Source organism: Lissotriton helveticus, chromosome 1_1 (genome assembly GCF_964261635.1).
Source record: "Lissotriton helveticus chromosome 1_1, aLisHel1.1, whole genome shotgun sequence".
In the NCBI taxonomy this organism is placed as follows: Eukaryota; Metazoa; Chordata; class Amphibia; order Caudata; family Salamandridae; genus Lissotriton; species Lissotriton helveticus.
The window spans coordinates 1,898,995,796-1,899,139,974 of NC_136057.1; the positions used below are offsets into that span (position 1 = coordinate 1,898,995,796).

General features: G+C 46.0%; 1 protein-coding gene across 2 annotated transcripts; it reads left to right on the forward strand.

Annotated features, from left to right (window-relative positions):
• The first annotated feature begins 31,828 nt into the window (after positions 1–31,828).
• Positions 31,829–85,408, forward strand: IVNS1ABP (influenza virus NS1A binding protein). 2 transcript variants are annotated; one of them, XM_078642753.1, is made up of 15 exons: positions 31,829–32,086; positions 36,598–36,803; positions 37,234–37,348; positions 37,983–38,152; positions 38,241–38,316; positions 39,192–39,365; positions 40,071–40,196; positions 43,283–43,387; positions 45,887–46,010; positions 47,943–48,164; positions 48,643–48,764; positions 79,182–79,308; positions 80,233–80,364; positions 80,689–80,862; positions 84,319–85,408. In XM_078642753.1, the coding sequence occupies exons 2-15, from the start codon at positions 36,760–36,762 to the stop codon at positions 84,570–84,572; spliced, it is 1,965 nt and encodes a 654-aa protein (XP_078498879.1). In that variant the 5' UTR covers positions 31,829–32,086; positions 36,598–36,759; the 3' UTR covers positions 84,573–85,408. The 2 variants fall into 2 exon arrangements, with proteins under 2 accessions (XP_078498879.1, XP_078498888.1); XM_078642762.1 differs by having other exon boundaries at positions 31,880–33,525; positions 33,796–36,803.
• The last annotated feature ends 58,771 nt before the right edge of the window (positions 85,409–144,179 follow it).

Genomic DNA, 144,179 nt, shown 5'->3' on the forward strand with positions numbered 1-144,179 from the left:
TTCCAACACATGACAACAGTAGAGGCCCTTTCCCCTCATATGATTGGGAGGGGCCATCACGCAGCTGAGTGTTCTGCCGATTCCTTTGGAATGTGTGCGCCTGATCGAATCTCAGGGGGTGGGGACGTCATGATCAATAGTGGTCTCTTTCAGGAGAGGCGAGTGCATGCAGTAGTGGGCAATAAACTGTATCCTCGGGCTAAGGGGTGACCAGCGGTTCGTACAGGCAGTCGGGCTCAGAGGAAGGGGTCATCAAAGGAGGGGTATTCATGGACGGAAAGGAGGTGTTGGTCAGGCGCGGGGTGTGATTCCTTGAGACAGAGTCATGGGAGGGGAGGGTTCATGACTTGTGCATGTGAGTGCGGGGGCAGCCAGGGTGCGCGGGGAAGGCTTGCAAGGTTCAGGGAAGTGTGCTGACGGGCGATCGTGAACAGGGAGACCATGGTACCTAAAATGGCTGTCGTGTATGCTCATACGTGAGTCTGCAAGATGGCGTAGATAATGTTTAGTACACGAACTAAAATTCCACATATGGAGATTTAAGACAAATAGCTCAAAATCTATTGACAAGAAAAAAAGCTCAGATGTACCCACGTGATAACAGATTAAAAAAGGGCAAATTAAACTTAGTGAGTTGACAAAGTTGGAAATTTGGTAGAGGCAATGCCTTTTTATGTATAGTCATAATAATGTAAGAGCAAAGATGCAGCCTGAGCTTAAATAACGTACTGTGACATAGCTACATCCTACTGATGAGCCCCAAGTAGGGCAAAACCAGTCTGGGTTTCCTGATATTATTTCTGCAGGAGGCCTCCCCCAGCAGTTTGAGACAGAATGTTCCCAAAGAGCAGGATTGGTATTGATTCGCATCCACCCAATCCATACATAGTGAGAGCAGTTTCGGGATTGGCCGCACGGGAAGCTGAGGAGGCCTGTGCCCAGAGGAGGAGAAGACCAGAGAGCAGAAGACCTGTAGGTACTTTTAAAAAAAATTATCTCAGCCCCCTCGCGTTGGCTCACGGGGTGCTTCCACCACCCCGCGCTGCCTCAGCCAACCACATTTCCCTGACACCAGCCACTACTGTGAGATTAATTCAAGCCTTCCATCCATCACCTTGTTGTTTTTGCACAAGATGTTGCACAGACAGGTCTGTTCACAGAAGGACTGGATCTTACCTGCCACCCGTCTGTTCAATTTTTGAAACACAAAATGTAATCATGTGAGAGCAAAGTGTCTGCAGACTAGACTGGCCAAACCACAAAGGGAGAAGCATCAGTGGGCTGGACAGTATGAGGGTGTCTTCAAGAATGATCCTCAGCACATTTAGCCCAAAAAGTAGTCCTTAAGGAGGAGCACGAAGTTACATGATTTGATACTACAGAAAACATGCTCGCTGATACTCTGTGAGTCCATACAGTCACAAAATATGTCAGGAGTGTTCCTTTTGAGCTTCCTAAACAACAATGGCTTTTAATGCCATATATTTGGTTACTTGTGATGTAAAGTGAAACGTTTGGATAATATCGGCAGACAAGCAAACACAAACACAAACACGTGTTCTCCAAAAGGTCAGCCTATTTGGTGAAATTGCGAGATTTTGACTCGAATTCAGGTTCCAAAACTAGTTGAGCTTGCCTCGGACAGGCCTTGAAAACTAGTTTTGGGTCTGGCTCGACAGCACAGCTTTTGTTAGATCTTATCCCGATCAATGAAAAATAGCTTTAAGAAGCACTACTGGAGAGGGCTTTGGCTCCTCCTGCATGTTGATTCCTTTAATTACAGCAGTGGATATGGCAGAAGTTGTATGCTTCTACTTAAAAAGAGTGCTTGTATTACACAGTATGCCTTGTAGGAAGGCTTATGCTCAACACAGTAGGACTGAATTGGTTATAGAAACAAGCCATTGATGCCACTTGACCGATGCCATAAGTCTAATATTATGAAATGTTATGTCAAAGATAGTACTACTGATTTATTTGTAATGAAAAGCAAATGTTAAAGTCATTAGGCCTGAAAAGGTGGATTGTTATTACACTGTTGTAAAGCCTGCACACAGGTCTTCTGTTACATGGAATCTCACAGAATATCATAGCAAGCAAAGGTTCTGGTGTTTGTTACCCACTGTGATAAACCCTGGGAGTAGAAGCTTTGCACTATGATACTCTTTGTTAAGCCTTCTTGAGTGGGGTTGTATACATTTCTGCCAAATGTACATTTTTACATATTTGTTATTTTATGATTGTATGCCTGGTGGTACCTTGTGGCAAAGGCTGCGCTCAATCCGGTAGGCCACTGTTGGATATGGTGAAAATAACATGAAAAAGGCCACAAAACTGACTGGTTAGTTAGGAAAAAGGTATGTCAGATGCCTTATATCTGCTCTGTTTACTATTAAAATAATTATGACAAATGCAGTTGTTGCTTACTTATAGTCAAAACCATATGTTACAGATATACACATACATACATAGGGTTCAATGTGAAAAGTTTGAAGTAAAAATGTCAGCTGGTGATTTCACCTCAGCAAGACGATCTTTAGAGAAAGGATTGTGTGCCTATACCTTACATTTAATGGGAGAAAATACTTTTTGAGATAGGATGTGTTTAATTAAATCATGGAGAATGGAATAAAATGCATTTTTAAACGTCATTCAATTTTATTTTCAAATACATTTAATTTTGAAAGTGGCAAGTCTAAAAATAAAAAGTTAACCTGTCCCAGCATGCAAACTTTAGAGAAACGTTCTGACAAGCTGAAGTAAATGTTAACCAGCCACTACTTATTGGACATAACTCTGTAACATAAGGAAAAAAAGGCAAAAGGCCTTACAATGACAACATTAAAAATGTAAAGCACACACAAATAAAAAAATAAAAAAAAAAAAATATATATATATATATATATATATATATATATATATATATATATATATATATATATGAAGCAGTTGTTGCCCAAATTGGTGTCGGCGCTCGTGTTTCAAGGCGTGGGGCAGTTTTTACGACTGGGCATGTCGTTACATATAGCTTCAGATTCCCCAGGGGGAGAAATAAAACGCACTCACCCGTCTTAATAGTTTTGACAGCGGTTTATTCAGCAACCAATACCCAACGCGTTTCGCTTTCTTCCAAAAGCTTGTTCACGGGATGTCGAGCAGGTTTCTAAGTCCTCCTTATATACACAGCGTCATGTGATTTCCTGTTCTCGCTGTAAGTGCATTCTGGTTAATGTAGTGTCCACTACATTATCGTCACCAGTCCGCTCGTTTTGTTTTTTCATTTTGATAAACCAGGAAAGGGGAGGGAGGGTGGTGAGGGATAGTCTTTGTTTTGCAGATAATTTGACTGTTTGGTGAGTTTTTAGTGTTACTTTGCAAATCTAGAGGGCAATCCATTCTACAATCATCAGGAAATCAACCTGAGAAATCATACCCTGTTTGCTGAACAAGGAGGTAACACCATCAAATTGCAAGTGTTAATCAGGAGAAAAAGATTTGCAAAGTAACACTAAAAACTCACCAAACGACCAATCTCATCAAAACAGATGGATGAGCATGCTCAACAACTGTCAGTGGCGAATATGGAAGCTCTGCAGGATTTGATAGATCTTGAACAGCAAAATACAGAGGAAGGAATAACACCCAGTGGGGCAGCATCTACATCAGAAATTAACATTTGTGCTCCCGTTAAGACGAACTTCAAACCCAAGTCTCAATTCATGCCAATAATGGGCAAAGACAACCTGGATCTATTCTCTGACAATGTTATTAAAGAACTAAAAAACTTGTCCCTGCAAAGTACAAAAGAATATTGGCAAGAAAATCAAGACCACAGAAGGAAATATAATAACCTAATGACAAAGATCAAATCCAGATCAGATGTGGTAGTCAGATGGTCCGACAAGGGGGGCAATGTGGTACTGTGGCCCCTCCAAATGTACAACCAGGAAGCCCTGGATCAACTTCAAGACAAGGAATGTTATATGAGGGTAAGTCCCACCCACAATGTCGGTGTACAGGAAAAGTATCACAACGAGTTGTATAGATGGAAGGGAATGGGCCTCATCAGCAAGGACGAGTTTAATTACCTAAAGAATGACTATCCGATCACACCTCAACTTTACTTAATACCTAAAGTTCACAAAAACGAACAGATACCACCTGGAAGGCCGATAATATCAGCAATTGGCAGCCTTTTTGAAAAAACGAGCATTTTCATTGATTCCTTCCTTCAACCAGAGGTCAAAAAACTGCCTGCCTACATCAGAGACACGAGTGACTTTCTGGCAAAAATCTTTGATGTTGACTGGCATGACAACTACAGGTTCATGACACTGGATGTCCAGTCACTGTACACCAGTATTAGACACCGGGATGGCCTCAATGCAATGAAATACTACCTTGGAAACAGACCCATTGAATTCTATCAGCACACTAAAATGGTATTGGAAATGGCAGAGTGGTGTCTGACAAATAACATTTTCATCTTTGACAGACTCCATTATAAACAGCTCCAGGGATCAGCCATGGGTACTTGCTTCTCCCCCAGCTATGCGAATCTACACATGGGCTGGTGGGAGGAGCAGGTCCTAGGAGTCCAACATAGAGACATTATGTCAGACAATGTAGTAATGTACAAGAGGTACATTGATGACATTTTTATTCTATGGCAAGGTAGCGCTGAAGAAGCAGAAAGATTTGCACTGGCTCTAAATGAAAATGTATTGAATCTAAAGTTTACATGTAACACAAATGCTGTCAATATTCAATTCCTTGACTTAGAACTGTATGTACAAGACAACAAAATACAGACACGAACATATAGAAAGCCTACCGCAGGGAATGCCCTGCTACATGCGCACAGCTTCCACCCTACACCACTAAAACAATCAATTCCCTATGCTGAGTGCCTGAGAATGACACGGAACTGTAGCACCAATGAGGGACTCTCCAATGCCAAACTAGAGTTGTTTAAAAGACTCAGGAAGAGAGGATACACTAACAACACTTGCCAAAGGGCGGAAGAAAAATGCAGAGTTAAAAACAGGAAAGATCTAATTTTCCCAGAGACTGCAACACAAATAACAACTGAGCCCAACAAGAAAGATCCTCCCAGATTAATAACTGGTTACAACAGATATCACAGTAACCTACGTAAAATCCTGACAAGACACTGGCCTTTAGTTCGGGGGGACCCAAGCATAGGTGAATCAGTGGGCACCAGTCCTTTAATAACCTTCAGAAAGGCAAAATCCACGAGGGAAGAACTAGTGTGCAATGCGCCAGCACTCAAAAAAACCAAAAATTGGTTAGATTCCCAAAGGGGCTTCAAAAAGTGTTCAAAATGCAAAGCTTGTACTCATGGGGTGAACACTACAAAAATACAAGTCCCGTTCAGGATTAAACCTTATATGCTGAGAGACGCATACACATGCAAGACAGACTTTGCAGTCTATGTACTAGCATGTGCATGCGGCCAGAAATATGTAGGTTCCACCATCCATCCAGCACACGTACGGATCTTACAGCATTTGCGAGCAATCGCCAATAATGATCCAACGTACCCGGTGGCCAGGCATATACATGAGACCCATAACGGTAATGCTAAAAATATCCAGTATTTTGTAATTGACAGCATTCCGAAAAACATAAGAGGAGGTAACCGCCCATTGGCGCTGCGCCGCTTGGAGTCAAGGTACATCATACTCTTAAACTCCAAGATCCCATTCGGCCTGAATGCGGACGAAGCCTTAAGTGTCCATTTATAACTAGTAGATTCTAACACATCCATATGGCATTCCTATGCCCTGAGTACCATTCGATGAACATCTGCAGTTCATCTACTACACGTTTCACGGGTTTAACATGGGCACAATAAGAGCACATCTCAGACTCATGACGTTGTCTGAGTACACGGCACTCCTCACCCCCTTCCCAACCTCACAAACACCTAGACACTTTGCAACAAAATACAAAGAACTCCCCTCTATTTAACTCTACATAGAGAATTACTGTCTGGATGTTGTTTCATAATAGGCGCACGCGCAATACCTCAACCCCTTCTCTTGACGCGGTATGGTTTATATTGTCTAAATGTCACTTACTTTAAATTTATAACAGTGATTCATGTTGTAAACAGTGATAGGCGTCAGAATATCTGTTGCTGCCGCGTAAGACCATACAAGTCATTAAAGCCCACTTGGGCAGCACGACTGAGTACACGGCCGCATGATTACGAGCGGCAACCACGGGCATTCAAATCACACAAGCCGCGAAGCGCGCTAAGTACCTACACAGCGGCATGGTTGGGTGTATGGTTGACGGGGTTGACTCGAGACGGTCTGGTGTGTCCAAGCATGCACGCTGTCATGAGCGGGAAGTCTGTACGACTATGAAACAGGCAAACCAGATGACCTACTAGGACAGGTCCTTTTATTAGGAACATCCATGGTAACAACACGGGGAAATTGTAGCAAAGTGTGCTAAAGTATTATTTTTCTCACTAGAATTCTAGTAAATGCTTTTAATGGTACCTAAATGTTAGCTGTGATTATCAACATGCTACATGACGAAAAGGTTGCGAATACTATTTTAACACACATATTTGGGTGATTGTATGAATTTATATTGTTTGAAAAACATTTCTGATGTAATGCTCGCCATATGTGTAAAAACTGAGAAAAGACTTTTGTCACAATACAGGTTTTGCCTTTAATGTAACCATGGCAACATCTGGATTTAACCTGTATGCTAATTAACAGACACACCCATGGCTCTCTCTGTATAAATTGAGAAACCTAATGTAGATGCAGATGTAGTGAACAAGGCGGCAACGCCGAAACGCGTCTAAGCAGATACTGATCGAATAAATTGAGTTTGGATTCAGATTCATGGTGTCAGCGCCTTCTTTAAACCGGACAAGTTTGGCAAGATGGAATATATATATATATATATATATATATATATATATATATATATATATATATATATGAATTGTACGAAAATCAGCTTCGTGGATAATAGATGAGGCGCACTCAAGGGGGGTGATTTAGAAGTATTTATACCGCAACAAAACACCCGACAGACGCGTTTCGGCTACACGCCTTTGTCAATGTCAGTGGAGTAAAGTTTCAAATCATATTTATCAACAAAAAAACATTTCATGCCGTGAAAAAAATGTGATGTTACTTTCACTGTGGTGGAAATCGATGAGGGACACACTTATGTTTATATAAAAGGTACAAATGCGGCGGCCATCTTGTAGTTTATGATTGGTGTACATTTGATGCTTGATATAATTCATTCAATCCATTATATATGCATATGTGCCAATACTATTTACATTTATATACATATTGTCGATAGAGATAGACCACATGAATATTCATAGTTTGAATCTCGCTATCTCGCTTGTCCCTTCCTATTGATGTGTGCACCCTCTATGTTTCGAGTTGTCCCATGGTGCACACATGCAAGGGAGACCTGCATATGACAATCAAGCCCTGGATGGGCATTGGCCTAATATCGTAATAATAAAATAGCTGTTTTCATCTGTCCCCCTCTACCACCTGTACAGCCTGTTCTAGCAAGTACACAATCGCTGTGTATCCTTGATCTTAGCCTATGTGTACCCACAGTTCCTCTTCATTGTTGAGTCCCGTAGGGCTCTTGGACTGCATCTGTATGATAAATTTAGACTCCATCCTCCGTAATTTTTTGACCCTATCCCCTCCTCTTTCATCTTTGGGGATACAGTCCATACAGAAGAATCTGAGTAATTCAGGATTAGATTTGTGATGTTCCTGAAAGTGTCGTGCCACAGGATATGCCATGTCGTGATTTTTTTATGGCTATCCTGAGTTCGAGTATCCTCTTTTTGGCTTGGTGGATGGTGCTCCCTATATAGTTCAACCCACAGGGGCAGGTAATGCAGTAAACTGTGAACTCAGTGTTACAGTTCATCAGTTTACTGATTTTTCTTTTGGTTGTTCTGCCTGGGATTGTGTACTCCTTCACCCTCTGCCCATTTTTGCATGCTTTGCCGTTCATGCATTGGAAATATTCCGTTATCACAAAACAAAAAAAACAAAAAAACAAAATATATATATATATATATATATATATATATATATATATATATATATATATATATATATATATATATATATATATATATATATATATATATATATATATATATATATATATATATATATATATATATATATTGAAGGAGGATTTACCTGCTCACCCTCTATTAACATGGTCTCCAGTCATCTGGAGAAACCCATACCCAAAAGTAATACCTTGAAACAAATGATGGGATTCTTTCCCTGTGGGCGCTGTAAAGCCTGTGTCGGTAGCAGAAGAGTGCTCTCTTATACCATATCCGACACGGGGAGAACATTGCCTATTAGGACATTTATAACCTGCAGTTCCCAGTTTGTAGTTTACTGTCTGCTCTGCCCATGTGGCTCCGCTACATCGGCAGTACAATTAAGGAACTCAAACTAAGAATATTGGAACATCTTCGGGCAATCGACAAGGTGGATACCACCTATCCGGTTGCCCGGCATTTTGCTGGGGAGCACGGAAAGGATCGCAACAAACTCCAATTCTTTGGGTTAGACATTGTCCCACCCAATGTAAGAGGAGGCGATCGTCTGAGAAGACTTTGCAGGTTGGAATCAAGGTATATTATAGATCTCTCTACCAAATACCCAAGAGGACTCAACAGTGGAGAGGAAATGGCATTTCATCTAGGAAAGTGACATTTTAACAACTTGATCACTTTCTGGGAATGACGTCTTCTAATGATGAAATAGTGACCTTTCAAAAGCATCCCCACACCATTCCACTGTTGGCTGTAGAGTATTTACAGTCTCTAATGTTTAATTGGGTAATCCTTCCCTCCACTGTTTCATAGAAACTCTGTTTGCTTGATATGAATTTAGCCAAGTCTTATACTGCTCTGCCTTGAGTTTCATCTGAGTTTTGCATTTTGTAAATTTTGCAAATTTTACAAATTTTGAATTTTGAACTGATTAACATTGATCTTTGATGAATTGTGATGTCACCATTTTTTGGTGGACATCTTGATTAATTTTTGATTAATCCTTGATGAATTTTGATGAATTGTGGTGTCATTTTCAGTAAATAGTAAATACAATAGTCATAATGAGACAGCTTGTACATAGGACACTAGCCGATCCATGGCTTTATTTTACGTCTTAATCTTGTGACATGCTTATGTATAATATACCCTTTTAACACGAACACGAAGATAATTGACAAATGTTAAATCGATCTTCGCATGTGGTATAATGTGGAACATAACAACATTCCAAGATGGCGCCCATAGTGATGTTCAAGGGTCTAGTCCTATGTCGCTGTCATTGATTATATGGAAACTTTATTAACATGCTGTTTGTCAGTTCCGATCGACACACTGACGAAGGCTCACGCCGAAACTCGTCTGTGCGTTTTTCCCACTTAATAAATCCTTCCGTCATTTCGTACCCCTCCTTGAGTGCTGCATCTTTTCTTTAGAGCCCTGAAAAGCTCGAGCGTGATATATTATATATATATATATATATATATATATATATATATATATATATAACCTACTGGCTGTTGCCAGTAGAAAGTGTAGAAAGTTATGGTTAGGACCTAGTTTCCATAGGAAAAAAGTTTTTGATTTGCCAATAACGTTGGCGCCAATTGACAAATCTTCGCGAAATTTCCAAAGCTAATGAGGAGTTCACTTCAGCTCCGGTTCTGAAGATTTTGGAGTGATCCGTCAAGCGGGGGCCGAGAAAAAGGGGGGGTCCCCAAACGCTTTTTCTCCAGGTTAATTTCCATTGGAAACTTTAGACACGGCTACAGCCCGAACTCCTGAACGGAATTACACCAAATTTGGCAAAAAGGAAGCTCTTGGTTCAGAACACACTCTTTTTGTTAAATGGCGTAAACCGTTCAGTAGTTCCTGAGAAATGTAAAGATTTCGCAGATATACTACTGTGGCTGCAGAGGATCCGCAAACCTTCCCGATCTCAAGCCTGCAATCTGATTGGCTGCCAACACTTCAATCCAGGAAGTGTTGGCAGCCATCTTGTGACTCGGTTGAACTAAGTCACAAGAAAAAAAGTTTAAAAACCTAAACAAACAAGAAAAGGGGTCAGGGTGGAACACCCCTGATCCCCTAGCCCTGCTCAGAGGGTCCCAAAGGGACCCCCAGGGCCAAACAAAGCATTATTTAAAATTTTCCGCATGATTGAATTTTTTTTTTATGAAGTGCTGGCTCCTGCGATTTGTTTCCTTTAGGCCCCCTGGTGGGCCAGGTCCCGGGTGCAATTACAAATAGAGATGCAGGGGCCCGCGGGGGTCCCCGCAGTACCGGGGACTGCCACCTCCCCGGGGCTTATACATTGAAGAGCTGGGGGGCCACTCGGACCCCTGCAGCCACGGGGACTGCCACCTCCCTGGGGCTGTGTATGTGTAATGCAGGGGGTGTTTGGGCCACCCACAGCCCCGGGGACTGCCACATCCTCGGGGCTATGTAGATTATAATACGTGGGGAGCTCCTGCCCCCCCCTCCCACAGCCCCGTGGACCACCACCTCTCTGGGGCTACTTTCCAAATGGGAGGGGGGCCACACAGCCCCCAGGGCCGGCTCCAGCAATGTTCTGGGGTTCCCACCCCCGGTACATTGCAGTTTGCTGTGGGATGGCGGAGCGTCATCTCATAGCAAACAGTGTGCTCGCTTTGAACAAGAGAGAGCACTTTGCTTTCACTTGTTCAAAGCGAGCACACTTTGCTTTTTACCCCAGGGAGCTGCATGTCAGCAGCTCCCTGGAGGTAAAAAGCCATTCCACCTCCTGCAGGACCACAGGAGCCTTCAGGCTCCCCGCGGTCTCCAACTAGCTGGCCATGCTCCGGGGGGATGGGGTCCCTAGGGCCAAAAATGACCCGGGAGGAGGGCCACTCTGCCCCCATCCCTTTTTTTATTTAAAAAAAAAAACGGCTACGGCCTGAACTGCTGAACGGAATTACACCAAATTTAGCAAAAAGGAAGCTCTTGTTTCAGAAAGCACTCTTTTTGTTAAATTGTGTAAACCGTTCAGTAGTTCCTGAGAAATGTAAAGATTTCGCAGATATACTACTGTGGCTGCAGAGGATCCGCAAACCTTCCCGATCTCAAGCCTGCAATCTGATTGGCTGCCAACACTTCAATCCAGGAAGTGTTGGCAGCCATCTTGTGACTCGGTTGAACTAAGTCACAAGAAAAAAAGTTTAAAAACCTAAAAAAACAAGAAAAGGGGTCAGGGTGGAACACCCCTGATCCCCTAGCCCTGCTCAGAGGGTCCCAAAGGGACCCCCAGGGCCAAACAAAGCATTATTTAAAATTTTCCGCATGATTGAATTTTTTTTTAATGAAGTGCTGGCTCCTGCGATTTGTTTCCTTTAGGCCCCCTGGTGGGCCAGGTCCCGGGTGCAATTACAAATAGAGATGCAGGGGCCCGCGGGGGTCCCCGCAGTACCGGGGACTGCCACCTCCCCGGGGCTTATACATTGAACAGCTGGGGGGCCACTCGGACCCCTGCAGCCACGGGGACTGCCACCTCCCTGGGGCTGTGTATGTGTAATGCAGGGGGTGTTTGGGCCACCCACAGCCCCGGGGACTGCCACATCCTCGGGGCTATGTAGATTATAATACGTGGGGAGCTCCTGCCCCCCCCTCCCACAGCCCCGTGGACCACCACCTCTCTGGGGCTACTTTCCAAATGGGAGGGGGGCCACACAGCCCCCAGGGCCGGCTCCAGCAATGTTCTGGGGTTCCCACCCCCAGTACATTGCAGTTTGCTGTGGGATGGCGGAGCGTCATCTCATAGCAAACAGTGTGCTCGCTTTGAACAAGAGAGAGCACTTTGCTTTCACTTGTTCAAAGCGAGCACACTTTGCTTTTTACCCCAGGGAGCTGCATGTCAGCAGCTCCCTGGAGGTAAAAAGCCATTCCACCTCCTGCAGGACCACGGGAGCCTTCAGGCTCCCCGCGGTCTCCAACTAGCTGGCCATGCTCCGGGGGGATGGGGTCCCTAGGGCCAAAAATGACCCGGGAGGAGGGCCACTCTGCCCCCATCCCTTTTTTTATTTTTAAAAAAAACGGCTACAGCCTGAACTGCTGAACGGAATTACACCAAATTTAGCAAAAAGGAAGCTCTTGTTTCAGAAAGCACTCTTTTTGTTAAATTGTGTAAACCGTTCAGTAGTTCCTGAAAAATGTAAAGATTTCTCAGATATACTACTGTGGCCGCAGAGGATCCGTGAACCTTCCTGATCTCCAGCCTGCAATCTGATTGGCTGCCAACACTTCAATGCAGGAAGTTTTGGCAGCCATCTTGTGACTCGGTTGAACTGAGTCACAAGAAAAAAAGTTTTAAACCCTAACAAAACAAGAAAAGGGGTCAGGGTGGAACCCCCCTGACCCCCTAGGCCTGCTCAGAGGGTCCCAAAGGGACCCCCAGGGCCAAGAAAAGCATTATTTAAAATTTTCCACAGGACTCGCGGTGGATCCGCAAATCCGGCTGATTTTTTTTTTTATGAAGTGTGGGCTCCTTCGCTTTGTTTCCTTTAGGCCCCCTGGTGGGCCAGGTCCCGGGTGCAATTACAAATAGCGATGCAGGGGCCCGTGGGGGTCTCTGCAGCCCCGGGGACTGCCACCTCCCTGGGGCTTATACATTGAAGAGCTGGGGGGCCACGCAGCCCCCCTACAGCCACGGTGACTGCCATCTCCCTGGGGCTGTGTATGTGTGATGCAGGGGGCCTTTGGGCCCCCCACAGCCCCGGGGACCGCCACTTCCCCGGGCCTATGTAGATTCTAAAACGTGGGGGGCTCCTGCCCCCCACTCAGCCCCGTGGACCACCACCTCCCTGGGGCTACTGTCCAAATGGGAGGGGGGCCACGCAGCCCAGAGGGCCGGCTCCAGCAATGTCCTGGGGTTCCCACCCCCGGTACATTGCAGTTTGCTGTGGGATGGCGGAGCGCCATCTCATAGCAAACAGTTTGCTCGCTTTGAACAAGAGAGAGCACTTTCCTCTCACTTGTTCAAAGCGAGCACACTTTGCTTTTTACCCCAAGGAGCTGCATGTCAGCAGCTCCCTGGAGGTAAAAAGCCATTCCACATCCTGCAGGACCACGGGGTCCTTCAGGCTCCCCCGCGGTCTCCAACTATCTGGCCATGCCCTGGTGGGATGGGGTCCCTGGGGCCAAAAATGACCCGGGAGGAGGGCCGCTCTGCCCCCATCCCTTTTTTTATTTTAAAATAAAAACGGCTACAGCCCGAACTGCTGAACAGAATTACACCAAATTTGGCAAAAAGGAAGCTCTTGGTTCAGAAAGCACTCTTTTTGTTAAATGGTGTAAACCGTTCAGTAGTTCCTGAGAAATTTAAAGATTTCTCAGATATACTACTGTGGCCTTCCCGATCTCAAGCCTGCAATCTGATTGGCTGCCAACACTTCAATCCAGGAAGTGTTGGCAGACATCTTGTGACTCGGTTGAACTAAGTCACAAGAAAAAAAGTTTAAAAACCTAACAAAACAAGAAAAGGGGTCAGGGTGGAACCCCCCTGACCCCCTAGGCCTGCTCAGAGGGTCCCAAATGGACCCCCAGGGCCAAAAAAAGCATTATTTAAAATTTCCAGCAGGATCCATGAATCCAGCTGAATTCTTTTTTTTTTTATGAAGTGCGGGCTCCTGCGCTTTATTTCCTTTAGGCCCCCTGGTGGGCCGGGTCCTGGGTGCAATTACAAATAGAGATGCAGGGGCCCGCGGGGGTCCCCGCAGCCCCGGGGACTGCCACCTCCTCGTGGCTTATACATTGAAGAGCTGGGAGGCCACGCGGCCCCCCTGCAGCCACGGGGACTGCCACCTCCCTGGGGCTGTGTATGTGTAATGCAGGGGGCCTTTGGGCCCCCCACAGCCCCGGGGACCGCCACATCCCCGGGGCTATGTAGATTATAATACTTGGGGGCTCCTGCCCCCCCACACAGCCTTGTGGACCACCACCTCCCTGAGGCTACTGTCCAAATGGGAGGGGGGCCACGCAGCCCACAGGGCCGGCTCCAGCAATGTCTTGGGGTTCCCACCCCCGGTACATTGCAGTTTGCTGTGGGATGGCGGAGTGCCATCTCATAACAAACAGTGTGCTCGCTTTGAACAAGAGAGAGCACTTTGCTCTCACTTGTTCAAATCGAGCACACTTTGCTTTTTACCCCAGGAAGTGCATGTCAGCAGCTCCCTGGAGGTAAAAAGCCATGTCACCTCCTGCAGGACCACGGGTGCCTTCAGGCTCCCCCGTGGTCTCCAACTAGCTGGACATGCCCCGGGGGGATGGGGTCCCTGGGCCCAAAAATGACACGGGAGGAGGGCCGCTCTGCCCCATCCCTTTTTTTATTTAAAAAAAAAAAATGGCCAAGCCCCGGAGCTGGGGTCCCCGGGGCCAAATGTGGCCCGGGAGGGGGGCCACTCGACACCCTCCCTTGAAAATCCAATAAAAACTGGCCTAGCCCTGGGAAATGTGGTACCCGGGGCCAAAATCAGCCTCAGGAGGGGGGACACAGGATATTTACAACAACAACAAAAATGGCCTGGCTCTGGGGCATGGGGTACCCGAGGCCGAAAATGGCCCGGGCGGGGGCGCTCGGCTCCTTTCCCTTGAAAATCCAATAAAAACTGGCCTAACCCCAGGGGATAGGGTCTCAGGCGGCAAAATCGGCCCGAGGAGGGGGACCAGGCGGCCCTTCCTTTTTTAATGAGTCAGGCCCCGGGAGGTTGGGGTCCCTGGGGCCCAAAGGGATCAAGGGAAGGGGGCCACACAGCCTCCCTTTCTAAAATACAAAACAAAATCGTAAGCTGGCAACTCGGCGGAGGCCCTGCCCTCTTTCGCCACTACTCTGTAAATGCACCTCGTGGTGCACTCTTGGTTTGGGGATGAAGTCCCCTTTGCTCCTGAGGGTGCTTAGGGGCCAACTAGCCTACCTGTCACCTCCAGTAAGCCCCACATAGTGGGATTGCTCAGAGGTGGTCGGAGGCCATGCCCCTTTTTCCACCACTCTGTAAATGCGCCTGTCAGCGCACTGTGTCCTGAGGGCTAAAGACTAAAGCAACAGTGCGCCAGGAGGCATGTTTGCAGAGTAAAGAAGAAAGGGGGCGTGGCATCTGACTGTCTCTCAGCAATCCAGCTGTGTGGGGCTTACTAGAGGTAACATGAGGGCCCTAGAGACCATCAAGAGGCAAGGGGACTTCATCTCACTAAGGACCCCCAGCAGCTAAGGGGACTTCATCTCCAAACCAAGAGCCCGCTCCTGGTTCACTACTGAAAGGAGGGATCTTTGTGGTGTGTGGAACGAGAGGCGGTGGGCGTGGGTGAGAACGTGATATATGCTAGAAAAGGCCATAATTTGGGCTCCTTTATCTAGATGAAAAAGTTAATGCAACATGCAAATTTACAGTATAGTCTGATGGAAGCTCTTCAATCTCTTCCTCTGTAGCACAATGCACTTTTAAATTGTTTGATGTAGATTTGTGTTTTGCATTGATAGGTCTAATTCCAGTATTCTGATTTTTATAGCATTGTGTATATTTATTATCATTTTGATGGTCATAAATTATTTTGCCCTTCTGCTGTTCTATTATCTGAGGGTGGTTGGGTGGGGAGGGGGTGACGGGTATTATGTATTGGATGAAAATGTGCACTAAAGATATTTAAAGAAAGGAGGCTTGTCCACGCCCTATCGAATCACTAATAATATATTAAAGACCAGGGTCAGTGTTTGATGCCCAGTTTCAAAATTCACAATATATATATTTTTAAGAGTTTTATATATTGCGAACTCGGGTTGAAGGTTATCAGAGAGCCTTACATGAGCAGTTACGTTACAGACGGACACGCTCATTAGGACTCACGTGCATTGCAGAGCAAAGCGCTGCTCCGCCTCCGTGAGAGATTTTGTAGGAGAGGACTTTCAGAACAGGGCTTTAAGCCCCGCCCCTCATTTCCATTGGCTGGTGTCACCGTTTATGGTAAACGGTGGCCTGCCATTGGAAATTAGGGTTTTCTGTTCACGCCCTTTGTCTCCGAGCCGGACTGGCTTGCCTGCTTTGCGTCTGTCGTGAGGACATTTCTTATCAGCTTGTTTATTTAACACGCTGATAAAAAATGTCTTCACGAGAGCCGTGAAAGAGCATGCACCAGGCGTCCTGCAACCACGCTGGCTTCACGCCTGGAGCATGCACCAGTCAGCTCTCTCATTGGTCTGTCAGCGTCACTGAAACAGATGCCACGGCTCTCACCCAGCGGAGGGGGGGGTCTGCAGCAGACACTGTGCAAACACTCAGCGAATGTCAGGAGTAGAAGCTGCTCTGTGAGCAAGAGAAGCGGAACTAGCTCGTTCACGCCCCCAAAGCGAGCGGAGAGACCTCTGAAAGGTTACTTACATGTGTGCGGTTTTCATGAGCACCCGAAGCTACAGCGTCGAGCTCTATCACTGCCACTGCAGGCTCTGAAAAGACATCAGGCTTGCCGTGAGCATAACGTGTCGCTCCCGTTTATATTTCGGAGAAAGGTGCCTCAATGGGAATCCGAGTGAATTTGCTAAAGGTTTCATACTCAGAAAGCTCATTGGGGCTGGGCTTTGGAAGAGTCAGTCGCAGGCTCTCTCTAGTTGTACCGAGCTGGCCAATCAGGGCCCCTAAACTGTTTTTAAGTCGCTGGATTTCACTTCAGGACATTTTACGTTTGATCATTTTTGTACAACACCAGCTCCTGAAAACAGGCTCGGTGAAGACGAACAGAAGAAAATGATAGGCCAATATACTTAGTAGGGTGAGATAAGTCTCTACCCTCACCTTGGAGGACTAATTGGTGTTAACGAAAAACAGGCATAAAATTGTATTCAAAGCACATCCATTCCTAGTGATCCCTTACTGCTTCTGAAATTTAAATAAGTTATTCGACCAACGTGTAGACGACGCCAGGGATGGTTTTTCTCTACGCACTACTGTCAAGGGACTCACCCCTTCCAGATGCGCTGTCTCCTGAGTATGTCGCTGTGGCTGCCTCTGTACACACGCGCCGTGTGCCAGGAACCTGCACAGCAAATGATTGACAGACGTTCGTTAGCACAGTAACTGCTGGCAGGAGTACCCTTGTGACTAGTCGCTTCTTAATCACCCCCCTTCTAATTTTTGTGGGATGTTTATCCACTTTCATTCATTAATTATTTAAAGGTTACACAGCACCCCGCCTTGTAAAGTTATCAATGACAAATGTCATGTGATATCATGCGGACAAAAGCTGTCAGATGACTAGCATGCCTTTTAGTTTCTTTTTGATAGGGGTGGGCACAGTTGGGTGAGATGAAGAAGTTTAAACATGGAGTAGACATCTGCAGTTGCTCCTCTTTGCTGGAGGTGAAGGTTCATGCGCCTAGCCACTATCTGTGATTTATTTATTTATTTTATTTAAGTTTTATATAGCGCTGGCCTGACCCGAGGGTATCGGTGCGCTTTACAGCAGATACATTGCAGATATTCACATCAAACAAAACAAAAGAAAGAGACACTAACATTGCAGGGAGCTGGTTGGGAGATCTGCTTCGTAGTCTTGAGGACATGAAGTTAGAGCAGTGCGAGGTGTCTGCTTCCCCGCTCCGATTGCTCCTATCGACTCCCTAGGGAGCGGTTGAGGAACAGGATTTTGAGGTGTATTTTGAATTTTACAAAAGAGGGAATGGTTCTGATGTGAGGGGGAATAGAATTCCAGATTTTAGGTGCGCTTCCCGCGAAGGATCGTGCTGCAGTTTTTTGTTTTCGAGATTTTGGCAGGATGAGTAGGAGGGAGTTTGAGCTTCTAAGGTACCTGACCGGCTTTTTTTAGTTTGGCCGCCAAATATTTGGGTTTGCCGGTATGTAGGGCTTTATGAGTGAGGTAGGCTGTTCTGAAGCTAATCCGCATTTCGACTGGGAGCCACTTAAGTTCTCTGAGTGCAGGAGAAATGTGGTCGAATTTCTTGATTCCGGTGACCATTCTGGCTGCCGCATTCAGAGTTGTTTTGATGGGAGCCAGATATGATTTTGCTATTCCTGAGAGGACTGCTTTCACATAGTCCAGTCTTGACAGCACCAGTGTTTGAGTGGCCTGTTTAAGATCACTGGGCAGAATGAAAGGTTTTATTTTGTTCAGTAATTTGAGGTAAAGAAAAGCGCTCTTGGCCAAATTCTTGATGTGTCTGGTCATGTTCAGTTTTGGGTCTAGCGTGATACCTAGTAATTTGACAGAGTCTGCTAGGGTGATATTCCCTTTGAGCGCATCGACAGCCTTTAGCCATTCAGCAATTTGGGGATTCTCCTCGTTGTTTGAGATGAGGTGTATCTAAGTTTTGTTGGGGTTTAGCTTAAGGTGCTTACATGACAGCCAGTGTTGAACATCTCTCAGTAAGTCATTGAGTCTTTGAATGTCTCTGAAGGAGGTGGTTTCCAAATATATCTTAGTATCGTCAGCATAAAGATGGAAGCGGATGTTGGCTGTTTTGAGTAGTTTGGTGAGAGGTTCCATGTAGATGTTAAATTGTTGCAGGGAGAGCACTGAGTCTTGAGGGACTCCCTTGTTGACTGGGTGGAGGTCAGAAGCATAGTTTTTGATTTTGTTTTTTTGAGTGCGATTGTGCAGGAAGGAAGAAAAACATTGGAGGACCACCTCTCCAAGACCGGCTCTTTCTTGGAGCGCCCTAATGAGGAGTTTGTGGTCTACCGTATCGAATGCTGCCAATAGGTCTAGGAGAATGAGGAGGCAGCATTGGTCAGTCTAGTGATTTGTGGAGGACCTCCAGGTCTCCAAGCCAGCCTGCCGAAAACTCGAGAAGAAATGGCACAACGAACAGACACCGGATAGCTACGCGGCCCACAAAACCACCACCCGCAGACACCATCAGCGCCATCAAAAGAACCTCCTTCAAAGACCGCCTAGACAACAAAGCACACAACAGCAAAGAGCTCTTCAACATCGTGAAAGAACTCTCCAACCCCAGCTCCAACACCAACGAGATCCCACCTTCGCAGGACCTATGCTACTCCCTTGCCACCTTCTTCCATCGCCAGATCGCAAACATCCATGACAGCTTCATCATCTTGTATACCCCGACAGCCACTGAGACCTCCCTCCCCACGACCACCACCAGCACCGACCCCCTGCTCTCCTGGACCAACATAAACGACGACGACACCATCAAAATCATGAGCACCATTCACTCTGGCTCCCCGTCAGACCTGTGCCCACACCACATCTTCAACAAAGTCAGCACCACCATCGCACCCCATTTCCGGAAAGCCGTCAACATCTCCTTCAAGATCGCTACCTTCCCAGAGAGCTGGAAGCACGCTGAGATCAACGCATTACTCAAGAAACCCAAGGCCGACCCGAAGGACCTCAAGAACTTCCGACCCATCTCCCTGCTCCCGTTCAAGGCGAAGGTCATCGAGAAGACCGTCAACAAACAACTGACCTGCTACCTCGAGGAGAACGTCCGGGTTCTGCAGCAACCACAGTTGCCGAAACGGCCCTCATCGCCGCCACTGACGACATCAGGGCCCTGCTGGACATCGGCGAGACCGCGGCCCTCAACCTCCTAGACCTGTCAGCCGCCTTCGACACCGTCTGCCACCGCACCCCACGCACACGCCTCCACAACGCTGGAATCTGGAACAAGGCGCTGGACTGGACCACCTCCTTCCTCTCCGGCAGAATCAGAGCGTCTGCCTCCCCCCGGTCCGCTACGAACCCACCGAGATCACCTGAGGCGTACCCCAGGGCTCATCCCTCAACCCGACACTGTTTAACATCTAAATGACACCGCTCGCCCACGTCGCCCGACTGAATGACCTCAACATCATCTCCTACGCCGACAACACCCAGCTGATCCTCTCCCTCACCTAGGACCCCATAACCACCAAAACCAACCTCCACGAAGGAATGAAAGCCGTCGCCGAGTGGATGAAGAACAGACACCTGAAGCTAAACTCGGACAAGACAGAAGTCCTCATCCTCGGCTCCACCCCTTCAGCCTGGGACGACTCCTGGTGGCCAACCGCACTGGGAACAGCATCGACACCAACTGACCACGCATGCAACCTGGGGTTCATCCTCGACTCCTCCCTCTACATGACAAAGCAGGTCAACGCCGTCTCATCTTCCTGCTTCAACACCCTCTGCACTCTCTGCAAGATCTACAGATGGATCCCCATTGAAACAAGAAGAACGGTCACCCAGGCCCTCGTCAGCAGCAGGTTGGACTACGGAAACGCCCTCTACAGAGGAGCCCCGGCCAAACTCCTGAAATGTCTACAACGCATTCAGAATGCCTCTGCACGCCTGATCCTCAACATCCCTCGTCGCAGCCACATCACACCCCACCTGAAAAACCTGCACTGGCTTCCCGTCAACAAGAGGATCACCTTCAAGCTCCTCACCCACACACACAAGGCACTCCACAACACCGGACCAGCATACCTCAACCGACGTCTCACCTTCTACACCCCCAACCGACAACTCCGATCCGCAGACCTCGCCCTCGCCACCGTCCCCCACTTCCGAAGAGCGACCTCCAGCAGCAGATCGCTCTCCCACCTCGCCGCCAAGACTTTGAACACTCTCCCCATCCTCCTACGGCAGTCCCAAGACCTACTTACCTTCAGATTACTACTCAAGACCTGGCTATTCGAGCAGTAGCAAACACCCCCCCCCCTCCCAGCACCTTGAGACCCTCACGGGTAAGTAGTGAGCTCAACATATGCTGCGATTGATTGATTGATTGATGTCGTCGATGATGTTGAGGATCGCGGTTTCTGTGCTACAGCCTTTTCTGAAGCCAGATTGATGGAAGTCCAGGAGGTTGATGTTGTCCAGGGGTTGGGTTAGTTGTTGGAGTACGCATCTTTCTAGGATTTTGGACAGAAGGGGAAGGTTAGATACAGGTGATAAATTGATGCGACGGGATAACCCATTGGCTGGCAGGAAGATGTCTCTGTTAACCTCCCTGCTCTCACCTAAGGTATATGGAGCAGTGGCCTACGGCAAATTGGCACGGGCGTGGGTGGGAGGCAAGCAGGACCTTAGACTGAGGACTTTGCCAATCAGTGTGCAAAGCATGACACCAGCTGCTGCGCAGTGGCAGTCCACCTGCTGCCATGGGGGGAAGTGGAGCCTTCCACTGTCCCAAAAAGTTACTTCTGCAGTACTTTAAAACGTGGTCTAACGGGTGGAATACATGATCCTCAGATGAACTAGCAAGAGACTCGAAAATGCTTGGAATTTTAAATTGGTAAATACATGTTTAATTGTGAGAGTAAAAACTCTTAAAAACGAACAGCCAGATAGAGTCATAAAAATACGCCTGTAAGCGATATATACTAAAAAAGTAGTGTTAGTTATAATTAACATATCTGCATAATACCAAGAGGATTGGGGAAATATCAATAACACCATATTCGGAAAATCATAGACTCAAAATTCTGATTTTAAATGATTCACTTCATATTTTTGAAAGAATAAGGTAGCCGACATGTTTTGCCCATTATTTCCTAATTCAATAACTGTACACCTCTGGCCCTCTCCCACCAGGTGTTGGCATTCACTTCAGCCATTAAGTAGCTTAAAAGCCAAGTATTATCCATCAAGGGGCAGCTTGGCACTCGGTGCTGTTGTGTTAATTTCTTTGACTCTTCTGTCTTGCAACCTTACTAGACGCATGTAACTTTACCTGGTAAGGCCTTAAAGACAATGACCAGAGTACTCGTGCTGCATGTTTGCCCTGGTCGCCCAACACTGCCTGGGGCAGGACAGTAAGGGAGGTTGGTAACTTTCAGAGATGGTACTGTTCTGTTCTGAGGTAAAGCCTTTATCTGCATCTCTGAAACACGTGCACTACAATAACACTGTTTCCACCTGGCTCTCTGCCTCTGGACTGCTCTTTTCTGACAACTGAGAAGCTCAGTTAGTTTAATAAACCCTCAGGGCACACGTCCTGAAAAAAGAAGTAGGGGGACTACCCTAGTTAATCAGTATGCAAGTGGCATCGCAGAGCGTGGCATCGCAGTGTGTGACATCATGGCGCGTGACATCACAGCACGTGACATCACGGGAACTGGCATCACAAGAAATGATATCAGATCTTAAGCCCTCACAGATATGTTTAGCAGGTGTATCATGAGTACATTTGAGCACATTTCGAGTATACTTGCAAATCCTCCTGATTTAGGCAGAAGATTCACACTTTTGTATGCTACACATAAAATAATGTTACCTTTTGTCAGTGTTAAGCTTTCTATAGCCATAGTGCTTTAAAAGAAATAGTGATATTAAAATTATTACAACGACTCCTCAACGGTAGTAGGCGTATATAAATGCTATTTATTTTGTGCAAATACTGGGAAAGATCAACACATCAGAGGTTCTAACAGTGCATGCAAATCTGCTAAACAGACCCTGAACAAAGTGAAAAGCTGCCAAGTATGTGTGAAGTGCTAACAAGGTGCAAGCCTGTGTTTCCCCTCTACTGCATTTGCATCAGGTGTGAGGCTCCTGACTGCTGCAAAGCCAGGAAACTCCAACAAAAGGAGGCCTGATGACCGCTGAGACTCGGCCTTTGCTAAGGGCCCAGCAGGAGTCAGAAATAAGAGACCCCGTCCCCGCCTGCACGTTGTTGTGATCGAAAGCAGACAACAACGTGCAGGCGCGGCTGAATGTGTCCCGGTATTTGGAAATTACACCGGGACAAATTCAGCATCTTTTTCATTGGGGCCAAACTTCTTGGCAGGGTGGACGGCATCCACCCTCCACCCGCGTGGACCCCCGACTGGTGCTCTGATAAACACCAAGGACAAGCTAAACATGTTAGCAGCAGATATAACCCCACGAGTACATAAACTGCAGGGGCGACAACATACATCAAAAGCTAAAGAAATTCAACGCTGTGTGCTGTGAAAGTTAGGTTTTTTGAAGCAGCCACGTCACTTTTTCAATTCTTCTAATGTATTTTCTTGACGTACTTGCTCATTTCTTTCTCGGCATTAGCATGTCATTCCGATAAACTTGAACTAAAAGTTCCTACTACAAGCAATTATAGGTGCTTGTACTGTGAAGTCAACTTAGATAAACCCCAGATAGGGGCTCATTGATTCCTCGGTTTTTCCTGTTTGTCTGCTCGCGCTACAACTGCCGCCAGTACTGCTGTTTGCACTTCTGGAGCTCTATCAGGACCTTTTGTGCCTTCGCCAAACCTGCCCGCCAGTCTCCCGCCGCTCAGCCGCTTATTTGACATCCAAAGCGGGAGCCGCCGAGAGGAGACCGGCGAGGGGCTGCACTACGATTCCTAGCAGCCCTTCTGGGGTATAGCGTCATCTGTAAGAGCCTGGAGGCGCATTTAAACAACGCTGCCACTATTGTAAGTGGGTTTTTCCTGTTTGTCTGCTCGCGCTACAACTGCCGCCAGTACTGCTGTTTGCACTTCTGGAGCTCTATCAGGACCTTTTGTGCCTTCGCCAAACCCGCCCGCCAGTCTCCCGCCGCTCAGCCGCTTATTTGACATCCAAAGCGGGAGCCGCCGAGAGGAGACCGGCGAGGGGCTGCACTACGATTCCCAGCAGCCCTTCTGGGGTATGGCGTCATCTGTAAGAGCCTGGAGGCGCATTTAAACAACGCTGCCACTATTGTAAGTGGGTTTTTCCTGTTTGTCTGCTCGCGCTACAACTGCCGCCAGTACTGCTGTTTGCACTTCTGGAGCTCTATCAGGACCTTTTGTGCCTTCGCCAAACCCGCCCGCCAGTCTCCCGCCGCTCAGCCGCTTATTTGACATCCAAAGCGGGAGCCGCCGAGAGGAGACCGGCGAGGGGCTGCACTACGATTCCCAGCAGCCCTTCTGGGGTATAGCGTCATCTGTAAGAGCCTGGAGGCGCATTTAAACAACGCTGCCACTATTGTAAGTGGGTTTTTCCTGTTTGTCTGCTCGCGCTACAACTGCCGCCAGTACTGCTGTTTGCACTTCTGGAGCTCTATCAGGACCTTTTGTGCCTTCGCCAAACCCGCCCGCCAGTCTCCCGCCGCTCAGCCGCTTATTTGACATCCAAAGCGGGAGCCGCCGAGAGGAGACCGGCGAGGGGCTGCACTACGATTCCCAGCAGCCCTTCTGGGGTATAGCGTCATCTGTAAGAGCCTGGAGGCGCATTTAAACAACGCTGCCACTCCCTCGCGGGACGCCCGGAGCGAAGCCCGGGCAAAGGGCGGGCCCTCTACGGCCCTCATTGGCACGAATAGGCCAGGCTAGGCCACCTCCCTAAAAACCTCCCTTGTGTCCCAGGGATAATTGCCAGCTACTTCATCGTCAGTGGATGTGTTAACGCTTCTGGTTGATCGCCTCCCAAGTCCTAAGTTACCAGACGGGGGTCGGTAAGTAGTCTGTATAAGCTGATACCGAATCGCCCAGGAGCCTGGGAAGAGGAGGGTGCCTTCGGTGAGAAGTGATAGCACACACAAATACCACCACGAAACAGGAAAAGAAGTGTGCTGGATAACCAGTTCAAGGCACTGTAGTAAGATATCTGCTTTTAAAACTTTGAGAATTATATTTCGTTATTTTATTAAGTTGCGGCTATAAGACAATCACACCCCTTTGTATAATTATGCCAAAAAAAAACAATCATATGGGATCTGAAACACCAAAGAACACCATGGAAAACTATCTTGTTCAAGTGGTCAACAAAATAAACAGCGAGCGTAGACAGTCGTTGGGACTGTCCCAGTCACCTATTCTCCCTCCTGGGAGCCCACCTACTCCGCTGCAAACAAATGAGTCTTTGTTATTAGACTCTGATAATGATGTTCAGGAAACAAACTCCCCAGTAAATGTCAGTATCGATACGAGTGCAGCAAACATGGCGGATACTGAGCCACATTTAGACAATGATTTAGATGCGCAGGCTATCATCGTGGTTGAAGAAAAAGAAGAGTTGGAGGACGAACCACCCGCAAAGCAGACCACGAGGGCAGTTAGAGCCTGTCGTAGAATACAAAACAAACGTGGGGGGGCTCGCTCTGGGAAAAATAAGGTTATGTCACCACCAAAGATAAAAAATACTCGCCAGAGCCATGAGGAGAACAACTCGAGGGAGATATTGGATGAGGACCTATTATCAAGAATTGCAGAGCTGCTAGAAATAAAAATTCAGACTCTTATCAAGCCCCTTATTAGTAAGATTGATAAACTTTCTGCGGACATAAAGAAATTGGGAGGTACACAAAATGCATTAGCAGATGCGATAGGAAATGTCTTAAGCAATGTTAACAAGGGCCACGATTGTTAAAAAGAAAGAAAACGAATCTGGGTTAACACCAGATGTTACTCCACCAGGGCCAACCCTCCCGCAATGTCCGCAAACTGGCCCCATTATCAATGATTTGCCATTAAATGCCCCAATTGCTCAACAAATTGACTCACTACACGTTACAGTACCCCCTAGTTCTGAAGAAGACCCAACACAATTCGTAGTTGAAGCATCGCCATTGGTGTTAGTTTTAGCTAATACACCAACCCTATCACCGGGTCAAACCGAGTCAACATCGTCTCTAAAAAGCAAGGCATTACATTGGCTGTCAAACAATATGCGGACAGCACAGGGGGGTGAACAGCGGCTGGCTGATGAAATCAAAATGGCAAGGAGGGTTAGATGGATAGGAAACAAGCAAAAAAAATGGAAGGGCGACTGTGTGATACTAAATCTTTTAAACCCAGCTGCTCTTCCCGATATTCTATCCAATATTTTTCCACCACAAAGAAGAAGTAGTTCTATAATGCCCCTTACATTAGAATTCTTCTATAATGAGTCGCAAAAAGCCAATAGTCATAAGCCCCTGAAGCCAGCTTGGTTAGCAAGAAATAATGGATGGGGTGGGGGACCTAAAATGTATGATACAATCTATACTGTTAATAATAGGGCTGGTCCATGGCAAGCCAATCAACATAACATTCCCTGTTCCACCACTCCAGGGCAAAATTGGAATTTAATGGGCAGACGAGGGCTGGGCATATCTGCTAACAACTACGGGGTATTGGGTAATGGCAATTACAACGGAGGGTGGCCAGGGGTGCAGCAGAATGTATTATATCCTATCACTCCTGCACCCATAGGCAATGGGAATCAAAATGGAGAATGGTTGGGTGCCCACATGAATACAGCATATCCTATTACGCCTGCACCTAGATGGAATGCACCAGCAAATGGTTGGGGTCTTGGGGCCCCATCTTATAACTGGGGAGTTAGCACCTCAAATAGGTTCGAGGCCCTGGCTGGTTTAGCTGACTGTGATTGACTTGATGGTGGGGCCTTGGCAATGTCATGTGGCATAGAATACACATATCCTAGTTCGCATCTCAAAGTTGTACCAAAGCAGATTGCACCTGTTAAAAATTCTGAACAGTCAATGCACTATGTTGACATAATGGCACAAACACCACATTTAGATACAAATGGGTCTATTACACAACAGCAGGTAACAGGGATACCAGATGTTCCAGAAATAACAAAAATAATCTGTTGGAATATTGCAGGTTTGAATAAAAACCTTTCAGATCCGGCATGGCATGATTATCTGGCAGGGGGGGATTTAATCATGTTTCAGGAAACCTGGGGGCTCGAGAATTATTTCAAGGTCGATTATAGATCCTTTTTCATCCCCGCAGTCAACACAAATGGGGGAAGACCTTCTGGCGGCCTAGTAATATGGGTGAAAATTATAAGTGGCCTGTCCTTTAAGCAAATCGATACAAACAATCCCGACATTTTATTACTTGAGTTAAAAAATACTAAGGGTTGTAGCATTTACGTGATTAATATTTACAGTAGACCACATCAATCGTGTAAAGAATCATCAGCTGTAACCCATTTGAGTAATATTGTGGCGGGGTTTGCTCAAAATGCAACAATGATTATAGGCGGTGACTTTAATAGAGGTTTCGAACCTATAATAGGCCTAGAAGACATCCATAAGGACGAGGATAGCGCCAATAATATCCCCTTGGTTGACACAAATTACAAAGCACCTTGCACAGTGAGTGCCCTACAATTATTGAATTTGACTCTCGAGCTAGGCCTACGTGCCTGCAATGGGCGGTTGCCCTCAGATTGCCCCAGAAAACCAACATTTACCAGGGGGGCGACTCTTAGCCATTTAGATTATTTTATAGTTTCTCTGAAATTATGGCCCTTGATCATCGATTTAATGGTGGATGACCGTACGGAAAGTGACCACTACCCATTGATCTTATCCGTTCAGACTCAGATCTTTAAAACCCCTGTCAAAAGTGCTAAAAGCACTGTTTCCTTACCACAAGATCCTCTAGTGGCAAACAATCGTAGATCCCTGAAGTGGCCAGTGGTTTTAGGTAACACAACAATTATCAGTCAAATCTATAATGTATTTGTGAGGCACATGTCCCCTCTTTTAGGTAATAGTACTGTCACCGAAAATCCTTGTCTGACAGAATCCCATGATCATTTAATTGACCAACTTAGCGAGATCCTAACCAGGGCGGTAAAAAGATCACATAATGCCCAAAAGAATAAACAAACAGGGATCACCTGGTATAACCAGGAATGCCGGAGAGCTAAAACAGACTTAATTACAGCAGTCAGGGGGGATTCAGCGGACATTGTGAGAATTAAGAGAGCCCAGTACAAAAGAATACTAATAATGGCCAAAAAAGAGTGGGACGAAAGGGTTTGGTCAGATTTGTTGGACGCATGTAAGTGTAAAGATCAGACCTCCTTTTGGAGCCTCATTGCTAGAGGCACCAGGGGGGCGACTGAATGCAAAGATAGATTCCTAGAGGAGGAAATTGGGGTCAAGCATTTTACTTTATTATATGCTTGCGGAAGCTCTGGTGAAATTGAAGGCCGGGACAGCTTGCAGTCTCTCCTTGCTGCGCATGATATACCTCTTGTCTTCTCCTTGACAGAAACAATTTTAGCAATCAAGGCAGTTAAGTCGGGGAAAGCGCCAGGCCCTGACGGTATTCCAGGTGATCTTTGGAAGCACGAGAACTATATTTGGGCTCCTTATATCAATTTATTATCAAATGATATTGCTAGAGGAGCTCCCGTCCCAGAAACCTGGAAGGGGGCAGAGATTGTAACACTGTTCAAGAAGGGTGACAGGTCGAATCCTTCGCATTATCGGCCTATCAGCTTAATTGACGTGTTGCAAAAAAAATTTGCCCGCCAAGTTCTCAACAGGCTTTCCACTTGGATTGAAGAACACTCTATCTATACAAAATACCAGGCAGGTTTTAGATCAAAGATAAGCACTGTAGACCAGGTTTTTAGATTTTTATGTTTAGTCTGGAAATATACGATTATAAGAAGGTCCCATATATACGTGGCTTTTGTTGATTTGAAGGCAGCTTTTGACATGGTTCCGAGGGTAGCACTATGGAAGACATTAAATAACATGGGCGTCCCCGGAAACATACTTCAAATTTTAATTAAACTCCACGAGAATAATTACGCACGAGTTAGATGGGGACCAAACGGAGAAGTCAGCGAGAAGATAAAAATAGCGAAAGGGGTAAGGCAAGGGTGCGTAATGGCACCTACCTTATTCTCCTTATACGTTAATGACATCCCCGACACTCTTTTGGGCTGCGAGCATGACTCTCCCAAATTGAGTGGGCAAGCCGTTCCGGCACTATTGTTTGCAGACGACACTATTTTAATTTCTCAGACACCCAGGGGGCTTCAAAATCTTTTAAATAAATTTAGTTTGTATTGTCACGACAAGGAATTAGAAATTAATTCCTCAAAAACAAAAGTTATGACAATTAACCCTCACAAGGGTTTTAGCAAAGTTTTTAAGATAAATAATGAACCTATTGAAGAAGTCCCCAATTTTAAATACCTGGGTATTATTTTAGATAGTAAAGTCACATGGAAAACACAATTGGAGAGCTCAAAATTAAGGTTGACTCAAAACCAGTGTCCGATTATAAAGAGGCATAAGAATAGCCACTTTAAAGCAGTCTCACCAGCCATTGAACTATTTAAGTATAAAGTGCAATCATCCTCACTTTATGGCGCGGATCTCTGGGCTTATGCTTCAAAGGATACTTTCCGAGTGAGGGAAAATTCCTTTATTAGACAACTTCTAGGGGTACCGGGGTCAACACCAATGACACCCGTATTATGGGACCTTAACTTTCGACGTACAGATGACTATGCTTCTCTTCGCCCGCTGCTCTATTGGGTCCGTTTATGGTCCATTGAGGAGCTGACTGATTATAGAGAAGCACTGAAAGAGATATTAACCATAAGGAATATTACGCATTTGCCATGGTTAGAGTACGTCAAAAAATGGCTAGAAAAACTAGGGTTAAGTGATTTTTGGTTTGACCCTGACTCTCTCACAAATAGCTCAAAAAGAATCTTGAAACAAAGGTACTGGGATTATATTAGAGATTCAGTGCTATCAAACCCCAGAACAGGGACTCTAACCTCAAAATTTTTTGAATCTAAGGTGACAATGCAACTAGAGCCCCTCATGGATGAAATTTACCCTCCATTGGCCAAAAGCTTATACCTAAAGTTCCGGTATGGTATTTTGCAATTAAAAGAAAGGACATCTAGCTGGAACTGCAATAAGGGGTCGGTCGGGGCCGTTGGTTCCGATATATGTGAGCTTTGTGAGATGGGGCTGAAAGAGGATGTGTCCCATGTCTTGTTTATATGCCCAGCATATCTTAAAGCCAGGAAAAAATGGCTAAAGCCAATCTGTAAAAAGTTAGGCTTTCGTCAAATCAAGGTTGGATTAAGAATTTTCAAGGGAGACACTGCCCAACCAATTGTGTTCAGCCTGAGCCGTTTCCTCTTATGCGTGGCCTTGATTAGGAAAATGAAAGATCAAAAAACGTAAGGAAATAGGCTAGCTTTTTTTTTTTTTTTCATGTTACTGAGTCATTTGTTAATTGCTAAAGTGCTGCCTGCTCTACTGTTCTGGTGTACTTTTTTAACAAAAACAGATGTTTAATTTATTGTTTTATTATTTTGTATATTTATTCAGTGTTCTTGTACATAGAGGGGCTAACTAAGATCAAGTCACCCCTAAGTGGAAAAAACTGGGAAATGAACTGAATTCTATGTATATATGCAAGGGAAGTGTGTTTATATTTTTAGCCACCCGCAACCTTTTTTTTATTATTTAAATTGTGATATGTATTATGATTGAATATATTGTATATTATAAGGTTTTTTAAACCGAATAAAGATTGAAATGAAATGAAATGAAATGAATGATTCCTCGTTTATATTCTGCTAAATCACAGCTCCTCCTGGAGAGGAAAGTGTGCCACGCGCGGACATAAAACAGTGATGGATATAGAGAGCGAATGGAGGGGTGAAGAACGAGGAGAGAAAGAGGGAGCTAGAAAGACATATTTTAAAGGAAGGGTGATGCAGGAGAGGAATCACAAGACAAAGAACGTTTGCTTAGGGAGTTTGGGAGAACTCCAGGGGATAGACATGTGGACAGATCATGGAATGGGAAGCACTTAAAAGAAAAGGAGGCGTGAGAAACAAGGCTATCCAGAAAAGGAAAACAGAATATAAGAAAGGTAAAAGAACAAAAAAAAGAGGAGCAGCAGTGAAAAGACTGCAAGATGGGCAGAGGAAAGACTGAAGACAACTAGTAGAAAGAAAAACAGGAGACGCAAGTTTAACACGGAGAAAGACGAGAAAGTCAGAAAGATATGAAAAGGAAGATTATATTTGCAAAGCATTTGCGCGAGTTTAAGCTATGGCATTGTAAATAACAATGCGTTTTTTTTATGTTTCAAAAACCAAAAGATAAATAAAAGGCATTGTCATTTACAATGCCAATAGCTGAAACTTGCGTAAATGCTAGACCTGTTGCATTGCAAAAGCTTGTTTTTGGTGGTGAGCACGGGGTCATTAAGATTAAGTGATTTGCCCGGAATCACAGGATGTTGAGCCTCTTTGCCGAGACTGGAACCCAGCTTCGACGGCCGCTCTAGCCGGAAATAAAAAACACAAAAACTGTCCCTGACCCTTTTTAAGTCGTGGTTCTGCGCTTGGTTCTGTAATTCACACGTTGAAGCGTGACAGCTTTCTAGAAATAAACATTTCCCGCCATTTTAAAATACGTGCGGCAGCCTCAGGCTCGTCGGGCTGCTCCCGCTAGTCAAATCCTGTTGGTCAGGATGTCACGTGAAGGTACAGTCCTTTTTACCGCCCAAATGACCCAGTTTCGTAGGCTAGTCTGACACGCCCGACTGCAGATAGGTGGGTGGAGTCAACAGTGACAGCGCAGACGCCATATTGAAGAAGGGCAGTTTCAGAGTTCACTGTAGGTATGCCGAAATAAAGGGTTACTAAAAAAAAGACAACAAATGTTTACTTGGGACAACACAACTTCTATGTCAATGCAATACATTTTGCATATTAAAAGTAAATACCTGTAAACAAACACATTCCCGTATAAGGTATCTGCCTGTTGCCTATGGTGCAATAATATAGTTAGCATAATTTGTTTCCATTTAGTGGCTTAAGTGGTGCCCTCCCACTACCTGCTGTCTACAAGAGTTAGAGTTTCAAAATGGCAGACTAGGTCGCACCGCCAGCGGACTGCTCCAACGCAATTCTCTAGAAGTCTCCACGAAGAGACTGGCTTGTGAGCCACTGATTGGCTTGTGCGGGAGGAGACCTAAAGGGAGGGAGGCTTGTGACGTCAGGCCTTTAAACCGGCCGGCTGGGGTGCTAAGCCGTGATTGTGCGCGTGCTGTGGTATTGGACGTGTTTGCAGAGCAGTTCCACGTCTCGCAAGAAGTGACTGTTAGGAGCGCGCGCGACTCGTGCCTCCACCTTTAGCACCCCACAGTACCTGTAGGAGCCACCCAGAGCCTTCGGCTGTAGCCCCCACCCCCAGGAGGAGGTCAATATGAGCTTCATCGTGTGTGCTGAGAGAAACCAGGTAAGTGGGGGTCAGGTAGCAGACAGTAAAGACCAGAGGGATGTACGGCCTTGGATATCTATGTTCTAATGCTGGTATACGTGCTTTTCCTAGTAGTCGTTCTGCTAATGTGCACGTCTTCGTGTTTCCGATTCTCCTTGAATGCAAGGCTTGCAAACTGCCTTTAGCCGGCTGGTACTTTCCAGGATATGAGGCAATATGTTCGCCCTCTAACATCCTGGTTTTGAAATAATGTATTGAGAATTCTCTCCCCCCTCCCCTTTGTTATTTTAGGATATCGTAGGAGATGCTTGGTGGTTTGAAAAAAAATGTAAAGCGTCCCCCCTCCGTATTCTAATTAATTTTACCTAATTTCAATTGTATTAAATGTGGTGGAGGCCAAGGATCGCCTCTAATAGCTCATACTTCGTGCAGGCACTGAGCGTCAGATGTCTGCAAGCTGTACCGGACCATAGTTCAGTACAAGTATGCGGAAAGAGCGGACGAGAGCGCGGGAAATCGGGGTGCTTTTTTATTTGGGGGGGGGGGGGCCTATAGGAATCCGCACCACTAAACAGGTACGGTGCCTCCAGCTACATGTTGGTGAGGTAGACCAAGCTATTATTAAACAAAAAAAAAATCTTCATTAGCGTCCCCAACCTTTTAGGCGTTTTGTGTGTATCCGCTTTGGAAGGCGCGCTTGCCCTTCAAAGGCCATTGGCATTTTACTTCCTGTCCATTGCACTAAGTCTTTGAGACAGAGGCGAAATGCAAAATGGCGACGGGGGCTGCAGAACGTGAAGGGACCACCTGCGTTTCTTATATATTAATATTCATGGTTATGGACTAAATGGGGACCACTTAAAGGGTTGACAAGCGATTTTGACCCCTTGATTTTGGAGCTAGTGTTGCGCCTCCCATTATCACCCGCGGCCATACATGGCAATAGTTTACAAGCGCAAGGAGGGAGTTACACACAAATATATAATGATAATCGGGAGAATATATTTCTCCCACTGACTTCTATTGAAGGTGTGTTGGTTTCAGGCGAAAGACAGATAAACTAATGTCTAAATTCGTGTGATGGCGGCTTGCTTGCAAGATTAACAAGGACTGCTGGCAAAACTGTACTTTGCCGTTTGGGCGCTGTTCTCCCTGACAACGATGCCATTTTGTTGTCGCAGGAATCCTCTTGTGGTGGGTTAGGGCAGCTGTTTGCATTGTCTTATTTTGACGGCTGATGTATATAGATAGCCTAGGCGAGAGTACATTGTTGGGTGTGAATTGCATGCTTTCGCATTGAGGGCATTTATCACCTTTTCTTCATCAATGCCCCATTCGCACTGATGGTGGGCGAGCCAGTTCAGAGGAGCGCAGCTGGAGGCCGCCGAGACCACCCCGTAAGATGTCTGTGACACACCCATCGACGGGTGATGATTGCACCGTTAATGTAAGAGATTGTATTGTATTGTAATTGCATTTATATAGCGCTTACTACCCCTGACGAGGCGTCGAAGCGCTTTTTCGGCGGGTAGCACGCTACTCCGGGACCCACAGAGGATTAGTGTTGAATTAGTATAGTGAAACATGCAAGTACATTTTAAGAGGTGGATAGGTTAGTCAGTTATTTGGATTTGGAATGATAGCAGAAGGATAGAGTAGGACAAAGGTTCGTATTTATCTATCGCTCGCTTGTTGACGCATGCTATTCAGGGAGCCTATAGAGGTAGATAATCGTAGACGCAATACAGTAACGTGTTACCATTGATGTGGTTACTGGTAGCTTGACACTGCTTAGAAGGCATGGTCTGATCTGCACGTCGAATCGGCGCTGTTCGGGTGCCACGCACATTGGATGGAGGGGGGGCTTCGTTAGCTTTTAGTGTCTATTGTCTGTAGCACCTGATGGCTACTCATTTTGCTCAGTGTATGTTCAATCGAATGCTGTTTAGACAATGCACATGTTTTCACCCAACCATACCTCGATGTGTGATGCGTAGCGGGTGGTAATAGTGCACGGTCTGTCAGACTCACATACTCTGGTTTTGGTGTCTGGTCCTGCAGCTTCCTTGTTACAGGCTCCATTCCACAATCTGGTCTAAACCGGTCCATGCTTTGAGCGGTGAAAATGATGCTACTAAAAGAACCATGTGCTTTTCACGCTTAACGTTCAGTCGCCATGCAGCGTTTTTTCGGCGCTGCATAATGTGCGCCTGTGAAGGAAATGGACAAGATGGCAGCTGTCCGTGCACAGGGTTCGAGGATGCAGGGATGGCGCAAGCTGTGCCCCTAGTGACAGTCGTATTTACACAAGATGGCTGATGCATTTGCTCGCCATTCAGTTTGAATGGGAGACCCTGCCTTTACGTCTTCCCCAACCATGGCAATGGCTGCGTATGATGTTGAATAGGCTCGCGATTTTATTCAATTTGTCTTTTAACTAAACGGCCGGTCAAAGCCGAACCGCTGTTTTTTCAGTACGTATTTCCGTGCTATGGATAGGAAAGTGCTTTTCGTTTGCATCGTTTCGGGGAGAAAGGGTGGTGGGGGGCACTACGCTAGACAACATTATTTAGGTCTTGGAAACCGCCCTAGGTGCTCTCCTGAAATGCCAATTGCCAGGGAACAAATACTAATCGTAATACGGCCCTGCTTATCACTGTATTAGACAGACCTTTTGTCTTTTTTTTTGTAATTGGCATCGAGGGGCTGGGTATTTGATAGCCTTACTAGCTGGGGAAATGTACACATGATGAAATTGGATGCGTCCCAATAGTTGACACTTAGTATCACTAAACGAAGCAAAGGTTTACTCTGACAAACCCTGGTGGGGGGGGGGGGGGAAGAGTTGCCGTATGGGACATGATAATGGCAACTCATGTGAGCTTGAATCAGTGGTGCCAGTCATACCTTGACAATTGGTATTGGGTCACCTTGACGAGTGGATGGATTTTTGGATTAGGATCTTAAACCGGTTTCTCTAAGCGTAGGCGCCTGGCACTTACTTTTACCATACTGTACCTATTTGAGTTATTTTACATATTTGCCGGTGGCTTTAAAAACGAGATTGAGAGGGACAGGACATATATACTGCTTTATACGAAGGGCCTTGCATTGATCGACCAGTACAAGCGGCGCTTCACGTGGGATGAAAAATCTAAGGGTGTTCGTTCCCCTCCAAGGGGAGTGATCGATGTAAGGGGTTGGCTTAAACACCTGTGCTGAGCATAGTGTCACATGACTGGTATGTTGCGGTTTGTCATTGCACCCCGATATAATAATGCAGCAAGTAACTTTGCATCTACAACAAGCCAGGAGTATTGGCTTTGCAAATGGTTGTTGCATTGAATATGCTTCTGGGGTGACATGAGACTAAAATAACTATCGAGTCACTTTGAAGTTACATCAAAGGCAGTGAAGGATGGTATTGCTGCAGAGTTAATCATTTTTTTTTCACGGCGAGGGCAAAAATAAAGAGCCCGATGGGGACTCGTCCCTGCACCTCCTTTTTAGAACGGCCGGTGCTGAGCACCGACAGGACCCGGTCCACTTAAAGCCCTGAGCACAAGACTAGCTGCGACATTTCACTCGAAGCATGAGCGCTGCAAATCGAGGAGTACCTTCCACTGCCCTTTACACAGGCCGCGCTTATTACTTAACTCGCACCCTTTCAGCCACAATAATGAAATCATATAAAGCACATGCATATATAATTTGTCTATTCCTCTCTCCCCACGGCAACAGTCCGAAGATACAGGCCGGTTTTCTTTGTAGAATATTTAAATACGAGCTAGATTAAACGGCAAAATATCGGCCTAGAGTTCCATTACACAGGCAACCACCAGATGGCATTAATATGTACACAACGTGAATTTGTCCCTAGCTCGCTATACCTAGTTAACGGTAAGAAGCCTTTTTTTACCTGCAGGGAGTCTTGTTATGGGTGCGTTGCGATCTTTATAAGGGAAGCAATTTCATAACCAAAATCGCTAATGAAGTATCATCATATCGACCCAAAACCTTCAACTTATAAATATTTCTAATTTATAGAGCTCTGGGCTCAAGCTTTTCTACGTTGAACAGTTTTGAAAGTAGTATTATCAGAGAACCAATTTGTCAGTCTCTTAAAGATTATCATTTCATAAATCACTGTCTCGTCAAGTGCTTACCCCGGCCCTTTGTATGCCATATCAATTCATTTTTTTGGAGATACGAATAGTGTTGGTTAGCATGTTTGCGTATATCTCTCAAGGTTGTCTACTGCAGGGGAGGAGGGATCTGTTCCGTGTCTCAACCAGAATCCACACCTGGCTGAGGCTTGTAGGTTTACGTATCAAACGTGGACCTGAAGTGCTAGTTCACAGGTAGTTTAATGTTGGTGTCTGAATAGTTCACATGGATTCTCATTATTAAAGATCAGTATGAATCGAACTCTGCTTCATTAGAGCTTATTTCACGGTATGTAAGTTAAGATCACACTAATTTCCCTGTAAACCTAACCACAGCTTTCTTTTTGCTAAATTCTGTTTCAGATTATGATTCATGATTATCACAAAAGAAGCTCGTGTCTATAGCTATTAAGGACGTGATTACATCATTCGAAAGCCTGGTAGTTTGGGTTCACCATTGCATTTGGAAACGGACGGTTCTGCCTGCATTTCAGTCTTCTTGAAGAATTGAATTGGTTGTACTCCATGTCTATCAACTGTGCTTCAGACACTTCCTCCTCTGATTTTGAGTATGTATGTTTAAAATTGAGTTTACATGTAAAGATAGCTTGCTTCTGTTTGTGTTGTGACTGACACTGCGTACAGTTTCACATTTTACAATTTTAGAATGCAGAAAGTTTTTTTTCCTTCTGTGAGAGGGATACTGTTTTTTTAAGAATTGCATCTAAACTTGATCATATATTTTGAATGGAGCTCCGTGTTGGGCAACATAGAAAACGCTTGTGTTGAACAACAAAGTGGTGCACGAAAAAAAGAAGAAAAATTGTTTAATGGCCCACACCTAGTACATCCTTATTATTTTACCCTAAAAGCTTGACTGCTAATTCTGTGATTGTCGGACATGATTTCTCACTTGCGGCCTCAGCATGTATGGCACACAGGTTTAACTGGCTTGCTTGACCGTATGTAAACATTTGTGTTCTTTATTTCATTCTGCAGCAAAATGATTCCAAACGGGTATTTGATGTTTGAGGATGAGAACTTCATTGAATCTTCCGTTGCCAAATTGAACGCATTGCGAAAGAGTGGACAGTTCTGTGATGTTAAACTACAGGTAACAATTAATTGTAGCACATTGCTGCAGTTTTTTCCTTACCAGATTTGTACTATAAAATACTTTTCATGATTATATTTAGGATCTGTTGGCTATTTGTACCCTCCTAGCTTAACAATCGGTAAGCTAACTTCCAGCAAGTGCTTACTGTCCTTTAGGAAAAGGTAGCACATTAAACTGCTGTGCACAATATTAGACTCTAAAGAGGAAAACCCATAGGAAGATCCTCCCAAGTGTTTGACAGCTTGGATTAATTCTTAATTACTTGAATTTGGGAGAGTGGTTACGGTATTCATGTTTGAAAATTCACGTTTATTATAGCCTACTTGAGTTCTCTTTTGCAGAACTCGTCCATGAGTGTTTAGAAGGCCTGCCTTTTCCAAACAATTTCCCTCCCCTGGGAGCTGAATGTGGGTCTTTCGTAGCTGATGGATGCAAAAATACTGCTAGAAAGGAGTCTAAAGTGTTTTGTATTCGAGTTCCTAGCCTATGTGGGAGTGGAGTGTACATGTGGGTTTTCCCCATCTCCTATGGGTTCCTGAAATCTGAATGGGCCATTTTGATCATTGTGACTAGAATATCTCTGCGTGTTCCTGTTGCTTGCATTCATTTGAATTTATATTTCATTTTAAAGGTATGTGGCCATGAAATGCCGGCACATAGAGCAGTTCTTGCTTGCTGCAGTCCCTTTTTGTTTGAAATCTTCAACAGTGACAATGATTCCCATGGTGTTTCTCATGTTAAATTTGAAGACCTTAACCCAGAAGCAGTGGAAGTCCTACTAAATTATGCTTACACTGCACAGTAAGTACATATTTATATTGCTCTCACCCCACATTAGTGAGCCGTACATGGTTTTTCTCGGACTTATTTTCTTATATTCTCTCTGTAGGCTAAAAGCAGACAAAGATCTTGTAAGAGACGTGTATTCTGCAGCTAAGAAGTTAAAAATGGACCGAGTAAAGCAGGTATGTAACTTCTAAAAACAATCCCAAAATGTCAGCTAAAAGAATGACTAGATTAAGTTTTATGTAGCCTTATTGCTACAAGGTAGGGGATGGGTTACAGTTGTAGCAAAGTGCCCCCCCCCCCCCCCCCCCCCCCCCGAAATGTAATGTTCTATACATTTTTGTTGCCCAGGAGGCTACAGAAACATGCATTTTCAGGTCGTACCTGGGCAGCTCATGCGCTGCTCTGTGAGGCATGCTGTAATGAGGTAGGGACTTGAAGATCTGCCCGCGACCCACATTTTCAATTGGCTTGTCTTTGTGCTCTGTAAATTGTGGCTATTAATTGGTCAGAAAGCTTAGTAGTCTCCCCTTAGTACCACCTGGTCTAATTTTTTAACCTCCCATGGCGATGCCCCCTGTTACGTGTGGTGTTGCTCGGTAGGCATTAACTACAGCCTCTGAGCACTGTTTTCTCAAATAGTTGTCCTGCCTGAAAGTGCCTGTGGTTGCAGGCAGGACACGCTCGCTCCTAACACTTTTTTATACTTGAAGCACACATTTGCAATGCAACAAGTCTCGCGTTTGCGAGAGTTTAAGCTATTGACATTGTAAATTACTGTTTTTTATGTATCTGTTTTGAAAACAACACATACATAAAAAGGCATGGTCATTTACAGTGCCAATAGCGCAAACCCTCATAAATGCAAGACCAGTTGCATTTCAAATGCTTGTTTTTCCTGCGAACAACCTGTTCTTGGGCTATTTTTTGAGGGTGGGTGGGTCAGTATCGCTTGTACGGGTAAAAAATCCTCTTGCCTTTAAGATTGCTGTACTTAACTATGTACAATTTGCGGAAAAGTAAATGTAATTAACGCTTCCAAATTTCTTACAAGGTTTGTGGCGATTATTTACTATCCAAGATGGATGCTCAGAGTTGCATTTGTTATCGGAACTTTGTCAGTTGTATGGGAGATTGGCGCCTGTTAAATAAGATTGATAGTTACATCCAGGAACATCTACTGGAGATTTCAGAGCAAGAGGACTTTCTCAAACTACCACGGTTAAAGGTACTATTTTTTTTGTTGACAAATTTGTACTTAAGAAAAAAAATCAAGCTTAGGATAAAGTTTTTACATTCCATATTGTCACCGTTAGTTCTGTAGCCCTCCCTTTACAAGAGATGGGGCTGTTTGCAGCTAACCTTTTTAGTTAGCACAAATCCATGCAATACTATCTAGGCAAAGGCTTGAATGTAGTCTTGTATTTAAGTTCATAGATCAACCATTATACGGTCTGCAGAGAAGTTGAATGTTTTCATTGGCCTTCCCCCAACTGTCCAAGAATAATTTGATATCTCAATTTCCTAAATCGAAAACTGTTTAATGGCTTATTCTATGAAGTTGACAGGCTTGTCTGGAAATATTAAGCAGAGCAAATTCCTGTACCTGTAGATCCAGGCTACTCCCTCAAATCCAAAAGAGGGCAGTTACTAATGTGCATACTATCATAGTTCCTTGAAATGTATATGAACAATCGCTGCAAAGCAAGAGGCAGGTTATTTGAGCACCCAAATAAGGTGTGTACCTGCCCATATTTTGAGGAATTCTTTAGACCGGAACCACCACCCCATCCCAGTTTCTTGAACACAAAACTCTGACGCCACATGACTGACACTGGCACATAGATATCTTAATAATCAAGGCTTAACAAAATGCATCAAGTGTTAACTTTCAGAGATGCACTAACGCTTAGGTTTATGTTTTTATACACAGCTGGAGGTAATGCTTGAAGATAATGTCTGTCTTCCTAGTAATGGAAAATTGTACACAAAGGTAATCAACTGGGTGCAGCGCAGCATTTGGGAGAATGGAGACCACCTGGAAGATCTAATGCAAGAGGTTTGTTTTGATGGAGAGGGAGTGGGCAGGCATGACATTTTTTTTAATGGACTTGTCAGAATGCGTAAAAGGATGGTTCATGTAAAGGTTGCCCTTTTTTCTGTTTTTTATTTTTCTCCATTTTCTTTTATTCATGACCCTAAAGAACTTACATTTTACTATAGGTACCCCTAAGCTGAACAACTGGGGGGTTTCCAGGTGAGCCGAATGCACCTTTCAGTCTGGCCGTTTACTTTCTTTTACACTTTCCCATGTGATGTGTAAATTTCAAATTATCTGTAAATTTAGTTTCGGATGAGACAGTGGTGCACAAATGTAACCAAGAAGTTGATTTTTTTTCTCTCTCAACAGGTTTATACTTGATAACTTAAGTAGGTAATGGCTTCTAACTGTTGTTCCTCCCCATTGATTTATCTCCCCATAGGTTTATTAACAAAACTAGGATATCCAAGACTGAAGAAGCAGCAAGAAATCTCAAGGGTATTGACACGTAACGAAGCAGCAGTCCTGCCCCAGTTCTCCTAAGAAAATCCACCCTGGGCAGAGAAAGATGATTATTTTAATTGTGTACTCCAAAATGGGAAATCTTAGATTGTTCTTGCCACTGCTTGGGTTTACATATATGTACAACCACAAGCCTGAGGGGGAAGTCTCTGCATCAGAGTTTTTTCGGAATTGGTAATATGTGCTTTAAGAATTTCAAGGTCCTTTTTCATCGATTGTTACATTGCTGCCTGTGAATCTAGATTGGTAAACCGGTTGTCTGAACTCCCTTGAAGTGTATCAGTGGGCTAGCATATGTATTCTACAGTCACTGACATGCGATTAGTAGCAGGCCAAGAAGTCAAATCATGGATTTTGTTCTACTAAGAAACCCTACTTCCAAGCCCTGAATACGAAATTTAGGAAACGTTGGTTAAATTAAGTCCCAGTTGTGGTGATCCGTTTCGTCACTGCATGAAAAAACATTACTTCAGGCCAAATGCAGGTGCTGTAGTCTTGAGTGTTCAAATCCATCAAAATAGTCAAATTGAGGTAAATGTAGCTGCCATTGTACACTGAAGTATGAAGAAGTGATGGATGAAATGCTTGAATTAATCTCCAGCCTCTGGTAAACTCAGGGCTGCATCCCAGTCAAGTTATTTTGCACACCAGGTCACCTCCGTTTGAACTCCGCCCTATGGAAATCAGTGTTGCCACTGCTCCAATAAGCCTTCCCTGAACTAGTACAAAAGCAATCCAAAACCGTCTCACCCTCATTAGGGCTCATCCATCTGGTATCACTTGGTTCCAGTGGAACAGCTTGTGCAGGACCCACATCTGAACATACCTGTCTCGCTTAGGCCACTATGTAAAGTCTGGCCTCACAGTTCGGGCTAGGTTGTTCCCTTTGAAGCAGGGTCAAGACTGAACATCCCTTTGAAGCAGGGTCAAGACTGAACATCCCTTTTTGTACACTTCATAAGCATTGGTCTGTTAAATAGCACATTCATAAGAGCTTATTGGCAAGTGCTCCTTTAGAGATTACACGAAAGTTTTTCAGTGAAAACTTGGCCACATTAAACGACAGTATTGCACTTCAGCAATGCCCTTTACTGTGCTTGAGCGTTCAAAGTCTCTAAGCTATCAATGAACCACTTAATTTGCCACGCTATGCATTTTTAGCAAGGTGGCTTCTTCCCACGGTGTGGATATGGTGTTCCAACATTAGCAACAAAAAGAACATAATTAACTGATTTTTAAAAGCGCCTATTGCTTTTTGGGGGGGGGGGGGGTTCATCTCACTGCAGCAGTATAAAGAAGACTGAAGTTGCTGCCTCTACAAGCTTGAAGCTGTACCTTTTCAGGAAAATGGTTTGTTTTGCAGCACCACCCAAAGAGGTGTTTGTCTTCAGTGGTCAGTTAATGGCAGCCCCTGCTCAAATGATAGACCTCTGGCTCTGTCTCAGAAGTGCTGAAGTCATAGGTGTTGGTTCAGTTTGCTAAAGCTGATGGTCATTCGACTTCTGTAGTTTGTGATTGCTGTGTGGCTTGTTTGTAAGATTCTGGTCAGTGAAGTGAAAAGATTCAGGTCTAAGTCCACCAAAGCGGCAATTAAATGTATATATTTTTTGCTCCATCCAGTTGCACTTAAATTTCATTTCAACTGCTCTACATACCGATCTTGATAATGTCCACACTGAAAGCTAGAATTATAGTAGTTTGACTCTGTTGATTTCTGCTCCCTGGATGACTTTACAACCTCGAAGCATCGAATTAGGTTCTAGGGTTTCCGTCCCTGCTGTCTTGCTTGGTTAAGTATTAGTTTTAGTATGACCTAAGTAGATTAGTTGTAGTGGCAATCCTTTCCCAATCTTATTTCATAGAGCAGCATTGGAAACGTTGACTGTCTAAGTGCGTCAAGCAAAATTTCAGAACTTGAAGATCTCATGTGCACAAAAAGCCAACTCCCTGTGCAGACACATTCCTTCGGATTAATGCAAATGCAATAACTGTGTAAAATGAGTTTGTATCCTGAAATCTCCCACCTTGTAATATTTTTGATTTCCAGCAGTATTCATGACTGATCAATCTCTGAGGTCTTATGTTTTTACACTGACTCCCTCTAACACAATTGGCACAGACTCCCTTACAATTCAGATGCGCTCTAGTTTTTTCATAATCTAATGTAGTGCACCAGCTGAAACGCCACAATGTTGGATTTAAAAATCTCACCTATGGGTGCCAGATCAATGGTGAATGCAGACCTGTTGGGAATGAAGGGTGCAATACTGTTTGGTGTCAACCGTACTTTGCTTGTGAACATGTATACTTGATAGCACTGTTCAATTTCAGCATTTTTTTTCTTGCACTGAAAATCCATAAACAGTTGTAGAATATTCTACATCTAGCCAAACCGAAGAGCCGCATACAAGTATCTGAAGATGTTAAACCATGCCATCTGCTTCCATTTTAATCCTGTGATTCAACTAGATTTCCTTCGGAGCTACGAAAGCTGCACTGAGATTACCTTTTGGGGGTTGCGTAATCTCGTTTGGTAGCCATGGTTACAGTAGCCACATGGGTGTTCTGTTGCTGTTTTGCAGGTTCAAACGTTGTACTACTCAGCTGATCACAAGCTGCTTGATGGGAATCTGCTAGATGAACAAGCCGAAGTGTTTGGCTGTGATGACCACATTCAGTTTGTGCAGGTACAAAGTGCACACCCTTGAGGTAACAATCGGTAACGGTTTTCTAGAACATTTTATAGCACACCTAAAGTGTAGAGATGTGCACACTTTTGCTTCAATAGCTTATTGGCAGTCACTTTTCCTAGTTTCTTTTTTACATACCATTTGAGTTGTAGGTTTCTAAAACAAATCCCTTCATGAAGGTAACGTTCTCACTTTAAGTGGTCACCTCAGGCTACGATTTTGTCAAGCCTGTTTATTTATTCTCAATTATTCACCTGGCAACTGTAAAATGGGCACATTTTACCAGAGATTGTCTCTTCAGTCGCTCAACATGTAGTAATTTCTTATCTCCTAAATGCTTTGACCACTAATGGAACTGGCTGGTTGGGTGTTCGCAAGTTTAGCCAATAATGTGGTAAGGATTCCTTTAACGTAGAAACAATAAATAGAGAAGGATTCAGCTGATGGGCGTGGGGGAAGTCGCAACTCATTCCAAGTAGTAATCTACTAATGAATTATGGTCAGTAGTCCAAATGTTCTAAACTTTCTGAAGCCAGCTTCGATGGCTCTCTGACTAACTATAATCGACTATTTGTGGTAAATGACTGAAAGGGGTTTTTAATGAGGTTCTAGTAACCCCACAACAATGGCACTTTGCTAACTTGGGTCATAGTCAAGCTTTCTATATAGCTGGTTACGACAGACTAGCAGTTTGAATTCTGATTGTATAGTCTTATGAAGACAAGTTATGTTGTCTGGGCTTGCAATATAGGCAGGACAGATGATGCTTCTGCGTTGAACACTGACTGGAATTACAGATATATAGGACCGTGTTGACTCTTTTAAATCCTCCTGTTATGGTCTACATATTCGAGCAGAAATACCAGTTAAAGTACCTGAAGACATCAAATTCATTAGCACTTACTATCTGATTAGTGCCACATGCTGCTTTAACAGTGTCCAAGTTGGTGCCATGGGTGGCGCCACTTGTAGCCGGTCATCTGGGGCCCTGAAGTTTAGCCATAATGAGGCAAAGTGGGTATTGAGCGTTCTCTGAAATATTCCAGCATCCTCACTGGTTAGAGACTAATCAAACAAGTTGTTTCTGGGTGTTAAGGTATTTGGGGAAACCATTCAGTTATGGTCTTAATTGTGAAGTTCAATCCATGAATGTTTTGATTGAACGTCTGCTTTTTATACAAGATGATACTTACACTTTTTTAGGCAGAAAAGTACTTGGGGGGTAAAAATGTAACTATAACTGTAAACCTAGCAAAATGGTCTTGTTCCCTTTAAGCTACGGACAAGAAAAGTAAACCAAATAAGTTAATGGCAAGCTGCAGTAAAAGCTACTTTAGAGACAGTTGATGATAAGTTGTACAAGCCTGTCTCTTGAACCACATCACAACTGCTCGTCTACTCCTATAATCTAAGATTTATTTCCTCACACAAAGAACTTTCTTAATGGAAGTAATTGTATCGCTGATACAACTCCTGGCACAAGTTTTTTGCTGTTACCCCCACACTTCATCTGGATGTTCTTAATCCTCAAACGCACTAACAGTGGTCTTTACTTGGCTGGTTAAAGTTCTCCAGACTGAACCTGATTCTGAATGTTTCTTCATTACAATGTAAATCTTATGTGTCTGGCGACTAAAATTAGAGGTTAGTTTCGATCCTATTAAGTTCCATGTCTGATATTGGCTGCTTCTAGATGTCCGGGATGAAAAGTAGAGTATCTCGTTGGACATTTGCCCAGCTGCTGGCAGATTGATGACTGTGTTAAACGTTCTTAGCTTGTAACTGGAATACTGCCTAACAGTTTAGCTTCCTCCATATTAAATCTAATTCGATGGAAGGGAATTTGCAGGTGTTTCATGAGTCTGTGGTATGTTGTGGTATATTTGTTGTGGTAAGATTGACTGTCTTATTTCCTCAAGTTTGACCGCTTGGCCGAAGTACTGAGTACCAGTAAATCTAAAATACTGAAGTCTTCCTTAACTCGCCAGTCATTACCTCTTTCCGGCTGTGGTTTTAACTATTGAATGAGTGTACTAAAGACCTGATGGGGTTGACCAGGCATATTGCAGCCAAACCTGCATTGCTATAAAAGACTTAGTTTCCTAAACCCATGCATCCAGTGCAAGTACTTTGATTAAAAATGTGCAACGAATATTGTACAATGAAGCAATCTGCACATTTAGTGACTTGGCTTCACTACCTAGAGTACAAGCATTTTGCTAACCAACGGTGGTTGTAGACTCTTTAGGCCACTTACTTTTAAGCCTGGGCCAGAAATCTTTTCGACTACCATTATTATATAATGGCTTTTGAGTTTGGTTAAGTTTCGCTGTAGAATTGTATTTAGGTGTGCTATAAATGTGGCTTTGGAAATTGGGTTTAAATTGAGGTTAAGAAATACATTTCTAGTGGTGATATGGGTTCACTCAGTGGAGTAAAGGTAAATCAAGGTGTGGTGTATGGATAGGTTTCTGTAGCTGCCTTTTGATTTTGCAGAAAAAGCCACTGCGTGAAAACGACAAGCACATAAGTAGCAGTTCCTCTGGAAGTCTTTCTCCAAATGCTGTGATGCACAGCCCCAAACGCGAATGGAAAATCATTGCCTCGGAGAAGACCTCAAGTAAGTTTTTGTGATTTCCAGCTTTAATATCTCCAGACTAATTAGGCACTTGTTGCAAAATAGTTTTTCTATACTCCTTCAAGAAGGCTAAATGTTTGAAAGTGTTGTGACTCTTACCCAGCGTTTGTAGGGTCCTCAAAGTAAATTCCGACTGGCGATGTATGGTGTTCCTGCTCATGAAAAAAAGCTGTTGCTTAAGAGAACTGCCTTTACACTACGGCCGTTACCCTGCAATACCTTTATCACACATCCATTACAATGCATATGCCTTTACCAGACAATTTTACAGCACATATGCCTTTACCATGAAAATGTAATTTTTTTTGTATGCATTGTGTGTATAGATCTATACAGTGGCTAGGAGATTCAAATCCCAAACGCAGCTCTGGGCTCAAACGATCCAGAAAAATATGCACACTGTCATGTGCAGTAGAACCCTTATTGTGTAAACTTTGAATGTAAATCCAGCATATGGCAGTAAAGTATCTGAGTTTGTGCATTCTTCTGAATCGTCTGGGCCCGGAGCTGTGCTTGGGAGTAACACTGGGGGCCTTGTCCCTGCATGCACGGTACCGCCAGGACTTGCGGGGAAATGAGGCCCTAGGGTATAGGATATATGTATATATTAAACTTGATACTTATCTGTGAAATACTTACATTTTCTTTGTGATTGCATGTGTGAAAAAGGCATATGCATTGTAATGGACGCTTTGTAAAGGAATGTATGGTTCCATCATACATGCATTGCTTAAATTTGCCATTTTCAACTCCATATATGTTTGTTCTTTCCAAAACACTTTTTCGACTTTAAGGGTTTAATGGTCAAAACCCAGGTTTTGTACTTAAAATTTGTGCTTTTGTGTAGTGGCCAGCACAGGCAGTTAAAAAATCTGACCGGTAGACTGTTGTTCCCGGCTCTCAAAGGAGAGTGAGACTGCACCGAAAGATCTCTGAAATCTCAACAGGCTAAAACATTTCCACGAGTCACTATAACTAGAGCTAATCCTAAATCCTCACAAAGAATGAAGCTGCTTTGACAATAGAAAAGCTCCCTCTTGGCCATGGGTCCTTTTTACTAAATCTTCTGGGAGACTTTCAAGTCACTCTATACTCTGATGTAATTTGTAGGCGTAAGAGTCCCATTTTTTTTTTTTTTTTACGGCTAATGGCAGCCACAATCTGGTCTGAATTTAGTCGTCCCATAACACTCGTGAACATGCTTAAGAATCCAGTGCATGCTCACTTAAGCAGATAGAAGAAATGATTTCTGCTTTTGGTGAGTGTTTGACATTCCTTGCAAATGGACTGAATCTGTTCCCACTTTCTACTTTGTATCTAGTTAGTAAGCAGTGGTTTTCAGTTGTGATTCATTAACCATATTGGTATTCTGAAAAACGCCCGATTATTTATTTTTCTGTCCACTGCTCCTCTTTTGGTGACTTCTATTCTAAGTCTATGGTAATTTCATTACTGGAAAGTAACGGCCTCCAGAATCGTCCACTCTTTGAAAGCACGAAATTGTGTGTGGGCTGGAATATTTTTGCATCATTTTTAAAACCAATGTATTGGTTATTTAGTCTCTTCTAGCCTAAAGGATTGGTGAAGCTTGTTGATCTCAGATCCTTTTACTGGAGTTGTATAACCTGATTCCTTCTGTTTGGATTTGAGTTGAAGTGAGCAAGGGCGTTCAAAAGGGCCGTGAAGTGGATTAGGGCTTGTCCAAAATTCCAATCACCCAAAGTAGCTGTGCTATGAAAATGCTTACTATAAGATGGTGTGATATTCATTAGAACCCAGTGTTAATCAAGTCATGCTCCCTTACTCCTCAAAGTGAATGTATCTGAATGACAGTCGTTAAATGAATCTGCACTCCTTGCTTTACTGAACTAGACAGCAGTCTTTGGAAACCTAACTAATTTGTTTCACTTTCAGGTAACACCTACTTATGTCTTGCTGTCTTGAACGGTGTTTTGTGTGTGATTTTCCTCCATGGACGAAACAGTCCTCAAAGCTCTCCCTCCAGTACTCCACGTTTACTCAAAAGTTTGAGTTTTGAGATACAGCCAGACCCTATTGAGAAGGTTATGTCCCCCATGCAGTATGCTCGATCTGGACTAGGAACTGCGGAACTGAATGGAAAGCTAATAGCTGCAGGTGTGTAAGAGGGGACTTCTCGTTTGTACATTTTATGTAATGAACACATGTTGGGAATATTATCCGTAGATCCAATGGCCCGTATCCTCACCCTCTCGTTCTTGTGAAATATGCAACACAGTATTTAACTACCCACAAAATAGCTTATTTTAAACTCTACTACACGTGTCCCTTCAAACACATGACCTACTATTAAACCACTTGATTCCTCCCGCAGATTTTTTTTCCTTACACAAGAGCAATAAAAGGTGGATAAAATCTAGTGGTATGTAGTTTGTTTGGCGGTCTCAGAATCAGAGCCCTTGCACTCAAGTCATGCGTTCTCAATTTACCTGCATCCATGGAAGAGCAAATACTTTATTTACAAATACACACTACCTGTAAGCTAAACTTCCTTTCTGAGCATTTACTGTTTGTTGAACACAATGTCGTAATCTGATTAATTCATGACCATAAAAGGTATTTTTGTAATTACCAGGTGGTTACAACAGGGAAGAGTGCCTCCGTACAGTTGAATGCTATGACCCACAGAAGGATTGCTGGACTTTCATTGCACCAATGAGAACACCACGGGCACGATTTCAAATGGCTGTGTTAATGGTATGTGCCTATTTCATGCATGAAACAAAGCTTCCCAACACTTTAAGGCTTGTTTATTGGGAAACTACAGTCCACCTAATTGAGTAGTGGGTGTTCAAGAATATGGATTTCATCATGACGTGATGCTTTTAATAACTCTTCTAGAATTCCACTCTGCTTCAAATCTGCCATGCAACCAGCCTGGTTGGAAATGTGTAAATCTTCGGTTATGAAAGGGAGCCATGCTTTGGCGTTGAGTGGTTAACCACCTTAAAAGGTGCTCTGAGTTGTTGGAAAACAAGGGGCCCTGTAAACACTCACAATGAATGATGGCGACTAATGTAGGTGACCACTCTGTTCTATTGAATGGTAAAAATCTTTCCCCATGCAGTGTGGAATCTACTTTGAAGGGGAGGACCAGAACGTTCTCGACTGAGTTGCCATGAACCTATTCTTTTTTGCATACCCATGACTTTCCACCTTCTGTTTGTGGTGCTACACCAACGCAACAAAAGATTTTTGCAGCGTGAATCTTTCTAGATTCACTATGCTGTGCATATTCCGCAATCTGGTGGTTGGGTCCGGAATCGTAGTCCTTTTTTCTCATTTTAATTTTTTTTGTAGCCCAGGTGGGCGTCTATGTCCCACCATTTGGTGTACCTTCGTAGACGTCGGCATGCTTCCGGCGGAAGCTCCCACCCTTGGGCGCCATCTTCAGATTCCTTTTTCAGCCGTTGGGGTCTGGATCGTCGCGTGAAGCTCCAGAAGTTTTGGAGGAGAAAAATAAGCGAATTTCTTCAGGGAAAAACTCGAAGACCAGGAGAAGATCATCATAGCCGTGACGACGACGAAGGAAAGGAACCTCGAGATCTTCGACGTCCGATGGAGAATGCGCACACGGGGGGCCCCCTGAGCGCAGTAATGGACAACACACATTTAAATTCTGCTGTAATTGCCACCACAAGTACGTGCAGAGAGATACGCACCCGGTCTGCCACCTCTGTCTGCCTATCGACCACGGGAGTAAGGACTGCAACGCCTGCTCAGTCTTCACGCCGAAGATGCTGAGGATTCGGGGAAAAACAGAGGATAGCTCACCACACGATGCAGGGCAAGGCCCCGTCGCTGTACGACCTGGGCCTCTCCATCGACGACGAGGACAACATCGCCGAAGGTCCAGATGTCTCCACGGTCGCAGAGACCGATTAAGAAATCGTCAGACAAGGTAGGAGAGTCTACGACCCCGAAACCCTCGACAGGGCCTCAAACAGGCGGCTGACTCCTCGAAAATCAGAGTCTAGAACCTCGAAGGGAGCACCGGCGTCCATCTTCGACGACCGAAGCTGCGATTCCCGGAAAACAGCCCAGCGGATCCTTCGAAAAGGACTCCCAGGCCGCAAAGACCAGTGAAAAACAGGTCATCGAAGCAAACTCCCAAAAAGGATCCTCGCCTTCGAAGGAACCAAGAGCCACCTCGACGGGACCGTCTAAGAGGGCGGCCGAAATGCTCGACAACGAGCAGGCCGCACAGATGGAGGGAAAGAAAAGAAGGCTCGAGGCCGAGATGGAAAACCTCATCCAGAGGAAGAAGGACTTCGAAGACCAAATGAAAAGCTTCAGGATCCCCTCGAAGCCCACGACAGTCCTTGAAGAGATAGAAGAACACGAGGAGTTCGCCGAAGAGCCGCCGAAAACTCCGGAGCCCTCTGAGCAGGGAGAAGAGTAGGACCTCTATTACACAGAGGGTGATTACGGGGACCCGCGTTCGAGCTACGACTCGGGATCCTCGACTGCTCAGGACCAGGATTGGCAGGACATCGAGGCCGAAAACCCGGAGGAGGCTGTGGAGACATACCCCTCGAGGCCTTCGCCGCCAGATGACATTGGGGCCTACTATGAGGTCGTCAAGAAGGCTGCAGCAGCTTATGGAGTCAAATTGGAGGAGGAGAAGGCTAAGGCAGATTTCCTGCTGGAAACCTTGCTCCCCACACAGACAAAAAGCCACTTCCTGCCCATGCTGAAGAGTGTTATGGCACAGGGCAAAGACATTCAAAGAACCAGCTACCTGCAGGTCAGTCACGCCAAGAACGGAGAAAAAGTAGTTCTCCTCCCAGGACCCCCCCTTACATCCAGGGGACAGTTTCAGCAGACTCAATTATAGCCGCAACGACAAGAAGAAGGGCCAACGTCCAAACATCTGGGCCACCACCTGACCAGGAAAGCAGGAGGATGGACCTAACTGGCAGAAAAATTGAGAGAAATGCAGCAATGCACTGGAGGATGGCAAACTCCAACGCCCTTCTCAACAGGCACCAGTACCAGCATTGGGACAAAATGGGCCAATTGCTCAATCACTTCCCAGAGGAACACCAGCAGAGAGCCGCTCACCTCGTGGAAGAGGCGAAAAGCATCGCACACTCCTGCCTGAAGACAGCCTTGGGTGGGGCAGAAACATCCAGCAGGCTGATGGCTATAGGAATAAGAGAATGCAAGCCTGGCTCAGGATCTCAGACTTAAAGACGGAGGTTCAAAACAACATTCTGAACACCCCTTTCAATGGAGAAACACTGTTCGGAGCCCCAGTTCATGAGAAACTCACCCAACTGAAGAAAGACAACGAGACTGCAAGGTCCATGGGGGCCCTGCAATTCAGGGGGATGAGAAGAGGCACTCCTACGCGGAGGCCGAACGGAAGGGGTGGAAACCAGCAAGGACAACCACACCAGGCGTTCCACCAGGGTCAACAGAGTGACAACCAAGGTCACCAGGGCCAGCAGAAGCAAAACTGGAACTACCAGAACAGGGGCCAGTCCTTTCGCGGGAGAAGAAACTGACGGGGCCAGAGAAGGAGAGGCGGTGAACAACCCCTCTCTAAGTGACTTCACACAGGAAAAGGTGCTCACCCACTCATACCCTCCGAGGGAAGAGCGCGGAAAAGCAAAGAGGAGAGGGCTACACGGACAAGACACAAAGGAACATGTAACACCAGTAGGAGGCAGGCTGAGATTTTTCCTCCGAGTGGAGAGAAATAACCACAGACCAGTGGATACTCCACATCATACAGTTCAGATACTGCATAGAGTTGGAAAGGAGACCACCAAACAGAAAGCCAAAGAAAAAAGAGCGCTCGGGAAGGGAGCTGCAATTGCTCCTAGAGGAAGCTCAAGAACTCCTCCTCAAAGAGGCCATCGAACTGGTCCCATTCAAAGAACGGAACAGGGGAGTGTACTCAAACTACTTCCTGGTGCCAAAAGTGGACGAAAGCGTAAGACCCATCCTGTATCTACGGTTACTAAACAAATATGTAAAGACTCAAAAATTCAAAATGACGTCCCAACAAGAGGTCATCCCACAGATAAAGCCCGGGGACTTCTTGTCCACCATAGACCTCAAAGATGCGTACCTGCAGATCTCCATGAACAGGCAGAACAAGCACATGCTAAGATTCACAGTAAACCAGGATCACTACCAATTCACAACCCTGGCATTCGGTCTAAAGTCCGCACCAAGGGTTTTCACCTAATGCCTCGCAGCAGTGGCCGCACATCTGCGAAGAGAGGGGATACACGTGTACCCCTACCTCGACGACTGGCTCGTAAAGGCAAGCTCTTACAGGACATGCAAAGATCATGCAGAACAGGTCACAAGAACGCTAGCAAGCCTGGGATTCTCCATACACTGGGGAAAATGTTCGATGGAACTGGAGCAAGTGAAGATCTTCCTGGGAGCTCAAATCAACACCGTCCAATGCAGGGTTTTACCCAGCGAGAAGAGGACACTCAGCCTACTGAGGGAGAAACGTCACTACCAGAAGGGGCGAGCTCGGACAGTGAGCAAGATCTTGAGAATGATGGCGTCATGCATACACCTGGTCCCCAATGTACGCCAGATGAGACCACTCCAAGAGTGGCTGCAACAGCAATGGTCACAAGCTACAGGAAGTTGGGAGGATCTGTAAAGCACAAAGTGCAGGAAGAAATAGTGGTGGACCAAGGAAAGGATAACAATAGGGAAGCCTCTAACGCCACCGGACCCAACAGTGACCATCACCACAGACGCATCCCAGAAGGGATGGGGCGCATACATGAACAAGCTCAGAGTGAGGTGTCTATGGAGCCCAGGAGATGTGGTCAAACATCAATTACCTGGAGCTGAAAACAGTGTTGCTTGCCCTCAAAGCCTTTCAGAAACCACTGTACAACCAGAAGGTGCTGATGAGGACAGAAAACGATGTTTTACATCAACAAGCAAGGGGGGGGGGGGGGAACACAATCATTCCCTCTGTCAAGCTTGGCACAGGAGATCTGGAGATGGGCAATACCACTCAAAATAGACCTGCTAGCCATACACCTGCCAGGGAAGGACAATGTAGAAGCAGATTGGCTCAGCAGGCAAACTTCAGCATCCCACAAGTGGGACCTCAACATACAGGAAACAGAGACTATTCAGAAGGTGGGGCACTGCGACAATAGACCTGTTTGCAACACGCCAGAATTCAAAATGCCAGTACTTTGCATTCAGACAACCAGAGGCACTATCCCAAGGGAATGCCCTATGGATAAGCTGGCCAAAAACATTTGCCTACGCTTTTCCCCCACTACCACTGATTCCCAGGGTTCTCAACAAATGCATGACGAGCAACATGACGCTCATCCTGGTGGCACCACAATGGGCCAGGCAGACCTGGTACTCGCAGATAATGGAGATGGCACAGGGTCTGCCCCACAAGTTCTCAAAAAGAAAAGACCCTCTCTCCATGGAAAACAGACGTTCTACACCCAGAACCGGCGTGGCTCCTGAGGACTTAGAGTTAGCACATCTGAAACTAGCAGAGAGCACCCTACGGGTGCTGCGAGAGGCAAGGAGGCCCAGCACACGCAAGTGCTATGGGGAAAAATGGAATAGATTCACTCAATGGTGCTGCAAGAAGAAACTCCAGAGAAAGCTGACCAAGGAATCAACGGTGCTAAGATACCTCACGCACCTAATAAGAGCAAAGCTAAGCTCATCCTCGCTGAGGGTACACCTGGCAGCGATTGTGGCATACACAAGAGGAGAAACAGGAGAAGCTTCTTTACATCTCAAGTAGTAAAAAGATTCCTGGAAGGGGCTAAGAGAATAGCGCCACCAAAAAGGATGCCACCACCGGCTTGGAACCTGAATGTGGTACTGACAGCTCATGAAAGCACCTTTCGAACCCATCTACAAGGCATCACTGCAAATGCTGACGATGAAAGTGACCTTTCTGGTAGCTATCGCCTCGCTACGTAGGGTGAGCGAACTACAGGAACCCTACATACAGATACAGTGACAGGGTTGTGATGAGAACAGACCTGCACTTTATGCCAAAGGTGGTGTCAAGGTTCCACATGAATCAGAGTATTCAGATTCCTAGCTTCTTCCAGAACCCCACGACAAGTGCTGAGAGGGCGCTCCACACGACGCAAGAAGGGCAGTGATACACTAAATTGAAAGGACGAAGGAACACAGGAAGACAAAACAGTTCTTTGTATCCTTCGCAAACAGTTACAGGGGTAGACCAGTGACTAAGAACACCATAGCTCGATGGAGCGCACAAACTATACAATACTGCCACAAGCAAGCGGGGCAGGAGCTAACAAGAGGGGCACAGGCCCACTCAACCAGGAAGAAAGGAGCAACAATTGCCTTTCTGGCCAACACACCAATTCAGGACATATGCCTGGCGGCAACATGGGCTTCAATGCACACGTTCACCAAGCACTATTGCGTGGATGTACAGATGAACAAGGAAGCACAAGTAGGACAAAGAGTGCTTCAACATATATTCAACAACCAACGCTCATCTTCCACCCAGCCGCCACAAAAGTAACAAAACCGCTACAAAATCTATGCACAGCCTAGTGAATCCAGAAAGATTCACGCTGCAAAACGAATAGTTTGTTACCTGTCAGTGTAGTTTTGCAGCTTGAAGATCTTTCTGGATTCACCAGCGACCCCACCCGCCTCCGCCAGAAAGATGAGGCTGGAAAAGAAGGTGGAAACACATAGAAAAGAAAGCAAGTTGAAGCTTACAAGATACGTGAAAAGAATTGCGTTGAAAGAAGGATTAACAAACCTAGCCAATGATTCAATACAAACACAGAAAAGAAAAAAGACAGAAAAAAGAATCCGAAGATGGCGCCCAAGGGTGGGAGCTTCCGCCGGAAGCATGCCGACGTCACCGAAGGTACACCAAATAGTGGGCTACAAAAAAGAGACTACGATTCCGGACCCAACCACCAGATTGCGGAATATGCACAGCATAGTGAATCCAGAAAGATCTTCAAGCTGCAAAACTACACCAACAGGTAAGGAACTATTCGTTATTCCCTTCTGAGGTTTGACACCACCTCATTGCTCCGGAAGTAGAGCACGTGTATGGGATTGCACTGTGAAGTTGTGCTGCTGTAAAGTATGTCTTCCAGGTCAATCCTACTCCAGCACCTTTACCACAGGTTATATCTTAAGCCTATTCTATGTACACCAATGTTTGAGACAAAGTTGCTTATGAAGCTTTTTAGAACTTGCATTCTGCTAATCTGCAGTTCTTGACTTAAGGTTAGGGTGTGGCGACCACTTTTCTGGTATCCTTAACCCCCCGGCTTGGCATGAAAAGCAGACACTCCTGTATGCCAAATCTAATTATGGTTTTACTTTCTAGCATTAGGCAGCTCACTCCTGGTTGTCTACGAACTTTGCTGCGATTAAAAATAAAAAGTTCAGCTTGAAAGAGCAGGAATATGCCATATCAACCAAGATATGACTTATTCTTGTCCTCTGCCTGCACTGGTGCACGATTTGCAGTCCAGCACAAACACAAGCATGCTTGTGCTGTGGTGCAAGGGTGTCTGTTGCGTGTAGGATTGTTTTAGTGTCTGAAGGGACACCTTCCTGCACAAAAACCTTTCGGAGGAAAATACCTTTTAAGTGTGCTGCAGCGCACTTAAAAAAGAAACGATGGAGATTTCTCCTTGTTTCTCCTATGTTGAAGGCGTATAATTCGCATCCATTCCCTGGTTTACCAGTGTTGGTAAATCTGTAAATGCTTCTGAATACATGGGTGGATGCATGGGAACACTCGGTCCACCAATGTAAACTTTCCCGTCGTAGTGTAACACAATGCAGCAACTTCTGCTGCCTTGCAGCAGATTTACAAAGCCTTGCAGAGGGCCTCCGCGTGGTATGTTAAATCTCATTCTAGGTTCGGTCACCTTGCATGGCTCGAGCGATGTGACACTTAATTCTGGACCCCAATCTTCAATAATTCTGGACCCCAATCTTCAATTTGTCTTACTAAATTCCACATTTAGTTGCAATGCCCATTAATTCTCCCAAAAGCCAAATTACTGGGTCAGTACGAGTTGCTCAGAGAACCTAGTGAAACGGCCCAAATAACGCGTGCTTTGGCAATAGCAGTCTGCTGTACTAAGGAACATGCAAGACAATTGATTACATGAATTATTGGTTGGAGACCTGAGTAATTTCACTATTCTGTATCAGATTAATTATTTTAAATTAAACCTCTGCTCCGTACTTAACTGTGGCCCAGAGTAGGCAGGGTTAACTCTAATGAAACAGTTGTAAAAAAAAAAAAAGTATCTGTACCAAAACTGTTAAAGCACAATAAAAATCCCACTCCAATTTATAGAAATATAATTTTGAATGAGCAACGGAAAAAACCAAGTAGGATTGGGGGAACCGGACACCAGGTTTTCCGAATCAAAAGGCGCCAATTACAGATATCTAGTTCCACTAGATTGGGTCAAAGTTAAGACTGACTGGGGTAGATGGAGGGTGGGTTGGCTACAAGGTCCAGTTTCGTCTCAGCGAAAAGTTTCCCTTCAACTTAGCTTTTTTTTTCCTGACGAATTGCCTCTGTGGGGCGTGCTGCTGGCTGGATCTAACTAAGGGCTTGACAACTGTGGGATGCTACTATGCAGTCTTGAGGTAGAGTATAGTTGAACACCAGCCTATGGTCCAGGACCCTTTGGGCACCACTTGGTGAGTTAGGACTCTGTCTCCCAGAATCCTCCAGCAGGGTCCAGGGCAAATCTATTAGGAACGGGTCAGCTCGGCTCAAACTAGCCGTTGGAGGCCACTCTTCTATCCTGGGTTAAAGTGTGAGCAGATCCAGTCCTTGCTGTTTCTCTCCATAGTCAAAACAGCAGGCTGTCTTGATACTGTCCTTTGGTTCTGCAGGTGCAGTCCATCTGCTTTCCACAGGTCCAGCAGTGTTGTGAGGAAGGTAACCAGGGCTACCACTTTTATGCTTGGCACTAGCTTGTTGGACAATTGCAGGGGCAGCCCTAGGTGCGAGTTAAATCTGCCGGTGACAGGGGCTGCCCTTTTGACGACTGTACAGTTACTTGGTGGCCCCATTACTCATAGGCCATCCTGTAAGTTCACACCAATTGCCAGCCAAGGCACTTTTTTGTTCCTTTTCCAGAAATGGCTACTAGAGGCTTTAGGCAGGTAATTGCCATCGTTATAAATGGCACTTCAAAAGAAGTATTTAAAATATGACTTTTTCCCCAGATTGGATTTTAAATTCCTATTAACCCCTTCGCTGCTAGGCCTTTTCCCCCTCCTGTGCTAAGGCTTTTTTTGGTGTTTTGGGGTAGTGCGCGCTTAGGCCCTTGTAACTTTTTGACCACATAAGGGATCCGCGCCAAATTTGCGTCCTTTTCTTCCAACATCATGGGGATTCTAAAGGCGCCCAGGGTTTGTGGATTCCCTTGGAGGGGTCCCAGAAATTAACCAAAATATAGTGTTTTTTTTGTTTTTTTCAGAAAAATGGGAAAAACGGGCTGCAAATGAAAGCCTCTGGCTTTTTCCCTGAATATGGTATCAAAAAAGGGTTTGTGGGGCTGAATTCTCCATTTTCTCAGCTTTTAGGGAATGACAGTGTTTTGTCAGAGAACCGAAATTTTTCACTCAGTTTTGGCATTTTTCTGGGACATAGCCTATTTTTGCTATTTTTAGAGCTTTCCACCTCCTTCCAGTTAATGGTAGAAATGAGTTTGAAAGCAATAATGGATCCTGGAAAGCTTTACATTTCCGAAAAATAGACAAAATTCTGAATTCAGAAAGGGGTCATTTGTCTAAATCCATGAAGGGTTCGTTATAGAAACTAACAGATATTGGAATATTTGAAAATTTGTTGAAAACAACGGCCTTTTGTCTCAACGTTTTCACCTATAACTTTCTCTAATTTTGACAGCTCTTGGAAAGCAATATACCGTTACATCCGTTAGACCTTCCTGGTTGTGGGGATATATGGGACTTGTAGTTTCACCAAGAACCCGACGAACCCAGATCCAAAAACTGAGCAGCAACTTGCAATGGTATTTTTTCATTTACTGGGTATAGTGCACTTTGTCTTGGAAAATGTACACATGGAATAATCTGCATGAAAGACACCTATGTATGTATGAATTGGGTACAAATTATAGAGTTCAGAAACAGTATATAATTGCACATTTTCAAAGTTGGGAATACTCATACTAGCATGAGAATTATTGGTCATTTTTCATAAAGTTTTTTTTTCTACACAATATCTTTCATTCAAAGGGAGAAATGCAAGAAAGCTCAATTGGTAATAACAGTTGATTTACAAATCTGAATTACCCCAAGTGTCCCGATAAAAACGGTACCTCACTTGTGTGGGTCGGCCTTGTGCCTGCGACAGGAAACGGCGCAAAATGCAACGTGGTCACACCTAAATTTTGCAGTTACAAATTGACCCTTTTTTGGCAAAGTGCCTACCTGTAGTTTTTGCACCCTAGTTCTTCCGGCACCTAGGGAAACCTAGCAAACCTATACATTTTTGAAAAGTAGACACCCAGGGGAATTCAGGATGGGATGACTCGACTGCCTACCACCAGGTTTTGTTACCCAGAATCCCTTGCAAAGCTCAGATTTTGAAAAAAAAAACACATTTTCCTCACATTTCTGTGGTGGAAAGTTCTGGAATCTGCGTGGATCAACAAATTTCCACCCACCCAGCGTGCCCCCAGGTCTCCCGAAAAAAATGGTACCTCACTTGTGTGGGTCGGCCTTGTGCCTACCACGGGAAACGGCACAAAATGCAACGTGGTCGCTCCTCAATTTCCCAGTGAAATCTTAAGCTCTTTGGACAAAGAGACTACCTTTTGTTTTTGAGCCGTAGCTCAACCAGCACCTAGGGAAACCTAGCAAACCTATACATTTTTGAAAACTAGACACCCAGGGCAATTCAGGATGGGGTGACTCGTCTGCCTACCCCCAGGTTTTGTTACCCAGAATCCCTTGCAAACATAAATATTTGACCAAAAAAACACATTTTCCTCACATTTCTGTGGTGGAAAGTTCTGGAATCTGCGTGGATCAACAAATTTGCACCCACCCAGCGTGCCCCTAGGTCTCCCGAAAAAAATGGTACCTCACTTGCGTGGGTAGGCATAGTGGCTGCGACATGAAACCGCGCAAAACGCAGCATGGTCGCATCTCAATTTCCCAGTGAAATTTAGCACGATTCGGACAAAAAGACTACCTTTTGTTTTTGCGCCGTAGCTCTGCCAGCACCTAGGGAAACCTAGCAACCCTATACATTTTTGAAAACTAGACAACCAGGGCAATTCAGGATGGGGTGACTCGTCTGCCTACCCCCAGGTTTTGTTACCCAGAATCCCTTTCAAACAAAAAAATTTGACCAAAAAAACACATTTTCCTCACATTTCTGTGGGGGAAAGTTCTGGAATCTGCGTGGATCAACAAATTTCTACCCACCCAGCGTGCCCCCAGGTCTCCCGAAAAAAATGGTACCCCACTTGCGTGGGTAGGCATAGTGGCTGCGACATGAAACAGCGCAAAACGCAGCATGGTCGCACCTCAATTTCCCAGTGAAATTTAGCACGATTCAGACAAAAAGACTACCTTTTGTTTTTGCGCCGTAGCTCTGCCAGCACCTAGGGAAACCTAGCAAACCTATACATTTCTGAAAACTAGACACCCAGGGCAATTCAGGATGGGGTGACTCGTCTGCCTACCCCCAGGTTTTGTTACCCAGAATCCCTTTCAAACAAAACAATTTAACCAAAAAAACACATTTTCCTCACATTTCTGTGGTGGAAAGTCCTGGAATCTGCGTGGATCAACAAATTTCCATCCACCCAGTGTGCCCCCAGGTCTCCCGAAAAAAATGGTACCTCACTTGCGTGGGTAGGCATAGTGGCTGCGACATGAAACAGCGCAAAACGCAGCATGGTCGCACCTCAATTTCCCAGTGAAATTTTGCACGATTCGGACAAAAAGACTACCTTTTGTTTTTGCGCCGTAGCTCTGCCAGCACCTAGGGAAACCTAGCAAACCTATACATTTCTGAAAACTAGACACCCAGGGCAATTCAGGATGGGGTGACTCGTCTGCCTACCCCCAGGTTTTGTTACCCAGAATCCCTTTCAAACAAAAAAATTTGACCAAAAAAACACATTTTCCTCACATTTCTGTGGTGGAAAGTTCTGGAATCTGCGTGGATCATCAAATTTCCATGCACCCAGTGTGCCCCCAGGTCTCCCGAAAAAAATGGTACCTCACTTGCGTGGGTAGGCATAGTGGCTGCGACATGAAACAGCGCAAAACGCAGCATGGTCGCACCTCAATTTCCCAGTGAAATTTAGCACGATTCGGACAAAAAGACTACCTTTTGTTTTTACGCCGTAGCTCTGCCAGCACCTAGGGAAACCTAGCAAACCTATACATTTCTGAAAACTAGACACCCAGGGCAATTCAGGATGGGGTGACTCGTCTGCCTACCCCCAGGTTTTGTTACCCAGAATCCCTTTCAAACAAAAAAATTTGACCAAAAAAACACATTTTCCTCACATTTCTGTGGTGGAAAGTTCTGGAATCTGCGTGGATCAACAAATTTCCATCCACCCAGTGTGCCCCCAGGTCTCCCGAAAAAAATGGTACCTCACTTGCGTGGGTAGGCATAGTGGCTGCGACATGAAACCGCGCAAAACGCAGCATGGTCGCACCTCAATTTCCCAGTGAAATTTAGCACGATTCGGACAAAAAGACTACCTTTTGTTTTTACGCCATAGCTCTGCCAGCACCTAGGGAAAACTAGCAAACCTATACATTTCTGAAAACTAGACACCCAGGGCAATTCAGGATGGGGTGACTCGTCTGCCTACCCCCAGGTTTTGTTACCCAGAATCCCTTACAAACATAAAGATTTGACCAAAAAAACACATTTTCCTCACATTTCTGTGGTGGAAAGTTCTGGAATCTGCGTGGATCAACAAATTTCCACCCACCCAGCGTGCCCCCAGGTCTCCCGAAAAAAATGATACCTCACTTGCGTGGGTAGGCATAGTGGCTGCGACATGAAACAGCGCAAAACGCAGCATGGTCGCACCTCAATTTCCCAGTGAAATTTTGCACAATTCTGACAAAAAGACTACCTTTTGTTTTTGCGCCGTAGCTCTGCCAGCACCTAGGGAAAACTAGCAAACCTATACATTTCTGAAAACTAGACACCCAGGGCAATTCAGGATGGGGTGACTCGTCTGCCTACCCCAGGTTTTGTTACCCAGAATCCCTTACAAACATAAAAATGTGACCAAAAAAACACATTTTCCTCACATTTCTGTGGTGGAAAGTTCTGGAATCTGCGTGGATCAACAAATTTCCACCCACCCAGCGTGCCCCCAGGTCTCCCGAAAAAAATGGTACCTCACTTGCGTGGGTAGGCATAGTGGCTGCGACATGAAACAGCGCAAAACGCAGCATGGTCGCACCTCAATTTCCCAGTGAAATTTTGCACTATTCGGACAAAAAGACTACCTTTTGTTTTTGCGCCGTAGCTCTGCCAGCACCTAAGGAAACCTAGCAAACCTATACATTTTTGAAAACTAGACACCCAGGGCAATTCAGGATGGGGTGACTCGTCTGCCTACCCCCAGGTTTTGTTACCCAGAATCCCTTGAAAACATAAATATTTGACCAAAAAAACACATTTTCCTCACATTTCTGTGGTGGAAAGTTCTGGAATCTGCGTGGATCAACAAATTTCCACTCACCCAGCGTGCCCCCAGGTCTCCCGAAAAAAATGGTACCTCACTTGCGTGGGTAGGCATAGTGGCTGCGACATAAAACAGCGCAAAACGCAGCATGGTCGCACCTCAATTTCCCAGTGAAATTTAGCACGATTCGGACAAAAAGACTACCTTTTGTTTTTGCGCCGTAGCTCTGCCAGCACCTAGGGAAAACTAGCAAACCTATACATTTCTGAAAACTAGACACCCAGGGCAATTCAGGATGGGGTGACTCGTCTGCCTACCCCCAGGTTTTGTTACCCAGAATCCCTTACAAACATAAAAATGTGACCAAAAAAACACATTTTCCTCACATTTCTGTGGTGGAAAGTTCTGGAATCTGCGTGGATCAACAAATTTCCACCCACCCAGCGTGCCCCCAGGTCTCCCGAAAAAAATGGTACCTCACTTGCGTGGGTAGGCATAGTGGCTGCGACATGAAACAGCGCAAAACGCAGCATGGTCGCACCTCAATTTCCCAGTGAAATTTTGCACGATTCGGACAAAGACTACCTTTTGTTTTTGCGCCGTAGCTCTGCCAGCACCTAAGGAAACCTAGCAAACCTATACATTTTTGAAAACTAGACACCCAGGGGAATTCAGGATGGGGTGACTCGTCTGCCTACCCCCAGGTTTTGTTACCCAGAATCCCTTGAAAACATAAATATTTGACCAAAAAAACACATTTTCCTCACATTTCTGTGGTGGAAAGTTCTGGAATCTGCGTGGATCAACAAATTTCCACTCACCCAGCGTGCCCCCAGGTCTCCCGAAAAAAACGGTACCTCACTTGCGTGGGTAGACATAGTGGCTGAAACAGGAAACGGTTCAAATCGTACGGTGGTGAATTTACATTACCTTATTGCAAAACTACCTTGATTTTGGGGGGGGGGGATCTGAATTTGTGGCCCGGGGCTCGGTGGTATTCTTTGCAAAGTAGCAAACCTAAACAGTTCTGAAAACTAGACACCCGGGGGAGTCCAGGGAGGTATGGCATGCATGGGTCCCCCAATGTTTTCCTACCCAGAACTCTCTGCAAACCTTAAAATTAGGTAAAAATTGCACTTTTCCAAACTTTTTGGCGTGGGATCGCCGTGCCGGCAAAAAAGTCGTACCACCCTGCGTTCCCCTTGTTCTCCCGAGTAAAAGGATACCTCACTTGTGTGGGTGCCCCAAAGCAGAACACCCCAAAAATGAATTTTGAAAAAAGTAGTTTTTACTCATATTTACGTTTTACAAATTAAGCACCCCAGCCTAAGTCACTTGCCTTTGGCCCACCCACACAAGTGAGGTATCATTTTACTCGGGAGAACAAGGGAAACGCTGGGTGGTAGGACATTTGTTCCGGCAGCGAGATCCCACCCAAAAAAGTATGGAAAAGTTGGTTTTTGGACCAAAATTTCAGGTTTGCAGGGGTTTCTGGGTAGGAAAACATTGGGGGACCCACGCATGCCATACCACCCTGGACTCCCCCGGGTGTCTAGTTCTCAGAACTGTTTGGGTTTGGTAGTTTCCAAAGATGCCTGCCAAGCCCCGGGCCAAAAGCTCAGGTGACCCTCTCAAAAAATAAGATTATTTGGCTAAAGGTAATGTTTTCGTCTCCACAGTATGAATTGGGCCTTTTCCTAAAGCAGCCGCTATGCCTACCCACGCAAGTGAGGTACCATTTTTATCGGGAGACCTTGGGGAACGCTGGGTGGGAGGTAATTTGTGTGAGCCCAGTGATGCCACGCTTTCCCACACTAAAACGTGTGAAAAAAAAAGATTTTTTCCAAGCAAAAAATGAGGTTTGCAAGGGATTCTGGGTAAAGGAACGTTGGAGGATCCACGCAAGCCATACCTCCTTGGAAGCCCCCGGGTGTCTACTTTTCAGAAATGTGTGGGTTTGGTAGGTTTCCCTAGATGGCTGTCTCGCACGGGGCCAAAAACCCGGGTAACCCCTCTTGCAAAAGCTGGTGGACATGAATTCTCCAGCTTTTGCAAGTGGGGTTACCTGGGTTTCTGGCCCCGTGCGAGACAGCCATCTAGGGAAACCTACCAAACCCACACATTTCTGAAAAGTAGACACCCGGGGGAGTCCAGGGAGGTATGGCATGCGTGGGTCCCCCAATGTTTTCCTACCCAGAACTCCTTGCAAACCTTAATTAGGTAAAAATAGCACTTTTACAAAAATTTTGCCGTGGGATCGCCGTGCCGGCAAAAATGTCCTACCACCCAGCGTTCCCCTTGTTCTCCCGAGTAAAAGGGTACCTCACCTTAACAGAGTTACTCAAAAGACAAACATTCAAGCACGGCTATCTATTCCTCAAAGACACACACATACAGGTTGGATTTGGCACGAGGGCGAGTGATGGTTCAGTATATAAAATTTTATTAACAAGATATTTCAAAAAAATGAAATGCTCTGTCAATAAATAAATGCATAAAAACCGAACTAGTGACTCGCAACTCGTGAGCTGTAAAGCCACGACAAGGCACCAACCGTTTTACAGGCCATTCACGCACCTTTCATACCTGATACAAACAAGACCACTGACACCATCTGGAATAAAAGCAACACATTACAACAATCACAATAAGGGACAAGGTACACCCTAATGCAGAAAGAGAAAAAAAACAATTATTACTGCACACCCATCTAATCCGCAAGCACACACACATACTGGTTGGATTTGGCACGAGGGTGAGTGATGATTCAGTACATACAATTGTATACGCAAGTAATTTCACAAAAATGAAATACACTGTGTATAATTGCAAGTATGATAAACTGAACCACTGACTCACAGCTCGTGAGCTGTAAAGCCACGTCAAGGCACCAACCTCTTTACAGGCCATTCATACACCTTTCGTACGTGTGACACATTCAAAACATTCACACCGCCAGCCGCGGACCCATCACATTTCAACACTCACACCAGCAAACAGCGCCATTCAAGGGCCCATCACTTTCACACGCCCACATTTCTGACACTGGAACTACACAAATTGATGGACTGCGTGGAGTGTCACTCAACAAGCAGTGTGTGCAGTGACCAACAGAAAGTAACTACTCACACACCGCCAGCCGAGCGCCAGTCCACCCACACCACCAGCCAAGCACCAGACCATGCACACCGCCAGCCAAACACTCAGCGCACACCACCAGCCAAGCGCCTCTCCACGCACACCGCCAGCCAAGCACCACTCCGTGCACAGACAGCTAAACACCGCTCCACGCACACCCTCCAGCCAAGTACCACTCCGCAAACACCACCAGCCAAGCGCCACTCCACACACACTGCCAGCCAAGCACCATTCCACACACACCGCCAGCCAAGCACCAGTCCACACACACCGCCAGCCAAGCACCACTCCACACACACCATCAGCCAAACACCACTCCATGCACAGACAGCCAAGTACCACTCCACGAACACCACGCCAAGTACCACTCCACGAACACCACCAGCCAAGCGCCACTCCACACACGCCGCCAGCAAAGCACCACTCCGTGCACAGACAGCCAAGCGCAACTCCACACACACCGCCAGCCAAGCACCAGCCGGCACACACCACAAACACATTTAGAATTCTTTTTTTGAAAATGACACTAAACAAATGGAAATACCTACAAATCAGGTAACACAAATTCTTAAAATAAAAACTTTGCACTAATGCCAATCCTTGAAACAAACTAAAAATGTTTTACAGAATGCAGACCAAGCAATTCACTTTACAGCTCAATCAAACTCCCAATAGTTCTTTTGCGTGTGGTACGATTTAAAACAAGCTGACATACACAATGCAGGCTTAGAAGGACAGTCAGGACAGTATATACGAGACTCCTTCCGCACGCCTCTTCGCCAACAGACTCTGCATCTTCTAGTCGGAAAGTCTCTAGCAGTAGTGGAAGGAATAGATTCAGGAAAGTGGCGATCTTGCAATCTAGCCACTTCCTCCACCACTCCAAATCTAGGAACACTTGCCTGCTGCACAAGTACAAGGCTGCCTATTATAGACTCCTGAAACTTAAGAAAAGTCATCTTCGTCCCAGGACAAGACTTCTGGTACACAACGAAAGCATTAAATGATGCCAAGTGGAACAGATGGATAGCCAACTTCTTGTACCAAACGTAAGCCTTTCGAAGAGCAGCATAAGGTTCCAACCTCTGATCTACTCTGTCAACACCACCCATGAACTTAATGTAAGCTACAATGCACACAGGTTTGCGCACTTCAGCACCCTGACCCCAAACAGGCACAGGTACAGTACTTTCATCGTGGATAGTAGTCAGCATGTACACATCTCTCTTGTCTGAATACTTCACAGCTAAAAGCTCCCCACATCGCAATGCCGTAGACTGTCCCCGCACAAGCCTTTTGCAAACAAGTTCCTTTGGGAAACCTTTACGGTTACTGCGCATTGTGCCACAAGCAACAGTGCCCACTTTGGCCAACTCCTTGAACAACTGCACACCAGTGTAGAAGTTATCTACATATAAATGATGGCCTTTGTTAAATAATCCTCTACCTAGTTCCCACACAATTTTCTCAGTTACTCCAAAAGTAGAAGGACAACCGGGAGGGTTAATGCGGGACTCCTTACCAGTGTACACCCTGAAATTGTAGACATATCCAGTCTCACTGTCACACAGCATATACAGTTTGATTCCATAGCGTGACCTCTTACTAGGAATGTATTGCCTAAAAACCAAGCGGCCCTTGAACAACACCAAAGACTCATCCACTGCAATTTCTTTACCAGGGACAAAAATCTCAGAAAAACGATCAACAAAGTGATCAAGGACAGGCCGAATTTTAAACAAACGGTCACAATCAGGGTGATCGCGTGACAACGCTAAACTATTATCAGCAAAATGCATCATCCGAAGAAGAAGCGTATACCGATCACGACTTATGACTGCTGGAAATACAGCTGTTACCATCAAGGGACTAGTGGACCAATATGAAGTAATTGATGACTTCCTTATCAAGCCCATCAAAAAAGTTAATCCCAGAAACTTCTTCATCTCTTCAACATTGGTGGGAGTCCACCGGATTGCTCTACAATAGGGCTTAAGGCTGGCACTGTTGGCCCTCAAATATTGTTCTGCATATAAATTGGTTTGCTCAACAATCTTTTGCAAAAACACATCGTCAAAAAACAACTGAAAAAAATTAATTGGCAGAAAATTCTCTGTATTCACTCTACACCCAGGAACACCAGTGAACTCTGGCAATGCCGGCTGCACCAAGCCAGGGGGAACCCAGAGGCCATCCCTATCAACGGGGGGAGCAGCCACCCCAGCCTGCAGCACCGAAACATCTTGCTGCTGTTCTCCAACGGGAAGCCTAACAGCCACAGATACTTCTGGCTGCACAACACCAACAGAAGACGTAGCATCCCCAGAGGGCTCTTCCTGCACTACACCAACGGGAAGCCCAGCAGCCTGAGATGCTTCTTGCTGCACTACACCACCGGGAAACCCAGCAGGCCCAGATGCCTCTTGCCGCTCTACACCAATGGGAAGCCTAACAGCCCCAGATGCCTCTTGCTGCACTACACGAGCAGGAAGACGAAAAGCACCAGATGCCCCTTTGCGCACCACAGCAATGTGAAGCCTTTTGGGTGCAGGCTCCAGCCCACATGCCTCTTGCCGACGTAAAAAGAAAGGAAACCTTGCGGCCCTAGGCAGCAGCACAGGTGCCTCTTGGCCCACTACCGGCAACACAATGTCCTCCTGTACCATAGGCCCTTCATCAGCACTAGAAGAAGAGTCATCATCCGATGATGATGATTCCATGCGAAGAGAAAACTCACTGCCTGAATCTTCTGCCACTTCCTGGGAGTCCGAATCGGACTCAGACTCTGAACCATGGTCCGAGGAAGACTCAAAAAGCAAACCAAGAACCTGCTGAGCAGTAATCCTGCGACTAGCCATTATCCTTACAAAGCAAGAAGACTGCACACACAAGTGAACAACAACCTACACTGTGCAAAGTAAGAAGTAAACAAGGTAAGGCTTTCACTAAAAGATAAATACAATCCAAAACAATTTCACTCTTACAAAATATAGCTACACTCACCAGCACCTACTCTGTTGAGACACAGCGAAAAGAAATGAAATCCCACTAGAAAGAAAAAAAGAAATGACATTAGAAAACAAAGTGCACATCAAACACTAATCCTGAAAAAAAAAACAGAGCCACACAAACTGCTAGAGGTACAACCTTTTTCAAAAAGACAAACATCAAGGAGAAGTAGTACAAAATACATTCACTTACCAAGCACAAGCAACTACACAAGCTGCAAACAGACACGCAACCTACAACAATCCAAACAGCAAAAGCCTGGAACAAGACAAAAATAGAGAAGAAAAAAAAATTACTACCACATTTCACAAACAATATAACAATTAAAAAAACAACACACAAATTTGCCCCCCAAATTAAAATTCGGCCAGATGGGCCATCAATTAGGGCTTAGACCAAATGAGATTAGATGAGTTTTAACATCAAGACACTGGATAATTTTTTGAATTTTTGTAAAGTGCCTGACCACTTTGGTGCCAGTCAGTCTTTTGCTACTACCAGTACCCATATCACACAGGGGCAGTAAGGACATTCATACACCTTTTGTACGTGTGACACATACAAAACATTCACACCGCCAGCCGCCCATCACTTTCACACGCCCACATATCTGACATAGCAACTACAGAAAATGATGGACTGCGTAGAGTGTCACTCAACTAGCAGTGTGTGTAGTGACCAACAGAAAGTAACTACTCACACACCGCCAGCAGAGTTCCAGTCCACCCACACCACCATCCAAGCACCAGACCATGCACACCGCCAGCCAAACCCCACTCAGCGCACACCGACAGCCAAGTACCACTCCACGCACACCATCCAGCCAAGTACCACTCCCCACACACCGCCAGCCAAACACCACTCCCCACACACCGCCAGCCAAACACCACTCCACACACACCGCCAGCCAAGCAGCACTCCGTGCACAGACAGCAAAGTAGCACTCCAGCACACCACCAGCCAAGCGCCACTCCACACACACCGCCAGCCAAGCAGCACTCCGTGCACAGACAGCAAAGTAGCACTCCACGCACACCACCAGCCAAGCGCCACTCCACACACACCGCCAGCCAAGCAGCACTCCGTGCACAGACAGCAAAGTAGCACTCCACGCACGCCACCAGCCAAGCGCCACTCAACACACACCTCCAGCCAAGCAGCACTCCACGCACACCACCAGCCAAGCGCCACTCAACACACACCTCCAGCCAAGCAGCACTCCGTGCACAGACAGCAAAGTAGCACTCCACGCACACCACCAGCCAAGCGCCACTCCACACACACCGCCAGCCAAGCAGCACTCCGTGCACAGACAGCAAAGTAGCACTCCACGCACACCACCAGCCAAGCGCCACTCCACACACACCGCCAGCCAAGCAGCACTCCACACACACCGCCAGCCAAGCAGCACTCCGTGCAGACAGCAAAGTAGCACTCCACGCACACCACCAGCCAAGCGCCACTCCACACACACCGCCAGCCAAGCAGCACTCCGTGCACAGACAGCAAAGTAGCACTCCACGCACACCGCCAGCCAAGCGCCACTCCACACACACCGCCAGCCAAGCAGCACTCCGTGCACAGACAGCAAAGTAGCACTCCACGCACACCACCAGCCAAGCGCCACTCCACACACACCGCCAGCCAAGCAGCACTCCGTGCACAGACAGCAAAGTAGCACTCCACGCACACTAACAGCCAAGCGCCACTCCACACACACCGCCAGCCAAGCACCACTCCGTGCACAGACAGCAAAGTAGCACTCCACGCACACCACCTGCCAGGCGCCACTCCACAAGCACCACCAGCCAAGCACCACTCACCGCCAGCCAAGCACCATCCAGCCAAGCGCCACTCCACACACACCGCCAGCCAAGCAGCACTCCGTGCACAGACAGCAAAGTAGCACTCCACGCACACCACCAGCCAAGCGCCACTCCACACACACCGCCAGCCAAGCAGCACTCCGTGCACAGACAGCAAAGTAGCACTCCACGCACACCACCAGCCAAGCGCCACTCCACACACACCGCCAGCCAAGCAGCACTCCGTGCACAGACAGCAAAGTAGCACTCCACGCACACTAACAGCCAAGCGCCACTCCACACACACCGCCAGCAAAGCAGCACTCCGTGCACAGACAGCAAAGTAGCACTCCACGCACACCACCTGCCAAGCGCCACTCCACAAGCACCACCAGCCAAGCACCACTCACCGCCAGCCAAGCACCATCCAGCCAAGCGCCACTCCACACACACCGCCAGCCAAGCGCCACTCCACACACACCGCCAGCCAAGCAGCACTCCGTGCACAGACAGCAAAGTAGCACTCCACGCACACCACCAGCCAAGCGCCACTCCACACACACCGCCAGCCAAGCAGCACTCCGTGCACAGACAGCAAAGTAGCACTCCACGCACACCACCAGCCAAGCGCCACTCCACACACACCGCCAGCCAAGCAGCACTCCGTGCACAGACAGCAAAGTAGCACTCCACGCACAACACCAGCCAAGCGCCACTCCACACACACCACCAGCCAAGCAGCACTCCGTGCACAGACAGCAAAGTAGCACTCCACGCACACCACCAGCCAAGCGCCACTCCACACACACCACCAGCCAAGCAGCACTCCGTGCACAGACAGCAAAGTAGCACTCCACGCACACCACCAGCCAAGCGCCACTCCACACACACCGCCAGCCAAGCACCACTCCGTGCACAGACAGCCAAGTACCACTCTACACACACCACCAGCCAAGCGCCACTCCACACACACCGCCAGCCAAGCACCACTCTGTGCATAGATAGCCAAGTACCCCTCCACGCACACCGCCAGCCAAACACCACTCAGCGCACACCGACAGCCAAGTACCACTCCACACACACCGCCAGCCAAGCACCGCTCCACGCACACCATCCAGCCAAGTACCACTCCCCACACACACCACCAGCAAACATGCCCAAGGGGTCGCTTCCTAAAAACTTTGTGTTAGTGGGCATTTTCCGCCCCCCCTGGGGGCAAAACGGCAAAAAAAACAGGCCGATTTGCCCCCAGGGTGGACAGAAAAACAAAAACACAATCATGTCCACCTGGAAGCGACCCTTACCCAAGGGGTCGCTTCCCAAAACAAACACATTGCCCCAACAAAAATCCCTGGTTCTAGTGGGTAATTTCTGCCCCCCCTGGGGGCAAAACGGCCGAAAAACGGGCCGATTTCCCCCCAGGGGGGGCAGAAAAACGAAAACATACTCAGACCCCACCTGGAAGCGACCCTTGCCCAAGGGGTCGCTTCCTAAAAACTAAAATTACATCCCTGGTGTCTAGTGGGCATTTTCTGTCCCCCCTGGGGGCAAAACGGCAAAAAAAAACGGGCCGATTTGCCCCCAGGGGGGACAGAAAAACGTAAACAAAATAAATGGCCGCCATCTTTGTACAAATCTATATCCCTGGTGCTAGTGGGGAATTTCTGCCCCCCCTGGGGGCAAAACGGCCGAAAAAACGGGCCGATTTCCCCCCAGGGGGGGCAGAAAAACGAAAACATATTGCCAGCCAGCCTGGAAGTGACCCTTGCCCAAGGGGTCACTTCCTAAAAACTAAAAGTATATCCCTGGTGTCTAGTGGGGGCATTTCCGCCGCACAATCGCGACGCTGTGCGCGATCGTGAGGCAGAAATGCCCTGCAAAGAGACATCAGGGGAAAGGAAAATCTCTTTCCTCTCCCCTGATGCCTCTTCGCTGCCCCAAACCCCCGCCGGAGTCCCAAAACCTACCTTCTTCTGAAGCGCGCAGGAAGCAAATGGCTTCCCGAGCGCTGGGAATCCCTGATGATGTCAGCGCGCGCTGTGCGCGCTGACGTCATCAGGGATTACCATGGGGGGGGCGGGGGCGGCAGCGGAAGCTCTTCCACTGCCGCCCCCAGCAAAACAATGACGATCTGAGAGCCTCGGGGGGGAGCGCCAGCGCTTCCCCCGAGGGTGGGGCTGATGACGAGCTGGCCTTGTCATCCGCGCAGGACAGGTAAGCGCGATGACGAGCCCAGCTCGTCATTAGCCCCGAAGGGGTTAATTGGATTCATTAAATCCTCGGTCTAGCTATTCCTAAACCAGTTATACATTATAAGGTGTTTTAATTTAAACCAGCACTTTTGTATGTTAAAACCAGTCTTCCCACAATGAAAAACTACTTTGGAGATTGTCCACTGTCAGGACATGTGAAACGTAACACGTCTTTAACTTTTTTAAACACCATGCAACCCTGCTCTATAGGCATTTAACTTCCCAGTATTAAAAGGAAGGTTTTGACCTGCCAAAGGGTGTTGCCAGGTCAAATTTGCAGTTCAAACTACACAGTAGGCTGTAGTGGCAGTCCTGGTTTCACTTGTCTCTTAGTGATTGCGCAGCAGTCTACTAGTGACATTTAACTTGTAGTCCATGTAATACGGACATATAGGCAAGTTAAATATACCAATCTTACAGTTAAAGCATGCCATAACCGGTCTTCCAGGACCAATAATATGGGGGGAGATTTTAATTTTTTACAAAATCATCTAGTGGGCTCATCCAAAAAAAATCGTCGGCAGAACAAACCTCGTTGCTATGGCCATCCAAAGTTGCAAACTAGATCTTGACGTCATTGATAATTGGAGATTTTCTAACCCCCTCAAACAAGAATACTCATGCCGTTCAGCAAAGTATAACTCTGCATCCAGGTTAGACTTTTTTTTGACATCTCATGATCTAGAGGTACAAAACTATGCCCATCTACCAAATGCCTTCTCAGATCACGCTGGAATCTATATGGAGGTAAAATTGGGAATACACGATGTAAGACCCATAAGAAGATGGTTTTTTAATAAAGTAAACCTGCTAGACCCACAATGGTGTATAGAAATAGAAGAAAAGATTGAGCTGGATTGACTCTGCTGGACGAAAAGCGTGTGGGACGTCCTCTGCAACGATGAAGGCCTCCAGTGACTCGGCGTTGTTAGGACGATACGACCGTGCACTGTGGGACTCCATGGAGCGGTTTGCGGACCTGGTTCCGCGCGACCTGAGAGGATTTTATGGAGATCGTCCAGGAAGGGATGCTGGTTTCTAACCAGGCCATTAGCGCCGCGGCGGATATCTCCCTGCTGTCCGCGCATGGATACTGCCACGGTATCAATCCGAGGCGCCATGCTTGGCTTCGGTTGACGTCGCTTAAACCTGAGGCGCAACAACGTGTGGCAAATCTGCCGTTTTCCGGGGATACCCTTTTCGGGAAACACGCAGATGACGAGATGGCCAGGATGAAGGCAGAGGCTGAAACCCTGACGGCTGTGGGCCTGGAGAAGCCGAAAGAAAAACCCTCCCGCCAGTTCCAACGGCGGTTCGGGTCGCAGGGTAGAGGAAGGGGACAGTCTTCTGGGCAACAACAGCAATACAGAAGACCCTTCCAGAAACGTTAGAGGTGGACAACAGTCCTCTACCGCGAACAAGGGCCCGGCTGGGTCTTGCCCCTGAGCGGTTACTTCCCCTTCATCCGTTACCCGCTCCGGTGGGGGGGAAGCGTTCAATTTTTTCTGGCAGAGTGGAGAAAAATTACTCCGGACAATTGGGTGCTGAATATTGTTTGCAATGGATACAGTCTTCGGTTCATCAGCCCTCCTCCATCGATTCCTCCGGTCAGCTCGCAGTATCAACTGCGCGAGCTCCAGGCGGAGGCCGACATCCTTCTAAGGAAAAGGGCGATAGAAGATGTACCTCTGTCTCAAAGAGGAAGAGGTCTGTACTCCCGGTTCTTTCTGGTCCGAAAAAAGGACAAGAACGAGTTCAGGCCCATTCTGGACTTGCGACAGGCAAACAAATGGATTCGCAGAGAAAAGTTTCGCATGCTGTCGTTGCATCAGATTTATCCTCAGCTGCAACGGGGAGAGTGGCTGTGTGCCATAGACCTACAGGATGCATACTTCCATGTGCCCATTGCACACACACATCGGAAGTTCCTGCGATTTTCAAGTCTGCACCAATCACTATCAGTACACGGTACTTCCGTTCGGGCTGAAGCCTGCGCCCCGGACGTTCTCTAAGTGCATGGCAGTGGTAGCGGCACACCTGCTGAAGAACAAGGTGTTTGTCTACCCATACCTGGACGATTGGTTGATCAAGGCCTCCTCCTTCTCGGAAGCTCAAGCACACTTCCAGAAGACGTGCGTTCTCTTGAACAAGCTGGGGTTGCACATCAACATGTCCAAGTCTGTCCCGACTCCTGTCCAGTGCATCCAGTACTTGGGAGCCTCCATCGATACGCTGTCAGCAAGCGTGTCTCCTTCGGAAGAGCGACATTTATCACTCCTTCGGAAGGCTCAGGCTCTCATGTCCACTCCATCCACGACAGTGAGGACGGTGTCTTCTCTGCTTGGATCGATGGCCTCTTGCATCTTCCTGACACCGCATGCGCGGCTGCACATGAGACCGCTGCAGGAGTGCTTGGAAGATCAGTGGGACCAGAGGAGAGGATCGTGGGACGACAAGATACGACTGTCTCTTCATGCTCTTCAGTCTCTCAAGTGGTGGTGTTCAGCGGACAATCTCCTCAGAGGGGTTCCCTTCCACAAGGACATTCCCACTCAGACTATCGTGACGGATGCTTCTCTCCTGGGATGGGGAGCGCACTCCGGAGATCTGCAGATTCAAGGGACGTGGTCCCTGTCGGAGTCCACGTACCACATCAATTTCCTGGAACTCAGGGCTGTTCACTTGGCGCTGAAGGCCTTTCAACCGTCCTTCCGGACCAACTCTCTGCTTGTACAGACGGACAATACGACCACGATGTATTACCTCAACAAGCAGGGGGGTTCGAGATCGCGCACTCTGTCTCAGGAGGCGCAGGCGATCTGGCATTGGCTTCTGGCTCGAGGACTCTCGAACGGCCACTCATCTGCCAGGTGTGCAGAATGTTCAGGCAGACGAGCTGAGCAAACTGATTCAGGAAAACCACGAATGGGTCATAAACGACGAAGTACTAGAAGTCTTCGCAAGGTGGGGCACTCCAGAGGTAGATCTGTTCGCCACCGCCGAAAACAGCAAATGCCGAGACTTCGCCTCCAGGTACTACCAGCTGGGGAACGCGTTATGGATCAACTGGTCGAACAGCTTTCTGTACGCTTTTCCACCCATTCCCCTGATTCCAGCGGTTCTCATCAAGCTCTCCCAATCCAGGGCGAAGATGATTCTGATTGCCCCGGAATGGCCCAGACAGTGGTGGTTCGCGGTCCTGCTTCACCGGTCTCTCCTTTCTCACATGAAGCTGCCGTGCAGGCCGGACCTTCTCACGAAGTTCGGGGGGCGGATGGTGCACCCCAACCTCTCGTCTTTGAGTTTGGCGGCATGGCTCCTGAAATAGTGCAATATGGCCATTTGAATCTCCCAGCGGATTGTATGGTCATACTGAAGCAGGCTAAGCGACCTTCCACTCGGACTTCTTATGCTTACAAGTGGAAGAGGTTTTGCATCTGGTGCAAGTCTAAGAACTATGACCCTACAACATGCAAGGAAGATGTCATCCTTCCATATCTGCTACATTTGGCGCAGTCGGGCCTTAATGTCCATTCCATTAAGGTTCATCTGGCTGCTTTGACTGCCTACAGGAAATGCCCTTCACAGACTTCCTTCTTTCAGATCCCTGTGATCAAAGATTTTTTTGGAAGGCTTGAAGAAAGTGTTCCCTCCTGTCAGGCTTCATTCGCCTTCATGGGACTTGAATGTGGTGCTGTCCAGATTGATGAAGGAGCCTTTTGAACCTATTCATAAGGCTTCGTTGCAGCACCTGTCCTGGAAGGCGGCGTTCCTCGTGGCCATTACATCGGCCCGCAGGGTGAGTGAAATTCAGGCGTTGTGTTGCCAAGAACCTTATACTGTATTTCATGCTGCTAAGGTTGTTATGCGTACTCACCCTAAGTTTTCTTCCCAAGGTTGTTTCTGATTTTCATATCAATCAGACTATATCTTTACCTACGTTCTTTCAGAATCCTTCATCTCCAGCGGAAAGGTCTTTGCATTCCCTGGATGTTAGGAGGGTGCTGAAATTTTATCTGGATAAAACCAGGGATATTCGTAGGTCAGACCAATTGTTCATCAATTATGGATCAGTCAGGACGGGTCTTGCGACCTCTAAGCAGTCTATCTCTAGGTGGATTGTGTCCTGCATACAGCTGTGTTACCAAAAAGCTAATAAGACCTTAGGAGGTAAGCCTAAGGCTCATTCCACCAGGGGCAAGGCTGCCACGACAGCATTGCTCCGTAATGTTCCGATTGCAGAAATCTGCAAGGCGGCCACTTGGAAGTCGGATCATACCTTTGCTAAGCATTACTGCCTGGACACTGATGCCAGGGCAGACGCTCAGGTTGGGCAGGCTTCGCTGCGAAATCTGTTTGCACAGTAGTGGCGTTAATTCTCTTTTCTCCACCGCCGCTTTGGTGTGGGGATGGGCTTGCCATTCTATTCACTAGATTATGACTACACAGAGATCCCCTACTACAGAAGGAGTAGTTTCTGTCCTGTAACTCCAGTTCTGTAGTAGGGGTATCTCTGTTATAGTCATAAGCGCCCTCCCTCCTCCCCGGTGGAGAGAGACATATTCCTTTATGGAATGCTACAGGTCTGGCGTGTTACGCCTTCAAAAAGAACAAACTAAGTTGGACCTGCTATGCATTCTGGGAAACTGGGAGAAGGTTCTGGAAGATTCTCTTAAAGGCACAGTATCCTGTTTTGAGCCACATAATGGCAGCCTATGGGGCTTGTCTGTCCAGGTTCTTCTCTCTATCATTCCTGAGGGATTTTGCTGGTAAATCAAAGGAAATCTGTACAGGCTTTTGCTGTTCTGTGGATTTTATGGTGGAATTTCTAGTTGAAGTACTGGACAGTGTAGCCTTTTTAGGCTGCATTATCTGTCTTTAAATTATCTCTTAAGTGTCTATGCTTTTCTGCATTTTTTGACACTATAAGAGATTATTTTTGATTGCTCCGGGGTCCACGCACATGGGCGGGACTATTCACTAGATTATGACTATACACAGAGATCCCCTACTACAGAACTGGAGTTACAGGACAGAAACTACTCCTTCTTTAATAGCTAAATCCCTTATTTTGCAGTCCTGGAAAACAGATTTGTGCCAACCTTTCAGGCATGGAAGGCAAAACTACTACGAATCCAGGGCAGGGAAAGAAAATATGCATTGAGATCAGGGGCCCTTAAAAAATATGAAAAGTTTTGGAGTATATTTGAAACCTAGTTTGTTTTCTGTCGATTCTACTGCAACCACATCTTTTACATCTTAGTTTGCCAGATTGTCTATATTTATTCACATTGCACTTTATAAGTAATTTTTTGAATTGATGAATTCTGAATGTCTTTGTATTTATGAGTCCTGTACTGTATCTAATTCTATTGCCAATTTTTTTTAAACCTGAGAAATTCTAAGGATTGGAGGTGACATACTAGGCCACCCTGGACATTTTGCATTTTTACATCAAATGAATTATCACGGTCATAATGTTTAATTTACTCACACAAAGGAATGTATGTTAAAAATTAAAATGGACAGATTGATTTCAAAATATGTTAATTTTGTAGATCAAATACTGTAATTGACTATCACAATCTTGAGTGAAGCAATATTAATAAACATTTTTATGTTTAGAGCTAACCTAACCCATTGTACATTTCACGCTGTAAAATGAATGCTGACGAGTTTTAATAAAATTGTGTGGTTAACGTTCTAGTTATTGAAGGGCTTGGAAAGTTAAGAGGAGCATGGAACCTTATAAAATATGAGCCACAGTGATTGTAGATTAGGTTCAGTTGAAGGCCTCCTGCCAAAACGCGTCAACCATGACTTCTTTTATTTCCACCCTTCATTTGTTTTTATATCTAAATAGCTAAACTCTCAAAAAAAGGATACATATGTCAATCGGGTTAGCAAAGTAATTTTACATGTTTTTAGGGTCCGAGAACTTGCACTGAACATTGGCGCCTCAGTGTTCAGAGTGGGTAAACCTCACTAAATCTGTCAGGCTTTACTCACAACACTGTTGCCTCCGAATATCTATTGTGTGTTGACCTCTCCTCCGGCATTGTAGTTAGGATGGGTCTTTTTGAAATTGCTCGTGGTAGGGTGATGAGAGGCATTTGCTAGCACAATTAAATGCATAATCTGTAGAGCTCTAGTTTGGGTTTTATCTTCCAGACTGTGTAATGCCACCAGGGTTAACCCATTTTCCATCATACACGCTCTCAAACGTGTATTTTGTGAATCAGTACTCCCATTCTACAGCATCTCGCACACTACACTGCTGTAGCGAGATGAGCACTAGATTGGTATTTGCCTACAGAAAAATTGACTAATACTGGCAGTGCACACTATAAGAGGAAAAGCACCACAACAGACTTCCTAGCAAACTTTCTTTAGATAAATATGATGGGTATCAACATGCACATTTGCTTTCTGCAGTCATTCGACTGCAGTAAAGCTAAAATAATCTAGTGGGTCCACGAACACATTCAGGGAAGACCCTCTGGTCGCTTAACTTCTAGTATTTTGCTGCTTCCTACTCTAAAGCCTGAAGAGTGCAAAGCCATGGATGGCACATGCTGATGTGAACACCATTAAAGATACTAAAGAATAAGCTTGGCCAGGACAAATATAACCCCTGTGAGCGGAGGGGCACTCTGACTTCCATATAAGATTAGAGAGTAACTTTATCAGAAGTCTTCCTTCCTCAGCTGTATTCCCACTTTTTGAATCTACTTACTTTCAAACTAAGTGCACGGTGGGAATGTGTAAATGTAAAGACTGAGTACCTTTTTGTGGTTGGAGCACGACTAATCTTTTCTGATTGGTTTATTTAAGAAATGTATTTCCACATCTGGCAGCAGTAATTGGCTTTTACGGATGCTGTTATACTCGCATGTACTACATTTACAACACATTTGTTTAATATGCAACCAGCCTAGCCACAGCTGCTTACATTATCAAACACACTGACCATATTGATAGATCATGGGACTCCACTTCTCATGCGGGGGGGGGGGGGTGGCTCGTTACATGTTTTAGACATTATTTCTGTGGTTAAATGCCACTCTTTCGTTACCATTAAGAATGAGTGACCTCATTTTAATAATAAATGTGGCACCCCTATGTTCTGCAATTTTAACCAATAAAAACTGTGCAAAATGTTTGGAATGGAGCAATAGTTGAACCGTGTCTTTTAATTATTTTTAGGGGCAGTTGTATGTGGCCGGTGGATCAAATGGCCAGTCCGATGACTTGAGTTGTGGAGAAATGTATGATCCAAATGCAGATGACTGGACTCCAGTTCCAGAGCTGAGAACCAATCGCTGCAACGCAGGTGAGAATTAATTTTCGCGCCTAGCTAGTTTTTTTTTTTTTTTATTGGGCTAGGCTGTAGTCTTGTGTTAACTGAACCTGCTGCCGGACTTTTGCTTTGTCACCGCTTTAATCCCTGCCTAATTTTGCACTCACATTTATCTTAGTAGGAGATTTTTTTACATTCTTGCTAAACCCCTAAAATCACTGTAGTCATTTTAGGTTGCCATCAATTAATCGGCAAAGTCCGTTTTTTATATAGAAAATAGCACGAGGCAACTTTAAAATGCATGCTCTACATCGAGACATGCTGATGAGCAATTGCACTTATAACTTTTACTGAATTTATAGGTGGTTCCTTGAATCATACAGTGAACTGCATTTGAATATGCATTGAATGGGGCTGTCCATTATCTATCCAGGCATCTACAGGGGTGGTGTTGCACATTTTTTCAGAGGTCTAAAGTCTATTAGTTTGTCACAATACGCGATGAGTATGTCATGTAGCAACATTGGCATCTTGCATGTTTGCTCCGCGATCTCTGGATTGCAATGTGAGTGAGAAGTATCTATTTAGAAATACACTCCTGCTTCAGGTTCTGGTTTAGGTTGGGCTTTGACTGCGATTACCCTCGTGCCGCAGATGTTTGAATATCTCACTATGGGGAAGTTGCCCTTGTGTGCATTTCTAAAATCCCTTTGGGTATCCAGTTCCCCTGGTTGGTGCGGTACGTTTGGGCATCGCATTAATGATTTGAGTCCTCCTGTAATATAGATAGCTTGTCAATTTCCGTAAAGCCATTGCTCTCTTCTGAACTACAAAGCTGCCCTGTGGACTCCGGACTACTATACCAAATGCAGGTTAATGACCCAACAAATTCTCAGCAGAAAGATCTAGTGGTAACAGTAATATGACCAGGGCTAAGGAAATGCTTCTTTATTGTAGGAGTGTGTGCTTTAAAAGGAAAATTGTACATCATTGGTGGCTCTGATCCATATGGCCAGAAAGGACTGAAGAACTGCGATGTGTTTGATCCAGTATCTCGATCATGGACCGGTTGTGCTCCACTTAACATTAGTAAGTTGACTCCTTAACTTTTTACTTCATGTCTGCAGTGTTTCTTTAGCCCAAGTGAAGGTTTGTTACCATTTATTGAGAGTTCTGGTACACGATTCAAATTCATTTTAGTATCTTATCAAAGGAAACAACTATTTTGCTTCCCTTTTCTTTCAAAGAGCATCTATAGTTTTCCTTTCGGTTATGGAACAGTAAAATTAAATGTTGGTTACAGAAAAACCAACTTTGTTCCCAGTGGCCCAATTTTCAAATTTACGTAGTGCCATTTTTGTTCTGTTGCAGTGTGCATAATACAAAACTATAAAAACCACTCTTGTTCCTCAGGACGACATCAGTCAGCAGTATGTGAACTTGGTGGGTATTTGTACATCATTGGTGGTGCAGAGTCCTGGAACTGCCTTAATACGGTGGAACGCTACAATCCAGAGAACAATACTTGGACACTCATTGCACCGATGAACGTAGCCAGACGAGGAGCAGGAGTAGCAGTGTTTGATGGTAAGTAATTAAAGCACTGCTGAAACTGGGTAATGAGTCTGACGTATGACCTTCGAGGGAACTGCCTGCCTGGAAGTAGTATGGTCTACATAAAAAGATGGTTCAAGATCTGTTCAGTCAGAACATTTGAAATGTCAATAGCCATGTCTAATTTGCCATAAGGTACTCTATTGATGAGGGCAATACGAGGTGTAAACTCTCGGCTGCGTATTAGAAAACGTGGTTATGTCGATCTACTGCAGACTGAATTCTATTAGCATATTAACATTGACTACCACTTTATGCAAGAATCGACCTATAAACGCCAATTGATGGAGTTCCTCTTTCAAGCATGCTTTGTACTATTGGTACATGGATCATACCAAAAAATGTTTTGAGATCAGGAGAGCCAGAGCATTCCAGTATGATAACTTTTTGTAGATTTGTTCCACATTCAGCGGTGTCCAGAGGTAGAAGTGGGGGAGGTTAAGACACCCAGCATTCACCCCTGCAAGAAGGGGGGGAGCCCTGTAGACTGGATAAATATACATACCATTTTAACTTTGTTCTTGTCTAATCAGTTGAATGATGGGTTTCTTTATCCAGTGCATGGCACAAGCCCTCACCCACTCCTGGCAGCAATCTCTCGATGGGGTGGGGGGGCACATCCAAAGGTTACCTAGTCCACATTTGACTGACTGTGGTGGATGTGAATTTAAAGCAGTGAGGGACTCCTAGATTGAAGGCCAGAGGACCCATGGGACCCGAAGGTGCACCAGAGGGGTACCACTCCCATGAAAAGACGCCATACATAGCTTTCAAAAACACAGATGGGTCCTGGCCTGGGGTTGGAAAGGGAGGCTGCAAACCCTCAGGCTGGTCTTGTGGAGGGTTCGGATTCGGCTCTTCGGCAGGCGCAGAATCCACATCCACCTGAACCTCTTCCACATCTCGGGACGGCGCCGGAGACGGATTCGAAGTCGGCGACTGCGCCCGCGTCTCCGAAGGCGAGGCCTCACCTTCAGGATCTGAGACATCCAGCGTAACCCCCTTAGAACGTACCTTATCCAGTATTTGGGTGTCTTTCATAGATTCACATGCCTGAATCATTCCCCGTCGTCGAGATTGGAGCCTCCGGTACATAAAAAGTAATGTCCTAGAGACATACATAGAAAAGAATAGGCCCAAAGGTCTCACCTTAGTAGCCTATCCACGTCCTTTTGCAGGAAGGACCAAACAGAGCAGGCCCCAAGGGTCCCACCTTGGTGGCCTATCTGGGTCCTTTTGTAAAAAGGACCAAATAAAGTAAAACAGCCAATCAGCTACTACCTCCTTCTAGAACCTTCCTGCCAGGAGCCCAAGTCTCTCAGATTTTCTACCGCACGTTGTGCTAGGGAGTCTCCACCTGAGTTCTCCTCAGGAATTTCTCTTTTTCTTCAAAAACCACTTTAATTATTCTCTACAGTTATGTCTGATAGTCAGAAGAAGGGTCTTTTCCGGGCTTGTTCCTCCTGCAGCAAGAAAAGACTTTACATTGAGGATAAGCGATTTAGAAGTGTGCACTGTCCCGCATCACTGTTTTAAGAGCCTCCCAAAATGTCACCCTCGAGTCAACCGTCCCTTCATTGTCGGCAACATAGACCTTCACGTCTGCTCGCAGACCCTTCAGGACAGCTGCATTGTGTAAGTCCCATGCCGTGAGTCTCCAGGAGCCGCTGCTCTTGCCCCTGCCTAGTCCCACCTTAGCTAGTAGTGGGGAGTGACCGGAAATCCCTCTAGCCATATATTCCGCTGTGTCATTTACCGTCAAGCTTTGCCTGGACATAAAAATGTAGTCGAGCCTCGAGTACACTTTGTGTGAGCCAGAGAAAAAGGAATAGGTCTCCTGGTCGGGATGTAGCCACCTCCATACATCTGTAAGCCCCATGTCGATAGTCATGCGGGACAGGTGAGTCCGGGTCCGATCTCTAGATGCCGTACCCGTCCGGTCAAGCCCCATATCCATCACATCATTAAAATCACCCCCAAGTATCTGTGTGGTGTCAGCTGTGTCTAGTAGTATGTCTGCCACTTTCTTAAACGTGTTGGCCTGTAGTTTTGGGGGGGCATACACAGAGTATTGTGTACTCGCGCCTATTCCATGTCCCCTCCACCCCCACATATGTCCCCTGTGTATCTATCCAGGTTTGGGCGACACAGAACGGTGGTTTTTTTTTTTTTTTTTTTTTTACAAGTATTGCCACCCCTCTGGAGCCCCGCAGCCCCCAGTGTTCACCAAATGTCTCGCAGTAGTAGCTGCTAATCTTAGACAATGTATATATGTCTTCTCTTACCTGGGCGACTGGCTTGTCAAAGCAGGCACTTACCAGAACTGTATTCTACCCACTCAGACAACAGGGCACCTACTTCACCAGTTAGATTTTACAATAAATTCACAAAGTTTCACCTGCTCCCGGCACAAGTGCAATCTTATCTGGGAGCTTCCCTCAACACTATCAAAGCTCTGGCCACTCCCAATGTAGCTGGAATTCACAATATTTAGGCCACACTATTACAAATCCAACCCAACCAATCATTACCAGCGAGAGTCTTCATGCATCTGCCAGGCTGATATTTGTAAGGCAGCAACATGGTCTACACTGCACACATTCAACAAACACTATTGTGTAGATATGTTGGCAAGACCACAGGCAAACGTAGGCCAAGCAGTACGTAAAACTCTATTTCAGGCAACTGCTACAAGTTAGCCACCACTTTGGGAGTTTACTGCTATATAGTCTACAGCTCATATGCTTCAAATGGATAATGTTAGTTACCCAGTAAGCATCTGCTCTTGGAATGTAGAGCTGTGTATTCACATGCGCCCACCCACCACCCCGGTCTCCAATTCACATTCATACACATGGAATCTCTATTCTACACATTACTCCTGTCTCACCCTCTGCGGGAAAACAATCTAACAATGTAGTCGATGCCCATGCACACTATCACCGAAAGGAGGAGTCCGCTTACCTCGTGACTGGAAAGACTTTGTCTAACACAAACTTGCAAACATCCAGACTTAACACTAGATGGCAGGAATATGCAAAGCATGTGAATCTACATGCCAAGAACAGATGATTACTGGGTAAGTAGCGCGTGTGTATGTTTGTGGGGTTTTTCTTTCAGTGCTTATAACTGGTTCCCCCTGGAAGAGAGAGAATTACAGGTAAACAATTTATTATACTCAAAGTTGGGACTTGACCAAAGCAACATATGGGAGTAGTGTAAGTCTGTGGCAGGCATGCATGTTCTCAACAAATTGATGGTTAAGAAGGTTATAGTGATCTCAACTGGGCTTGCGTATTTCAATTGGGCAACCAGTTGCCAGAGACTGCTAGTGTCAAATCATGGGCAGGTAACCAGTTGGATACTTTTCCTTCAGTTATGTATATGCTTTACAAAGATTTTTTTTTTCTTTTTCCTTTACTTCTGTAGGAAAAATGTTTGTTGTTGGAGGCTTTGATGGCACACATGCTCTTTGTTGTGTGGAGGCATACGATCCTGCCAAGAATGAGTGGAAGATGATGGCAAGCATGACTTCTCCAAGAAGCAATGCAGGAGTCATAGCACTGGGAAATACCGTGTATGCAGTTGGAGGATTTGATGGCAATGAGTTCCTGAATTCCATTGAAATGTATAACCCAGCATTGAATGAATGGAGCCCCTTCACCAAAATCTTCAAATTATAATTGTTCCTTTCAAACTAACAGGCTTAGTGATGTAATTGTGTTTTAGTAGAGGTGAACATGTGAATAGGGTTGGGGGGGGGGGGGGGTATAGAAGTTGCCAACAGCAACGCTAAGCTTTTGCATATTGCATACTATTGTGTTGTACATATTTTTTATTTTGGGCCGTAAACAATTGTTTCTGAATACTAATTTTAGTATCTTTTTTTTTCTTTGTGGAATATGAATTGTAATGCAAAATAAGAAATGATAAAACTGAGGAGCTTCCCAAAGGATTGTTTTTGCTAATTTGCACATGAGCTCTCCCTCTGTAGTGCCTTTGGCTTATGGAGGGGAAGTAAGAGGTTGGGAAGCGAAGCATTTTTTCTTGCCTTTCAGTAAAAAAAGAAAATGAAGCCTTATATTAAAAATAACTATTTTCATGAAATGTTGGCACCTGCAAATAAATTGCCTTTTTGGAGCTGTTTTTTGTACTTCATAAAAATATTTTACATTTTAATGGGTAGGCAGCAGATGCATATGGTTGTTGGGGTAGAGGCTCAATTTTACAGCTTTTGGTAGAAACAATTTTGTTCTATGCCAGGAACTTCTATGCTATTTGCTTCTGTTGTCTTATTTTGGTATTTAACTTTGTATTTGATTTCAATCTAGTTTCTAAAGGAAATAAGTTATGTACTTCAGTCAGTACTTATTTCGACATTCAGACAAACTTAAAAGTGCATTTAGCTGTAGGCTTTAAAGTGTCCTCTTAAAGCCTTGTAAAGTATAATTGTAACCATGGTTAATTTAAACATTTTCTCGAATAAAACTTTTATACTTTCAACTGCTTGAAAAGCAAACTCATGCATGTTAGTCAGTCGTGTTTTGACTCTTCCTGGCACTAATTGTAGCAGCAACATTCTCCCTCGAGATTGAAGTAGTTTCAGAATAATTTCCAGGCCAAATCACAGAACCCTTAATTGTGCTCAGCCTCCTGGTGCCTTAATCTGACATCTGCGAGTGTGTCCAGAAATGCTCTTAAACAGTTTTATTTTGGGACAGGAATGTCCCCTGCATGGTATATGGTCCTGTTCCTTGCCCCATGTGCTTGACTGCTTGTGACGCTTGTAGAACTCTAATTTAGTGTGTGCACAGAGGCCTAAATCTATCTCTAATTATGTGAGGTCCCAGATTTTAAGGGTGCCCATGGTGTGGTGCACCCTTAAAGTGGGCAGAGGACTATGGCCTGTCCAGGTTGTAGGATAAACCAGTGGTGGCAGCACACAGTGCTTTATGCCCTTATAGTTTGGCCATCAAGCCCACAAATAGTGATGGGTGTCATGCTTGTGATCAGTCTAACCACTGGCAATCACTTGAGGTAGTACTTGGCCCATTATTCTTTTGCCCACCATGGCACTTTAGTTTGGACCGATCTATTTGCCAATCAGTTTGCTCTGCTCCAATAGGGCCTGTACTGCCAGGCCAGACCTTCCGAGAATCGGAACACAAGGAATTAAAGTAACGCTTCTCCCTGATTGGAGCTTGGTTCCAGTGGCACAGTACCCACTCTAGGCATACCCTTGCCACTCAACGGTAGTATATCAAACACAAATTGATGGAAGGAATTCCTGCAGGCAGTCTGTCAGGAATACCAGTTATGCAATATCCACAGGAGCAGGTGATGGTCCAATGCCCCTCTACCACCACCTGGGCTGAATTCCTGTGTAATACCTAGTGTCAGATACCAGCAGGGGGACATGGATGTGAAGACGCTAGCTCCAGAGAGGAGTGCTGCTTCTACTGCTTACTAGCTCTTCTGGTCTTGACAGCAAGTTCTGCACTACCTGGCACCTGCAGTTTGAAACTTATTTAGCCCATGAAATACTCTTTTTCATATATGAAAGTTACCTTTGGTAACGATTTTTCTGGTTGATACAGTTTCTGCCTGTGGTTACTCATCTTTTAAACTATCCCAATGTGCAGCATTCCACTTAAACATTTCTCAGCTCTACCTCGTCAATGAGGAAGTCACAATAGAACGGCTCGGAAACACGACTCCGTGTGTCGCGGGTTCAAATATTTTTCCATGCCTTCGAGGTGAGCTGGTTATCTAACATTTTCACAAATATACACAGTATGCAAATAGTCAAAACTGGAACTTCATTATAGACAGTTCCTAGTGCCAAGCATCTCATGATTCCAACAACAAATCACAAAATATATACATCAATTATTTTTTGGTATAAGCAGACGGGGTGGTGGATGGGTCAGTGAGTAATCCACAGGCAGATACTGTATCCACCAGGAAAATTGTTACCGAAGGTAAGTAACTTATTCTTCCGATGGATAATGACTCTCCTGGCAGTCCTGCTCGCGGTGGAGAATGCCTGCCTATACCAAAAAATCTTGCAGCACAGAATGTGCAAAATGGCCATCCCTCCTCACCTCTAATCAATAGTGCTTCGCTGAAGTGTGGAGGGAGCCCCAAGTTGCAGCCTTGCAGATGCATACCACAGGGACACCTCTAGCTGAAAACAAGCATTTGCATTGCAATAGGTCTCGCATTAGGAAAGTGAGCTATTGGTATTGTAAGTGACAATCTTTTTTTAATGTGTTGGCTTTGAAAATATATAAATTAATAGCATTGTTATTCACAAAGCCAATAGCTTACACTTTCCTAATGCGATTCCTATTGGCTATGGCAATGCTTGTTAGTAGCAAGCAAGGACAGTGCTGATGTGGTGTCCCAGAGTGGTGTTGTGCGGCAGTGTAAGTGCTTTGATACTAGAGTAGGCATTCTCTCGTATCAGTGCGCGTGACAGTGTGCGTGTTCCATTCTCAGGGTGAGTGCGTTTTGGGTTTAGTCCAAACAGTATGTATGTATGAATGAATGATAAACTGGAAGAAGGGCAGTCATGCGGGGCGTGTGTGTTTTCTAATCGGAAATTGTGAGTGAACCAACGCAATGGTTTGTAAACAAGAAAAGCGGACATCAAAGGAAGTGTGGGAGGGAACGAGCATCTGGGGTGTGGGTGATAACGAAAGTTAATTGTTGTAAGAGGGGGAGCAGGAAGTGAGGCTGGGGAAAGCAGTCTGCTGCTTTCAAGTCCGATGCCAGCTTCGCGCTTGAATGCCTTGCATGCACTGGCCATAATCTGCATTCCAAAGGTCTTTGGGGGCATTTTCTGGAGCCCCTTACTAAATCTCTCGCATAGCGATCGCTTACGCCATAACTAGGCGAGACCTTAAAAAGACTTTGCCCTAGTAGGAGTGTGAATACCTTAATGAGGTTCCTTGCCCAAGGTGTAGCAGATCTTGGACAGCATTCTTTTGTAGACCGCTTTCCTTCATCTTGCGTTCATATCTGATTAAGAATTGATCGTCCAAACTGAAGTCCTTTGTTCTGTCCAAGCTGACCACCCTCTTAGGGTCCAGGTGATGAAGTCTCTCCTCCGATGAACCAAATTCCACTGAGGCATGATAAAGGGAGTGGGAAGAGACCTTTAATAAATCTTATAATTGGGAGATGTAAACGATGAGGGTTGTTATGGTAAACAGAAAATCTGACAAGGAAGTAAAGTAGCTTTTAACAGTAGGTACTGCGCAACCCTGTTGTGTTAGGGAAAGAGAGAAACTCAGAACATTTGATAAATGGTCCTGCAAAGGATCAATTGATCTCTCCACACCATTTAACGGACTACCCACCTACCAGAATAGAATGACTTGGTGGAGTGTCTTCTGGCCGATAATATAAATAACATCCAGTGGGAGAGAAGGAGCTCAGGTTGCCCAGTTCAATCTTCAGGCATGGAGATGCAGCCTCTGTAGGTGGGGGTGTAGAACCAGCAGCTGCTCAAGGTCTGCCCTGGGAGGGTGTGATATGAGGTGAAGGAGGTCTGTGTACCACATGCTTCACGGCCAATCGGAGGTGATCAGTATGACTTGGGCCTGGCGCATTTTCTTCAGAACTTGAGTAGTGAAGGATATGGGAGGAAATGTTTAAAGAAGCTGAGTGCCCCAATCTAACAAACGCATCTCTCCTGCCAAACATTCCTAACATCGGATACTGGAGGCTGCAGAATGCTGGACAGTGTGTGTTCTTGTGAGTGGCAAACTGGTCCAACGGAGGAAACCTACATAGCCTGAAAAGTGAAGGTCCACCTCCGGATGGAGCCTCCACTCTTGATCGACCTAATACTGCCAACTGAGACTGCATGCACGTTCAGTTCTCCGGCCAGAGGATTTGCGATCACGCAAATCTGATGGTCCTGAGCCCAGGACCAGAGCTTCTCTGCAAAGAAGATATGACCCAACTCCTCCATGTTTGTTGATGTACCACATCGCGGTAGTGTTGTCTGTTGGGACCTGAACCGACTGACTGTGAAAGGAGGTAAGAAAGGCCTTGAGAGCCAAATGTATTGCCTGCAATTCAAGAAGATTGATGTGAACCAATCTTTCTGCTGGAGTCCAAAGACCTTTGACCTCCAGATGGGTCCCACCCTAGAGTGGAGGCATTTGTTTTCACTTTGGCCGCCGGAGGATGTTGAAACGGCTCCCCTTGAGACCGGTTGCCTGGAACACCCCACCATTATGGCTCCACTGCAGGGTCTGGAGATTCTGCCCACCTCTTTGAGATTCCATTTTGTTGAAACCACTGTCTAATCACTGGAGGGCCCTCATATGCCAGCGTGCATGGTTGACATACAGTAAGTGAACAGAACAAGCCAGTGCAAGACCCTCTGGACTGGATCAGCTGCTCCTTTCTGAAGAAGTGGAATCATGCCCTGGATGTCTTGGAAGGCACGACTCGCAGTAGTGTCCAGTACTGCCCATATGAACGGGTTCTGCTGAGAGGGCACTGGGTGAGATTTGGATACTTATTGGAAAACCCAAGTCAAGCAACAGTTGTCGTTACTTGCAAATTATGTAACAGCATCTCTGACTTTGCTATGAGTGGCCGGTCGTCCAGATAGGGGAAAACTGGAATCCCTGACCTTCTGAGATGTGCTGCCACCACCTTTGTGAAGACCCTAGGTGCGGAAGTAAGGCTGAACGAAAGGGCTGCAAACTTGATAATGTTGACCTCACTGTAAAATGGAGATTCTTCCGATGGGACTTCAGGAAGGGAATGTGAATATATGCATCCTGTAAACTTGTACACCCCCTCCCCTATCCAGTCTTCATTCTCCAGCGTGAGAAGAACCTGAGCCAGGGTCATCGGCTTGAGTTTTTCTGGTTTTGATGTAAAAATTAAAAACCCAGATGTTGAGGATCTGAATCTGCTGTGTCCACACTATATCATCCAGCGGACATCAGCTTGGCCGTCTGACCCTCCAAGAAATGCCCTTGTACCTCCTCAGTTTTGGGACCACCTCTGGCTGAGTACATGAGGGTGTACATGTAGCACCCCAAAAGGCATGTGGCATTCATCTACTTGAGGGCCATACTCTCGACGAGAACACATTCTTTGCTGCTTACACTATGCATTTTGACTCCCTATCGGGAGGCATAGATGGGAAGGAACCTACTGCTGCCTCGAGGAGCACGAAGCCTGAACAACCAAGCTTTCTGGTGAAGGATGGGTGGACAGAAAAGCAGGATCCCCTGGAACCACCTTGTACTGCCATGCCACTGTCCTGGAAACCGCTGGAGGGGACATCGGCTTCTGCCAGACATCGAGAATGGGTTCCGTCAAAGCCTCATTAAAGGGAAGTAAAGGCTCTGAAATAGAGGAAGGAAAATAGTGCATCCCTGTCAGGATATTAGACTTAACTTCTCTATAGATGGAGGCAATTCCAAGAGATCCATAGCCTTCCTGATCACAGTGTGATAAGTGGTCACCACCTGCATCAGCAGACCCATTGGAGACGAGAACTCCCATTCAGGGGAGATGTCTAGGCCACTAGCCTCCTTGTAAACCTTTAAAATCCGGGTCAGGATCTACAATCTCTAAGTCCTCAACCTTGCCTTGTTCCTCCTGGTACTCTTCCTTTTCCAAGTCTTTGCACCTCTCGGAGAACTCCTCCTCGGAAGAAGTCTGTGGTGCAAGGCATGGCGACTTTGAGAACAGCATCGAAAGGAGGTCCACAGGAGTAGATGCCAGACGAAGTGGTCTGTGCCAGTTCAGAACAAGAATGCTGGGGACAAACCATCCAGTGGTACTCGCCCCTCCAATGATTGTACCTGCACTGAATCTGTGTCGAAAGAGGCCAACTCCCTGGAGCCCTAAGCAAGAAAGGCACAAGAGGTTACTGAGGTGGCACACTTCCCAGGGAATATGGCAACAGACCCATGGGGCCAACAGGTACACCAGTAGGGTTTGCAGCTCTGGCAACAAGCCAAACATTGAATTAAAAATGTGACTGATCTGAACCAGGAGTCTGGAAAGCAGGATACATTGGATCCAGTGCTGCAGGTTCTGAATCTGCTCGAGGAGGCACCAAATTCGCCTCTGGCTGCAGTGCCGGAGACCCCGGAGGTGGAGTGGTTGTCTTCGCAATGGTGGAGAAGTTTCAGCTCTTGCAGCCAGTGGAGTTGCTGCTCTCAGATGAGGCCAGAATCCCCACAGAGAGATCTCACCCCTTGGATGCTTGGGACACAAAGACACAGACTTGGAATTCGCATCCTTTGATGAGCTATGCCAAGAATCATGGTGCCGGTTTTTGTTTCTTTGACCTTTAAGTGTGGAATCTGGGATTTCAAATGGGTCCTTGGTCTTCTGCGACCCCTCTTTCGCTTCTTGATGTCGTGGTCTGCAGAAAGACACCACAAACAGGCTTCATGGAGATGGGTGATGGACATGTGGCCCCCACATTCTCTGCATGGCTTGAAACCTGACTTTCTAGGAGTAGTCTCCCTCTGGCTACAAAGTCCCGACAACCCGCAACAAAAACCTATGAAAAAAACACTGTGCGTTCGACAAAGGAATTGTCTTATGGCTCTGATGACGTCGCGGCTCCGATGACGTCGCGGGTGGGTGGAGCCATTTCATTGTGATGCTCTCGATGTGGGAGAGCTTAGGAGAAAGGTTTCCGTGGAATGCTGCGCATTGGGATAATTCAAAAGGCGGGTAATCCACAGGCAGATATATCTATCAGAAATTTATGCACACACAATACCAAGAATAATTATACATATCTATTCTAAAACGTTACCCAAACACTCCTAAGGCTTTAGCCACTCTTGTATAGTGACAGTCTGTAAATTCTTATGACTCTCAAGATTAGTCCTCAATATTAAAGTAGTAGTGTGTATTAGCGCAAGTCTTTCATGACACCATATATATATTTTCCTCAATGCAGGTAGGTGTGTAGCATAACCTATAAATTCTGCTATACTGACAACAATATTTCCAAAGGTTTGTTCTCCAGAATCCTATAAAGTTTAATACTTCTATATGACTGGCGTGGTTCCTCTTACCAGAACCAACTCGATAGACAAACTCTTCAGATGGATTTTAACTTATTATTCCAATGTGGAAGATTTATGACCTTACCTGACACTGCAAGTGCGAGAAGAGGGAAACCTTCCAGAGAGAAACTCTTAAACGGCAAGCTGGAAGGAGAGGCACTGCTCTTAGTTCTCACACTGGACGAAGGATGAATTCCAACTAATTTCTCACAGAATATACTCTCCAGGAGAGTGCAATATCAAGATGCTATCTCATGCGTCAAAACTCAGTTGAAGCATGCCACTCTTCAGACAGGTGCATTTATGGTGAGCTTCATAAACTAGAATGCAGACCTTTGCCTATGGCAGCTGCCACCTTGGAATTCGAGCACCAATTGTTTTTTAGAGTGATTTTAACAGGAGCTTGAGAAGTCTACTTGACACGCATTTATTATGTATCCAACGTGGGTATCTTTTTGCTCTGGCCAATATAACCTCCATCTTAACTGGGTGGAGTTAATACTAGTGGCCAAGGTTCCCTCTGTACTCCTCTCCAAAAAGGGCCCCCTCTACTTTGGCTTATTTGGAAATGTTTTGTGGAAGTTGAACAATCTTGGAGAATGAATTTTAGGGGTTCCCATGATCCTTCTGGGACCAAACCTTTCCACTCACCTAGATAGTACATTTTTCCCTTTAACAACTTTTGAATATAGTATCCTACTGATTTCAAACTTTTCTTCCGAATGTATTCTGATAGGGGCTGGAGAATTGTGCTCTCAAGTTAGGAAGGCTTTTCCTCAAGAGACACATGAAAAACGGGGAGAATTTTTAATTTCATAGGGTGCTGGAGTTTTATCGCTACTGGGTTAATCATTCGCTCAACTTTAAAGGAGCCTGAATATCTAGGCTGAAATATTTGATATTTGTTTTTTTTCTTCTCCTTTCGGTGAAGATGTCCACGCCTTGTCTCCCTTGACATATTCTAGACTTACTCTTCTCTTTTTGTCTGCATACTTTTTATACGAAGCCTTTGCTTTTTGCACATTTTCTCTAGTAATTTGAGAAGTGTGCTGCAACTCTTTTACCATGGCTCCTACCACTGGGACACTTACCACTCATAATATTAAGGGCGTCTTCTTGAGTTTTTATAGAATGGTGTGTATCCACAGTAATCTTGTACTGCAAAGCAACTCTGGCCAATCACCATCTTGATCTTAAAGATAAAGATGTAAATATTATCGAACTCTTGATTGACCCTCTGTCTTTGCCTGTTTTAGGGTGGTAACTTGTGGTATACTGTGCACCTACCCCCAATCTTTTCATGAAGGCTTTCCAGAGTCATGACACAAACTTGGTGCCATGGTCAGAAATCACAATTCCACTACCTTTGGAATCCCCTGTGCTTTTACTAATTGTTGAGTTAATTACTCTGTGCACAGTGGGAAGCATTTGGAATGGATTTAAAAGGAAAACATTTTATAGAAATGTCAACAAATACTTAAAGGGTATTAAACCCTTGAGGGAAGATCTATGACTGAATCCATTGACGTAGTGTGCCAAGGGTGAGGTGCTTCGGGTATTGGTTGGTGCTGTCCCTGCAGTGTTTTTCTGTTTGTGTTAACCTGCGAGGTATGCATAAAAGGAAAACTGTGTCTTACGAGGGTTCATGTCCAGACAACATAAACGTCTTTTCACCAAATCAGTTGTTTCTGATAAACTTGTTCCCTGCCATCGGATCGTCATGACGGGCCTCCTTTAAAGCTAGTTCTTGCAATTTCTTTGTTGTATATATAATACTCCTTAGCAGATGGGGAGATTACCTTTTGAATTTTTGGTCTGTGCCTTTATTTGCTTATTCCACTGTTGGAAAATGAGGGAGCATCTGTGAGGTCTGCACAAATACATGACTACATTTGTCCTTCACTGGGAACCAAACACCCAATTGTAACGCCTGACTCTCGGAGGGTAGCGTTGCAGTCTGAGGCTTACTCAAGGGAAGTGGTGTGGGCTAGTAATCGCCATTTGCAGTTGTGCACAAGTAACTCCATAATTAATTTGCAGTCTTTACTTTGCTTTATAAAAGAGTACATTTATTAAACACATACACTACTCAATACTATGCACCAATTTACAAATATACATAAGCTGTTGGAATTACTTTGTGATGTTGCATAACATCTCCACCCCTCCTGCAGCTGGGGGGGGGGGGTCTATTACCACCACTCCCATGTATGCACATCATCTTGCCCCCAATGCAATTAGTTGAACATAACCTGGAGGGTGGGCCCTGTGCACTGGCACCATCCCAGTGGCGACGCACCCCATTATCTCAACAAGCATTTAAAATATAACCCTGCCTTGGTGGCACACAACCCTGACTGAGCATTTCCTACTGACCATGAAGTATACACCTCTACATCTTAATGGTTAGCAGTCTGGGTTCTTCACCTAAGGGCGGCAGAAAGAATACATGTTTAAGCATCTCTGTAGAACGACAGTACTCCTCACATTTGTGGATCATTAGAATACATTGCAATTACAGCCCCTAAAGGCATCACAGATGAAATCACAGGATCACTGCATATACAGCCAGACACCCTAGCAGGAATGTCTGACAACATAACCCCACTTTGCTTATGACATCCCCTTACACAGGCACTTCACATTACACATGTGACCTTCAGTCCCTCTAAAAGAAATAACATTACTAAATGCACTATGGGTGCAATTACACCTCTTCACCTCCAGGGAATGCCATTCACTCCTTGATGCACTTCTCAATACACCTTCGGCTGTAGAACAAAAGTTCCAGCCCAGAAGGTGTTAAATGCTGGCTGAGCCCTTGAGGGGTTATTCTTTTCAAGTCCCCATGTAACTTAAATGTTGGGTGTTAAAGGAGATTTGTAGCGCTCATGTAGAAATACACTTGAATATCTCGTTTTTTGACACAATACAATTGGGTGCTTGCAATAACAATGGGAGAAGAGAACACCCTCCTTCTCTCTGCGTAATCCGAAGATTAAGCACACTTGTCAGTCACAATAATAGCAGCACACCGCTTATCACAACAATAATAATATTTTTTCTAGGGAAGCATTAAACAATCCAAAAGGCTCTCGAAGATTTCTTTTTAAATTATTTTCAACTCCAATCCCATGCCAACGCGTTTCTCCGTGGTTAAACATAACCCATCGGCTTCCTCAGGGCTCGACTTTGTGTCACTTTAGTACCTCCTATCTGGAAACGACTTCTTATCCAGTGTCCTTGCTTCATTAAGAATAGATAAAATGCATCTGCATTCGTTCTGCGTTTTCAATGCAGGGCGTGCAGTAAAAGCTGTATCTCAATGCCACAAATTCCAATCCCAATTTAGGGCTACACTCGTCCCATCTCAATCTCGCCGATCTAAATCCGAACTCTGTATTTTGCCGCCACCTGCTTATTAATGTCCCTCCCTTCCCGCGTTGTGTCCCACCCTTCGTTCTTTGGGGGGGACGGGGGGGTACTGTGCTTCTCCAGTATTAGGGGTGTCTTTCATAGATTCACATGCTTGAATATTCCCCGTCGTCGAAGTGGGAGTCCCACGGTATATAAAAAATAGCAATAATGCTAATATAACATAAATGATAACATCATACATAATAAAATAGAGATAATACAGTCTGTAAAACCTCTACAATGGTAACTTCCATAGGAAGACATTATAAAGAGAAAAACTCATTTGTAACATATCAGTGTCATTATGTTAGTCCAAACTGCAGCCAATCAGGCTCAAGCACCCTCTAGAACCTTCTCCTCAGAAGCTCAAGCCCTCAGATTTTCTACCGCACGTCGTGTGAAGGGAGTCTCCCTGAGCTCTGCTCAGTTTTCTTCAAGTATTTCACTTCAGTTGTTTTTTCTACAAGATGTCAAGTAAGAAGTCTTTGTTTAGACCTTGCTCTTCCTGTGGGAAGCTACTTTTGTTTGAGAAGGACCCCCACCAAAAGTGTATTTACTGTTTGTATCCTGAACACAAGGTGGATGACTGTAAAATCTGTAGAGCTTTTCCAGCTAAGACTCTCAGAGACAAGGAAGGTCGTCTTCTTCTATGGTTGAAGCGCCTTCAGGATAAAGAGGATGTTTTGTCAGACGCAGAAAGTTTCCAGTCAGGCTGTTCTACTGTTGCTTCCAAGCGTGGAAGTGTTCAGGAATTACCTTCTCCTTTTTTGAAGAAGAAAAAGTTGGCTTTAACAGTGGCACAAGTTCAACCAACAGCTCCTATGGTTTCTGTGTCTACGCCCACGAGACCTGGCTCTCAGGCGTCATTTCCAACCACTATAAGTGTTGTAACACTTCTGACACCGCGGTCGTCGACGGGCTCGTCGACGACCGTTACATCGACGAGATTGGCTGTGGTGTCTTCGTCGACGACTTCAGTGACGACGACGTCTGCTTCCTCGACGTCTTCTACGTTGACGAGAGCTTCTATCTCCTCTGTCTCGTCGACGATCCCGATTGTCTCGTCGGCGACGAAATTACCGTCGACGAAGAAATCCTCGTCGACGTCGAAGAGTTCATCGTCGACAAAGGTCCCGTCGACGCTGACCGCTCCGTCGACCAGCTCGTCGACGACGGCTTCGTCGACGAAGAAGATGACGACGGATCCGTCGACGAAGATTCCGTCGATGAAGGTGCCGTCGACGAAGGTACCGACGACGAAGGTACCGTCGACGAAGATTCCGTCGACGACGGCACCGTCGACGGTAGAGCCGAAACGCTCGTCGACGTCTACTGCTACATCGTCGACGCCCGCCGTGGAAACAACTGCCTCGTCGACGGCGACAGCTACAGCTGCGGCAGTTTCACAGGGATCACGGCCGGAACATACAGGATCCACGTCAGGAGTGGGTTCTTTCGCCACTATGCCTCTAGTGCCTCTGCCTTCCTTGGCCTCTGGCAAGGAGTCTACTCTCCACTTGCCACCTCCTACTCTCCAGCTACCATCACCAATGATGGCTACTGATCACGAAACGGAATCTATTGGGGACGACGATGTCCTTGACGATGCACATAGTCCTTCGGAATTAATAATTAAATGTCAGGACACAAGTTCTGAGGACGAGCAGGAGGAGGAAATTGACCGCCAGGACGAACAATATGTACAGGTTCCTATGGCATCATTTCCAGTATCTTTGTTTTCTAACCTCCAGCATATGCTGGACGACTACAATCGAAGATTTCCGCCAACCCCTCAGGGTACACCAGGCCCCGCTCCATCGGACACACCAGGCCCTACAAACCATCAGCATTCTTTGGAGCAGACTGTTCAACCAGACAGACCCCGTCCTACTATCCCCATGAATCCGCAACCTGTTGCGCAAGAGGAGGAGGAGTCGGACAGAGAAGAAGGGGAAGTACCCCAGGATACTGATGAGGAACAGGACCCAAATATGGCGGAATTCGATGACTATCGGATACAGACACCTTCTCCTCAGCAAGCAGATGCTGGTGATTCACCTCCGGTTGACATTGCAAGCTTCCATGTGCTGATGAATAAAGCGGCGGACCGCTTTAAATTACCGAGAGCACAACGACAGGAAGACTGTTTTCTCTATGATTTCAAAAACCAACCGTACAAACAAATTCACACCATACCTATTATAGAATTTGTATGGAAAGAGGGTATAAAAATCATGCATGCTCCTAACTCCTTGCCGGCACAAGTCCCTCGCCTGGAGAAGAAATATAAAGCTCCGGCTGGTTCCCCCGCTTGTTTGCTCTCGCATCCTAAGCCAGATTCAGTGGTCACACAGGCAGCGCAGCGATGGTCCCGTAACCCGGCGACTCCTATCACGCTCCGCCTGATCGAGAGGGTCGACGTTTGGACGCAATTGGGAAAAAATTTTCAACCATGTCGTCTACGTCCGTTCGTGCTGCAAATGCACTGGCCATTTTGGGTCGTTTCGACCGGCAAATGTGGTCGGATATTTCTGCACTGGTTTCGCTGATACCGGAAACGTCCAGAGCAGAGGCGCAACAGATCCTTCAGGATGGCATGAGGGCATCAGAAGAAATGATCGACTGTGCGATTGACGTGGCAAGTACTGGTTTTTGAATCCTTGCCAGTGCTGCGGCGCTCCGCCGTCAGGGTTGGCTTAAATCCACTTCATTTCGGCAGGAGGTCCAGTCGAAGATACTCGACATGCCTTATGACGGTGAGTCTCTCTTCGGCGCTCACATTGATGAAGCGCTTGAGTCAATAAAGAAAGACACCGATACAGCAAAATCGCTAGGATCCTTGCAATTTAAAAAGCAGCCCTTTCGTGGCGCACGTGGACGAGGCTCGTCTTCAACCACTTTTCGAGGAGGACACACTCGGTACCGCCAGTACAATCAAGGAAATCAGCGTTATTCCAACCAACAGTCTAATCGCCAACCACAGTCGAAACCCTATAGAGGAAAGTCAAATTATAGGGGTTCCACCAACAAACGTCAATGACTCTCAAGTTGCGCAAGGAGTTGGAGGGAGAATCTCGCAGTTTTATTCCCAATGGTCTCTGATAACATCGGACCAATGGGTATTAGACATTGTTCGCAAGGGTCATGCCTTGGAGTTCACAGAGTTTCTTCCACATTCTCCACCATCAGGCCCGCCACCTCCCCATTTCAGGGAATTGCAACATCAAGTTCGTCTTCTAATACTAAAAGGTGCAGTCGAAGTGGTTCCTATATCTCAACAAGGGACAGGTTTCTACTCACGTTTTTTCCTCATTGCCAAGAAGACGGGAGAGTGGAGGCCCATACTGGATTTGAGGGCACTCAATTTCTTTCTGAAACAACAATCTTTCCGCATGCTGACGTTATCGGAAGTCTTGCGGCTTCTCTGCAGCGGAGATTTCCTAACAACAATAGATCTACCAGACGCCTATTTTCATGTGCCGATTCTCCAACACCATCGCCAATTTCTGAGGTTCAAAGTGGGCAACATGCATTACCAGTTCAAGGTGCTGCCTTTTGGCCTGCGATCGGCACCTCGTGTTTTCATGAAGGTCTTGGCCCCTGGCATAGCTTATCTACGACTTCAGGGAGTGCAAGTCTTTCCTTACCTAGACGATTGCCTTCTAAAATCTCCATCCCCTCTACAGCTGGCTCGCGACACAAGTCTCTGCCTGCAGACATTCGAGTCACTGGGGTTGACCATCAACATGGAGAAGTCACATTTTGCACCATTGCAAAGGAGAAACTTCCTGGGAGCAATTCTAGACACGAGCCTATCAAAAGCCTTCATCTCCCAAGAACGACAGAGGAAGATAGAACGTCTGGTCACCATCATCCGTTCAAAACAGTCAGTTTCTGTGCGGACGTTGAAGTCATTTCTGGGGATGGCGTCGTCCTGCATCGCTCTGCTCCCGAACTGCAGGCTACGCACTCGTCCTATACAGGAAGAACTAGACCTGCAATGGCGCCAAGTGTCAGGGTCCTTCAACGACCTAGTGCGAGTCTCGTCTCGCATGAAGGACAGTCTGCTTTGGTGGAAAGAACCATCCAACCTGGACGAAGGAGTTTCGTTTCTGGCCCATTCTCCGGATCTAACACTGACTACAGATGCGTCCATGGAGGGTTGGGGTGCTCATCTCCTGGACCTTTCAATCAAGGGCAAGTGGACGGCGACACAACGAACCTGGCATATCAACAGACTGGAGTTGATGGCGATTTTCCTTGCTCTCAGATCCTTTTTACCCGTAGTGCAAGGGGAGTCCATGCTGGTTCAAACGGACAACACAACCAGCATGCACTACATGAACAAACAGGGCGGCACAAGATCTCAGCCATTGTCTCGGCTAGCTCAAAGGATCTGGAATTGGGCTCTTCGGTCCATCTGCCGGGGGTTTCAAACATCCTAGCGGATTCGTTGAGCAGGTCCATGTCATCGACCCACGAGTGGGAACTTCATCAGCCTACTCTGGACATGGTGTTCCGCCGTTGGGGTCATCCCATGATAGACCTTTTTGCCACTCCACTGAATCGGAAGTGCCCCGCCTTTGCGAGCTGGCATCCCCATCCAGAGTCCAGCGGAAATGCCCTTCTCATGGATTGGAGCGGCCTGTTCGCCTATGCATTTCCTCCAATACCGTTGGTACCAAGAACGTTGTGGAAGATGCGCAGGCAACCCTGCCACTTGATACTGATCGCCCCTCGTTGGCCCAGACAGGCTTGGTTCTCAGAACTTCTTCTGTTATCCCAATGCGCCCCCATTCATCTGCATCCACGTCCAGATCTCCTGTCAATGGACGAGGGTCAAATTTGCCATCCAGACCCGACCACGCTTCAGTTATGGGCATGGAACCTGAATACCTCGAATTCGCAAACTTAGATATGCCCCAGGAATGCAGAGACATTCTGGCTTCTGCTAGAGCTTCATCAACCATCAAAACGTACAAGCTAAAGTGGAAACGTTTTTGCCATTGGTGCGCTGCATCAGATATCCATCCACTCACTTCTACTCCGGAGCAGCTTTTGCCTTTCTTTCTGAGCCTTGCTCAGTCTGGTCTCTCTCATGCCACCTTGAGAGTCTGGCAGCTATTTCGCGTTTTAGACACGATGGTTCGACGTCTCTCTCTCTGCTCATCCAGAATAATCCGACAATTCTTTAAGGGTCTCTTCAGAAAGTTTCCTCCTATTAGACGCCCTCCTCCAGCATGGCAGCTCAACGTGGTATTGTCACAGCTCATGAAGCCTCCTTTTGAGCCAATTCACAGGGCAGACACCAAATTTCTTACCTGGAAGGTTGTATTGCTTTTGGCCCTAACATCTTCTCGTCGTGTAAGCGATCTTCACGCTTTCACAATCAAGCCTCCATATTTGCAATTTAAGCCCGATGGAGTGTCTCTTCGTACCAATCCCTCGTTTTTGCCAAAAGTGCCTGCTGATTTCCATCTGAACAAACCTGTCTTCTTAAAGACTTTTTTCCCGGATCCAAAATCACCGGCAGAACAATGACTTCATTCTTTAGACATCAGACGTTGTCTAAAGTTTTACATTTCAAGGACTACCCCTTTCCGCAAATCCGATCAACTTTTTGTGGCATATGGAAGGATGCGGAGGGGACATTCAATGACCAAACAAACACTTGCAAGGTGGCTCTCAGCAGCCATATCCTTCTGTCACCAACAAGCTGGCAAGCCTTTACAGTGTCCAGTAAAGGCGCATTCGACGAGAGTGATGGCGTCCTCCACCGCCTTGTTTGCTGGAGTGCCTCTACACCAGATTTGCCGGGCGGCAACATGGTCAAGTAGGCACACCTTTACCAGACATTACTGTTTGGATTCCATCAACGAAGCGGATACCGCAGTGGGGCAAGCAGTGCTTCGCCATCTCTTTAAATAAGGTGAGCCTCTGTTCCCTCCTCCTTTTCTTTCTGTGATTGCTATATGCTTTTAAGCTCTATGTTTACCTTCATTTTAAGAATCTATTAGCAATCCCAGTTCTAAGGAGTTACTGCTATCTATTCTATTCAAGCATGTGAATCTATGAAAGACACCCCTAATACTGGAGAAGAACAATTGTTACTTACCTGTAAACAGGTGGTTCTCCAGTATTGGTGTCTTTCATAGATTCACATGCGACCCACCCTTCCTCCCCTCAGAGGCTCTCTTCTCCTCATGCGCTATTATTACTAGTGCTACGAAAATCTGAGGGTTTGAGCTTCTGAGGAGAAGGTTCTAGAGGGTGCTTGAGCCTGATTGGCTGCAGTTTGGACTAACATAATGACACTGATATGTTATTTTTCTCTTTATAATGTCTTCCTATGGAAGTTACCATTGTAGAGGTTTTACAGACTGTATTATCTCTATTTTATTATGTATGATGTTATCATTTATGTTATATTAGCATTATTGCTATTTTTTATATACCGTGGGACTCCCACTTCGACGACGGGGAATATTCAAGCATGTGAATCTATGAAAGACACCAATACTGGAGAACCACCTGTTTACAGGTAAGTAACAATTGTTCTTCTCCAGCAGCCCCCAGCACCTTTTTCACAAATGAGTGTGACCCCCCTCCTCTGGGGGGCTACCAGGCACCAAAAACAATGATTTCCCCATGCCTTGCAAGGCATTATGGGGTGCTTCAGGCGCCTTTCTTTGAATATTGGATGAGCGGCTCTCCCACTGTGCCTGGGACAGCCACGCTTGGTGTGCTGGCAGCCCTCTGCCTCGGTGGGGGACCGGGTCCCACCCGGACCCCAGGTGAGTGTTCTGCAGCTTGGGGAGCCCACCCTGGCCGCTCTTCTTTTCACGGGGCCTGGTCCAGCCGGGCCCCCGCGCTGCCTCCTCATCTCTTCCTGGTGGGGGTCCCGGTCCTGCCCGGGGAGCCCACCCCCGGCTCCCCCCGCTGGGCCAGCACCCTCCCGTGCTGCCACAGGAGCCAGCAGCGTCGTTCTGGCCTGCCCGCTCCGGCGGACAGACACGCAGGACTGCTCTGGTCCTCGGGGGAGTGCGGCTGTACTCCACCGGCCTCCTTCCCCACGGGGCCCAGAGATGGGGTCCTGGATGTTTTAGAGGGGGGTGTGACGGCGCTTCGGGGGCCATGGTGGGCTCCTGCGACCTGATCGGCCATCGGCCGCAACGGCGCTCCCTGACTGGTTTTCTCCCTCTTTAAGGCCCGGGGATGGGGTACCGGGCCCCTTTGGCATATTTTCACTGGGTGCACACCGGCGCACCCTGACTTTGGCGGGGCCTGGAGTTGGGATCCCTGGCCCCTCCCCCTCACACATCTTTGTGGGGAGCGCGACAATGCTCCCCGTCTTCACATTCAGCGGAGGCCAGGGTGGGCTCCTGGCACCCCACGGGGTTACCTTTAGGGGGTGCGCAAAAGCACACCCCGACTTTACTTCGGTGCCCGGAGTTGGGATCCCAAGCCCACAGAGACCTCTCCCCAGGGGCACGACTGCGCCCCCTCCTTATACTTCTCGTTGGGGGCAGACCCCGGGATCTGACTTACCCTGGGGGCACATAATGGACCGGCGGTGGAACCCCACGTGCTTTGTCGTTGGTCTAGCCAGAGGTCAAAGTTTGCCTACCTTCTGGGGGCGGATCTCGGCGCCAAGGAGTCCGATTTTGATGATCTTGGCCTCTTCTTGCTCCTGGTGGTGCCCCCCAGCCACCTGGAGCACTCTCTTTCATCCTCTGGGTCTCACAGAGGGGGGATTCAGCAGGGAGCTGTCTTTTCTGGCTCCCAGCGCTAGCCTTTCGCCTGGCTCTCCTCCTGCGCTTCGCTCCTGCTTGCGCAGAGGCCCAGGCTGCTGCACACTGGTCCTGGACTCCTCTCCTGGCGCTGTTCAGGATTCTGGAGCAGTTAGGGGGTTCCTCCTTCCAACTGCCCATTGTGCCAGGTTCCAGCACCCTCTGCCTCAGCAGACCACACCCCAGAGAGAGCTTCTCTTCCTGTGCAAGCACTTTTTAAAAGTTGAATAGGGGGCAGGCAGGAAGTCTGTTTGTCCTATCAAAGAGCGACACATCACTTCATTGCCCCCTGCTCCCACCTTCCTGCCCAGCCTCTGGGTTGTTCAAAATGGCGTCACCGGGGTCTCTTGCTACACGGTCTCTGTAAAAGCCCTCCTTGCTGCCTACCCTCCTTGGTGCAGCCTGGTACCCAGTGATAGCTGCTGATGGATGAGCCTGTAGCCCCACCTATCTTCTCTTCATGGAGAGGAGGCCTTAGCTTGTGGAAGAAAGGTTATCAATCCATCCTGCTGAGGTCAGCCCTCAGCCAGGCCCTGGTTATGACTGACTCAGAGAAATGTGACATTTCTGGATGACCCAAAAGCAGTACAAATATGATATTGGACTCTGCAGAATATTCCTTCTCACATCCAGTACAGTGGAATTTAGTGCGTGTCTGGAATCTGTAGGCCTTATGAAAGTTACTTTAGCCCATGGTCTCCACACCCCCATAGGGGAATAATGAAGTGAAAAACAGTAAAACACGCTGACTTTCCCTGGCATGTTCCTTCCCAGTGTATAAAGCCTTTTCCATGTCGCCACCCAATTCTGCATAAGTCCTGCCACACCATTCACTTTGTAGCTGCTCCTGGACTGCGCACGCTAGGAATCTCCCCGACGCAGCCCTTAGAGGTGTGCACATGCATGTACACCTGTGTTTGTATGTAACCAGCCCGGTGTCCCTTACTCCAGCTACTACGCAGTGGCCTGGTCAAGCCATGGGGACACCAGTAAGATTCCCATGCAGTCCCTACTTATGAGGCTCCCCCACAGTAAAAATCTCAACAATTAGGTGCTCAAAAAGCGAAAAATCCGGGCCGCCCATAGTGTCAGAACCACCTTCTAACATCCATCATTTCTTCAACTGAAAGTATTCACATTTTACAAAAGAAATACATGAAGATCTGAGTCACATATGCACATTTTTCTGAGGAAATGATGGGCTCCTTGCTGATATTTTTGGATTCTCATTCTATATTCAGTCGAGAAAGCGCTTTGACTTTGCCATTTGAAGCACCTGGTTTGTAAGTAGGGATCACATTTAAAATCTGCAAAGTATAAGGACCATCTTAACTGTCTTGGCGTAAAATTGTACAGATTTTAGTTTGCTTTTTTTAATTGCGATTTCGATCTGTAAAAAGTGTTAAAACATTTTGCTCCCAATAAATAATGCCTCCAGTCGTGGAAGGTGTCTTTTACAGCAAGCAGTTCTTTATCTGCAATTGAATAGTTAACTTCTGGAGCTGTTAATTTTCTTGAACGAAAGGAAATGAGGTTGTTGTCTGGTCAATTCGTGGTGCTGTGAGAGCATTCCTCCTGTTGCAAAATCAGCATCTGTTCAATGTAGTAGGCTTCCTCAGAATCTAAATGCAAAAAGATGGGGGTAGTGATAAAAGCTTCTTCGTAAAAGACAGATTAGGTCTATGGTTTCTGCTTCATCGGTGATTAGTCCTGAATTTCATTCCCATTCTCTTACTTTCAATCACAAAAATTCCCAGAGGCTCCCAAATCAAGTTTCCCATTAGGCAACTTCCTCTATATCTGATAAGATTTGTCTTTTACTGGAAGTCTAGACTTGTGCTTCTTTGGACACTGTCTTACAAAATGTCCCAAATTACATACATAGTTTGATTTTCTTGTTTCTCTTCTTTAGTAAAGGGACCTCTGATGACCCTATTTGCATGGGTTCCTCATTAGAAATGGTTTCTGTTTTAGCTTTTGTCAAACCTCTGAGGAATTGGGCAAATAAATATCTCTTCATTAAGTTTTTTTTAAACTGTATTTTATTGATTTCAAGCAAACAAAACGGTGTGTGGTGAAAGTGCCATACATAATCTAGAGTGAGATATAAAAGTGGGGCAGCTATAATCAAATAATATACAGTATCCATAATTGTTTACCTCTCCGATGACCATTTAAGTCAAGCATACATTGTGAGAAAGTGGCTCCATACACACTGGCCCAAGATAAGGTACAGTGTGTATAGAGTCCACAAACCCCAGAGCTATAACAGAGGTTAAAGCAAGGTATGACCTTACTCTCTAAAGTGGTAGCTTGGTCGAGCAGTAAGGCAGTACCAGAGGACAGTGTAAAGCATTTGTTGTACACACTCAGTCAGCAAAAGGATTCACACACTCAAAGACTGAACTCCAGGCCAATTGTTTTTATATCAAAGATATAGTTTTATTTTAGAACCAACACGTATCAAAATATACTGTTCTCAATATGAGAGGTCTCAGAAGAGTACTTGGCAGAAAGGCAATACATTTTGTAAACACAATGGGTACAGGGGTTGCAGTAGGCAACACAATTTAGCATTGAGCTCAATGGGTTTTTCTATATAAATACAGCTGATTACTTTGTAGATTACTTTAGTAGTTCCAGGACTGGATCCTAGATTCAGTGCTGGTATCTAAGTTGAAAACAGTTTAGTAAAAACTTTTTAGTTATTGCAGTAATTTTTAAGGAATATAAAGCTATTTTAAAAGTTCACACTTGGAAACTTTCCAATGAAAATCTGGCAATGTTATCCAATGGGAGACAATTCAGGTTGCAGTTAATACGATCTTGTTACTTTTGTAATCCAGTACTGGGCTCCTAGGTCCAGCACTGGGGTCTCAACTTAAAACAGGTAAGTAATTACGTTTCAGTATTTGGTATGATTTTTAAAGAATATTTCTAGTTTTCAAAAGAAGACAGAAAAAATTTCACAGAAAAGCACATAATGGATTCCTATGGAGAAAATTCAAGTTACTAGTAAACCCGACTAGGATTACTTTTGCGGTTCAGTACTGGACTAAAAGATGCACTACTAGCTTCTCTCCTGATCGCAGGTGAGTACTTCGGAATTCAGTTGATTTTATGGGAATATTTTAGGTTTTCAAAACATCACACTTAAAAGATTTTTCGAGTCAAAGCAGTCAATGTTATCCAATGGCAGGTAAGTGAGTTATCGGTTTCCAGATGAGTACTCGACTGGGGAAGTTAGGGTCCTGGGCATAGACTCAGGGGTCCCCCAGGGTCAGGTAGGTACAGTTGGTTCACCCTCAGCGGCACAGGGGCAGCCGGGTGCCGAGGTAGTTAGGCCCGATGTTATCCCATGAGAGGTAGGGGGCCTCTGGTTGGTGGCTGCTGGCTAGCAGGCCACGCTGCTGTGGGAGCTGGGCTCCTGGTCACTTGCTCAGGGCCAAGGGGTGTCTTTTGGTGTCGGGAATCTTACCCCCGGCTGGTCGCGGTTGGTGGGGTCCCTGGTTCTGAGGCTGCAGGCGTCGTTTGGCTCGTCGAGGAGGGTCTTTGGGCACTGGACTTCGGGTCCCAGTCGCTGGGGGGACGTCCTCGTGGTCTTGGATCACTCTGGCACGGGCCGGGCTTGGTGGGTGCAGAGTGGGCAGATCTTGAGGTTCCTGGCTGGCACCAGGGGGTGGTTGTTGAGTAGAGCCTCTGCTTATGGGAGTCCCAGTCTTTAAGATGCTCAAGGCAGGCAGGTCCTCCGGGTGTCCCAAGGTTGCTGTCCGCAGGAGTGGCCGGAATTAAGCAGGAGCAGGTTCCAGGATCGACAGGCCGGTAGGGCTGGGGCCAAGTCAGTGGGTGTCGTCCTGTTGTTAGCAGCTGCACGGCAGGTCTTCTACTTGATCTTCTTTCTTCTTTTCTTATCGGGATCTGAGGAAAGAAGGTTCAGGGTGCCCCTAAATACTAAATTTGGGGGCATTACAGGTAGGACAAGGGCAGGAACCAAGGGGTCCCTGTCCTGGGGTGAGTACACCCCCTAGCCTGCTCCTCTCCTGTGGGAAAGGGGCAGGAGCCTAGCTATGATTGGGCAGGGCTCCCCATATTCAAGATGGCCGGAGCTCAGGGTTGTGCTTCACCTCGCCTCTCCCACCTGAGGGGTGGGGTTGGCACAGGCTGGCACACCCCCCTTCTTGACGTAGGGTTTCACACCAGTTTTCCCGCCAGAGCTGTTGGGGGCCAGTTGCTGAGTACAGCAAATGGTCTGGAGAAGCTCACTGAGGCGGCATGCCTTTTAAACTTCCCCCTGCCTATCCTGAGGGAGGAGACCTAGCACCTCGCCCAGGATGTGCATTGTTTCAGGCCCAGGAGAGCGGGGGCCCTCCACCCAGGGGTCCAGCAACATGTCTGCTGTGTGGCAGCCTCTGCAGCCACTCAGACCAGACGCTGGAGAAGTGTGGCTCACTGGTTAGAGGCGGCAGATCCGTAAGCAGAGAACGGCCCGGGACCAGGGTTCGATTCCCGACGCGGCAGGGTCGTGGACCAGGGTCAGCGGACTCGATAATTCTCGCCTCGGTGCCTACTCTAGTCGGAAACCACACTCGGCAACTCTGGGCATCAGCTTGCCTCATCTTCACAACGACCCCCCCAGACCGCCGGGGATGCTTGGTCGCACCTTAGAGATACCCATCAGGGACCATCTCTCAGGGTGAGCCAGGACGGGTTCCCCAGCGGTCGAAGCGTGGAGATACTCCTCCGGGAGTCGATTCCTAGCGCTATATAAACCCACAAATTAAATTAAATTAAATTGTAGGTTAGGTTTTCAGGGGGCGTCTCTAAGATGCCCTCTGGTGCATTTTACATTAAATTCCACACTGGCATCAGTTCGGGTTTAATGTGCTGAGAAGTTTGGTACCAAGCTTGTCAGTCTTCAGTGTATAAATATAGACTAAATAGAACTATATTGTTATGAAATGTCCAGCAGGACAGTTTAATATCTTGATAAAAATAATAATCACAAAGAAATAAGACACAGAGTGTGATGGACGTGGGACACCAGCCGATGTCCGACTAACACACTGGAGGGACACAAACAAGGGAGAAAAAATAGTAGGCAAAATCGGGTCATCTGAATATCATGAATCATAAACGGATAATCCACAGTATACACATATGCATGAACAATTTATATCAACTATGCATTTAGTGCATTTAGGTCGACGACGTTTCGAACCATGCATAATGTTGGTTCATCCTCAGGACAGAAAATGGTTGCCTAAAGAATTCACAATTTCAATAAAACCCACTATATAGGAGTCATTATGACATACAATAGCAAGGGAAAATAAGGGAGAGGGAGACATAAAAAAGAAACATAAAAAAGATAAAACATGTCAGTTAAACAGACACTTATCGTAACTACATATGCTGTTCACGACTCATACCATGCCATGGTGTCAGCGGCGGCGGAGTGCAGTGCATGCAGAATATTTACAGTCAGCTTAGAATTAAAGGAGCGAGGTGAGTACAGTTAAGGAGTGCATCAAGGCTGTGACTCGGACTGGCATAAGGAAAGGTAAATCGTGTCAATATAGTGGGGGAGCTATACAATATAAGGCAATATCTCACACAGCAGACGAAAGGGAGATGGGCTATGAAAGAGGTGAGTACAGTTCAGAAGGGCGTCACGATTGTGGCTCGGACTGGCGGTAATAAAGATGAATCGTGTCGCTATAGTGAGGGAGATATACAGAATCAGTCTGGAGCAAGGACCCCCATTGTGGACCTGCACTCATTCATTCTTCGGTAAGTGTCTGCAATTGCACACCATGCTCGTGCTTCTGCACTCCTGCATTCAGTACTCGCCCTTATTATTTCTGTAATCTCCTTTCCCCCTTACAGATTTCGGGACATGGGCATCGTTCCCGCTGGTAAGCCCATCAAGTAGAGCACCAGGTTGTTCATTTCCCAACCGGTCATTTTACCTTAGCTCATTGTCCCCTCTCTTTATCACAGATCTTCCCGTTATTCGTCTTGTCTTCACCGCGTGGTAAGTCCTTCCTGCACCAGCAGCAACTGTCCTGAGGTCATTATGACGGTTTTGAACTCGTTTTTTTACCGGTTTTATTCTTCCTTCCCCAGAAAATTCCTCCATTCAGCATATCGCGCTGAACCTGAACCCACCTCATCACAATCCCTTTGGTAAGCCCCCGTGCAACCGCATTCTGCGATTAAATCCTCACAGCCCCTCACACCTGCACTCCTACATAGCCCATTTCCCCTTGCTTGCCGTGTGAGTTTTAGACTGATTCTGTACATCTCCCTCACTATAGCGACACGATTCATCTTTATTACCGCCAGTCCGAGCCACAATCGTGACGCCCTTCCGAACTGTACTCACCTCTTTCATAGCCCATCTCCCTTTCGTCTGCTGTGTGAGATATTGCCTTATATTGTATAGCTCCCCCACTATATTGACACGATTTACCTTTCCTTATGCCAGTCCGAGTCACAGCCTTGATGCACTCCTTAACTGTACTCACCTCGCTCCTTTAATTCTAAGCTGACTGTAAATATTCTGCATGCACTGCACTCCGCCGCCGCTGACACCATGGCATGGTATGAGTCGTGCACAGCATATGTAGTTACGATAAGTGTCTGTTTAACTGACATGTTTTATCTTTTTTATGTTTCTTTTTTATGTCTCCCTCTCCCTTATTTTCCCTTGCTATTGTATGTCATATTGACTACTATATAGTGGGTTTTATTGAAATTGTGAATTCTTTAGGCAACCATTTTCTGTCCTGAGGATGAACCAACATTATGCATGGTTCAAAACGTCGTCGACCTAAATGCACTAAATGCATAGTTGATATAAATTGTTCATGCATATGTGTATACTGTGGATTATCTGTTTATGATTCATGATATTCAGATGACCCGATTTTGCCTACTATTTTTTCTCCCTTGTTTGTGTCCCTCCAGTGTGTTAGTTGGACATCGGCTGGTGTCCCACGTCCATCACACTCTGTGTCTTATTTCTTTGTGATTATTATTTTTATCAAGATATTAAACTGTCCTGCTGGACATTTCATAACAATATAGTTCTATTTAGTCTATATTTATTCCCTCAAAATTCTCTTCCTTGTCTAAGGACCACTGTTCCTGAAAATAAGTACCTACCTTGTCAAGGTCCTTAGCTTATTGCGCCCTGGGTTCCCTTGTTTTGTTTAAATAATAAGTCTTCAGTGTAGCCATTATGGTGCTGTGGAGTTTGAGCACCATATACTCTTAATGGCATCACTGCACTTACAGTGCCCAGGAATGGCTCTGGGTACTGTAGGGGCACAGGGCTCATGCACCTGTGCCCACACCACTGGCATAGGGCAACCAGCTAGAGGGGTGACTGAAGTATGCCAGGGCAGTGGGTTCTGTGGGCATGGCACAGGGATGTGTGCCATGTCGACTCTTTGTTTAGTTCTGTACTTAGACACTCAGCCTGCAAAGGCAGTGCGTGGGTGTCAGGGTACAGGGCCCCTAAGGGTGGTACAATAAGTGCTGCAGCCCTTAGGGGTCTTCTCTGGTCACCAGGCCCTGGGTACCTAGGGTACCATTTACTAGGGGCTGATAGGTGGCCAGAGATGCCAATTGGGTTTTAGGTTCAATACAGTTTTAGGAAAGGAACACGGGCCCTGGGTACCTGGTAGGCAGGAGCCCCGGGCATACTCAGCCAAGGCACATCAGCAGTTCAGCAAAAAGTGGGGGCATACCAATGCAAGAAAGATGGCACTTTCTCACATACATAGACCATGGCATTGAGATGATCATTAAACAAGGGAGCATCATGACACACTTGGTGATCAGAGAAATAAGTGAAGCAGTTCTATTTTTAAATAATCCTCCACCTTGGAAGACGTATCGTCCTCATCCTGAAATGTACCCAGCAATTGAGCCCACAGCATTATAACTTCGGTCACTCCCTCATAAGTGAGTGATATTCTAATGTGATGTTGCTCCACCACTCCCCATTCCAACAGGTCTCGTAGCCAATGAATCAACAGTGGTACCCTAGGCCCACCTGCACTTTGTCAACAATAAGCCCAGTTGACCAGCTAATAATTAATCGGAGGTTTGTGGAGCACAACCTACTCACCCGAAAATGAGTCAAGGTGCTGAGGGAAAGGGGGGGGGGGTTCTGCTGATCCTGGAAGTTCACTGAGTTCCATTGAAGAGCCAGGTCTTGAGGTCCTTTAGGAACTTAGGGAGCGATGTGATCTGTCGGAGGTGGAGAGGAAGAGGGAGGGAGTTCCATGCTTTGGCTGCGAGGAGGGAAAAAGAGCGCCCTCCTGTTATGCTTTTCTTGATCCGCGATACCGTTGCTAGGAAGAGCTGGGCTGAGTGGAGGGAATGCTGGGGAGTGTGGAACGTGAGACAGTGGTTCAGGTTGGCTGGTCCGGTGTTGTGGAGGACCTTGTGTGCATGGGCGAGGAGCTTTAAGGTGATCCTTTTCTTGACTGGGAGCCAGTGTAGGGTCCGTAGGTGCAGGCTGATGTGGCGGTGGCGCAGTAGGTTAAAGACTAGTCTGGCGGTGGCGTTCTGGATGTTCTGGAGTTTGCGGGTGAGGTTCTTGTTGATCCTGGCATAGAGTGTGTTGCCATTGTCCAGTCTGCTACTGATGAGTGTGTGTGTGACCGTTTTCCTGTGTACGAGGGGGATCCACTTGCAGAGGGTGTGGAAGCAGGAGGAGGTGATGGCATTGATCTGGCAGTCCTTTATGAGTTCGGAGTCCAGGATGATTTGGAGGTTGCGTGTGTGGTTCGAGGGGGTGTCCAAGGGTGGGGGCCACCAGGTGTCGGTGTGTGGGCCCATAATGAGTACCTTGGTTTGGTCTGTGTTGAGTTGAAGGCAGCTGTACTTAATCCATCTGGGAACAGCTTCCATTCCGACTTGGACATTGCATTTGGTGATGTTGGGTTCGCTGGATATTGAGAGGATGAGTTGGGTGTCGTCTGCATACAATGTGATGTTGAGTCCGTGTTCTCTGACGATGGATGCGAGCGGGGCCATGTAGATGTTGAACAGGGTCGGGCTGATGGAGGGCGTCTGACTCGTTGCGTTCGGCCGGCGAGGAAGGAGGATCCAGTCAAGGGTCTTGTTCTTGGTTGCATTGTAATTACATTTGTATAGTGCTTACTACCCCTGACGAGGCATCAAAGCACTTTTTTTGGCGAGTAGCATGCTACTCCGGGACCCATAGAGGATTAGTGTTGAATTAGTATAGTGAAACATGCAAGTAAATTTTAAGTGGTGGATAGGTTAGTTAGTTATTTGGATTCGGATGGATAGCAGACAGATAGATGAAGAAAAAAGATTTGTATTTATATACCCCTGATGGGGTGTTGAAGCATGCTAATCCGGAAACCCATAAAGGATTAGTGGTGAATTAGTATGGTGAAATATGAGTGTAATTTGAGTCGTGGATATTAGTCAGTTATTTGGAGTGAGAAGGATAGCGGAGGGATAGAAGGGGAAGAGAAGTTTGCATTCATATATCACCTGATACTCTTGATGGGTGTTGAAGCACTTTTCTGGCGAGCAGCACGCTACTCCGGAATCCATAAAGGATTAGTGTTGAAAATGAGTATAGTGAAATATGAAGTAATTTGAGTGGTGGATATGTTATTCAGTTATTTGGATAGAGAAGGGTAGGTGGCGGGATAGAAGCGGGAAAGAGGTTTGTATTTATATAGCGCTTGCTACCCCTGATGGGGTTTTGAAACGCTTTTTTGGCGAGTAGCACGCTACTCTGGAACCCATAAGCATTAGTGTTGAATTAGTATGGTGAAACATGAAATTAATTTGAGTGGTGGATATGTTAGTCAGTTATTTGGATTGAGAAGGGTTGGGGAGGAGTAGAAAAGGTAAAGCAGGTTTGCATTTATATAGCGCTTGTAAACCTGATGGGGTGTTGAAACGCTTTATTGGCGCGTAGCACGCTACTCTGGAACCCATAAAGGATTAGTGTTGAAAATGAGTATAGTGAAATATGAAGTAATTTGAGTGGTGGATATGTTATTCAGTTATTTGGATATAGAAGGGTAGGTAGCGGGATAGAAGAGGGAAAGAGGTTTGTATTAATATAGCGCGTGATACCCCTGATGGGGTTTTGAAGAGCTTTTTTGGCGAGTAGCATGCTACTCTGGAACCCATAAGCATTAGTGTTGAATTAGTATGGTGAAACATGAAATTAATTTGAGTGGTGGATATGTTAGTCAGTTATTTGGATTGAGAAGGGTTGGGGAGGAGTAGAAAAGGGAAAAAAGGTTTGCATTTATATAGCGCTTGTAACTCTGATGGGGTGTTGAAACTCTTATTGGCGCGTAGCACGCTACTCTGGAACCCATAAAGGATTAGTGGTGAGTTAGTATAGTGGAATATGGAATTTCAGAAGTGAACATGTTAGTCTGTTATTTTGATTGAAAAGGATGGTGGAAAGATAGAAGAGCGAATAATTTCTTATTTATTTTTTAAATCATAGTAGTAGGAGGAGGCTTATGGATGAGTAAAACGTTTTTGGAGGGGAAAAGGGAAGAGCTTAGAGAGGTTTGTTTTGGGGTATCAGTATAGTAAAAGAGGTGTCAGATGAAGCAAGGAGGGGTAGAGTAGGAGAGAGCCTAGAAAGGGTTATTTTGGGGATCATAGTAGTGGTATGGGGTTTGGGATAAATGAATGAGTGGATATAGAGGATATATTGATAGATGTATAGGGTGAGAGATAGGGTAGTGCATTGGAAAGAGTAGTAGAAAGTAGTTTGAGATGAGTCAGAAAGTTGGGCTAGAAGATATATTGAGAGAAGTATAGGCTGAGAAAATGGGTAGTGCATTGGAAATGCCAAATTAGAAGAAAGTGATAAATATATAGATCCATAAGTACATTGAAAGTATATAGATGCATAAAGGAGGTAAGTATATGTAGATTAAAGATATTGATAGAGGTACAGGATGAGAAATAGGGTATTGCATTGGATATGCTTTTTCAGGCGAAAAGTAACAGACAAACGGATCCAGGTACATGAAGGTACTGTAGTGAGGTTGGTGGATTGCTTGCCCACATTACTAAGTTAGCACAAGCGTGGCTGCCTTGCTGCTGCTGCTGCACACGTTACTACATGACTTTGTTTTCACTAAAGCTCTGCTTGTGCCTGTTCACATGAGAACCATCTGCCTTTTGCGTTTCTTGCTAATCTCTGTGGTTTTCGTCTGCACATTATGTACAAGGTCGAAAAACAATGCCCCTTGTTATTCTGCTCTGCTCTGGTCAGTCGCCTGCACTTAGACATAACACGAAAAACAAAGCGGCACTGCTGAAAATCGAGTGTTTTTAATATTGCATGCATGCATGTTAGAGACACTTGGAGAAAAACCTTTCCAGAGAGAAGAGCTGTGCTTGTCCGGAGATGTAAACCTTCGCATCTAGACTTGGAGGTATGGGGTCCCCCTGTCAAAGCCCAGAAATAAGAAACTAGTTCCTAGCACGGGAAGGGTGACAAGGCACAGTAGGCTGTTTTCCACTAGCTTTATAAGATGATATTCCCGTTCATATTCTATGGAATTGTAACAATGCTCATTATATTGTGTTTATGCATTCTGTTAGTAATAGCACGTGTACTGCATTTTAGAGCACGTTGGTTAAAATAAACAATTTAAACATTTTCAACTATACTGTGTCTCTGATTACTCATGTTGTGGACAAGTATGAGTGAGTGAGCTCCCGCGATTCCTGAAAGTCGGAGTGACATGTTCTGAGTTGTCTAATTATTGGTAGCTTTGCTGTAGTACGGACAACGAATGAGACACTATAGCTAGTTGGATTGGGATTTTGGGCACTAAGGTGGGTAGTTGGTACACCACTATACACCGAGGTCCTGGTTTCCTGCGAATAGTTCTGTATACTGACAGAATTCCTGCAACATGGCACCGCCAATGTTTGTTCTGGTTCTTATCTGCGAGACGCTTGAGTAGTGCTTGTGCTTGTCCACAATGCCCTTACTTCTGTTTCCAGAAACAGCTGTGACGGTGTAACCTCCTATCTTGATGTTTTCATAGGTTCTTTCAGGCGTGATGTTAAAAGGTTTTTTCTCTCTTAATTCTTAACCCTTTATTGCGCTGCCACGCATTAGGTTGTTAGACCTTCTTTGTCTTCATGGCTGCGGTACATATTGCCGGGCATACCCGCGTTGCACTCAGTCAACATTTGAGCGCCTATGGAGTGCCAGAAGCGGGTGTCGATCTTATCTTTGTAGTAGAAGCTGATGTGGCTCACCACTTTGAGTTTTTTTTATTCTTGGGTCACTTTTCCAGTGGTGGATGGAAACTATGATTTGTTCCATGAATACACTGCCATGGCTCTTCCTATTTTTATCGACCCTATAGAAATCTTGAAGTTCCACTAACAGCATGGCAACACCAGATTTGGTTTAATGGCGCCCTCCTGCACCCAGTGACTCAGATCCGTTTAGGCCCTTTATCTATTGATGGGGCCACTTGGCCCATTTTGGCTGGGTACACCCCACATCCACGTTATCTGGCAGTTCAAGTAGCGGAACGCCAAGTGATGCACACCTCTTTGATACGGGTGCACAGGGCTGTTGTATGATACGCCACATGCAACGTTCAGGTGGGCCCACCTGGAATTGCTGCGCAACCAGCTGGACCTGGCGGTGTAACTATCAGTCCCGTCATGGTTAATTCGGCAAGCGTCCTAAGAATAAGGATGATTTACCTTATTGACTTACTGAGAAATTTGACCAGTTGGAGGCAGTATTTCTGACTACTTCTCTTGTGGAGAAACACAGGATTTTGACCATAAGTTTGCAGAAAGTCTTAATTCCCGAGTTAACCGATAACAATTGGGGTAAGGTGTTTGCAGCAGTATATGCGAAGTGTTTCGGCACACCCTGAATGACCGTACTCCCCTCCGTGATTAAGCGTGTTCAGGAAGAGCACGGCCCTAAAGCGACTGTTGAGTTGGGATGAGGTGGTGGGTGTGTTCGACGTGGTTGCTGATCTAATCCTTGCAAACGTGAAGGTGGATGCAGTAAATTTTCAAGTAGCTAATGCATATCTCTTGTCCCAGAGGATGGGAAGCCACGCGAATTACCAAAAATTATTGCACAGGCTTATAAAACCGTTGACCTCAATAGCTTGGGTGTTAAACCTTTTGCTAAAATACCACCGCAAACACGACAGAAGTTTCAGTGTGATAAAGACGAGCGTCGAATCTTTTCTAAAAAGAATTGGAGAACTAAGAAACAAGGAAAGCAACAACAGAAACAGGGGTTACGTGCTGCGTCACCAGCACCCAAGTCTTCTGAGCCCACTTATGATTTGCGCGACCGCGCAAGAATTACGTCTCCTGACAGGTTCCTGATAAGCATTCTCGTCGTTCTTTACAGGAAACATCAGGCTCACAAGCTGGTGGTGGGGAACGCCAAGATCGCGGCAGAGGTTGAGGTGCACCATAAGGATATGAGCAGCCTTGTCAGACTGAAGGCAAGGGAAAACAAGACTCATTTCTTCGTCAGCGCCCTCAGTTTCAGAAAAAAAGTTGGGGCTTTAACAGCAAGATATGCCACAGATGGTGAAAACCCGGCTCCTTAATTTCACATGGGCGGTGACTGCGTGACAGTGCAGCGGAAGTTCCCATAGTGCGGCAGGCACTCCGTTCATTTCTGGAGGCGACCGCAACTGAGACTTTCATTACTGTTGAAACAGCTGACACTCTAGTGGCTCCCCTTGACAGACTATATGACATAGTTCTTCTAATTGAGGGTGACATACAACGCGTTATTAAAGGGATTTTTTGGGAGAATCTAACCTCTTCTTATGACATTTTGTTGGCAGAGGTAGATTGGCCCCCACTTTTTGTTCTGGCCGCTCCGAAAAGGGAGGAGGTGATACTTCCTAGTTTTTCCACATAAGGTTCCCCAGGGGCATGCAGAGGCTTTTGCAGAAGAATGGGCTTAGGTGCTGGCACCGGCACTGTACCGGACTCATGTGGGCTGGGATAAAGATTCTCCACCCCATGAGATACCATTGCGGTCTATGCCACAGCCTCAACCCCAATATCTCTCCGGCGGGAAGCAAAAGGTCAAGTTTCTGAGATTCTGACACAGAGTATCAAGGAGTAACCCTCTTTTTACTGTTACCACACCCGATGGTTCGTACCGCATCGTTTTGGATTACCAGCATTTGAACTCTCATTGTCACACTTTGCGGGACAAAATATCCATAGGTCTGCTCTTGTAGACAGTCTTGTTCATAGAAGGTATAAAAGAACACTATACATTTCCAACGGCTTCTTCAGTCACAATCTATCCCCTGCATGAAGTCCATGCACAGCATTCACAGCCGGCGGAAAACAAACAATTCCGGCGATTAGCAATGGGCTATAAAAACAGCCCGGGGTATTCGCCGCTCGTGTTGTCTCTTTGCTAGACAGCATTGACCCAGATGCATACTCGTACGTTGATGATATTTATCTCACGGAAGACGACTTGTAGCTGCATCTTTGCTGACTGGAATGCATCATTATTTTGTTTGTGGACTACTGTTACAAATGTAACTTTGCTAAATCACACATCACAGTGTATACAGTGTTGTTTTTGGGCTATAAGGTCAGTAATGAAGGTAGGGGTTTAGTGCCTCACTTCCTGCAGAAATGCACCAGTTTGAGGCCTCCAACAACCCTGAAAAAACTTCAGGCTTTGCTGGGATTTTTTAACTTTGGGCGTTTTTACATTCCTGAATACGCCCAGCGTATCAAGCAGCTTTATGCCTTGATACAACCTACATTTGCGAAAGCCTGTTGGTTACCGGAATATTCTGCTATTTTACTTGAATCAAAATACTTGTTACCACGTGATAACCACACAAACCTGGTGATATGGACTCGGAGCAAGATGGTGTCAGGCTGAGCCTCACTGCTCTGCCGCGCACGCTGTACTGTTCGACAATCTGCAATGCGGTCTGCTCCAAGATGCTGCTGCCGCAGTCGAAGTTGCAGAGGCTGAAATCAGACAGGACGCGAACGCAGCTGCCTTGCTTGTTTGCCCATGAGAATCTGGACCTTGCTATCAACGCTGTACTGGGGGAAACGCTGGGAGAGGCTATACAATCTCTCGGCCGCCTCCTAATTCTTTGGTACTTTGTTCTACTGCTCACGGAACTTTTCTTGAGCTCGCTTTCCCTTGACCGGAGTGGGAACAGGTCGCGAGCGCTGCGGTCCTGCCCTCGGAACGGGGGTAACCCGAGAGGTGGAAGACAAGCTGCGCTGGGAAGCATGCCTGGACTTTCTGGTTATTTTTTGGTTTTGGGCGTCTTGACTCCCCTGGTGTGTGCACTGAGATTCATTCCCCCAATCAGGAAACCTCACCAGAAGCGACAGATGTTGTCCAGGGCTGGTGGGAGTATTCAGGGTGCTCAACCAACAATTGTAGAGATGTTTGTGGAACCTAAGACATTATCCACTAATCCTGATACTACTCTGAGTGACGCTCCAGCCCCCACACCGCACACAGTGTCTGAACCAGATCGCCTCTTGGTAGATGTTCAGGATGATCTGAATCCTGGGGCTAATCCGGGGGAGTCTCAAGAAAGTGGTAATCTCTTACAAACACCTTTCAGTGAACAGGCTATAGATCAAAATCAGACAGAAGGTTCTGCAGCTCTCATAAAGATATCCGGCAATGTACTAACTGCTGTGTCATCCTCTGAAGATGCTACTAGCCCCCCAGACTCAGACCCAATTAAGTCAACGCTCGGAAGTGGAATCACTGATTATATCCTCGGAGCAGAACCTAATCCTGGCTTAGAGCTCCCTGGACTCCAGAAGTTAGTGGGGAACACTTTTATTCCATCTCGGATGGCTCTCTATCCACCTCTGATGGTGAACTAATCAGCTCCAGCTCTAGTGAAGATATCAGTATTGACCCCTCGAAAGACACTGGGGCAGTTCAACGTCAAGTGAAGAATAGGAATCCCCCTAAAAGGCGGAGCCAGCACAAATGGGACTATTCGGATTCACAAATGTCCTATCCTCCATGCGAAGAAGGGAAAAAGGTCTGGGAAAGTGCTAAAATTGCATCTGAACCCACGGCAGAACACCCCTTATCTTCAATCTTGGCTTCTATCAAAAAACCTCCAAGAAGAGGTCCGCACTGACAATTGAGCTGCTAAGGGGGCAGCCAAAAAGCTGCAGGGGGGTCTATGAAAATTAAACAAACTATGTACGGACATGAGCGGCCGGGTCAGAATGGTTGAGTGTTGTACAGAAAGCCTGAAAACTGAAGTAACCACTTTGAAAAATCAGGGGCCGGCTCATGGGGCATGTCTGACCGATGACAGGGTGAAAATGGAGGAACAGGAAAACCGTCAACGTAGGAACAACCTCCGATTGCTAGGTATTCCGGAATGTGATGACCCAAGGCGCTACATTGTACAACTGCTGCGTGAAACTTTCCCGACTCAAACAGACTGGAATTGGGACAACTAAATCCAGCGAGTGCACCGATTCCCCTTCAACATCAGACCTAACCGAAATCGCAGTAATCCTTCTGACGGAAAACCCAGAGCATTTTTAGTGTTTTTTGGGAACTTCCTTCTCAGGCAATATGTATATGATCAGGCCCGTCTGAACTCTCTGAAAGGGGCTAATGGGGTGATGTTTTTTGCCAAACCGGATTTTTGACATACAACGGTAGAGCGCAGATGGCATCTACGCCAATTAATCACCCCTTTTCAACAGCTAGGGACCCAAGTCTTTTTAATGAATCCTGCCAGACTAAAAGTGATTCTGAATGGGACCACACAAGTCTTTATGTCTGAGATCAAGGCAGGGGAGTACTTAGGGGAGTTGAAGACGGTGGGAAACAAAATACAGTAAATAAAAGTCTCGAGGGGGGGATAAAATGCCAAGGGGAAAAGAAAAATGCTAAGAGATAAATTAAGAAAAACTAGCCTAATTATCTGATGGTTTAATGTGACAAGTTTTTTCCGTTCCTTTACCGGGGTCTTTATTTGTGAATCTGGGCTTAGAAAAGTCGAGATATAAGCCGATAATGCATCTCGTTTTATTGAAGGGCTTAGCCTAGCGGCATTGCATTAGCTACTGACAGCCATCATTCAGGACTCTCCTGATTGCTCTAATTCCGGGGGGGGGGGGGGGGGGGGGGGCAACGAATCATTGGTGATGGGGTGCACGCCACTGGTAAATCTGATATTAGATAATGAAAACAAAATGCAAAAAAAGAAGGTTAACTCACGAGGCAAAATAAAAGAGAACAGGAAAAGGGGAACAAAAATGTGCAAAAAAGCAAAAATACTAGGGAATTGTAAGGATCATCATAGGCTTGATGAGATAGGATATACAGTTAAGAGAAAGTCAGTAAAAATATGCTAGATAACATGAATAATCAATGTTCCTTAAAAATTGTGGGGCATATTATCAAGGAAGGGCGTTACATTATCGCCGCTTTTATCGGCAGGAATCTGCCGATAAAGCGGCGATAATGTGCTTGATGATATGCTCTATGAATTCCAATCGAAGCCCATGTTAGATGTCTTCACATCTAACATGGGCTTCGATTGGAATTCATAGAGCATATTATCAAGCACATTATCGCCGCTTTATCGGCAGTTTCCTGCCGATAAAAGCGGCGATAATGTAACGCCCTTTCTTGATAATATGCCTCTGTGTCTGTTAATATATGTGGCCTAAATGATGTTTTAAAACAGCAGAGAGTAGCCCAGGTCTTACGTTTTTTGGGAGCTGAACTTATCACACTGCAAAAAACACATGTGGAGGGATCCCAAAAGCACTTATTAAATTCACTGGGGTATAGGGGAACCTCCCAGGGGGCAAAGACGAGAGGAGTTGGAGTTCTGGGTCTATATAGCCATCCGTTGACGTCTAACAGGATAAAGTCTGATCCACTGGGTAGGTGGGTTATCGCGGAGTGCCATCTCTCCCCTAATTCGGCCTTTACACTATGCTCCATTTATGAAAGTAACACAGATGAGCCAGGGGTCATCAACTGGCTTATGGGCGAACTTGCCCACTGGCCTTTGCCACTGGTAATCTCTGGTGATCTACCCAGTAACTGGAAAGCAACCGATCACTGGTTATACACAGGCAGGAAGCCCACAGTTTATCAGGCCCTACTTAATCTAATACAAACACATGGACTCCGTGATGTTTGGGCTAATTTAAAACCCACTCATCCGGGGTATACATATATTTCAGCCCCACACCTCTCACTTGCTAGATTAGACTATTTTTTTGTGTCTGCATCCATACTCCAAAACTGCTCTATCGAGATGGGCCCACGATTTATGTCGGACCACAACCCCCTTATTTGAAACATTAGCAGGGTAGGAATTAAGAAAGAAACTTCGAACTGGAGCTTTGCAAAAGCTGTATTTTATGACGAGGGATATCGCTCACACATGCAGGGGTGGATTAAGGAGTTTTAAAGAAATTAACACAGGATCAGCAGCAGTAAGATCAGTATGGGATGCAATTAAGGCTCGCATTCGAGGTGAAACCCTGCGGTACTCCATTAGACAGACTCAAACAGATAAAGCTGAATTAGCAAAAGCTCACGACAAGATAAAAAAAGCTGAGGAAGATTTAATCTTAGCAGACAATTCAGGGGCTGAAATTGAAAATGCTCAGCTGGAAGTAATAGCTAGTAAAGCAGAAATAGGGTCCATATTTGCTGAAAAAACTGCTAAGAAATGGGCCTCTGCCAGGGAAAAAATATATGAGTGTGGCCATAACATCGGCCACCAACTCGCTCTCAGAATTAGACAACAGGTGTCTGCTAGCGAAATTCAGTCAATCCAGCTTAATACCAGAGAGATCACAAAAGATGCTAGTAAGATCCGTAATGCATTTCATGACTTTTACCAGAGGTTCTATTCAGAAGATAGCGCAGGGAGATCTAAACTGAAAAAAGAGGAAAGCCTGGCCTATCCAGACCAGATTACCCTGGCGACACTTAACCTCGAAGATTATGACCAACTTGAGGACTTCCCCTGAATGGGAAGAGATATCCAAAGCCCTAGGAAGCCTACCGGATGGGAAAGCGACAAGTGCAGATCACATACCTGTGGAGTTTTATAAAATATTTGCCCCCAGATTGAAAACATCTTTAGTACACTGGTAGATTCTATATTTAATGGACCACCCCCTCCAGATTCTTGGTCCAACGCTAAAATAGTGAAAATTCCCACAAAAAGATAAGTCTCCCTTAGAAATGGGATTGTATCAGCCCATCACCCTTATTAATAGTGACTCTAAAATATATGCTACGGTATTTGCTGCAAGGCTGTCATTAAGAATAGAGGCCTTGGTCTCGCAATGGCAACACAGGTTTATCCCTAAAAAAAGCACAACTGAACATATTCACAGAGCCATTACAGTGTTGGATGCAGCACAAGTAACGGGAGATCCGATCTCATTAATTTTACTCAACGCTGAGAAAGCGTTTGATCGGGTCTCCTGGGCATTTCTATGGGCGGTCATGAAGAAAATGGGCTTTGGACCAAAAGTAATGCAAGCCATACAAGCTCTCTATAGTAATCCCACAGCCAATGTATTAGTTAATGGGACCCCCACTGGTCAGATCAAAATATCGCGAGGGACTCGCCAGGGGTGTCCATGTTCACCCCTTGCTCTTTGCTCTATATATTGATCCTTTTATAAAAGCTATAGAAAACAACCAAAACATCAGAGCGGTGAGCAGACTTGGCCTAGATACTAAAATCGGCCGACAATCCAGCAATAGTCACTCCTGATCCTGTGACCACCATTTGTGCTGTAGAATTAGAGGCCCTAAAATATGGGAAAGTATCTGGTTACAAGCTTAACCAAGGTAAAACCCAGACAATTAATAACAAACAAAGTGACTGGGTAGATACCAGGGTGGTACAATCTGCAAAATACCTGGGGGTTACTCTAACGGCTGATACTGATCTAATTGTGAAAAGAAATCTGACCCCACTAGCAATTGAAACTAAACGGGCACTTAAACGACTAAATAACTTACATCTTACCATCGTAGGGAGGTGCAATGTCATTAAGATGACTTATCTTCCTAAACTGTTATACTTTATAAGGGCCATTCCCTTGGAAATGAACAAATGTATTCTACAAAAATGTGACTGTATCTTTTCTCAATTAATCTGGGCATATTCCCGGCAAAGGCGAGCTTTTAAACTCCAATATCTTCCCCGAGAGAGGGGCGGCTGGGCATTACCTAATCTGAAATTTTATTATTGGGCTGCGGCCATGCAATACAGTGCGGAATTGTTGCAAGAACATTCACATACCCCAGGTTCAGGTCTACCATCACTGTACCAACTTCTCCTAGGGGAAGAGACTTGTGGATGTCTTTGGAGGCAGCTCTTCTTTGGCTACTACAAACGGGTAAGATTTAAGACTTTAATTAATATCTTTAAAGTCTTCTCCAATATATGGAAAACCTTTGGAATGGGAAGTCTCAACTTTTATACCTCTCTTAACAACAACGCCTATCTTCCATCAATATTCAACGCCTCTTACATGCCTGGTTGGCATCGAGCAGGCATACGGATAATGGGCAATCTAATTACTATCAATGGTATTAAATCCTTTGTTGCTTTAAAACCCAAATTTCAGTTGGGAGAACACCAGTCATTTATGTATATGGCGGTAAGAGAATCTTTCTATCTCGTAAGACTCGAGGGGCCGCTGGTTTTTCTAGGGTAGATCTTATTGTTAAACTGCAAAACTCTACCCCGCCCAGGTTCGGCTATATATATATACACTAAACTAGTTGACTTGATGCCTGACGATATGCTCGCCACTGCCAAAAAATGGCAGAAGTATCTAAATATTCCATACAACACATTTAATCAAGCCATACAGTAAGCCAGGAGAGATCTGCTATCAACCAAACTGCAGGCACAATTTTTTAAAACTGCTTTCTTTCTTTATATTACAACGGGTAGAGTTGAAAAGTGGGGGACGGGGACGGGCATATTCTGTTTCAGATGTGCAGAGTTTAGCGTGGACTCGATCCACATGTTCGCTACTTGTCCCCAACTTACACAGTTATTGGGTCAGATAGAGGATTTTTTTAGAAAAGTTCTGTCACAGGACATTCAACTAACTCCTCTGACTGTCCTATTAGGCACGAAAGACAAGGTCTGTAGAAAGAATGGAGGTGCTCTTATTTTTGTTGCTGTGACTATTTTGGGGCAGATTTATGATGGGAATGCGCCACGTTTGCGTCACGCAACAGCGGTGTAAACGTGGCGCATCCCTACGACCCATTTACAACGTGACGCATCTAGGCAGATGCGTCACGTTGTAAAGCCCTGCGCCACTTGTGGGCGTTCCGGCGCAGGGTGGGCGTTCCGGGGCAGGTGCGCCTCGCAAAAATGGCTGAGTGAAATCTATAAGATTTCACTCAGTCACTTTCAGGCCAATGCTGCGTCAAAACCCTGCGCCTGCTTGAAGCAGGCGTAGGTCTTGACACAGCATTGTATAGATGGGGCACCCCCGAGCCTTGCTGGAGCTGCGTCGCGCTTGCGACGCAACTCCAGCAATGCGCCACCTTTACGGCACAGATGCGTCACGCATCTGTGCCGTTTTTGCCCCATGGTGCGCCGCATTGTAAATGCGGCGCACCATGGGTGGCGGAGCAGCGGCGCAAGATAACTGGCGCATCCCTGGGGATGCGCCTGTTATCATAAATCTGCCCCTTAGTGTCTATGCGTAGCGTCATCATGGAAAGGCCCTAACCCTCCATTATTCTCTCACTGGTTAGCCCGACTGATTTCCACTCATAACATGGAAAAGGCTATATTCTCCAAAATGGGATACAGGGGGAAGAAAAAAAGCCTTGCTATCTGGCAACCTTTAACTGATTGGCTTAGATAGACTGACTTAAGAGGGGCATCGGGACGGAGGAAGGAAGAAAGGGGAAGAGAAATAAAAATAAAAATGGCCTTATATTGTTATTCTCTTTCCTTTTTTCGTTTTTTTTTTAGCTGCTAGCTGAGACACTCCTGTATTTACACTGCTGTCATTTCCAATGAGCCCCTAATGCTGTTTGTACTTTGCACAATAGTCTTTTTTTTCCTCTTTTGATATTTTTCTTTTTATCTTTATTTTCCCTTTCTTTTCTTTCTTTCTCTTTTTTTTCTTTTTTCTTTTTACGTCTTCTATTACTTTTTATCCTTTTTATTCTTGAACTCTTTGACTTCTCGATTTTCGAAATTTTCCAATATAGAGTAACTTTTATAGAATACTCATCAGCTAATGACTATACCATTGTTTTTAAAGTCAGGGGGTGGGTAGGGAGGTCATGAGCAAAAAGGTTTTTGTTGTATCTCTGTATTTGACAATAAAATGTTTTTTTTTAAAAACCAAATCATGATCAAAAAGGTTTTTGTTGTATATCTGTATTTGACAATAAAAAAACAAATAAATAAAAAAAACAAAAGAACATGGTGATACGAAGAGTGCCAGGTGCAGTGGGTTTCACTTACTTGACGTTTAATGAAAGTGACACAGTACCTATTCCTTACTAATCACATTTGTACACTTCTGGCGAGTTGCAGTTCTCCATTGTTGAAAAAGTCTTGACAGCTGTACAGAGGGCGATCCTGAAGGAACGCGCACTGGCACAGGGGATACGCATTTTGGTGGGAACACCATACCCTGCGCTTGAGGCAGTGACAAAGGCAAGTGTACCAAACTCTAAGGCTTTGCATCCCCGTTGGATACAATGGCTACTTCTTTTAAATCTCCAGATGTCATGTTTATCTTTGACTCCTCTCTTCAGACTCAGGAGTTCTTGCAGTATGAATTTGTTCATCCTCCTCTTCTGTCCATTCACCCGCTGGAGGAGTACGATTGTATCATTTACATCAATTATTCGGCGCAACCAGCCACTGGGTCCAAGCATGCTTATTCTGCAGCCTTTGCTAATGTGGCAGGTACCATGGTGAACGGTGAGTACAAGTCCAAAATTGTTCATACGCAGGCGCTAGGTGACAGTACCGCACAATTGGCCGAGCTGCGCACTTTGGTGCTTGCTCTCGAGTTTGCTGATCCTAATGTGACTACTCCCATAGTCAATGATTCTAATTACTGTGTTCAGTCTTTCAATGACAACTTATTCTTTTAGTCTCAGAATGACTATTGTGATTCCAAGGGCAGCGCAATTAAGCATAAAATGCTTTGGGTTCGAGTGGAAGATCTTAAACAACATCTGCTCCTCACATATGTTATACATAATCTTGGCCACCAGCATGTGGGAGCGCACGCTATGGGTAACAGTTTGGCTGATGAAGCAGCCACACCAGCAGTACCCATTTGCTCAGTTGCAGCCGTTACGAGATACATGACTAAGATAGATAATTATATTTTGGCAGCTATTGCTGCTACTGAGAAGGGTGGTAATTACCCACAAGTGTTTCCTTCAAAGTACTCTTATCATTTAAGTCCCGACAAGGTTCCCTATGTAAGAATTAATGACGTTGGAGATCGGCTGATTCCCAACGCGGACCGCTAACTTTGTTTGATAACAGCCGAACACAAAGGCTTGGCTTCGGCCCATGCTGGCGTGTCTGCGACAGTTCCTATCTTGCAGCAACTTTACTGGTGGTGTGGTTTATATAAACAGAAGATAATTATGTACTATCTTGTGACATTTGTCAGCAGGATAAGCCATCTACGGTTACACTTCCACCACAAACATAGCTATGCATTTCCAATAAGCCTTTTGGCTGTGTATATCTTGATCACTGCGGTCCATTTTCTTCAGATACTGCTTATAAGTACGTTCTAGTTGCAGTTCATTCGTGCATACGTTTCATTTGGGTTTGGCCACAACGCAGTGCTGACGCTCGAAATGTCATCAGGGACTTGCTTGTCTTTGTGGGAATTTTTGCCTGTGGCACCATCCATTCTGACCAAGGTCCGGGGTTCGCCTCTAAGGCATACAAGCATGCAATGAGGTCTTTGGGGGTGCTGGTGCTGTTAACGTCTCCATACAGGTCTGAAGGCAACTCAATTGTGGAGCAAATTAACCGTGACTTAAAGCAATCCTTGACAGCTAGAGTCTTAGGTACTGGCAGGAACTGGCTTGCCTACTTGTATGGCGTGCAACGTGCACTTAATTATCTCTCTAGAGGATCTCTGGGTGGGCAGACCCCATATGAAATGCTCTTTTTGTTCAAAGACCTTGATGGTCTGGACATGACGGTGACTGCCGCAACCTTTGAAGTAGATATTCATTCTACCATGTTACAAGGCTTACAAGAGACCCGTGACAGTCTTGCAACTGAACATTTACCCTCTGCCACTGATGCAGCACTGCAGATTCCAGTAGCCGGCTGGCTACCCAAAGTTGGAGACCTAGTCTGAGAGAAGGTGGAGAACAAAAAAGAATTTGGCCCCTCTTATCGTGCACCGGTTCCAGTGCTTGCTGTGAAGGGTACTAGTACAGTTATTTTACTACCGCTTCCTGGTCGCAACAGATCAATGATCAGTAACAGATACATCTCAGTGGACAATGTCAAGCTACAACATCTGGCTGAGTCTGAGTAGTGTAACACCTGCTTTATCATGTCCAGCAATTTCAAGGAATCCTGTGATTGGCGCATCTGGAGCCGCGCAAAATTACACTGCCATCGAGATGTTCTCTGTTACTGATCACTTGCTAGTCCCGCAAGCTTCTCACTACAACAAAGAAACTGACTATGCTTATCCCACAAGCGGATCGTTACCAGGTTTGCATACAACTATACTCAACCATTCACGTTTTTCTATAGATTTGAACTCCACCTCATCATTTGGCCCTACAAAATTCTGTGTTTTGTCTCCTGGTTTAAACAGACTTATTTGGTCCCTCCTTGGACATACATCTGGTTGGTGCTGATCCTGGTTTTTCTGTTCATGTCCATTGGTTTTGTGATAGTTTTTTTCTTACTCATCAATGGTCACTACTTGCCAGAACGCTCTGCTGTTCAGTTGGTTGATGGAACTTTGGCTCCGTACTCGTCTTCTCACATCATGAAACGAGACCAGACTCTTGTTAACATTACCACCTTTTCAGTCGCTGATGGCATTGTCTGTGATGCAGTGGAATTCCAAATTCATAGTTCTACGGAGATAATAAATGTACCAAATGTACTTCGTGTTTCCATGGGAGATGTGGTGAAATAGAATATACGTTCAGATGATTGGGATGTGCAAGCAATACAGTCTTTACTTTCAGATTTGAAATATTATGCTGCCTTTGATGATGACGATTTGTATTTAAATACTGCTAATTATGCCAATTTATATTGTTACAAGCATTATGGACACCATTACCTGCATAAAGCTAATACATTTCGAATTTCTTTTAATTACACACAGTGGGGACATGGCCCAGCTCCATTGGAAGGGAGCTCAAAAACCCTGTTAAAGAAATGTACATATTTTATGGATTTTGACAGGTCCAACCCAGAATCCTATTATTTTAAATTAAATACTTCATCTACCCCCAAGGTAACTATTGTATCCCAATTCATTTATTATTAAATTGACAAGAGGTGGCTATGAACACTGGAAGGCCACCATTTATTTAAAATCTGTTTGGGGCTCTAAATCCTGGCAGGTTCGAGGCACTGAAGTTTTACATCTTGCGTGCCTCATCTCAACGCAAATTCTATTTTTAAATAATACAATTTACCAAACTACTTGTTTTGGTTTGGCAGCAGCAAAACAAATTAATGCCCATGCAGTTCCTACTCTGGCTACCCATCATAACTGGAGCTTGCATAGAAATTATTCCATAGAGAACCTTCAAGCTTTATTTTAAAATATCACATGTGGGGCATATTCTCAAGGAAGAGATACATTTATCACCCCATTCACAAGCTGGTGCTAACAGCTGATATCACCAGTTTACCTGCGATAGCATCCGCAAAAAAACATCGCCACAGATGACCCCGGCAACTATCGCTAATGAGATGCAGAGTAGGCGTTCCGGAGCAAAAAGCAGCAACAACAACACACCTCAACATTCTCAACGACCAGCCAGATCGGTAATAAGACCACAAAACAGGCGATAAGGCGCGTTAGCCGCAGGAAATTAACACCTGCTCTGACCTGGTGCAAAGTCGGACGACAACCTGCACCAGAAAAGGGAGCCAAGCCCACAGACACACCTGAAGACCAGCAGATGCCATGGAGCCACTGATCATGCAGCTCGGAGCCTCAACAGGGCCACAACACCCATTCCCACCACCCCCAGGCCCGCCACAGAGGCAGTGCAGACAAGGACAGCGGACCTTGAGGAAACACACCAGCCTCACAGACCTAACCCCAGATAATATCATTGCCCACTACAGGCTCAAAAAGACAACCATCCTCCGCTTCCTGACCATCATTGCCCACAGGCTGACGGTAGCAACACAGCGGACAACCAACATCCCACCTCAGAAAAAGCTGCTGGATATGCTGCACCTGTTGGCCTCTGGTACCTCCCAACCAACAACCGCCGGAGTCTCACAGCCAGCCCTATCCAAGTTCCCCACGGCTGTCCTGGATGCCATCATCAGCTTGGTACCCCAGTACCTATACTTCCCCCCAATGCACAGGAACAGCTGGAGACCAAGCAAGGCTTCTACGCCATAGCTGAATTCCTGCACGTGTTGGGGGCAATTGACTGCACACGTCCTACTTGTGCCCCCTGCCGACAATGCACACAATTACCGCAACAGAAAGCACACGCCTTCCATCAATGTGCAGGCAATAGTGGACCACCAGGGACTCTTCACCAATGTCGTCGCCAACTACCCAGGCAGTGTGCATGATTCATACATCTCCCGACAGTCCATCATCAACCGGCGCTTTGAGGCTGGCACCTACGGAAATGCTTTGTTCGTTGGTGAATATCAACTGAACACACCACACCCCCCAACTCCACAATCATGCAACTTACAACCCTGGCAATGTACACGTTACAGCCTCACACACAACATGCCAAACAACATGCCCACCTACCAGACACGACAGCACAACTTACTGTGGTAACCTGGGCTAGCCATGTACATGAGCCATCAATGGCATGGCACATAAGCCACACAAAAGCTGATTGTGGGGAGAGGTGTGAACCAGGCATGTGCGAAGGAGGCAAGTGACCCATGAATGAGAATGTATACAATGCCAAGTGTGGCGTAGATGTGCTGGACAGACTGCAGTATGCAGACCACAGACATATGTATGTCGACATACACTGCTGCTGTTTGGAGTGTAGTGGACAGTGGGCGCAACCATGTCACCTCAGCCAGTGGGGAAGATTGCGGAAATGTAGCTTGTTACGCCCCCCCTGTAAGCGTGATCGGAGTGGGCTGGCCCAGGGTACGCCAGGCTAGCATAGGGGTGTGAATAAAAAGCACATCGCTCTGGGCGTGGTTCTCTTCCAGAATGCCCAATTTGTCTGTCAGGGCAGTGCCTCTCACCCCGCCACGAGGCCGACACCATCGCCGGGAGCATTGTTGCCTTGGATCCTGTGTGCCTGCTGCACCCCAGGCCGCTGGTCCCCAAACCCGTCTTGCCCACCCCTGCACACTCAGGCCTCACTGCTCACCTGCCGACACCGGTGTGTGTCAAAGAGGGCCCACCACGTGCCGGTGAAAGCTCCAAACCCGAGGCCTGCAACCATGGCAGCCTCCTCAGACCATCACGGACTGCGTGACACAGGCCTACAGTACTCCTTACTCATTGACGTACACCACCGCTGCCCACAGCTTATGCTATGGTCGAGTAGGCCATACATTTGGACCTGAGCCTTGATTTATTTATGGCAGAGTTTATATCATTGTACAGGCCTTATCGCAGACTGCACCCCCTTTCAACTCCGGTGCCACTAAGTCTGTGACCCGACATTCATGGACACTCTTGGGTTGAACTTAGGTGGCATCTGAGTATATGGACTGGGGGATCTCTTCATCATCATGTAGGTGATACTGACTTGGTGGCAAAAACAAGGCTGTAGCATTCTACTCCTCCATTTGCCGCTTCCGGACGGCTTCTGCCCTCTGCATCATGCCCTGGAGGACACCTTCCACTGTCCCCCGCAACCCTCTGCTGCATTCCCCTTCGACATCGACGACGACCCGCTCAGCTCGCTTGGCCCTACCTCAGTGCACCGCAAGTCCCCGACCCGTGGCGGTGTGTCTGTGCCGGCCGCTGTACATCTGGGGCCACTAACTCTGTGCAGCTCAAGTCATGGACCCTGCCTGATAGAATATTGGATGGCCTCTGGGTCGATGGACTGGGAGTCATGAACGTCATGTGTCTGTGGCCCTGTGCTGTCCGCTGCCTCCGGCCTCAACTGCAGTCCACCTGGGCTCACACATCAAATCAAGTCCTGACCTGCACGGACGTCGCATCACCGCAGGATGCACACGCCACCACCACCAGGACCACCTCAAAACAACAAGTGGCAGAGTCGGAAGAGTCTTATTGCCAGACTATCAAAGTTGCTCACACCTGTCGTAGGTGCCATCATCAGCTTGATACCCTGGGCAGCTCTTCAGGTGCCACTAACTCAGTGCACTGCAACTCACGGACCCTTCTGATTGTATATTGGGTGACCTCTGGACTTGCTCCGGCTACCACCATGATGCTTCGCAGTTGTTTCTGTTATGCTGGCTTTTTCTGTTTCTGCTTTAATTGTGATCACTGTTCAAGTTGTTGCCAGCACCTACCACTCCATGCGGTCTGGCTTACACTCACCCCACACACACCCAGCACAGGCATCACTGTACATGTGACCCTCGCAATAAAGGTACCGGCCACACGTGCCCGAAGCCAGTTCCACAAACTATCTGAGTGTGTCCGTGTGGTCATAATGTATGCATGAGGGCCCCGGCCCCTACACCGTTACACTGTGCTATGCACTGTGGACACAAACATATCACCGCAGGCAGCGGGTAAGACCTTGGACTTGTAGCTTTGTTGTCCCCCACTCAGTACGTAAGAGGAGTGTACTGGGGCAGCGTAGGCAAGTCCAGCGTGGGGGTGTGAATGATTAACCCGTGGCTCTGGGCGTGGCCATTTACACTCTGTAAATTGTCATGACTAATGTGTAATGGTGTTTCAACTTCAATATGTTTGTTCTATTTGAATTGTGTTCCTAACAAACAAACTTTTTTTGCCTGAACCATTCACTGTATGTTGTACGTCCCCTCCCCCATTCTTTTGCTAAGTTGGATTCAGGCTTGTGTCCCACTTATGTTTTTGTGTATTACTCGAAGAACCTACTTTGATTACATATTAAAACCCTGTACGGCTGGACAGAAGGATAATAGTACTGACAGAGTCTATATTTATTAACTTGCATCCCATTGTCTAGGGAACATTGGGCCATATTATCAAGTAAGGGCGTTACATTATCGCCACTTTTATGGGCAGGAAACTGCCGATAAAGCGGCGATAATGGGCTTTATAATATGCTCTATGAATTCCAATTGAAGCCCATGTTAGATGTGAAGACATCTAACATGGGCTTCGATTGGAATTCATGGAGCATATTATCAAGCCCATTATCGCCGCTTTATCTGCAGTTTCCTGCCGATAAAAGCGGCGATAATGTAACGCCCTTACTTGATAATATGCCCCATTGTCTTTAGAAATAGTTGATTTACCCAAGGTACCTGACCGATAATAATTGGGTCCCCTTGTTTTTTCCATAAGATGCATGTGTCTCTGTCATAGTGTGGGTATCCATTGGGGTGTGTAAGTAGTCCCTACTGGGACGCAGACACCCATGTATGTGATCCAGTTCGGCTTCCATGGAGTCAGACCCCACCGCACCTGTTCGGCCACCTCCTTCTGTCAGTCTGACACCTGGCCTTGGAATGCGATGTGTGCTTCGGTGGGGTGCTTAGAGCCAGCTGTGGTGGTGGATGTTTCTAGCTGTGTGGTCTGTGCAGGGAGTGGGGTCTCCTCGATGCAGCTGGGCTGCCCTGCTCCTAGAGGTGGTTTGCCTAAGATGTCCATGAACTGTTGTAGGGCGTCGGTGTCGAGGGTGTGGAGGTCCTCTTCAGCATCATTGACGAGTTGTCTGGTCTGCTCTGCTGGAGGTGTTGTTTGTCCCTCTGCAATGTGAAGGGGAGATGCATTTTGACATTCTGTTGACATGTATGTTGTTGCAGTGTTCACATTTACATACAGACTGCATGACAATGTACATTGTGACTGTTTTGGAGGAGCGGACAATTTCGTGTGGGACAGTGGACAATTGGACTACATGAGGTGAGGTTGTACAAGTACATTTTCATCTCACAGTTTCCTGCTATGTCAGATGTGATTGGACAATTTCTACACACAAGCGGACCCAGTTGTGTCCTCTGTTCGCAGTGTAAGTGTTGCACTGTGTACCACATTGTCGTCAATGTGGATGTGCTGTTATTGCTATGTGTGTGTGCTGCATTGTGGGAGAGTCACCCCTGCAGCTGTGATTTTGCTGCCCCTTATCCCTTGGATGTGGTGTGGCTTTGACTTTTGTGCTTTTAAGGTGCTGCGATGTTGGCGACTTGGGTCATTTGTGCTCTTGGAAGGTTTTCGAACTCTTGTGCATAGTTTGTCTGCAGATGTATTGTTGACATCAGTGGTTGTGCACGTGGATGTGTCAGAGTGTGACCTGCTCCTTTACGGATGTGGTCCTCACTCAGCCACCTCAGTCTTGTGGCATGCACAATGTCATGGTGATTGTACTCCAGCCATGCTGATTGTCATGTAGTGTCACTTGCATTGTCAGTGTGGCTCACAAATACGCATTTTTGCTGTGTTTCGCACGGGTGCATGTGTGTGGTGGAATTGGTGATGTGTGGGGTGTGACCCCTTTGTGCACATGGTGGAAGGGGGCCGACTTGATGTTTGTATGTGTGCTGCAGTGTGCCACGGGGATCAGGGACATGATCCGGGGCCATTGTGGGTGTGCGGTGTGCTACACATCGTTGTGCATGTGTGTCATTGTGCCCATCTCTCCCGTGCCCCCAGTCCCTGGTCGTTACTCACCCTGTCTCCATGCCACTGGAGTCAAGCTATCCTGGCTGATGAGCTTGTTTCCAGTCCAGGGAGGACCTGATCTGGCAGTTCGGGCTGGACTGTTCCTATTGAGCGCAGGGTCAAGACTGATTTGCATACGGCTGGGTCTAAACTGAAATGGTTAGCAAAAAAACGATGGATTGAGGCCCAGATCTTTGTACTGGGGTGAATGTATGACATTGTTCTGCATTCTGTCCATCACTTGTTCTTTTTGCATGTTGATGTTGTGTCAGGTCATGTCGAACTGTGTCTGGACTACCGACTCCTTGCACCGTCTCCACACTGATGACTGTGGCCACCATTTGCTCGAGCTCCTCCTGTGGCGCAGGACTCCCACCTCCAGTCGCCGTTGCTGCCTTCCTGTTGGTAGCAGGTTTCTGCTTGGTTTGGCTTTTCACATCATGCCAGCGCATCTTGACCTCCTCAACACTCCGACTGCATTCACGTTGGAATGCCATTTTTCAATCTGTGTTGCCAATGACACGGTGGAAGTGACGCACAGTTGTTAGTGTTCTGTCACCTCCGTGACGACGATCCGTTTGTCATGCAGACTATATCCCGTCTTCCTCTTCCTCTTCTCCCTGGCCTTCCCCAACCCCGAGGTTCTTTGCTGGTGGCCTGTGGGGCTTGTGGGGTTCGCGTTGACTTGGGCACTCGGTCCGGGTGCATCCATGGTGCTAAGCAGTTTATTTTGTTTTTGGTGTGTTTTTCTTGTTCTGCTTTTCTAGTGCATTTTCCCGCATGACGCTTGGGAATTGCAGGCCTGTCGCTGGTTATCGATGATTTTTGTATTGCGATTGGCCTCATTACAACGTTTTTCTCATTCATGTTTCGCATTTTTACGGCGTTGCGTTGATTTTAATGTGGTCATTTAACGCGTTATCGTGGGACTATCGCATGGTGCCGCCGGGTTGGGAATACTACTGAGAGAGCGCAGGCTCACCTGCTCAACATACTCACCTGGGAACATATATCTATATATACATTAAACAGGTAAACCTACACTCTAATCAATTGGGGTTTTTATCATTTGGATTTTATACCATTTATCTCACCGATCCCTAAAGTCCTAAAGGATCAAGGGAGCTAGAGAGAAATAGATATAAATAATAACATTTAGCATTTCATAAATAACCACAAACTCTGAAAAGGTTTAAAATCTTTATCTAAGTAAAATCTTTGAAGGTTTTATGAACATGAAAAAACTCAAAATTAATTTCTTGTTCTGTTTAGATTAATGCAGAATTTTAGAACATAACATTTTCTCTCCAAATCATTTGAAATGCTTGTTAATCATTTAAGTAGAGGGTGGGTAAAAGAAAGAAAAAACAGTACAATGACAAACCCACACTTAATAGTTACCTATTTCGGTGTGATGACCAACCCTGGTCATAGGCTGAGTCAAAGAAATAGAATCCCAAAGTACAGATGCCAGCAGAAGAGAACAGGTGCAAGCGAGAATCAGGACAGGTTACGGACCAAATCGGATCAGGATAGGACCACCACAGGCTAAGACCAGCACCACAGTTAAAGTTCAAAACGCCAGCGTTGTAAACCCTCTCTGCAACTAACAGTCGAACACCGGTGTCCTCGATCTCCTCCCCAGAACCCCGATTGGGTTATCGAATCTTCTGACAGAGTGCTCCGCCAGCAACTCTGCGCCCGATCATCTATTGAGTGCATTGGGTCAGTGACAGGTCAGCTATTCGGACAAGTCGGACAATCTAGCTAGCTCAACCTACCCTAGTTATACTACTTTTTAGGTCAGTGTACCACCTCCAAATATTGCAAATGTGTAAATCCCACAATTTTATTGGACAAGAACGAAGAGTAGCCATCACACCATATTTTTCAAGAGGCAACTTGTCAATCATGTATTCATGACATCCCCTCCCATAACTTTATCAACCCATGTTCTTTTTATTCCTCCCAGTAATGAAATGTATCAAATGTTTTTATTTTAATAAACAATCTTATCAATTCAGCTTCCTCTGTCAAGGCAAGAAATTCATTCTTCTCCGCCTTCCATGTCCGTCTTGGCCATGATTCAAGGCTACAGCTCCTGTGGCTTGAGGACATTTGTCTCACAGGCGCAGTCTCTCCAAAGATGGAGTTCAGCAAAGCGTTTAGGCCCATTCAGTTTATCATGTAAAAATAGAAAATAACTGTTTTAGAGACACAGAATAAATTAATACACTGTATACCATTTCTTTCTACTTTATTCACATTATTTTATTTTATACTATTGCGTTAGAGATTATGCGAAACAGACAGCTTAGCAAGGCAGCGGTGCAAGCTTCTTGCACGTTAGGACACATAACCGCCATCTTGGTTCTATTGCGCAGAAGCAGAAGTTTTCCCTCCAAGCATATCACATGGGCATGACAGACGCATGCGCAGTAGAAAATCCCGCGTAGCAGCAGCCATTTTAGTGCAAGCGGATTATTGTTAGTAAAAGCACATTGACAAGCTTCCCTTAGATACCTATTATGTCATGTAATGCAATATTAATACGACAAAAACATGTTAATTAGTACATTAATGTTATTACGAGGGTTGAGTACAAGCAAGTTACTTAAAAGTGTAAAACCTTGCTCCATCACTACGTTAACACAGCGTTGTTTTCCCCGCAGTAGACTGCGATATGCAAAGTTGCGTTAAGCTAATTTTGATATATTTATCACACGTTCTTGAGAATATGCCCCTTAATGTCTCTAGTTTAGATCCTGTGGGCTGGTTAGTTTGGCAGACGTCTTCTGATGCCTGCCAATTACGTTTCCATAACATAGTCCCTGTTACAAAAAGGATAGACCAGACCCACGTTTTGCTAACACACATTCGGTTACCACCTGTTCCGTGGGTAAATTCTGCGAACAGTGGTTGCAGCACTCAAAACTATCGTCTGTGAAACTACATTTAACGTTGTTATCTAATATCATTGATTTGGTCGACTTTATCAAGGGCCCACCTGGTCCAAGAACAAAACGATTTATTTACGCAGCTTACAATGAAATATTGAAGCTTTCACAAATTGAAGCAGCTTCACCTTTAAGGGAAATAGATCAGGCAAATCTAGAACAGGTACTTGCTGTTGTTGACAATAGTATTAACACACTGTCTTCCCGTATTTCCACATTATATAATATTGGGTCATCGGTTGTTGATAATGTACAAGATGATATGTCTGTGTTATATCAGTTTGCATGGATTTTATAGACTCTAAAAATGGGGAAAGTACCATGGGATTATTTAAACGCATCTGCTTTGTTTTTACCGTTTAATTTGACAGGCAAACAGCAGTTTATGTCCATGAAAGATGCAACATACACTCTACTACACATAGAAAAGATAAACCCTTTACCCTTCTCCATGGCTGAGACTGACTCTGCTGTCTGGCTCATACATGGTGTTATCACTTTACCATTCTCATTGTTTAAATTTAGCTCCTGCATGAAGCATTACCCGCCAGGCCGCTATGAACCCTTAGGTGGCACCTTTCTGCATGAAGTGTGTCCTTGCCTTTCACATACAGATGCCTGCGGGATGACAAAGAGGTATACCTTATAGGGGAGTCTTGTGATTCTACAGTAGGTCGTTCCCTTGTTTGCAAAAACATACACTTACACTGGGCCTGCAGTGTTACCGCCCAAACCTTGCATGTGTTTTAAAAGGTATTCCAGTTCCAGCTATAAAACCCACTTTCACACTGCTTGCTAGCGGTAGCTATCTTCTTTTAAATAACCAAGAATGTTGTGGTTTGCTGGCTGGCATACCGTACATTGTGACAGTTTCAAAGCGTGTAGTTTGCTGTAAAAATTTGCTTTTTCCACCCCGCATGGGAAGCTCGATAACTCGATTGTTGATAAAACATCAAGGAACATAAGCTGCGTGCAATGACTGCAGCGTCCAGCTCAATAACATAATAGAACGTAATTGTGACTGTCAGTGCTGTAGTATGGACAAATCTTGTTCTAGTACATCAATAGCAGAAGATACAATGTTGCCCAATGCATAAATCCTGGATGTTAACGTAGTCATACCATTGCCAACTATGGCTAACACCTTTTCTAAAATTATCCTATTTCTCGTAGTCTCTCTGCTGCTTCTCGTTGGGAGATTTTTCCAAATGTCATTATAGACAGCATAATAGAAATGTGTCTGACGTGGCTTTCTGGAACCTAATAAAAAATCCCTTGGGTCCACATCGTCTGTTAGTAAGGATAAGTGTTGTTTCACCTGTGTTAATGTTGAGGTTTTTAGCCAATCGAGGTATAACTTCCCAACACTGTATGATGTCACCACCCATGTTCTCTTTGTACATAGCGTGGATCTGGTCTATGGAGACTGAACCCTTCGGTGGTACCCCTGAATCTTTCTTGACACCGATTAGTGTCCATGGGCCAAACCAACCATCCCTTCCAATTGGGGTCTGATCTATTGTATTGTAAAATGTCATCTAATGTAGCCCCTTTCTGTGATGTAAAATTGCCCCCGGCCTGTGATGGTGTTGGAATTAGAGGTCTATTTAAATCCTTGTTCTTGCCTATTCCAAGGCAGAAAGTCTGTTGCACAGTCTCATTTAGAAATATCATCTGCTGAGGAATGAGCCATGCTCTAGATAGCGCTTCTGTTCCCTGGACCTGCCAGTCTCTAGAACCCCAGACTGAATTTAAGTCTGTAGTGTCTTTCCATAAGTCAAAACCCTGTTCAGACAATTGGGTAATAAAAGAAGCAGAGTAAATCTATTTTGTGTTAGTCAACATATTTTTCTGTGAAGGTGTAGGTGCAACCTTATAGTAATATGAGGTCGGTGTGAAATATTAAACCCTGAAAAATATGAACATTTTTGTGCTAAAATTTTCAAACTACTCTTCGGCAATGTTGGGCAATGTTCCCATTGGTGATATGTGAAAACATTTCTAGGGTTAGTGGATTTGTGTAAAAAATTATGACCATAATGTTGGTACCAATACATGGTGTTAAGTTCTGATGTGTCTTGTAACTTTTAATTGCTAGAATTTAGGCAGATTGTTCTAAATCATACAACATAGTATTTAAAATGTATTAAAATCTTAATCATCAGAAAATGTACTGGAGGTAATGATATAATTTAGAGAATTTTTAGATAAATGCTGTATTTTCAAAAGTTCTGTCGGTCCGAATATATCAAACTTGTCCCATACTATACCATCGGGTATAGGAACTGCTGTAATGCTCAGATGACAAGTCTCTTTGTTCACGATGTGAGGAATCATGAGGTTTCAGGAGCAAGTTCTCTTTTAATGCTGCAGAACTTTGGTGAAGGTAAGTTCCATTAACAAGTAAGCAGAAGACAGCTACTAAGCCTAACCAGAAGAGAAAGAAAGGTATCCTGGTGCCTATAAATGTCTCCTATCGTCGAAATTCCTATGCGGTCCCAGGCCTCAAATCCCTTACTATTACAGAGACGGCCAAGGCGACGCGATGCCCAAAGTGGTGTCATCTGCGTGATCGTGTTCTGACACTTGAGACGAGCCGATGCCATGTGCCAAAGCTTCACCGTGTGAGCCGTGGGGCCTATCAGGGCCACCACACCCCGGGGATCATAGAGCGCTGTCATCACTCCTCCAACCCCTAGGTCATGTCTGTCTGCCTTGAACGCGGGCTCCGTCTGCGGGGTGTGGAGCCAGTGATTTATGATCTTTAGTTGTGATGCCCAATAGTACAACTGGACATCCGGGAGCGCGATGCCTCCGTCAAACCATCCTCGTACCAACTTTAGTCGGGAAATGCGTGCCGGTTTGTACCCCCAAAGTAGGCCTGAAACTAATGCGTTTATGGACTGAAAGTATTTCGGAGGCACAAGAAATGGAGTATTTTCCAGGATATAAAGAAATCGTGGTAATGTCATCATTTTAAATAAGGCAGCTTTTCCTAACAGGGTCAGCGGTAGTGTGTGCCAATGCCTCACATCCATGCGGAATGGCTCAAGTGGTGGCAGCAGATTACGGGGATAGAAAATCTCCTGATTCAGTGTCACCCATACCCCCAAATACTTAAAGGGTCCGTCAGTAACCCTCAGAGGACAGTCGTTCGGGAGGATCGGCGGGGGCCCTTTGAGGACGAACATTACCGACTTGTCCCAATTGATGGTGTAGCCCGAGGCCCTCCCAAAAATCTTACAAATGTCAAGGAGAACCAGGAGTGAACGCCTGGGAAGAGTCAAATAGAGAAGAATATCATCAGCATACAACGATATGCGGTCCTCCCAGGATTCAGTCCAGTTGAGACTTTTTATCAAGGGGTCCCACCGTATCCATGCTGCCAACGGTTCCAGAATTAATGCAAAAAGCAGAGGCGACAGGGGGCATCCCTGACGCGTACCACGATCCAGCCGGAAATCCCTGGAAATATGGCCATTGGCCACAACATGCGCAAGTGGATTCGTATACAGGAGTTTGACCCAAGCACAAAACCTCGGCCCAAAGCCCAGATGCCGCAACACCGCGAATAGATACGGCCACTCGACCATGTCGAAGGCCATTCGCGCGTCTAAGGACAAGATCACTGCCGGTTCCGATAGAGCTGGGATCTGCGCCATGACCGCATGAACTCGTCTTAGATTTAGAGCAGTGCTCCTGTTTGGCATAAATCCGGATTGATCCGGATGCACCAGGGTCTCCAAATGTGGGGTTAGGCGCACAGCGATCATTTTGGCCAGTATTTTTGCTTCCGCATTCAATAGCGAAATAGGGCGGTATGATGTACATTCGTCCGGGGGTTTACCAGGTTTTGGTATGGCTATGATCGTCGCCGTCCGCTGATCTCTGGGAAATTTTTCCGCGGCCAAGCTATCTTCAAACATTCACAACATATGCGGGGCCACGTGATCCGAGACGCGCTTATATAGTTCTATTGGGACTCCATTTGGCCCCGCAGCCTTGCCTGACTGCAAAGAGTGAATAGCAGCAACGATCTCATCCGTAGTGAAGTCTGACTCCAGAATTTCAGCGTCCGCTTCCAAAATGGAGGGCATTTGGATATCTTTAATATAGGTCTGCGCCTCCTCAGAAGACATACTCGAAGGGGAAGTGTAAACCGCTTCATAATAATTAGCCAAAGTGTTTACGATATCCGTGGGGGAAGTGTGCACCGCGCCATCAGTAGAGCGAAGTTGTGCTATTGTCCTCTGGGCCTTGTCTTTCTTTTCGAGCCACGCCAGAAGTCTCCCTGCCTTATCACCAACCTTGTATATAATATGTTGAGTGCGCATAAGCCTTTGTCTGACCTGCGCTCGCTGATACTCCGTGAATTCCGCCTGTTTGAGGCGTAATTGACGCTTAGCCCCCTCAGTGGGATCCTGATCGTGTTTGGTCTGTAAAGTGTCCAGATCGCGCTCTAGAGTTGCCAGGTCTTCCTGCACAGTCTGCTTGTGACCTGTTATCGAGGCTATCGCCTGGCCTCTTAGCACCGTTTTGTATGCTTCCCATAGGACCCTGGGTGAGTCCACGGAGGTGACATTCTCTTGGAAGTAACATTTCGTAGCCATGACTAGGTCCCTTCTGATTTTAGAAATCTGTAAATAATGGGGCAAGAACGGGAAAATACGCCTCCGAGTTTTACATGAGAGGTGTATACCATGGAAAGCGGGGAATGATCCGAAATGCCCCTCGAGCCTATTTTTACTTCTAGTATGTGGGGCAAGCTGTCCGCAGAAACAAAGAAATGGTCAATACGAGAACGACTATTGTGTACCCCTGAATAGAAGGTGTAGCCACGATCCCCGGGGTGCTTGAACCTCCACCCGTCCGTAAGACCCATAGCTTCTACATAACCTTTCAGCCGCGCCTTGGTCATCCCTGTCATCCTGCTGGGGTGGCGGTCAAGACCCTCCTCGAGAACCGTATTGAAGTCTCCGCCCAGTATGAGCTCGCCCTCTGGGAGTGTGAGCAAAAATGCACTGAGGGCGGGGAGAGCAACTGAGTGTAAGGCAGGGGGAATGTATGCCGAAACCACGTTGAATCTCCTCCCTTCCCATAAGCAGGAGATAGCTGCAAATTGCCCTTGTTCATCTTTCCACACCTGTTGTACTATCACAGGAAAACTCTTGCACATCAGGATTCCCACCCCCCTGGAACCGGAGGAAAACTCAGTTGTGTACCCCCATCGATCCAAAGCCTTACATGTCGACCCCACCAGATGCGTTTCTTGAAGTAGTACCAGTGCTGGGGCTGCTCTACGTACATATTGCAACACCAAACCCCTCTTAATTTTGTCCCCCAAACCGCGCACATTCCAGGTAAACAAGGTCAGGGGGGGGGTACCAAAGCCACAATTGGGGCAGTGTCATATGTTATCACATCATCCAAGACCTCATCCGCCATCATAGTCAAAACATCCTCGAAAGCTCAGCAGCATTCCACCCATGTGTTCACTTGTATCCTTGAAGTACAGCCCAAAACTAAAGCACAAAACTAAGTGCAACCAACCCTTCCCCCCCCAAACATTTCAATCTGAATTTGTACATATTCACTACGGTCAGTGCCACCAATATCTCTTTCCCATCCCACCCCTGAAACATCCCACTGACTCCCCTCCACCCCCTCCCTGCTCCCCTGCCTGTGGACTGCGAATTGCCCACCCCCAACCCAGCAGAGTGCCTAGGCGTCCCCCTCCCATACTAACTACGTAGAAGTGAATCGCCCCCCCCCCCATGGCAAAGTATTAATCGAACAGGTCAATACAGTGCAGCCTGCAATCAAGAATAACAGCCTAATGAAAATTTCCAAAACACGTCTGGGTAAAACAATTAACCACATTACATACCCAGAATCCCTAAAGTCAGATACCTACTCCCAATGGCACCCTTTGCAAACGGTCCACCCCTCCCTATTACTTGCAAGTGTTCATCAGGGTCAGTCCTTCTGTAGGTCTCCTGAGTCTCTCACTCCTGTTCCCAGAGGCCGCTTGCCCCCAGGTCATCCCCCATCGCTGTGGACTCCGGTCTATCTCCAGACCCCCGCTCCGGTGCACCATGGCGTCCATTGGGTTTGTCTCCGACCTTAGTCCATCCTTCCAGCCAGTCCCAGGTTGCCTCAGGTAAGTCGAAAAACCATGATTTACCGTCCCTTTCGACTCTTAGTTTCGCTGGGAAAAGCATCGCGTACTTAATGTCTCTGCCTCTCAGTTCTTGTTTCACCGCCTGGATGCTGCGTCGTTGTGCTTGGACCCGAGCCGTGAAGTCCGGAAAAAAGGAGACCTCGTAATTGCCGATCTTTAATGGGGGGCCCGCTCTGACAGTCTGTAAAATATTGTCGCGGTCCCGAAAATTGAAGACTCTGGCGATAATTGGTCTAGGAGGGGCCCCGACTTTAGGCCTCCTGCCCGGCACCCTATGGGCTCATTCTATGGAGAAATATGCAGACAGCGCCTTAGGTTTCAAGTGTTTCGTGATTAGCTCCTCCACATAAAGATCAGCCGCTGGCCCCTCCGTTTTCTCAGGGACCCCAAGAATCCTGACGTTATTTCGACGGGCCCTCCCTTCGTAATCATCGAGCTGCTGTGCCATACGAGCCTGTCTCTTTTCCATGTCTGACATTTGGCGCTGGAGCTCGGAAGTGTCTTCCTGAAGTGCCGACGTCTCCACCTTGAGTTCACGCACTTTTTCATTTGTCTGCTTAAAATCGGCACGAAGTAATGAAACTTCTGTTGTCACCGAGTCCATAGACGTGCGCATTTCCCCGATGGCTGCCAGGACATCGTGGAGCGTGGGTTCCTTAGGCTGCGGAGACGACCCTTTTGCGCCATCTTTGTCCGTTCTTATCGAGTCGACTTTTTCTCCACCCTGCTGCCATTCATACTTGGACAGTCTTGCCTGAGCATTATTCTTGGA

Coding starts and splice junctions, on each gene's coding strand:
- IVNS1ABP (XM_078642753.1), top strand. CDS start 36,760: ATGTCTATCAACTGTGCTTCAGACACTTCCTCCTCTGATTTTGA. Junction 43,388..45,886: donor ACCACATTCAGTTTGTGCAG/GTACAAAGTGCA, acceptor TTGATTTTGCAG/AAAAAGCCACTGCGTGAAAA. Junction 79,309..80,232: donor AACCAATCGCTGCAACGCAG/GTGAGAATTAAT, acceptor TCTTTATTGTAG/GAGTGTGTGCTTTAAAAGGA.